Here is a 133,319-nt window from a genome sequence, read left to right as displayed (position 1 = left end):
GCCACAGCGCCTCCTTGGGGAAATATGGACATGGCAGCTTTCCAAGACAGATAAGGTCGGTGGTCATAAAGACTCCTTTGAAAGACTGTTTGCCAGGCCTTGGCTGGAGGGGAAGGAGAGGAATCCGCAGTCGTTAGATAAAAGGGGGTTTTGTGGGGGCCAGGAATCTGCCCCCTGCTTTTTGGGGGAGGCCGAGATCGGGACACCGTAGCCCCCGCATTGCTCAACCCTGGCAACTTTTAAGACTCCAACTCCCAGAATCCCCTAGCGCCCCACTCTTGGTCAACTCGGGCACTTTCAAACCCGCTGACTTGGGGAATTCTGGAGAGCTGCTCCCCCCACCTTCAAAGCTGCCACGGTTGAGAACCAGGGGGATTCTGGGAGTTGAAGTCCAGGGGTCCCAGCCAGGTATCTACGGGGATTCTCAACCACACAGGTCACGGGTATCTCAAAGGTTGCTTCCCCCCACCCCCTCCGGCCGCCCTCTTGCTTTTTGGGAAAGCACCTTAGGGTCCCCCACTGCAGCCTGGGGGATTCTGGGAGTTGAAGTCCACCTGTCTGAAAGTCCCCTGGTTGACAAAAGGCAGCCGGCAGCCTTTCGCTCCCCTGAGCCCTCTGCCTCCTTTAAGCTCCCTGGCTGGGATAGGAAGGCCCTTAAGACTTATATCCCGCTTTATAGGGCTTTTACAGCCCTCTCTCAGCGGTTCACAGAGTCCGCCTTTTGCCCCCCCCCCCCCAACAATCTGGGTCCTCCTCTTACCCACCACTCAGGAGGAGGGAGCTGAGCAACCTTGAACGTCAGGATCGACTCCTGGCAGTTGGCAGAGTCAGCCTGCAGTCCTGCATTCTAACCACTACAGCTTCCTTCCCACCTCCTTCCTTCCTTCTTCCTTCCTTCCTTCCTTCCTTCCTTCCTTCCTTCCTTCCTTCCTCTTACCATCCTTTCCTTCTTCCTTCCTTCCTTCCTTCCTTCCTTCCTTCCTTCCTTCCTTCCATCCTTCCTCTTACCATCCTTTCCTTCCTTCCTCTTACCATCCTTTCCTTCCTTCCTTCCTTCCTTCCTTCCATCCTTCCTCTTTACCATTTTTTCTTCCTTCCTTCCTTCTTCCTTTCCTTCCTTCCTTCCTTCCTTCCTTCCTCTTCTATCCTTTCCTTCCTTCCTTCCTTCCTCTTACCATCCTTCCTTTCTTTTCTTCCTTCCTTCCATCCTTCCTCTTACCATCCTTTCCTTCCTACCTTCCCTTCCTTCCTTCCATCCTTCCTCTTACCATTTTTTTCCTTCCTTCCTTCCTTCCTTCCTTCCTTCCTTCCTTCCTTCCTTCCTTCCTTCCTTCCTTCCTTCCTTCCTTCCTCTACTATCCTTTCCTTCTTTCCTTCCTTCCTCTTACCATCCTTTCCTTTCTTTCTTCCTTCCTTCCTTCCTTCCTCCTTCCTCTTACCATCTTTTCTTTCCTTCCTTCCTTCCTTCCATCCTTCCTCTTACCATCTTTTCTTCTTCCTCTTACTATCCTTCCTTCCTTCCTTCCTTCCTTCCATCCTTCCTCTTACCATCCTTTCCTTCCTTCTTCCTATCCTTTCCTTCCTTCCTTCCTTCCTTCCATCCTCTTACCATCCTTTCCTTCTTTCCTTCCTTCCTCTTACCATCCTTTTCTTTCCTTCCTTCCTTCCTATCCTTCCTTCCTTCCTTCCTTCCTTCCATCCTCTTACCATCTTTTCCTTCCTTCCTTCCTTCCTTCCTTCCTTCCTTCCTTCCTCTTACCATCCTTTCCTTCTTTCCTTCCTTCCTCTTACCATCCTTTCTTCCTTCCTCTTACCATCTTTTCCTTCCTTCCTTCCTTCCTTCCTTCCTTCCTTCCTTCCTTCCTCTTCCCTTCTCAAGGAAGAGCCCTTAGACTTATATCCCGCTTCGCAGGGCTTTTACTGCCCTCTCTATGCGCTTTGCAGAGTCGGCATACAGAGTCAGGGATGCTGGCTGGACAGTCGTTAACCGAGGACCAGGGAATCTCAAAGGATGCCTTCTTGTTCCCAGGCTCACTCTCAGCCTTTGAGGTATTTACAGACCGTCCCCCACTTACAACCGTTCGCTTAGCAACTCTTCTAAGCTACGGCGCTTGGAAAAAAAGTGACCGATGACCGTTTTTCACACCTACATGGGCGTGGCCAGCCTATTTGCCGGTTCTCCGAACTACTCAAAATTCCCGCTGCCGGTTCTCCGGGACTGGCTGGGTGCCAATGAGTCCTCCCTCGATTTAGGTGCCTCAGCCTTCCTGGATGGACGTGAAGATCCGTGCCAAGGATCCCGCGAAGAGCAGGAAGGTCGTGATGGCCGAGAGCTGCCCCGTGTGGCCGTTACGGTAGTTGGTGGCTGCTTGTAGGAGCTGTTGGGGGAGAGGAAGTCTCGTCAGATGCCAGAGCCGGCTGGCCGACGTCAGAGGCCACACCACTATCGCCGTTTCACGGAAAGCCCCTCTCCCCCCTCTGATCTGGGGGGTGGGGGTGGCCCCACTTACCCTGCTTGTGGTGGCAGTGGGCATGTTGGACACCTGAAGCGTAGTCACGACCGCCGGCGGCGTAACCGGAGAGAGCAGGAAGGACAGGAGGGCGAAGTAGGTGAAGAGGAAGGCCAGGCCTGCGCAGAGAGGGTGGAGACTTGATGCTTAGAGCCCCCCCACACTCATTCCCTGCCCCCCCCTACCCTCACCCATGCAGGCCTCTTGTTCGGACCCCCGTGGCAGGAGATGGTGGGAGGCCAGAGCGTTTTTCCTAAGCATCCCACTGGGTTTTTTTCCCCCCCCCTGAAGAGGTTTCGCTTCTCGTCCAAGAAGCTGCCTCCGTGCTGCAGAACGGAAGGGCCGAGAACTGGAGAAGCTTCTCTGGATGAGAAGCGAAACCTCTTCAAAGGGGAAAGAAAGAAAGAAAGAAAGAAAGAAAGAAAGAAAGAAAGAAAGAAAGAAAGAAGGAAGGAAGGAAGGAAGGAAGGAAAGGAAGGAAGGAAGGAAGGAAGGAAGGAAGGAAGGAAGGAAGGAAGGAAGGAAGGAAGGAAGGAAGGAAGGAAGGAAGGAAGGAAGGAAAGAAGGAGAAGAAGGAAGGAAGGAAGGAAGGAAGGAAGGGAAAGAAGAAAGAAAGAAAGAAAGAAAGGAAAGAAGGAAGGAAGAAAGAAAGAAAGAAAAAGAAGAAAGAGAAAGAAAGAAGGAAGAAGGAAGGAAAGAGGGAGGGAGGGAGGAAGAAAGAAAGAAAGAAAGAAAAAAGAAAGAAAGAAAGAAAGAAAGAAGGAAGGAAGAAAGAAAGAAAGAAAGAAAGAAAGAAGGAAGGAAGGAAGGAAAGAAGGAAAGAAAGAAGAAAGAAAGAAAGAAGAAAGAACGGAAGAAGGAAGAAGAAGGAAGGAAGGAAGGAAAGAAGGAAGAAGGGAAGAAAGAAGAAAGAAAGAAAGAAAGAAAGAAAGAAAAAAAAGAGGAAAGAAGGAGGGAAGGAAGGAAGGAAGAAAGAAAGAAGGAGGGAGGGAGGGAGGAAGAAGAAAGAAAGGAAGGAAGGAAGGAAGGAAGGAAGAAAGAAAGAAAGGAAAAGGAAGAAAGAAGAAGAAAGAAAGAAAGAAAGAAAGAAGGAAGGAAGGAAGGAAGGAAGGAAGGAAGGAAGAAAGAAAGAAAGAAAGAAAAGAAGAAAGAAAGAAGAAGAAAGAAAGAAAGAAAGAAAGAAAGAAGAAAGAAAGAAAGAAAAGAAAGAAAGAAAGAAGAAGAAGAAGAAAGAAGAAAAAGAAAGCCCAGTTGCTTTTTGACAAGGAAAAAAAATACAAGCATCGTTTCGGACAACCATGAACCCCGAAAAGACGGAGAATCTCCATGAACATAAAATTAAGTCAATATCCTCAACGCCTTTTGCGAATGTTAGAAAACGCAAACAGGATTAGTGCGTCTCCAACTGAGGCCAACTTTCAGAGGGGTGGGGGGTGGGGTGGGGGACTCCAACTCCCAGAATTCCCCAGCCAGCTGGCTGGGGAATTCTGGGAGTTGGAGTCCCCCCCACCCCCACCCCTCTGAAAACTGCCCATGTTTTAAATATTCTAAATATTTGGAGCAGAAAAACCATAAAAATTGTTCGAAACTCTTCCAAAATAGAAAGCCCTTCCGGCTTGGGCCGCCCTGCAGGGCTGTCGTTGGGCCTCTCTGCAAATGCACCAGCTTTCCCCCACCCCCCAGCCCAACCCCACTTCCCTCCCCCCCTACTTACCCCGCTTGGTGTGGCCCCCGAAATGCTGCACCATGAAGCCGATGGACACCGTCTGCATCATGACGAAGAGGGCCTCTCCCCAGGCGCTGCGCAGGAGGGGCAGAAAAGAGGGCAGAGGGGGGGGGGGGTCGGCGCTCTTGCCAAGGGGAGGGGCAGGCTGGCAGCACTGGGCTGGAAGGGAGCCCCCTGCGTGCCCAGACCCACCCACCCACTCAGGGTAGCCTGGAGCTCCTTCCCTTTTCAAGCTTTCATGGCTAAGGGGGGACTAGAACTCACCGTCTCCTGGTGATCGGCCCAAAGAAACCCAGCTGGCTTTCATGCCTAAGACGGGACTAGAACTCCCAGTCTCCTGGTGATTGGCCCCAAATCGCCCAGTCGGCTTGCATGCCTAAGACAGTACTAGAACTCCCAGTCTCCTAGTGATTGGCCTGAAGTCGCCCAGTCGGCTTGCATGCCTAAGACGGGACTAGAACTCCAAGTCTCCTAGTGATTGGCCTAAAATCGCCCAGTCGGCTTGCATGCCTAAGACAGGACTAGAACTCCCTGTGCCCTGGTTTCTAGGCCAGGACCTGAACCAGTAGACCAAACTGTATAGACTAATACTCAAAACGCCACGTTCCCTCCATTCTTGTTGAACTACATGTCCCAGCAGCCCAGCGAGGGGCTGTGGCCCAGGGGTGTTCTAGCCAAACGACATTAAGATTTCTGCTGGTTCCATGCTGGGCAGCCATTGGAGGGGATGGAGTAGCGCAGTGTTTCCCAACCTTGGCCACTTGAAGATGTCCGGACTTCAACTCCCAGAATTCCCCAGCAGTGGTTAGGACAGTGTTCTCAACCTTGTCAACTTGAAGATGTCCGGACTTCAACTCCCAGAATTCCCCAGCAGTGGTTAGGACAGTGTTTCTCAACCTTGTCCACTTGAAGATGTCCGGACTTCAACTCCCAGAATTCCCCAGCAGTGGTTAGGACAGTGTTTCTCAACCTTGTCCACTTGAAGATATCCGGACTTCAACTCCCAGAATTCCCCAGCAGTGGTTAGGACAGTGTTTCTCAACCTTGTCCACTTGAAGATGTCCGGACTTCAACTCCCAGAATTCCCCAGCAGTGGTTAGGACAGTGTTTCCCAACCTTGGCCACTTGAAGATATCCGGACTTCAACTCCCAGAATTCCCCAGCAGTGGTTAGGACAGTGTTTCTCAACCTTGTCAACTTGAAGATGTCCGGACTTCAGCTCCCAGAATTCCCCAGCCAGCATTCGCTGGCTGGGGAATTCTGGGAGTTGAAGTCCGGACATCTTCAAGTGGCCAAGGTTGGGAAACACTGGACTAGAGGACCTCCAGGGTCCCTTCCCAACCTGAGATCCTGTCCTTGCGGCCCCTCTTGGCCACCCAAAGGGCCGAGGAAGAGCAAGTCCCAACTCTACGGGGAGCTCCCACCCTCTCCCCCCCCGCGCCCCCCACCCAAAGCCCCTCTACCTGAAAGGGAAGCTGTGGGCGATGCTGTAGGCCATGGTGCCACTGATGGCCACCAGCTCCAGCAGGATGGCGTGGAAGCTCAGGCCCTCTGCGCTCTTGGCCCCAGGATCTTCAGGATCTGGGGCATCTTCACTGCGGAAAGTGGGGGGGGGGGTTAGAGGGAAGGGTGGGGGGTGAAAGACCTTCGGCCAAAAGGGCACCCGGAGGGTTGCATGAGCCCCCCAAAGCATCCAGCTCCCTAGGCAGGAGGGATTCTTCTGCTCTGCCCCCCACCCCAGGGGACCCAAGGGAAGGGAAGGGCCACCCCCCACGGCTTCCAGGGGGTGGGGGGGGCAGAGGCTTTTTTTTCTGGGAGAAATGGGGCCGCTGATGCCCTCTGGGGCTGGCATGGGTGGGTGATCAGGCAGAAGGACTGGGAATTTGGGGGGGGGGCAGGCAGATTAGGGGGGGGAGAGGGAGGGGCTGGGGGTGGGGGGGCAGAGGGTGGCATGAGCCCAAAGTGGAGAGGGGTCCCTTTTTCCCCCCTTGGCCCTGATAGAGCCACCGAGGCTTCTCTGCCCCCTGCCATGCCAGCCCCTCTCTGTGGGGCGAGGGGCTTATGGGGGGGATTGTGGGGGGGAGAGGCTTATGGGGGATTGTGGGGGAGGGTCTGATGGGGGATTGTGGGGGGCTTATGGGGGGATTGTGGTGGGAGGGGCTTATGGGGGATTGTGGTGGGAGGGGCTTATGGGGGATTGTGTGGGGAGGGGCTTATGGGGGATTGTGGAGGGGGGGCTTATGGGGGGATTGTGGTGGGAGGGGCTTATGGGGGATTGTGGGTGAGGGGCTTATGGGGGATTGTGGGGGAGGGACTTATGGGGGGATTGTGGGGGAGGGGTTTATGGGGGGATTGTGGGGAGGGGCTTATGGGGGATTGTGGTGGGAGGGGCTCATGGGGGATTGTGGGGGAGGGGCTTATGGGGGATTGTGGGGGGCTTATGGGGATTGTGGGGGGAGGGGCTTATGGGGATTGTGGTGGGAGGGGCTTATGGGGGGATTGTGGGGGAGGGGCTTATGGGGGATTGTGGTGGGAGGGGCTTATGGGGGATTGTGGGGGGAGGGGCTTATGGGGGATTGTGGTGGGAGGGGCTTATGGGGGGATTGTGGGGGAGGGGCTTATGGGGGATTGTGGGGGAGGGGCTTATGGGGATTGTGGTGGGAGGGCTTATGGGGATGGTGGGGGAGGGGCTTATGGGGGGGTCTCTTACCCACGAGGGAACCGGCCACCACGCCGAATCCGAGGGCTTTGCTGAGGAAGACCTTCAGGCAGGGCACTGCGGGGGAAGGAAGAAGAGAGGAGGGGTCCCACCAGCGCCCCCACGACCACCCGGGAGGCCCCCAGGGCCAGGGGCAGGGGTCCCTGGGAGGCTCCCACCGCGGCTGCTGCCTGTCAAAGCCCTGCGGTGGGAGGGGGCGACGACCTTCCTCCTCCCCCCCCATGGACCCCCCATTCCGCCCCCCGATCTTCAAGCCATTCAAAGGGCAGCGGGCTCCTTCCGCCCACCTCCCAACATGGCGCCCGTGGGAAAACCTCGCTGCCGCCCTCCTCCAAGATGGCCGCCGACGGACGGCAGGCACTTCCGCCCACGTAACCCTGTTGCCACGGCGACGGCTCCCCGCGCAACCCCCACCCCCACCTCCCCCTACGGTGGGCGGGCCCGGCTCACCGTGCAGGAGGTTGAGGTTGACGACCAGCTCATCGTAGCAGTGCTCGGGGAGAATGTAGGGCACCAGGGCGACCTTCAACGCCGCCATGTCGGGGAGGGAGGAGGCGGGGCTTCATGCGGCCCAGACTTCCGCTCCCAGGACGCCGGACGGGAGCCGGCCCCGTCTGCGCGTGCGCGGCGGAGGCGGTGGCCCGCCAAGCCGCCGTCCTCTAGCGCATGCGCATTTCAGCGACTGGGTTGAGGCGCCTGCGCGAGAGCTCTTTAGTTCCCCCGCTGGTCCGCCGCGCATGCGCGCGGCCTCCCCACGTGCTCGAGGGGGCAAAATGGCCGCCATTCCACAGGAGCCATCTTGTCCCACGGCCGCCTCAGGCCACGGGGACCAGGACCACCGGCTGCTGCCCGCACTTAGCCGTGGCACCGTGGCCCTCTGCCTGCTCCACGCCCTGCGGCTGCAGCGGGGCCGTCGTCTCTGCGAGGCGGACCGCCATCGACGGGCAGCGCGCCACCGACGGGCCCAGGCACGCTCCCGCCAACGCTTCGCCCTGCTGTGGCTCTGCCGCCTGCTGGCCCGAGAGCACGGCCCGAGTCCCCGGGGCGTTGGCGGTCGGCGTAGCGGGAGCGCCCTGCCCCGCCTGCTGCGGGAACGGCGCCTGTGGAGCAAATTCCGCAGCTCGGCCTTCTGGGAGATCGTGCGCGTCAAGGCCTTCAGCGCCTGGGAGTGGGGCGAGAACTTCCGCGTGTCGCCCGGCACCTTTGACTACCTTTGCGCCCACCTGCGCAACGCCATCCAACGCCGGGACACCAACATGCGCCGGGCCATCCCGGCCGACGTCCGCCTGGCCATGACTCTCTGGCGCCTGGGCGCCTGCACCGAATACCGGGCGGTGGAGCAGCTCTTCGGCGTCTCCCGCTCCACCGTCTGCAAGATCCTGCGTGACGTCTGCGAAGCCGTGGTGGGCATCCTCACCCCGCTCTACGTCCGCCCGCCTGACCCGGCCCAGGTGGCGGCCGGCAACGGGTTCCCCCTGCCTCAATTGGCCGGGGTGCTGGGCTCCCTCCACGTGCCCATCCGCGCCCCCAACGAAAACGCCGCCGGCTACTACAACCGCCGCGGATGGCACTCGGTGGTGGTCCAGGCTGCCGTCGACTCCCGCGGCTGCTTCTGGGATATCAACGTTGGGTGCCCCGGACGGGTGACGGACACCCAAGTGCTGTGCGCCTCCGAGCTCTACCAGCGCGCCCAGGAGGGCGAACTGTTTCCCGAGGGCTCCCGACACATCCGTGGGGTGCAGGTGCCCGTGTATCTGCTGGGCGGCTGCTCGTACCCTTTCCTGCCTTGGCTGATGCGACCCTACAGGGCAGCGGCTCTGAGTCCCTCGCAGCAACGCTTCAACGAGTACGCCGACGCTGCCCGGACGGTGCTGGCGGTGGCCTTCGGGCGCCTGCGCGGACGCTGGCGCTGCTTGACCAAGCGCAACGACACCGACGTCTCCTTCTTGCCCACCCTCATCGCGGCCTGCTGCACCCTGCACAACATCTGCGAGGCCCGCGGAGACGCCTTCCAGGCCTGCTGGATGGAGGACCCGGAGGCGCCGCGGGAGGAGCAGCCGGGGGAGGAAGGGGAGGAGGAAGAGGATGGCGAAGCACTGGAGATCCGGGATGCCCTGGCCTCGGCCTTGAGGGGCTGAGGGGGCTCTGGGGGGGCAGAGAGGTGGGGGGGAGGCTAAAGGGGAGGGAGGGGTCGCAGGGAGAGGCAGAAGAGGAAGATGGGGGTCAGCAGCATCCTATTACAAGTAATCCTTGACTTACGGCCACAATTGAGACCAACGTTTCTGTTTGGTAAGCGAGACGTTTGTTAAGTGAATTTTAGCCTCGCTTTACGACCATTCTTGCCACATGGCTTACTTCAGTTGTTAATTGAGTGACAGGCATGTTGCTTCCCCATGAGCCTTGCTTGGCAGAAGGTCACAAAAGGGGAGACTGCAACTGTCGTACGTATGAGTCGCTTCCCAAGTATCAAGAATTTTGATCACGTGTCCGTGGGGATGCCGCAGCGGTCGTAAGCGTGAAAAATGGTCACAAGTTGCTTTTTCCGCTGCCGTTGTAATGGCCACTAAGCGAAGTATTCTCCAAAGACCCCCGAAGGCAGGAAGAGAAGCAACGGACGGAAACTAATCAAGGAGAGGAGCCACCTGGAATTCAGGAGGAATTTCCTGACTGTGGAAACAATTAACCAGGGGAACCGCTTGCCACCAGAAGTCGTTCCTTCCTCCCATCGTTTTTGAAGAAGAGGCTGGGCAGCCATTTCTCCAGACTCTTGGACTCCGGCGGTCACAAGAGCTGGCTGGGGAATTGTGGGAGTTGAAGCCCACAAGTGGCCCCGTTTGCTGAATCTGCTCCTTGAGCGAGGGTTGGACTAGATGACCTCCCCGGTCCCTTCCAACTCTCGATAATGGGCCTGGAATTCTGAGTAGGGCAATGTTGATTGGGGCTGGTTAGGTAGGGAAGAGACTCAACAGCCCCCACCTTTGCCAACGGGCCATCAAAAGGTCTACTCTACGTAACAAAGATCTCCCCCTTTCAGCTCCAGGGCGATGGGAGTAAGGCATGATTGTAGCAGCCATTTCTACCCATCTCACCACAGGGCACCAGGGAAGAGAAAAGGGGGCTTGCTGAGTGTTCCTGAGTTTTTTTTTAATACTCTCTGTTCGGCCCCACCTCTCTGTTTCCTGTTCCTGTGTAAGGAATGAATTCCGATTGGTTGTCAGACTCCCGGGGGCGTGTCTCTGTGTGTGTGTGTGTGTGTGTGTGTCTTAGCTGACTTTGGAGGTTCTGTTTGAGGCCCAAGTTGAGCATTGCTTCTTCCCAGGTGCCCTGCGGGTGAGATGGGCCGAGGGCTAATAATACCTTATCATGCCTTAATCCCATCACTGAAGCGGGGAGGTCTTTGTTATGTAGAGTAGACCATGGACAAAGGGCAATTAAGAGTGAGCCTGTTCTCTGCCTAGGAAACATGTTTTTCTCCGTTTCTGAGCCAGGGAAATATAATATTCTGCCTTTTTTCAACGTTTCCCAGGAGGGGGCTGGGGCGGAGGCTAACGTCCCTTCACAATAAAACGTCAGGAGTTTTGCTCAGGACGTGTCTCATCTTTGCTGCTATCTCTCCTCGCACACGGATGCACGGACGGAGGGAGGGACACGCCCGCCCTGAGTGTGGTTGCCAAAGTGGAAGCACTCCAGGCACATCTGACTCTCCACAGCCAGAGAGCAGAAAACGGGAACTCGACTGAGGCTCTCGCAAGCACCTTCACCACTAAAAGGAAACGGAATAACAGCAGGCCCCGAGTCCCTCCAGTCCTCATTCAGTGACCGTTTCGAACTTCCGACAGCACTGGAGAAAGGGACACCACTTAATAGCTGGCTTGCTTAAGCAGTGGAAATGCTGGATGGCGGTCGTTAATACGGGTTAATCCTCCACTTAACGACCACAACCGAACCCAACCTTTTGGTTGTTAAAAAACAGTTAAATCAATTTCACCCCCGTTTTTGCCGCGTTTCCTGCTGTGGTCGTTAAACGAATCACTGCCAAGGGATGTGGTCGTTAAGGGAATCTGGCTCCCTGCCTTTGACTCTGCTTGTCAGAAGGTGTCCTCCTCTCCCCCCCGGGGACTCCGCGACGGTCATAAATACAAGTCAGTTTCCAAGCCGATCCCCTGAATTTGCAAGCTTCAACAGTGTGGGAAAACGTCCCTTTTCCCCCAATTGTGTCGTAACTTCGGTCACTAAGCGATTCAAGGACCACCTGTATTGCTTCCTGCTGGTGACCTCTGATGACCCTTTTGGACTCCCCTCCCTCTTTCTGGACCTCAACAGGGGGCCGAAGCAGGCTGGCCGTTAACGTCCAGTTGTGAGGCCGAACTGAGCAGGATTTCATTGCAGGCTGAAATCCATCAGGTTGAGCTTGGCTCCCCCCCCAGGCGAAGAGGGACCTAGGAGCCAGGAATGGGTCGCGAAAAGGGGGGGGTCACATGACCACCACCCCCGGGACTCGTCATAAATATGGGTCAGTGGCCACGTGTCTTGAATTTTGATCACGGGGATGTTGCAACGGTCGTAAGTGTGAGAAACGATCCTCAAGTCACTGTTTGTCACTTCGGTCGCTAAATGGAACCGTTGTAAGGAGTATCTCTGGGTGGGTGAAAGCCGAATGAAACTTTTCCTTGCCAGAGGCTCAATTAGTCACCCAGGAAATGATTTGTGGCCTTCAGTTTCTTTTTCAATACCTATTTTTTATTTCCCTTCTGAAGAAGAAGAAGAATTTGGGGTGAAAGCGGCCCCCCTTTCAGTGGGAGGATTGTGGGGGTGGGGTGGGGTCTCTTGAGTGGTGCAGTGGCCTCAAGGTGCAGCTCTTGCCTCACAATCACGAGGCTGAGAATTTGATCCTAGTTAGAGGCCGATATTTCTCTCTTTCTGGGCACACTGACAATATATATCTGTCGAAACAAAACTCCTCAATGGCGACAGGGAGGAGCATCCGGCCAGTAAAACACACTGCTAGCTCCATTCACTTACCCAGACTCCACCCCGCAAGGGATTATGGGGTCCTTAAACAGGTGATTCTGGGGGTCTCTTGCAAAGGTAGGGAGGGATTCCCAGGGGCTCAAAGAGTGGGGGGGGCTGTTGCAGAAGAGACCCCCACCCCAGAGGCATGAAATTAAAGCGCCAAATTAAAAGAAAGCCAGGAAATTAAAAGACACGTCAAGTTCTTTAATTAATTGATTTGCCAGGCACAGAGTGGGAAAACGCAGGTTTTATTCCAAGCAAACTCTCCCTCCCTCCCAACCACCAAGTTCCTTCCTCTTTGCTCTGGAGTAAACTGCACCGGCTTTACATCGAGTTTGAAAGCGTCTAAGTAAAGGCCTGACAGGCAGCCCCCCTCGCGAACATGGTGAACATCATCATCCAATTTATTCGCCTCCCCTTCTCACAGTCTCTCAAAATCTCCATTGCTAAGTGAGACGGCTCAGCGAATTTCGCCTCATGTTTACGATCTTACGAGAAGGGGGACCGCGTCACAATCGGGGGCACGGCCGCTGTCGTAATTATGAGTCCGTCGGCGACCGGGGTCTGAATTTCAACCGCGTGACGCCGATCACGCGACCACGGGGAATGCGGTGACGGGGAAAACCAGTTATAAATCGCTTCCTTTTTAAGTGCTGTTGTCATTTGGTCGCTAAGCGAACGGTTGTAAGTCGAGGACTACCTGTATGGCTCTCTGTGCTTATTTAACATCCCGCCTCTCCCTCCCCCCCCCACCATAAGCAACACCGTTTTATTAAAAAAAGGCTAAAATCCCCTAAAAGTGCAGTCCTCAAATGGTAGCGGAATTAGCGGCCGGCATTTTCTCTCTCTCCCGTCATTTCTGTCCGCCAGTGGCTTTTGTTAAAGGATTCGAATCCAGGTCTCCGTCGGCTGGTCCAGCTGCAGCTGACGGAAGGTGGAGGGGGGGTGTCACCAGGGGCTCTCAGAGGGACTCGTATCCTGTCCGGGCACGACAGCGTCCCACCACGAATGCCACCAGGACGATGACGACGAGGAGACCGAGAACCACGCCCAGCACGATGGGCAGGACGACGGAGCGTTTCTGCTCGGGACACACCTCGGCTGGAAGGGCAGAAGGAGAAACTGAGGCCGAGGGAGAAAAAAAGGGTCCTTTGCCCCAACCCCACGGGATTTCGGGTAAGGGGGAGGGGGCTGGATGGTCCCCCAGTTGAGGAAGCCTCAGGTGACACAGAGGAAAAAGGGGAAGGGGGTAAGAATGGATGGGGGGCTTCTTGAATCTTCAGACAGGCGCTTGTGAGCCCCGAAAATCGGGGAAAGGACGGGGGGGGGCGGGGAGAAGGCCCGAATCTGTTAGCCGAGAGCAGTGGGTTGGACTAGAAGACCTCCAAGGCCCCCTTCCCATCCTATGATGCTACGTTCTACGTCGGGGGTCTCCACACTCCCAGAATCCCCCCCGTTTCCCACGCTTGTTTCTCCACTTTGCTGAATTGAAGGTATATTACATCGAACGGACTTCCCTCCGTCTACTAAGAAGGTCCCGAAAAATAATAATAATGGATCGTTATTCTTATGTCCTCCGTGCTGAATTCTGATCCACCTCTGCCGGCTGGGGAATTCTGGGAGTTGAAGTCCACCTGTCTTCAAAGTTTGGAGACACCCCCGCCCCCCAATTTTATGAGCTGGGAGGATCCTTGTCCGCCCGACAGAGAGACGAGGGCTTACCTTCCCCGAACTTCCCGTCTCGCAGCTGGAAGGCCTGGATGCGCTCGCTCAGGGCCGTCAGGTGGAAGCTCTCACTCAGGGCCAGGCTGCGGTTGCGGCACTGGTAGGATTTGCCCAAGGGGGCCGCGAACTCCCGGAGGGAGGCGTTGTTGGCGCTGAAGGTCCTCTCTGCGGAGACAAAGCCGTGGGGAAGTGGCCTCAGGTTGGACACCTGGCCAGTGGGCACGCTAAACATCCCCCTTAGATCCCACCCCAAGGGTCAGGGGGCTGGACAAAAGTAAAGAAATCCAGCTCTTCCCTGCCCCTCTAGAAGCTGGCCCAGGCAGTCCTCGACTTACGACCACCACGGGAGCCCAAAAGACAGCGGGGAAGTGAGTTTTGCCCCATTTTAGCGGGTCACGGTTCTTAAGTGAAGCTGTTAAGCGAGCCACACGGTTTTTAAGCGAACTTCGTGTCCCCCGTTGAACCGTGATGGTCCGAAGGTCGCAAAAGGGGGACCACGTCACACACACACACACACACACCAGGGGGACACCACAACCGTCATAAACACGATTCGGTTGCAAGAGCGTCCGAACTTTGATCGCGGGATGGTGGGAAAACTCGTAAGCGTGAAAAAACGGTCGTTCAGTCCCTTTTTTTCAGTGACGTCACTTCGAACAGTCACTAAACGAAGTGTCGTAAGTCAAGGGTGTGTGTGAGTGAGTTCAGACGGAGGCTGAGGTGGGGGCTTCGCGTGGCCCTAATTTGGGGTGCATCCCCAAAGTTCACCAAAGCAACCTACTCCCCACACACACAAAATCCTCCCCCATCTCTCTGAGCTGTGGGGCATCACAGACTCCGCGTCAATGCTGCCATGGGGCACCGAGGATGCCACCCGCCACCCCCAGGCCCACCCACCCCTCTGCTCACCTGTCGCCTGGGGGAACTGGTAGGTGAGATTGGCCTGCACCTGTCTCAGGTAGGCGGCCTTTTCCGTCTCGTTCTGCAGAAAGAGGGACAAAATATTTGTTCTCTCCCCCCCAAAAAAAACGCGGGGTCTCCAACCTTGGCAACTTTAAGCCTTGGCGGACTTCAACTCCCAGAATTCCCCAGAGGTTGATTCATCACGGAGGACACAATGAATAACTATCCAATTCTGGGGATTGGGGGAACCTTCTTAGTAGACGGAGGGAAGACCGTTCGATGTAACAGACCTTCAATTCAGCAAAGTGGAAAAATAACCCGGAGAAAACCCCCCCCGACGTAGAACATAGCATCATAGGATGGGAAGGGGGATCTCGGAGCACAGCTGGTTGGGGGAATTCTGGGAGTTGAAGTCCGCCAAGGCTTAAAGATGCCAAGGTTGGAGACCCCCGCCCTAGAAAGTGGGGGATGGCAGAGACCAGAGCTACCGTCTGCCCCCTCCCCCAAATCCATCTAGTCTTCCCGCTCCTAAGAATTGGAGCGACCTCTCTCCAACTCAGCAGCTTTCAGATGGTTGTTGAAGGCTTCCCGGCTGGGGAATCTGGGACTTGTAGTCCCCACATCTGAACGCTGCCAAGCTTGAGTCCCTTTCAGGGAAAAGGGCGGCATACAAATAAAGTCAATTCAATTCAATTCAATTGAGGGGAAAAAAAACATGAGTTATTCCGGCATGTGATGCCTCTGAGCAGCTGAGTGGACGTAGAGGCACTCCCAGTCAGGACCAGTGAGTCACCCCAGTCTGACCAGAAGGCGGGAACTGCCCAGTGAGTCATGGGGGAGAGGGGGGGCTGGCGGCCATTCTGGGAATATGCAATTATTATATCTTCAAATAAACCCGTCAGAAGGATAGAAAATGTGAAATTAATACACAAATAAACTCTGTTCACTTCACCCTCTTCTCGCATAGTTATTATTTATTAAGTTAAACTGAACATTAATAAACTTCGCCCCCCAATGGTGGGCGGTCCTCGGCTTATGGCCAAATTGGTCGTTAACCGGTGCAGTCATTAACCAAGGCACCTTGTGATTGCGATTTGAGACTTTCCCGTCCGGGCTTCCCCACTGACGGTGATGTAACCATCCTAAATGCCAGCCCAAACCACGAACACGCGGCTGCAGGGACACCACGACGGCGGTCGTGAAATGCGAGGACCGCGTGGAAGTCCAAAACAAATTTTCAACAAGGTTGTAACGTTGCACGGTTGCTAACCCGAACGGCCGTAAGTCGAGGACTTCCAGTAATCCTGAAGATGGGACTTTATCCTGCCGTTGGTCTGGAATGGTGTTATAGGGTGGGGTGGGGTGGGGGGTCTCCAGACCGGCTGGCTGGGGAATTCTGGGAGTTAAAATCCACAACAAGCCACACTTTGGTATAGGATTTCCTGCTTGAGCAGGGGGTTGGACTAGATGACCTCTTGAGGACCCTTCCCTTCCAACTCTGGGATTCAGTAATTCTCCTGCTTGAGCAGGGGGTTGGACTAGAAGACCTCTAGTGTCCCTTCCCAGCCCTATAATTCTGCATTCGGTAAGGCCCCTTCACCTCGGTGGGTGGACACAACCTTCGCGTGTGTGTGTGTTGTGTGGGTGCGTGTGTGTAAATGAATGCCACTCCCCCCCCACCCCATCCTTCCCACTTCCCCCCCACCCACCCCTCCTGCACCTTTTCGAAAGTGAAGAGAATGAAGCCCTCTGGGAAATGTAGTTTCAAGGTGGCCGCCTTTTCGGAACACGTCCCGGAGAAGTTGGTATCCTTGGGCTGCACCGCAAACGCTCCCCAGACCTGGAGAACGAAGGAAGGAAGGAGAGAAGGAAGAAGGAGAGAAGGAAGAAGGAGAGAAGGAAGGAAGGAGAGAAGGAAGAAGGAGAGAAGGAAGAAGGAGAGAAGGAAGGAAGGAGAGAAGGAAGAAGGAGAGAAGGAAGAAGGAGAGGAAGAAGGAGAGAAGGAAGGAAGGAAGGAGAGAAAGTAGAAGGAGAGAAGGAAGGAAGGAGAGAAGGAAGGAAGGAGAGAAGGGAGAAGGAAGGAAGGAGAGAAGGAAGGAAGGAGAGAAGGAAGGAAGGAGAGAAGGAAGGAAGGAGAGAAGGAAGACGGAGAGAAGGAAGGAAGGAGAGAAGGAAGAAGGAGAGAAAAGAGGGGAGAAGGAAGGAAGGAAGGAGGGAAAGAAGAAGGAGAGAAGGAAGGAAGGAGAGAAGGAAGGGAGAGAAGGAAGGAGAGAAGGAAGGAAGGAGAGAAGGAAAGAAGAAGGAGAGAAGGAAGGAGAGAAAGGAGAGAAGGAAGAAGGAGAGAAGGAAGGAAGGAGAGAAGGAAGGAAGAAGGAGAGAAGGAAGGAAGAAGGAGAGAAGGAAGAAGGAGAGAAGGAAGGAAGGAGAGAAGGAAAGAAGAAGGAGAGAAGGAAGGAGAGAAAGGAGAGAAGGAAGAAGGAGAGAAGGAAGGAAGGAGAGAAGGAAGGAAGAAGGAGAGAAGGAAGGAGAGAAAGGAGAGAAGGAAGAAGGAGAGAAGGAAGGAAGGAGAGAAGGAAGGAAGAAGGAGAGAAGGAAGGAAGAAGGAGAGAAGGAAGAAGGAGAGATGGCATACTCCGTCTTAGGAGACCCTCCGTTTCCCTCAAATGAAATGGGGCTGCTCCACTTCCCCCCTCCCCCTCCCACAGTGCCCCCTCCGTGCCCGCCTGCCCTCCCTCGCCCTTCCTCAGCCAAACAGGCAAAGAGGGGGGCAGGAATTGGGTTTCGGCCAGTAGAGAAAAGAAGGATTTTTTCGGGGGGGGGGGGGCGGACGGACATGAAAGCATTATTCCAGCATTTGAGGGGCTGCCAAAAAGAGGGGGGGGGCTCCCACCTCTTCTGCAAAGCCTTCAGAGGACAAGAAGCAATGGATGGAAACTAAGCATGGAGAGAAGCAACGTGGAATTCAGGAGTAAATTTCCCAAGGGGACAATTGACCAGCGGGACTCCTTGCCACCAGAGGTCCTCCATCAGTGGAGGTTCGTTAGAAGAGACTGGACAGTCACTTGTGTGGAAAGGGTTAGGGTCTCCTGCTTGAGCAGGGGGCTGGACTAGAAGACCTCCAAGGTCCCTTCCAGCTCTATCCTGATTGATTGATTGATTGACGTAGTCTAGGGTCTCCTGCTTGAGCAGGGGGCTGGACTAGAGGACCTCCAAGGTCCCTTCCAGCTCTACCCTGATTGATTGATTGATTGATTGACGGGGTCTAGGGTCTCCTGCTTGAGCAGGGGGCTGGACTAGAAGACCTCCAAGGTCCCTTCCCGCTCTATCCTGATTGATTGATTGATTGATTGACGGGGTCTAGGGTCTCCTGCTTGAGCAGGGGGCTGGACTAGAGGACCTCCAAGGTCCCTTCCAGCTCTATCCTGATTGCTTAACTCTGCCAGGACAGACGTGAGCCCCCCAGCAGATACAAAGGGCCAAACACCCACACCCACACACTCTGCCAATGCAGCTGCATGGCCGGGCCAACCTAGCCGAGGACGGTCGTAAAGCGAGGCTCGCAATGCAGTTGCAACACCCAGCGAGGGAGAGGAAGTCGGCGGAAGGCGGTTCTGGAAATCGCCTTGCTCAGGGAAAAAAAATGGTGGATTTCGGTGCCAGCCCCCGGGATCTGGTCTCCCAGCCCCCCCCAGCCTTCCCCCGACCACCCCACCCCCCGAGTCCGACCCACAGGAAGCCCCCGTGCTCACCTGCCGCTTGGCTCGGTCTGCGTACCGGATCTGCATCTGGAGCCCCATCTCTGCCCGCAGGCAGATGTTGGCGCCCTGCTTGACGGTGTAATTCCCGATGGGCACAGCCGGCGGCTGGGTGGGCGGTGGGCCGGCGGTGGTGGTGGCATGGTGGTGGGCCGATGGTGGTGGTAGGGTGGGGAGGTGGGTGGTGGCAGGGTGGGGAGGGCTGGTATGATTCTGGTGGGCAGAGGTGGTGTGGGGGGCAGAGGTGGTGTGGTGGGCAGAGGTGTGGTGGGCAGTGGTGTGGGTGGTGGGCAGAGGTGTGGTGCTGTGGCGGTGGGTCGTGTGGTTGGCCGGGGGCGTGGTCGTCGTGTGCCGTGTGGTCGTGGTGTGCCGGTGGTGGTGGTGGGTCGTGGTGTGCTTTTGGGGAGGGGTGGTGGGGGCTTTGGTGAACGAGGGCACCAGCGGGGCTGACTTGGTGGCGTGGGGCCAATTCTCAGCGCCCGATTGCGGGGGCTCCTTCTGCCCCGAGGGCTCACCTGCGAGAGAGCAGACCAAGGGACCCGTCAGTCAGTGGGGCGACAGGACAGGGGGGCATCCGTGTGCAGAGCGGCTTAAACCCCCCCCCCTCCACCCATCCAAGCTCACCCTCAAGCCCCCTCCCCAATTCCCTCTGCATTGTGCCTCCTACGGCAGGTCCCTTCAGCTATTTGGGGGTATGGGGAGACCCCGTCCCTCCACCCAGAGTGTCCCCTGCAGGGTCCCAGCTCAGCCTCCCTCCGCCTGCAGCCCCTTCCCCTCTTCCAGCCACCAACCTGCCACCAGCAGGCACCACCAGCCGGCCAGCACAGGACGGGCCCCACCGAGAGTTTGGCCGGCCTCATCGCTCCCTCCGACGGTCTTCCTCGCAGGGCTGACGCTCACGAGACTCTCCCCACCGCTTCCCTGCCCGCCTGGAGGGTTCGGAGAAGGGGAAGGAAGTGAGGCTGGCTGCTTTGACAAAGCCTGAGTCAGTTTTGGGGGGGGGGGAATTGCCTGGGGGGGGGTGTTGCTTCCCCTGTTCCCTCTTGCAAGGAAGCAGAAGTCACAGCTCGGGTTGTGGCGTCTCATGCGCGGCTGTGACACCTGGCACACAAGGCAGCATCCACTCCTGGCCACAGTTTCCTATCTCCCCCCCCTGCTTCCTCCCCCTCCCGTGGGCTCAAAGTGAGTGGTGGGCTACCCTCAGCTCACTTTTAACAGTGTGGGAGACTTGGAAGGGGCCTTAGAGGTCTTCTAGTCCAGCCCCCATTACTCAACACCACGGCAGGCAAGCGGTGGCTCGTCTCTGCCCACCGTGTCTCCCCAAAAGCCCCTTCCCCACTGTCTCCCTGCCCGCGGGGGTGCGGGGAGGGTGCCAGCGCAGGGGAGGAGGGTCAAAGGGCAGAGGCTGCCACTCCTGGGTGCCAGGACGCCCGGAGGGGGAGGAGACAGGGGCCGGAGTCCAGGGAGGGGGGGGGCATTGAGGGCCGTGGAGCGAGGTCATCGGAGTCCCGTGGGGGGGTTTCGGAGTCCCACATCAGCATTTTTCCCGTTCCTCTTTTGGAGGAGGCCTGACTCGCATGTGACCGAGAGAATTGTGGCTTTGCAAAAAAAATAGCAGGTGGAGGGCCAGGCCTTGTACACACACACACACACACACACACACACACACACACACACACACACACACACACAAAGAGTCACACACACAACGCACACCACGCACGAAATTTCTCCATGAAGGCAAAATGCATGCACAGCTTACGTTCTTGAGCAGAGCCCAGTGTGTGTTGGGGGGGGGGAGAGGAAGGAGGGTGGCTTGAGATGCCCAAATGCCCCTGGGAGCCCCCACCCCATCCGCAGAGGGGGGGGAATTGGAATCCCCCCCCCTCGCCCAGCAGGTACCCCCGCCCCCCCGTGCAGTAACCAAGTTAGTTTCTTATGCCCGCTTCTGCGTTGGCAGGAGTCCCGAATGTCGTCCCCCCCATCCGAGTTTGCTAGTTTCCTTTGCCCAAACTAGGGGGGGGGGTGAAACCTCACTGGCATCTTCCGGGTAGTCCTCGACTTACAACCGCCTGCTTAGTGACCGAAGTTGCAACGGGACCGGAAAATACCATTTTCCCCACCCTTCCAGCCGTTGCGGTGGTGGTGGGATCTACACTCAAGACGCCCGATGACGGATTCACATTTACGACGGCTGGGGAAATCCCCTTACAGATTTCACTCAGCAACCACGCGACTGATTTAACCACCGCCGGGATTCGCTTAACGACGGAAAGGCGTAGAGAGTCTTGCCGAGCCACCAAAAAGGTTGCAGTTGTAAAATTGAGGACTGATCTGTCCGGAGGAAGACGAAGGGGGTCTTTTCTGCCCCCTTGGCCCACCTCTCTCCCACCCCCACCCCAATTACGCACCTCAGGTGGTCTGGGCTTCTCAGGTGGGGCAAATGAACGGAGGGTCCGATCACAGGTGACGCAGTTTTCGCTTTCAGAAAGGGAAGGTGAATGTTGGGGAAGGACGGGCATGCTACCCTCCCCTTTGGGGGGGGTGTATGGTGGGGGTGGGGGCTCTCAGCCTGGGGAATGACCCTTGGAACCGATCCTCCCCCTGCCACCAAGGCTGCGTCCTTGCAACAGCCGGTCGTATCTCCTGGACTTCGGCCCCTCCGGAGGCTTAAACACAATTTAACTGGGCACAGATAAAAGGAGGTGCCAACCGTTGTGGGTTCTACTCCAGGGAACTCCAACCTTGGGAATTCGGGGAGGCTTAAAGTTGGAGACCCCCTTTTCTAGACAGGCCGGTTCTAGACCCGTGTTCCTCCACTCCGGCCACGTGGACTCCAACTCCCAGAATCCCCCCCCACCCCTGCAGGGAATTCTGGGAGTCGAAAATCCGCCTGGGTTAAAAGTCGCCACGTTTGATGCTTCCCTTGTCAAATCTTCAAAGAGGACTGGACTTCAACTCCCAGAATCCCCCCCCCCACCAGAGGGCCGGGCCAAGGACACACCTGTCCCAACAGGTGACTTTTGATTTCTTTTTTCCCCCTTTGGAGACATTTTGCTTCTCACGCGAGAAGCTTCCTCAGTTCTGATTGGAAGCAATAGCAGTAGACTTATATACCGCTTCATAGGGCTTCCAGCCCTCTCTAAGCGGTTTACAGAGTCAGCATATCGCCCCCAACAACAATCCGGGTCCTCATTTTACCCGCCTTGGAAGGACGGAAGGCTGAGTCAACTCTGAGCCGGTGAGATTTGAACCGCTGAACTGCTGATCTAGCAGTAGCCTGCAGTGCTGCATTTAACCACTGCGCCATCGATGCTCCTTGGGGTCTTCCCATAAACTCCTTCCCTTCTCCCCTCCATCCACGTCGGAGCCGAAGAAGCTTCCTGGATGAGAAGCAAAACGTCTTCAGAGGAAAAAAAGTCCAGGAAAAAAATAATAATTCACCTCTTTGTACTATTATTGGAATTATCTAAGCTGGCGAAAAGTTGTAAATACGATTAATCATATTTTGTTTGCATTGAAAGGCGTGGCATTTAGAATAGGGTGACTGGCTTAGAAATGCAACACTGAAATATTTCTCTTAAAAATATTTTACTTTATTTCTTTAAAAAAAAAAACACAAATATTTCATCATTCGTCAATCATTAAGACATTGAAGTACAATTTTTTGTGTGTGCCCCCCCTCCTCCCCCCAACCCCCCCTCCTCCTTCTCCCCCCCCCCCGACTTCCCAGAACCCGTACACGGTATGGATTTTTAACTAACCCAGTCTAAAATCTATTGAGAAAAAAGAAATAAAGAAATTAATGACATCTCTACATTGACCTTAGCTTCTTCTTGCTGAGCTAACTTTAAACAGTTTAAATCATTTCTGATCTTAAGCATAGGCTAACTGGAATTTCTTGGTCCCGTATTTATTTTGTATATAGTCAATCCATTTTTTTCCAGTCTCGTTTATATCTCTCATTTGAGTGATCTTTAAGATATGCCGATATTTTAGCCATCTCGGCTAGGTTTGTAACTTTCAATGTCCATTCTTGGATTGTAGGCAAGTCTTCCTTCTTCAGTATTGTGCCACCAACAGTCTTGCTGCCGTTATTAGGTGCAGAACCAAGTTAGTCTCTACCACTGTAAAGTCAGTACATATACCTAGTAAAAATAACTGAGGAATAAACTTTATCCTTCTTTTAAAAATATTTTGCATGAAATATTGAAGGACTAAATGGCGAGAGATTATAACTTCATAAAAAAACTGTGTATTATTCTAAGGATTAAATAAGCTTGTTAAATATGATTAATACTGATTTATTTGTATTAAAATGTATGACACTCACTCAGGTGCCACACTGTCCATGCATTATGTTTGTAAAAAATAAAAAATAACTTATTTTTTTTTAAAAAGGGCACATCCTGAGCAAAACTCCCACGGGGGTCTTCTCCCCTTGAAGCCCCTTCCCTCCCAGAAGGATAAACCTCCAAGGACCCCTTTACAAGGGGAGAAGGGTCCCCCGCCCCCAATTCACATTGCCTTATTTGGAATCCTTTTTTTAGGATCTGGAGAAGCTGGGCCAGCCCTAAAAACAACCGAATAACGGAGTTGGAAGGGACCTTGGAGGTCTTCTAGTCCAACCCCTGCTTAAGCAGGAGACCATTTCAGACAAATCTTTCTCCAGTCCCGTCTTAAAAACCTCCGTTGATGGAGAAGGGAGGGAGGGAGGAAAACAGGATAATGGAAGGGACCTTGGAGGTCTTCTAGTCCATCCCCTGCTTAAGCAGGAGACCATTTCAGGCAAATCTTTCTCCAGTCTCGTCTTAAAAACCTCCGTTGATGGAGAAGGGAGGAAGGGAGGAAAACAGGATAACGGAAGGGACCTTGGAGGTCTTCTAGTCCATCCCCCGCTGAAGCAGGAGACCCTACCCTAGGCCATTCCAGATCTTCTTGAACACCTCCAACGATGGAGCATCCGAAACATCTGGAGGCAAGCCGTTCCACTGGATTATAGAATCCACAGAGTTGGAAGGGACCTTGGAGGTCTTCTAGTCCAACCCCTGCTCAAACAGGAGACTCCTAGACTGGTTTGTGTGTCTTTTTTTTTAAGTCTTGCATTGCTGGCTGGGGAATTCTGGGACTTGGAAGTCCATACATGCCTTCATCCGACCGGAAGGAGGAGTTGCCGATTTTGGGGAGTTGAACCCCAAGGGATGACTCAGTTGTTTTCCCTGCAGACAAAAGCCCCCACCTCACTTCCTCCTGGCCTTGCTCAACGTCGGGGTGGGGCCGCAAGGAAGCCGCACCTACTGGGCTGCTCACACTCTTGGCAACCACACTCGACAAAATGGCCACAACAATGCCTGCATTTCCTTCTTTAGAAAGTACCTTAAATAAACTCTTTGCATTATATTGTGTGTTTTATTAATCCTATCGATGTCCCAAAGGGGCTTTTTTTAAAGGAGGCAACTGGACTTTCTGTTTTTTTTTCCCTTTTGAAGGCGTTTTGCTTCTCATCCAAGGAGCTTCTTCGGTTCTGACCAGGATTGGGGGGGGGGGGGAACGGAAGGATTGATGCTCCTTGCAGACAGCTGGTCATTTGCATCCTTTTTTGGGGGGGGGTCCTTGAGGCCACTTGGAGGTTTCTCTGTGTCCTCATTTGCACTTGAGTGGTGCAAACAGTTCCTGGAGTCTGCAATTTTTTCCCTCTGGAAATCCATTCCTATTCTCAACACCCCCCACAAGGGTGTTTATCCCAAATTGTGTAGCTTAAAGTCTGTTAGAGATTCTCCGTCATTCCGGCTCACGGTGGTCCCAAAGGGGCTTTTTTCAACATTCAACTGGATTCTTGGGTTTTTTCTCTTTGGAGGGAGAGAAACTGCAGGCTACAGGAACCATTTGCACCCCTCAGGTGACCCCTGAGGACACAAATAAAACCTCCAAGGGCTTCAGGTAACGATAAAAGGCAAAAAATCCACGTGTGCTCGTCGTTCCCGACTCTAGGGGGCGCTGCTCATCTCCGTTTCAAAGCCGAAGAGCCAGCGCTGTCCGAAGACGTCCCCCCGTGGCTGGAATGACTCAACGGCCACCGAACGCTGTTACCTCCCCATCAAAGGGGGTCCCCTATTCTTCTACTTGCATTTTTAAAATATTCTTTCGAACGGCTCGGTTGGCAGCTGGGACAAGCAACGGGGGCTCCCTCCGTTATGCGGCACCAGGGATTCGAACGGCCAGCTTTTCTGATCGACAAGCTCAGCATCTTAGCCACTGAGCCACCACATCCCCAAGTGGTTCAACGACCCTCTTAAAATAGTTATCCCTGCCCTTAAAGGATGCAAATGACCAGCTGTCTGCAAGGAATATCAATCCTTCCATATCCCACCTCATCTTGTCAAGAGTTGAAGAAGCTTCTTGGATGAGAAGCGAAATGTCTTCAAAAAGGAAAAATAAACCAGGAAATTCAGTTGTTGCCTCCTGACAAAAGCACCTTTGGGACTTGAATCTCTAGACTTTTAATCCTATTTTACTCTTCCGTTTTCCTTCCGCTGGTTTTAAACTCCCCTTTCTAATCTTTTTGTCGCGATTCTGAGCTGCTTAAGAGCACCGAATATAAAATGCCGTTAAGAATATATAACGAAATGTAGGAAGAACGGTGGCAGGTTTGAGGCTTGGTTAGTGTTAAAAGAATTTAAGGGGGGGGACACGATAGCATCTTCCAATATTTTGAGGGGCTGCCCCAAAGAAGAGGGGGTCAAATTATTCTCCAAAGCACCCGAAGGGAGGAGAAGACGCAACGGATGGAAACTAATCGAGGAGAGAAGCAACTTGGCTAAAAAATTTGGTTATACAAGATTTAGATCAGTGTTTCTCAAACTTGGCAACTTGGAAGATGTCCGGACTTCAACTCCCAGAATTCCCCAGCAGTGGTTAGGACAGTGTTTCTCAACCTTGTCAACTTGAAGATGTCCGGACTTCAACTCCCAGAATTCCCCAGCAGTGGTTAGGACAGTGTTTCTCAAGCTTGGCAACTTGAAGATGTCCGGACTTCAACTCCCAGAATTCCCCAGCAGTGGTTAGGACAGTGTTTCTCAAGCTTGGCAACTTGAAGATGTCCGGACTTCAACTCCCAGAATTCCCCAGCAGTGGTTAGGACAGTGTTTCTCAAGCTTGTCAACTTGAAGATGTCCGGACTTCAACTCCCAGAATTCCCCAGCAGTGGTTAGGACAGTGTTTCTCAAGCTTGTCAACTTGAAGATGTCCGGACTTCAACTCCCAGAATTCCCCAGCCAGCATTTGCTGGCTGGGGAATTCTGGGAGTTGAAGTCCGGACATCTTCAAGTTGACAAGCTTGAGAAAGATTTAGATAAATGGCAGAAAATGGGAAATTAATGAGGTCCACTGCATAGAAAATTTTCATAAAATGCTTTTATAGAGGGCATTTTTCCACCCTCCAGACTGGCAGAGATGTTTTAAGCCTGCTAAGTGTTGGCAATGCCATCCGATACCCGGTTCGTGTTATATATGGTGCACGCGTCCCAAAGGAACAAATAAAAAAAATATTGGGGACAAAAATATACGTGGGTTGGCAAAAAACGAGAGCAAGGTTATTGATTTAAAGCCAAAAATACTTTTTTTGTTGGGTGTTGTTTTACTGGGCAAGTAGAAGAGGAATGAATACACAATGGAATTTAATAAATAACATTTGATTATTATTTTTACATGTATTGGCTGCGGAATTGGAAGGGGAAAAATGAAGAGACCCCCCCAACAGGTGAGAAATTTAAGACAAATATTAAGAATGTGCAGAAATGGATAATAAAGGGGAGAAAGTGGTTGCTTTTTTGACTTGGGGATTATTTTATCCGTGGCTGGTTGAGAAAAACAGACGTGGAAATGTTAAGAAAAAGGGACCAATGAAGAAGGGAGGTTTGTTAAAAGGGATAAGCAAGTAGCAAGGATTAGGATTGTTATAAAATGAATTATCAATGAATAATGAACATTGTTGTAAACACCATTTGTACCCAGAGGAGAGTTTAACCAAACATGGATTTTGTGTGTTATAAAATAAAAACGCAGAATCAACCTGGAATCGAGGAGAAACTTCCTAGTGGTGAGGACAACTGATCGCTGCCGCCGTTAAGTGAATCACAGCCGTTAAAACAGAATCCAGCTTCCCCCCGCATTGAATTTGTGAGAAGCTGCATTGGGAAAGGTTACACGCCAGTTGCCAACTGCCCGAATATTGGCCACAGGGGTGCTGCAATGGTCGTTAAACGTGAAAACTGGGCACTGCTTAACTTCCAAGAGTTATAATAATAATAACCAGTATAGAACGGCAATTGGGGACTTTTTTAAGAGCCCGGGAACCAGTAAAAACCAGTTAAGGGCCTCTTCCTCTCCTCTCGCCCGTCTTACAAAACTTCACGCTGAGCCGAGCCTTTGATTTTTACTCAAGATCACGTTTATTTTGGTCACTGTAAGTCTCCTTTTGAATAAATAATAGCTATACAAAAGAAAGGGTAAAGGGTGGCGACACAGATTTTTTCTTATTTCTTATTATTATTCTTTTTTTTTTCTCTTTTTCTTTTTGCTGTATGAAAAAAGTTTATTTTTTTCCCCTGGCTTTTATTTTAAAAAATGTGATGGGGGGGAGGGGGGAAGGTTCTCATTCCTAAAGAGAGAGAAAGAAGAGAGAGAAGAGAAGAAGAGAGGGAGGGGGGGAAAATATATATATATACCACACGTCTTGGCAATTTTTGTATTTTTGAATTTTGAGAGACCGGGAGAAAGAAAAAACCCCCCGTCGAGGTAGGTTTTCGATTCTCAAAAAGCTTTTTTTGTCGTTTTTCTCCGTTTTTTTTTTAGCACCATGATTCTCGGTCGAAAAGGTTTCGTGAATTTGGAAAAGGGAAAAAAAAAGAAAAAAACCCGTACAAAATCAAGTTTTTTTTCCTTTTTTCTTTTTAATTTCCTGGGAAAGAGGAAGGGGTTCGGGGGGAAGAAAAAGCAGCGGTGAGCCAGACGTGTCGAGAGGCTCCTGGGAAAGTCTTCGTCGGTCGGACCCCCCTCCCCTCCTACACACACCCCCCCAAAAAAAATATCTGAAGAAAAGGACCCCTCTTCTTTTGCAACGACGGGAGGGGGGAGAAGATGGGCGGCTACAAAACGAGGACACGGAGGGAGGGAGAGGGAGGTAAGAGGGGAGGGTTGGACAAGACACAGCCGAGCGCCCGGAGTAAACACTTAAAAGATTTTTCATTCTGCCTCCAAACCCGCCCCCCCCCCCCACAAAAAAGTGACATTTATTCAAAAGGCCAAAATAATGAAAACAAAACAGAAAAAAAAAAAATAATAGAAAACGAGAAGAACGAGGAGAAGAAGAAGAACGAAAGGCGAAGGAACGGGAGAATACTGTGCCTCTAACTTTTTCGGGAGGGGAGGGGGGGCGAAGGAGCGGGGCGCGGGGGGTACGGTGGCACAGTGCCCCCCCCTCTTCTCCCCACTCAGGGCCGCTCAGATGAGGTCGGCCACGTTGAGAGGCATCTCCTCGATGGAGGTGTTGTAGAAAGTCTCGATGTCGCGCAGCGTGCGCTTGTCCTCCTCCGTCACCATGTTGATGGCCACGCCTTTCCTGCCAAAGCGGCCGCCTCGGCCGATCCTGGGGGGGGGGGGGGGGGAAAGGATGAGTTCAGAGCAAGCAGGAAGGACGGGAGACGCCCCCCCCCTCTATCACACTCCCCCCTTGATGCTCCCCCCTTCTACTGACCGGTGGATGTAGTTCTCGCGGTTGGTGGGGAGGTCGTAGTTGATGACCAGGGAGACTTGCTGGACGTCGATGCCTCGGGCCTGCAGGGGGGGGGGGGGGGGGAAGAGGCAGCCACTTTCAACAGGAGCCCCGGCCCTTCCCAGCCCCCCCCCAGCCCCCCATTAGCACTCTGTTGACTTGAAATTGCCATGATGGGGAAACCCCCAGTGTGTGTGTGGGGGGGGGCTTTCTTAGGGGCTCCTGCTTGAGCAAAGGTGGGGGGGGGAGGTTGAAGCAGAAAGGTCAGCTAGAGAGATGCTCCTCAACTTAACGCTTCACTGAGTGACCGATCAAACAGCCCTGAAAACTATGACGCGGGGGGGGGGGATTTTGCAAGTATCCCCGGAATGAAATTCAGATTAGTGACCCCCATTTTGTGACCTTCTGACTGGCAGTTAGCAATAGCAGTTAGACTTATATACTGCTTTCAGCCCTCTCTAAGTGGTTTAGAGTCAGCATATCGCCCCCAACAATCCGATAGACAGACAGACAGAGATATAGAGATAGATAGATAGATGACAGATAGATAGATAGATGATAGATAGATAGCAATAGCAATAGCAGTTAGACTTATATACTGCTTCATAGGGCTTCCAGCCCTCTCTAAGCGGTTTACAGAGTCAGCATATCGCCCCCAACAATCCGATAGATAGATAGATAGATAGATAGATAGATAGATAGATAGATAGATGATAGATAGATAGCAATAGCAATAGTTAGACTTATATACCGCTTCATAGGGCTTTCAGCCCACTCTAAGCGGTTTACAGAGTCAGCATATCGCCCCCAACAATCAGATAGATAGATAGATAGATAGATAGATAGATGATAGATAGATAATAGATAGATAGATAGATAGATAGATAGCAATAGCCGTTAGACTTATATACCGCTTCATAGGGCTTCCAGCCCTCTCTAAGCGGTTTACAGAGTCAGCATATCGCCCCCAACAACAATCCGGGTCCTCATTTTACCCACCTCGGAAGGACGGAAGGCTGAGTCAACCTTTGAGCCGGTGAGATTTGAACCGCCGAACTGCAGAACTAGCAGTCAGCTGAAGTAGCCTGCAGTGCTGCATTTAACCACTGCGCCACCTGTGGACGCCCGATTCCCTCAACTACTGTGCGACTAGCTTGACTGCAGGGATTCGCTTAACAACTATGGCAAGGAAGGTTGTAAAGTGGTCATCGACGTCTCACTTAACAGTAATTTTGCCCTCCGTCGTGGCCATCAAGTCCAGGAGTTCCCGTCATTAAGCTTTGGCCCTTTTCCAACTGGGGGGGGGGGGTGTCTCGCCCCAAAGAGCTGTTGTGCCCCCTGCAGCACATTCTGGGACCTGCACTGCAGAGCAGTCCTCGGGTTGCGACAAAATGCCCTGTTCCTCCTTTATCCAGAGAAACCCCCCCCCACACCCCTTTTCCATTTCTCTGAAGTGAAGCCTAAGCAGGGGGTTGGACTAGAAGACCTCCAAGGTCCCTTCTGACTCTTGCTATTGTATTCTATTCCCGTCTCTCCTTTCTGAAACGAGGGTCTGCCCCTTGGCAATGCCCAACTCCTGCTATTCTGAAGCCCAAGTCTCTGCCCCCCCCCCCAATCCCCCCACCCCAAGAACCACCAGGTGGGCGACAGATCCCACTGTGAGCTGCTGCAAAGTGACTGGGAACCTCGGAGGGGGGGTGCCAGCCGTGGAGTCAAGCAGCCCCTTTCGACCGTTCCTCTGCCCAGGAGCTACAATCCGCCGTTGGCACCGCACTGGCCAGGCAGAGAGGGAATCTCCCTGGGGGAGGAGGGGGGGGGGAGAAACCCTTCCCGGCACTTACCAGCAGGTCGGTGGTGATGAGGACTCGGCTGGATCCGGAGCGGAACTCTCGCATGATGACGTCACGCTCCTTCTGGTCCATGTCCCCGTGCTGGGCAGAGAGACCACAGTCTCGGGTGACTCCCTCCCCAACATGCTCTGTCCACTATGCTGCCCCCTCCCCTAATCCATGCAGGAGAAAAAACTCCTGGGTCTCCCTAAAGCCCCCCCCCTCACTGGCCCCAAAGGCACCCACCATGGCTGAAACGGTGAAGTCCCGGGCGTGCATCTTCTCCGTCAGCCAGTCCACCTTCCTCCGGGTGTTGATGAAGATGACCGCCTGGGTGATGGTCAAGGTCTCGTAGAGGTCGCAGAGGGTGTCCAGCTTCCATTCCTTGACGGAGGGAGTGAGAATTAAGGCAGCCATAAAACGAGGGTATTTGGGCAGCTCAGGGCTCAACCTGATGGCTCCCTTGAGAGGCTGGGGGGGGGGGGGGCTTTCTGGCCGGCGTCTCACGACCCAACTAGGGGACACCATCAGGGCAGTGGAAAAAGAAACCCTCTGCAAGGAAACGACGGTCGAGGGAGCATCAAGGACCCCCAACAGACATTCCTTGCAAACACTGTAGGACCGAGTCAAGGCTGGGGGTATTTTTAGGGGAGGGGGGCCTTGGAACAAATCCAGCTGCGTTCTGAAATACCCACCACGTGAAGCCCCCCCACCACTTAACCAAGCCCTCCTAGGCTCTCCCCCCCCCCATTTGGCCCAGCCAGAAAACCGTCCTGCACACTCACCTCCCTCTCCACGTTAATGTAGAATTGCCGAATCCCCTCCAAAGTCAACTCTTCCTTCTTCACTAGGATCCGGATGGGGTCCCTCATGAACTTCTTCGTCACCTCCAGGACATCCATCGGCATGGTGGCAGACAAGAGGACCACCTTAAAGGGGGGGGGGGGAGGTCAGCTTCTTCCCTGCTTTACCCAAAGCCCCCTTCCCACCCACCCCATGTGCTTTCTTCCCCCCCCCATTTTTTTTAAAAATTAATACAAATTATACATAATTCCCTTATTATACTTCCCAAGTCTGGACACCCCTGCTATAATATGCATAATTTGTATTAAAATTATACACATCATGTATAAACTTGGGAACTTTATTATGTCCAAATTATACATCTTATGTCCAAACTTGGGAACTTTTAAGACTTTTGGATTGTGAGCCGCCCTGAGTCCCCTTCGGGGAAAAGGGCAGCATATAGCAATAGCAATAGCAGTAGACTTATATACCGCTTCATAGGCCTTTCAGGCCTCTCTAAGCGGTTTACAGAGTCAGCATATCTCCCCCACAGTCTGGGTCCTCATTTCACCCACCTCGGAAGGATGGAAGGCTGAGTCAACCCTGAGCTGGCGAGATTTGAACCGCTGACCTGCTGATCTAGCAGTAGCCTGCAGTGCTGCATTTAACCACTGCGCCACCTCGGCTCTTATAAATGCAATAAATTCAATTCAAATTCAATTGTGGACTTCATCTCCCAGAATTCCCCAGCCAGCCATACTTGAAGTCCCCAAGTCTTAAAAGTTCCCAGGTTTGAAGATAAGCCCTGTTGTCTTCCCTTTCACCTGCTCTCATTTACACCGTCCATTTCGCATCATAGTCTTGTTTTCACTTTCAAGGCAAGTTATTCTCCTCCATTATTTTTCATTTTTTCTTACTACATAAACAGTGTCTCTTCCGTTGCCTCTTCAAAGCTACACCAAAACCTCCACTTCTTATTTTCTCCATTGGTATATTTGGTACAAACTGTGTATATCCTCTAATGCCATTTAAACCTCAGAGAGCATTTCAGTTTTTGTCTACATTTAACAATATACCACCATTTTATTCCTTAATTAGTTACATAACCACAACACTCTTACTACTATTCTCTTTACTTTTCCCCCCTTTCTTCTTCCTCCGGCCATTTTTCTCTTGGGCTCTCAAAAATCCCATTTTTAATTCTTTTTCTCCCCTAACTTCTTTTTCTTTTCCCTGTTTTTGTGATTGTTGCATCTTCTCTTCAGATATTTCTCCTTGTGCTTTCTGAAAACGCCCCCCAAGATTCACCCCACAGCACAGAGAGGCCTCCAACAAATCTTTTAAAGCTTTATGGATTTCAACTCCCAAAGTCCAGAAGTCTTCAAACGCTGCCGAGACTGGGGTCTCCTGGGAGTTGGGGGTCCATAAAGTCTCCAAGGTTGGAGACCTCCTGCTCTACAGTCTCCTGCTTGAGCAGGGGGTGGACTAGAAGACCTCCACAGTCCCTTCCAACTGCTGTTGTTCTCCTTAGGGCTGGGCCTGGCTTTCCCAGGAGGGGCCTGTCCCAGAAGGTGGCTGACTCTAGAGTAGCCCTCCTCCCCACAATGAGACAGGTGGCAAGTCAATTGGAGCCCTTATATAGCTCTTCCTAGGTCTTTCAATCCGTCTCTAAGGAATTCACAGTCAGCCTCCCCCCCCCCCCCAAACAATCTGGGTCCTCATTTTACCCACCTCGGAAGGACGGAAGGCTGAGTCAACCTTGAGCCAGTCAGGATCAAACTCCTGGCAGTGGGCAGTCAGCCGAGGTGGCGCAGTGGTTCAATGCAGCACTGCAGGCTACTTCAGCTGACTGCAGTTCTGCAGTTCGGCTGTTCAAATCTCACCAGCTCAAGGTTGACTCAGCCTTCCGTCCTTCCAAGGGGGGTAAAATGAGGACCCGGATTGTTGTTGGGGGCGATATGCTGACTCTGTAAACCGCTTAGAGGGGGCTGAAAGCCCTATGAAGCGGCATATAAGTCTAACTGCTATTGCTATCTATCTATCTATCTATCTATCTATCTATCTATCTATCTATCTATCATCTATCTATCTATCTATCATCTATCGGATTGTTGGGGGCGATATGCTGACTCTGTAAACCGCTTAGAGGGGGCTGAAAGCCCTATGAAGCGGTATATAAGTCTAACTGCTATTGCTATCTATCTATCTATCTATCTATCTATCTATCTATCTATCTATCTATCTATCTATCTATCTATCTATCTATCGGATTGTTGGGGGCGATATGCTGACTCTGTAAACCGCTTAGAGAGGGCTGAGAGCCTTATGAAGCGGTATATAAGTCTAACTGCTATTGCTATGCTGTATCCTAGGCACTGCTTCCTTCTCCTTTCCATTCCTCCCTCCCCAAGGAAGAGCACTTAAGACTCACATACCGCTTCACAGCCCTCTCAAAGCAAATTAAGGGTCAGCCTCGTGCCCCCCTCCACAAAAAAACCCTGGGGTCTTCATTTTACCGACCTCGTAAGGGGCGGAAGGCGGAGTGGGAATCCAACTGCCAAACTGCAGTCAGCCAAAGGAGCCTGCACTGTGCCACCCTCCTAGGAATGAAATGGTGGCTGGATTGGCACAGGGTGCCCCCTCTCCTCTCACCTGCGTATTGCCACTCAGCTTCTGGAAGATATCATAAATCTGGTCCTTGAAGCCTCGGCTCAACATCTCATCGGCTTCGTCCAGCACAAACATCTTGATGAACTTGGGGGCTGTAGAAGGGAGGAGAGGAGGTCAGGCAGGCCGATGGGAGGAAGGCCCGGCCAAGGAGGAGGAGGAGGAAGAGGAGGACGGAAGCTGCTGATCTCAGGGACGTTATCAAAGTATGATCACTTTCCCCCTGGCCCCAGGGATTCCTCCCCCCCCGGGCCCAGCAGAACGCCGGCCGAGGGGACAATCGGGGGGGCCACGAGGGGGTCAGATGACACGCATGGGGAAATCATCATGGAACAGCAGCGGGGAAGGGGGGGGCAGCCGAGACCCTCCCTCCTTTAGGAACCTCTAAGTAAGAACCATCCTTAAACAGCCCGTTTAAAGGAAGTCAAGTGAATTTACAGGCAGTCCCCGACTTAAGTTCACTTAGTGACCGTTTGAAGTTACGACAGCCCTGGGGAGAAAAAAAGGTGGCTTATGGTTCAGCCCAGGGGTCTCCAAGCGTGGGAACGTTAAGACTCGTGGACTTCAACTCCCAGAATTCCCCAGCCAGCCATGCATGGCTGGCTGGGGAATTCTGGGAGTTGAAGCCCACGAGTCTTAACGTTCCCACGCTTGGAGACCCCCCCGGTTTTAAGCCCTTGCCGCACCCCCGTGGTCTCGCGTGACCGAAATTCAGACGCTTGGCAACTGACCCGTTATTTATGACGGCCGCAGAGTTCCTGGGGGTGAGTTGGGGGGCTCTCACGTGATCCTCGTTTGCGGGGAAGTCCGTGGGGAAGCTGGATTCACTTAGCTACTAACTTATCAACTGCAGTGATTCACTTAACAACCAAGGCAAGAAAGGTGATGAAATGGGGGGGAAAGTCACTTAACAAATGCCTCAGTTATAGCCCCAAAAATATTCTTTGGGGGGGCTCAGCCCCATGGTGGTCGCAACTCGAGGACTACCTGCACAAGCAGTGGCACAGCCAGAACTGAAAATCAACACACACACACACACCCCAAATCCCCAAGGCTAATTTCTCCCTCACTGCCCCATCTCCCCCCCCCGTTGTCCCAATAAATTCAAACAAAGACATTTTTTCAGACGGGATTCGAATTCCGTGTCCCAGGCTCCCCCCCCCCCCGTGTGCCCTGCAGAGCGTACTCACACAAGTATCTTCTGTTGAGCATGTCAAACACCCGCCCGGGGGTCCCCACAATGATATGGGGGGCTTCCATCTGCAGCTTCTGGACTTCGGCTCGGACGTTCGTCCCTCCTATGCAAGCGTGGCAGGAAGCCCCCATGTAGTCTCCCAGAGCCATGACCACCTTCTGGATCTGTCAGGAGGAGGAGGAGGAGAACAGCCCGGTTAAGAGATGAGGCCGGGCTGGGCGAAGGGCCCCCCCTGTCCCCTCGTCAGGCTTCTCCCCTGTTTCCCCAGCATGAACCAGCCGTCAGCCACGGGGAGAGACGCTGGGCTGGGATGAATGAGGAAAGCGGTTGCTTTTCCCCTGCTAGATGTGAGAAGCCGCCACAGTCAGAGGCTCTTCTCTGCCCAGTTAGCAGGGGGGGGGGCACGGGTGGAGGGGCTACTACCCACTGGTGGGCAGCTGAGGCCGAGGAGCGCTGCCAAGTCCTCCCCCCTCGGTCTCACAGTGGGGGTCACGTTTGGGCACTCAAGGAGTAAAAGAAGAGAGGAAAAGAGACGGGCAGAGAGGGAAAAAGAGGGAGAGGAAGGAAGAGAAACAGAGGGAAAGATGAACAGAAAGGGGAGGGAGGGAAAGAAACATAAAGAGGAAGAAAAGAAAGGGAGAGAAAAACAAGAGGAGAAAACAGAGAAAGGAAAAGGAAGAGAAAAATGGGGGAAAAGAAATGGAAGGGGAGAAAGATAAACAGAGGGAAGAAGAGAAATGAAGGGAGAGGAAAACGTACAAAGGGAGGGAAAGGAAGATAAAGAGGAAGAAAAAAAGAAACGGAGAGAAAAACAAACAGGGAGAAAGAGGGAAAGACAGGCATGGGAGAGGAAGAGAAAACAGGGAAGAGAGAAAGGGATGGGGAGAGAAAGACATAGAAAAAGGGGGGAAGAAATGGAAAGACAAGACAGGGAGGGGATGGAGGGGAAGAAAAAGCAAAGGAAGGAGGGAAGGAGAGGGAGGGAGGGAGAGCCCCACCTGCTGAGCCAGCTCCCTAGTGGGGGCCAGCACCAAGGCCTGGGTAGCTTTCAGATCCAGCTCAATCTGCTGCAGGATGGAGATGGCAAAGGTGGCAGTCTTCCCAGTGCCAGACTGGGCCTGAGCGATCACATCGTATCCTGAGAAGGTAAAAGACGAAGAAGAAGAGTTCATATCAAGAGTTAAAACGCAGCTTTCCTCGCTCCCCCCCCCCCAAAATGGTCCGCTTGGTTGTGTCTCCCCAGCATGAACCAGTGAGCAGCCACTGGGAAGGACGCTGCCCTGGGATGAATGAGGCTTGCTCCTGTCCCCCTGGTAGATGTAAGATGGCGGCCACGGGGAGAGGCGCCTCTTTGCCCATTAGCAGGGGGGGGGGGGAAGGCCCAGAAATGGAGCCCCCCCATGTGACTTCCACAGCTGCTTTAACAACTGGCAAACACTGAAGATCCCAGAGGAGGAAAGGATGGGGGCTCCCTACAAGACTCCCCCTAACCCCCCCTTGAAACATTCCCAGAAACTCCTGAATTGTTACCCATTTTCTTTCCCGATCAAGTATTGACAGAAGTCTCTGGTGCAGAGTTTCTCAACCTTGGCCACTTGAAGATGTCCGGACTTCAACTCCCAGAATTCCCCAGCCAGCATTCGCTGGCTGGGGAATTCTGGGAGTTGAAGTCCGGACATCTTCAAGTGGCCAAGGTTGAGAAACACTGTCCTAACCACTGCTGGGGAATTCTGGGAGTTGAAGTCCGGACATCTTCAAGTTGCCAAGGTTGAGAAACACTGCCCTGGTGTTTGTTTCCACGCAGACGTTTGATTACCCAAACCAGGGCTAGAAGGGAGTGCGGTTTGCTTGGGGGCTCTGCAAATTCTACACTCGGTAGCACCTAGTTGGGTCACGGAAGGTCTGCCAGGAAATCAACCGAGCTCGGACAGCGCCAGGGAGCCCTCGTGCCAACCCTGAGCTACAAATCTTCTCCTTTATTGATCATTAACTTTGCATTCTTTCTGGACCAGGACCTATCGTCCCAAGGGCGGTGCTAATTTCTGGTGGTCCCCTGTAGGCTCACCCTTGATACAAGGGAGAATGGCTCGCTGTTGGATAGCAGAGGGTTTCTCAAAACCGTAAGCGTAGATTCCTCGCAGGAGGGACTCCGACAGGTTCATATCGTCAAAGCTGTCGACAATCTCATTCCAGTTGCTCTGCGGGGAAAAGAAGGGGGACACAGGATCAGCCTCAGCACCCCAGAAACCCACCCCCCTCTTTCCCTCTCAAAGGGGAACTTGTAGACGACCCCCCAGACCAATTCCTAAGCAGAAAACCGGGTGTAAAGCTTCACTGGGACTATAGGATCAGGCCTAGGCCAGCTTTCCTGCCACCTGCACCTGAGGTGAAACGATGGGGCCCCTCCCCTATTACATCAATTCCCAAGTGGGGGGCAGGTGTCTTCTTTGGAGGGGGGGGGAGAGCAGCAGTCCTTCACAGAAACTAGAACCCCAGGTGTTGGCCAGGTTTTCTGCTGCCTCCAAGTAGGGTGAAACCATATATCACATTCCCCTATTATACCAATTCCTAAGAGTGTGTGTGTGTGTTGGGGGGGAGGCATCCTTCTTTGGAGGGGTGGGCCCCAATCCTTCAGAGGAACTGCAATCTCTGGGCCTGGCTTCCAGCCTTCCCCAAGTTGGATGAAACTATGGACCAACCCCACATTAGCCCAATTCTAAGCAGGGGGACAAGATACGCGTGTCAATCCTCCATAGGATCTAGACACTCACCCCCCCAGGAGTATCCTCTGCAACTGGGGAGGAAACCATGGAGCCAAGGTGGCACAGTGGTTAAATGCAGCACTGCAGGCTACTTCAGCTGACTGTAGTTCTGCAGTTCGGCTGTTCAAATCCCACTAGGCTCAGGGTTGACTCGGCCTTCCATCCTTCCGAGGTGGGTAAAATGAGGACCCGGATTGTTGTTGGGGGCGATATGCTGACTCTGTAAACCGCTTAGAGAGGGCTGAAAGCCCTATGAAGCGGTATATACGTCTAACTGCTACTGCTATCTATCTATCTATCTATCTATCTATCTATCTAATCTCTGTCATCTATCTATCTATCTATAGATCTCTATATCTCTGTCTGTCTGTCTATCTATCTATCTATTGGATTGTTGGGGGCGATATGCTGACTCTGTAAACTGCTTAGAGAGGGCTGAAAGCCCTATGAAGCGGTATATAAGTCTAACTGCTATTGCTATCTATCTATCATCTATCTATCTCTCTGTCATCTATCTATCTATCTATCTCTATATCTCTGTCTGTCTGTCTATCTATCTATCTATTGGATTGTTGGGGGCAATATGCTGACTCTGTAAACTGCTTAGAGGGCTGAAAGCCCTATGAAGCGGTATATAAGTCGAACTGCTATTGCTATTGCTATGGAACCCCCCCCTCCCCACCTGTACCTAATCCTAAATAGGGGCGCCTCCTGGGAGGGGGGGGAAGTGAATCCTCCAAAGGGACTAGAATGCCAGGCCAAATGATCCTGTCCCTCCCTCCCACCAGGGGGAAGGGTCTCCATACCTAAAGCCCACCCCCCCCTTATCCTCACCTCGATGACGCCGTCGGGATCCATGCCGTCGGGGCCATTGTCTCGGGAACTGCAAGAGCGGAGAGGGGGAAAGGGGAGAGAGAGGAGAGGTCAAGAGGGGAAGGGGAGAGAGAAGCTGCGCGCGCCGCTCCGCCGGCCAGGCGCCTCCCCCGCCCACGTGCGCTTCCGCCTTTCCCTTTTAAGGCCGCCGGCCCCGCCCCCCGCCGCGCTGACGTCACGCGCCCCGAGTTCCCCGGATGCGCCGCGCTGAGGACAATGGGCGGCCGGGAGCGCGGACGCCGCCCGCCGCGGGGAAGCGCGCGCCGCCCGCCTCGCCCGGGGGGCCCCCCCGACGACCCCCCCACCCCTTTTTTTTTCATTACGGGGGTGGGAGAAGCGAAGGCCCAAGTGGGGGAGGGGGAATAAAAAGGAGCCGGAGCGGAGGGAGAAAAAGGGAAGGGAGAAGCGGGGAGGCCGCCGAAGGGCCCGGCCGATAAAGGTGGAGAGGGAAGAAAAAAAAACGTCCGCAGGAAAGGATTGGCACCGCGCCCGCGAATGGCGCAGTCCGGGCCCCCATTTTTTTTTTAAGAAAAGAAAAAGACGCCCCCCGCGAGAAAAATGGTTTCGCCCACAGGCCGCGCGCAGCATGGGCCGCGCGGGAGAGACGATCGCTCCGCGGGGGGGGGGGGTGAGGCGGCCCTGCGGGAGCGGTCACGTGCGGAGCCGCCGAGAAAAGCGGTGGAGGAGGAGGGTGGTGGTGAAGGCCCGGCCGCGGGGATGACGGCGAGGGAAGGCCGGGGAAGGAGGCGGGCGGCGCGGCCTAAGAGGCGGCCTCGGGGCTCACTCACCGGCTCTCTTGACTCGCAGACATTCTGTGGAAAAGGTCCTGGCCCCGCCCGCCTCGCGGCTCCTTATAACCGCCGCCGGGGCTCCACCCACTGGCCCGCCCGTCATTGGCCCTCGCGTTTCGGCCCGCCCTGCCTCTCCGCTCCTCTCATTGGCCCCAAGGCCAGTTCCCTCCCTGACCGGCTTCTCTCCCATTGGCCCGCCGTCACGCCTGACGCCAGCGGCCGCTGATTGGGGGAGAGCGGCGGGGTGACGTCACCGGGAGGCGGGACGCCAGGCCCGCATTGGCCGGCACCCGCGTCCGTTCGGCCGCTTGCGCAAGCCCCGGCCGACCAATGACGGTCGTCGGAGGGGCAGGAGGCGGGCCTTCGGGGCCCGGGCAGGGGCGCACGTGGCGGGGCCGGTGGCGGCTTCCGGGCCGTGCTTTGTGCACGGGGAGGGGGAGTCACGGGAGGACGAGGTGGTGGGGAGGGAGAAAGGAGTTGCCCTCCGCAAAAGACGCCCGGGAAGGGCGCGCCCTGTTTTCCCTACACGCGAGTTGCATTCCCACGACCCGGAGGCCTGCGAGGGCCTTTCCCGCGTGTTTTGCAACCCAATATCTGCATTCCCAACCCCGTAAGGCCCGGATCGCGACGTTGCAAGCAGCGGGCGGGCAAGGCCTCCGTCCCTTCTCCGGCGCGCCCAGGGCGAGGCCCGCAAGGCCCGTAGAAAAAAGAAAGGGGGGGGGAGATTGCGGTGGGGCTGCCCGCTCTGCTCGGATTGACCCAGCAGCAAGCGAGACCCCGAGGTCTCTGCTCCCCGAAGGGCCACGGAAACCTCAACCACCCTCCCCCCCGGGCCTCTGAGCATGGACAGAGGACGCTCCCCCTCCCCACAAATCTCCAATTCATTTAAGACCCTTCCCCCGCCCTGACTTCCAACTTCTGGGCTGGCCCAGCGCCTGCCAGGACCACCCATCTGCGCCCCCCCCACCCCAAACCACCGTGGAAGCCCTGGAGCCCCCCCCCCCTCCTGGTGCAGTCGACCATGTTTCCCGGAAAATTAAGCCCTAATGGGTCTTTTGGGGACACTGTGTATGTATATGTGTGTGTGTATGTATGTATGTATGTGTATATATATGTGTGTGTGTGTGTGTATGTATGTGTATATATATGTTTGTGTGTATGTATGTGTGTGTGTATATATATATATGTATGTGTATATATATATATTTGTGTGTATATATATATATTTGTGTGTATATATATATGTGTGTGTGTGTAATACAGCACAGGTTCGAATCCCAGTAAGGGTATGGCTAGCTGATGAGAGCTAAATAGCTTGAAATACATCTATACTAGTCTCCCTTTATTTATTTATCAGCAAAAATACAACATATATCTATCTATCTATCTATCTATCTATCTATCTATCTATCTATCTATCTATCTATCTCTATATCTATCTATCTATCTATCTATCTATCTATCTATCTATCTATCTATATATATATATATATATATATATATATATATATATAATATTTGTGCTGATAAATAAATAAAGGGAGACTAATATAGATCTATTTCAAGCTGTTTAGCTCTCATCAGCTAGGTTCTAATCCCAGTAAGGGTATGGCTAGCTGATGAGAGCTAAATAGCTTGAAATAGATCTACACTAGTCTCCCTTTATTTATTTATCAGCACAAATAAAAAAACACAAAATATAACAAAAAGGCAACAGTAAAAATCTTGGGTTTCTGTCGTGATGGACTCTTGTGTCGAGCCGATTGACAGATGATGGAAGCAGTTAGCTTCCTCCCATAATTGGGGCTTACCAGGGGTTGTGACACTAAATACACACACACACACACACACACACACACACACACACACACAACGAAAAAGATGGATAGAAATAGATATAGATAGAAATAGATAGCTAGAGATAGAAATATATAGAAAAAGAAATAGCTAGAGATAGAAAGAAAAAGAAAAATATAGAAAAGTTGAGATATAGATAGAAACAGATATAGAAAGGAAAAGCTATAGATAGCTAGAGATAGATAAGTAAAGAAATAGAGAGAGATAGAAAAAGATGAGATAGAAAGATAAATAGAAAAAGATATGCTCCAATAGATAGATAGAAACACACACATATGCGGGTCTTGGCTTATTCGGGTTTTGCCGAAGTCCCACTCGCTATCTTCAGGCTGGTCCCTTCGGCTTCGTGCTTGTGCGAGCAAAGCGTGATCAGAGCTGCCGCCCTCCTATAAATATTGGGGTGGGTGGGGGTGGAGTTGCTGCAAGCTGGCTGTGTTGTAACGTACAGCAACAAAGCCAGCACTCCACCCCCCCCAACATTTATAGAAAGACGGCAGCTCCGATCACGCTTTGCTCGCACAAGCACGAAGCCGAAGGCACCAGCCTGAAACGTCAGCAAGATACTTGTCAATCTTACACGGGAAAAGACCCAAATACCTGCATACCTGTATCCGTGAAAACCTACGGAAACAAACACACACACACGCATATACATACGTATGTCTCTCTCTGTGTGTGTATATATACACATATACGTATTAATAGTTGAAAGGGACCTTGTAATTCATCCCAGGGCAGTAACTATATTCAATTCTACTGAATCAAACTTAGCAACTTTAAGACTGGTGGACTTCAACTCCCAGAATTCTCCAGCCAGCAGAGCTGGCTGGAGAATTCTGGGAGTTGAAGTCCACCAGTCTTAAAGTTGCCAAGTTTGGGAACCACTGATCTAAGTCCAACATATACACACAAACACACATATATACACAGATGTCTTATTTTGGGGGAAACCCAGCAGCCCTCTAGCTGAGCCCGTTGTGGGTGTGGAGGGACCAACACTAAAGGGGTGGGGAGGGGGGTGAACAGTGACCGGAGGGTTCTGGGGTTCAGCTCAGGTGCCAAGCTGGGTCTTGGGAGGAGGAGGAGGAGGAAGAGGAGGGGACCCCTCCTGCACCCACAAGGCCCCGTCCGCAGACCTTGGGGAGATCTTGGTCCTCCTCACTGACCCCTGGACGCTGTGCAGACCGGCTCCCTTCCCCTTTGGGCCCAGGGGGTCAGCCCGGACATCCCGAAGTGAAGCCCTCGGCTGCGGGAACTCCAGGAGGAAGCCAGCTCTCCTAGGCCGGGCCTTGCCTTCAACCGCGGCTCAATCTCCAGGCGGCCTAACTCGGTGGGTTCCAACGTGCTTGAGGGAGTCCTCGAATTACGACCTCAACCGAGCCCAACATTTCTGCGTCTGAGCTTTGCCCCATTCTATCCACCTGCCTTGCCGCGGTGGTTCATAACCCAGTCGTTAAGCGAATCCGGCTCCCCCCCCCGGTGACTCGGCATGCCAGAAGGTCGCAAAAGGGAATCCCAGGGACACTGGAACCTGGCGACCGTCGTTAAGACGAGTCAGTGGCCAAGTGCCTGAATTAGGAGCCCGTAACCCTGCGCCTTCAAAGAGTGAAAAAATGGCCCTAAGCCTCCTTTTGCAATGCTGTTTTAACTCCGAGCGGTCGCTAAGTAAGTCAAGGACTACAAGTCCCATCCTTTAAGTAGCATGCTTACTTACAGGAGATTGCCCACAAAAGCTCCACTTGCAACCGTTCCGTTTAGTGACTGTTCAAAGTTACAATGGCACTGGGGAGCAATTTTTCCTTTGTTACAACGTTCGAAGCATCCCGAGGGTCAAAATTCGCATTCTTGGCAAGTGCCTCGTATTTACAACGGTCGCAGTGTCCCGTGTGTGTGTGTGTTATCACGTGATCCCCTTTTGCGACCGGAGCGAAGTTAACAGGGAAGCCAGATCCGCTTAACAACCGGTTGACAAGTGCGGTGATCCACTTAACAGGGGCAAGAAAACATTGCAAAACGGGGCAAGGCCTCATTTAAGAAATGTCTCGCTTACCAACAAAAGGGCTCAATTGTGGTTGTTAAGTTGAGGACTTCCTGTATCTAAAGGGGCTGCCCCAAAGAACCGGGGTGGGTGGGGGGAGCCGTTCCGTTTATTTTCCAAAGGCGGGATAAGAAAACGATGGAAACTAAAACAAGGAGAGAAGCAACTTAGAATTAAGGATAAGTTTCCTAACCGGGAGGACAATTCACCAGTGGAACTTCTTGCCACTAGAGGTTGTGGGTGCTCCGTTTAAACACGTGACTGGGGAGGGGGGGAGAGGGCGTTGTCCGAAATGGTCATAGCATCTCCTGCCTGAGCAGGGGGTTAGACTAGAAGACCTCCAAGGTCCCCACCCCGCCCGCCATCACCAGTCCACTTCGCTTGAATGCTTCTTCAAAGAACAATTTTTATTACCCACAATGGCAACCATTGTATAAAAAAAAAACAACACGCTTGTTTTTCAGTTAATCTCGGCCCCCCCGAGTGTAAGAAACCTCACCCCCCCCCGGCCCACCCAGTGCAGCCCCCTTTCCCTCTTTTCCAATGCCTTTCCCCTTTTTCTGGGTGGGGGGGGGAAAGGAAATACATTATGAACTAACACGATGAAGCCACGGGGGGGGGGGGACAGAGCACAGGAGGGGATGGTGCGTCTGTGTCGAGGGCTCTCCCCTGCGCCCCCTTCCTTTCCGGTCCCCGAGTTCAGGATTCCCCATGCTTTTCTCGGATTGGCAGGGAGCGGGGGGGGGGCACCTCGACCCCCCTGATGCCGGCAGACCTCTCCCCCCCCCTCAATTCCGAAACAACCGCGAGAAAAGCTATCCGTCCCAAGTTGAAACAGGAACCGAAAAAAAACCAAATAGAATGACCAAAAGAAAAAAAAGGAAGAGAAAAAAAAAGGGGGGGGGAGAGGAAAGGAGGATCAGGACATAACTTGGGTTAAAAAAACAACAACGTCCGTCCGTCCCCCCCCGCCCCACATAAGTCCGGTGGATCAAACCTCAAAACAGTCCCCTTGTCTCTTGGCTGCAATCCCGGGGAGGTTGGGACCCCCCCCCCGGGCCGGACGAGGGCCTGCAGCTGCTCCGGTCCAAGGGTTGTGCGGCGTTCCTCGTGGGGAGGTGTGGGGGGGGTGGGGGGCTTGGGAGCGAGGGGAGGGGGTAGGGTGGGGGTAGGGGGTGCAGCTGGGGCCGTCACGCGAGGAGTTTGCAGTGGCACAGCTCCTTGTACATCTGTCGGCGGAGTTTCGGCATGTCCTGCTGTGTGAAGGTGAAGGGCAGGCCCAGGGCCAGGAATTTGGAATACTGGGGAAGGAAGGAGAAAAAAAGAAGAAGAAATTAAGAAAAGTTAAAAAAAAAAAAAAGATTGATTTGAGGATCGGCTTTGTGGTTGGAGCCGATCGAGAGAAAATAAATGAGAATATTTGTCGCTCGGGGTCGAAATGAGGGCTCCTCGGTGCTCTCTCCGAGCTGGCTGGAGTATTATTATTGTTTTGGCCGGCGTTTCATGACCCAACTAGGGAACGTCATCCCCGCTAGAAAGGAGTGGGGCTATGGGAAGAAAGAGGAGGACGACTGTGGGCTCCTTGGTGCTCTCTGAGCTGCGTTGTATTCTTGAAGTCGTTTCATGACCCAACTAGGGAACGTCTTCAAGGCTAGAGTAGAGGGGGGCTTATGGCAGGGGTCGGCAACTTTAAACATTCAAAGAGCCATAACCGGAAGCCCCCCCTTCAATTCTGGAGCCGACCAGAAGTCCAGTTCCCCCACCATAGAGTCTCCTCCTAGCATGGCCTCCTTTTTCCTCCACCTGCCCTAAACGAAAGCCCCATCCATTGTGGAGCCCACGGGCGACAGGGAACCGCAGCAGAGGGATGAAAGAGCCACATGCGGCTCCGGAGCCGCAGGTTGCCCACTCCTGGTTTATGGAAAGGGGGGGGAGGAAGAGGAGAACTGTGGGGTCCTTAGTGCTCTCTGAGCTTGGTGAATTTTCTTCCAGACGTTTCATGACTCAACTAGGGAACATCATCAGAGCTAAAAATGCCCCCCACACCCCTCCTCACACTGATGACGTTCCCTAGTTTACAATACAATAATACAATAGCAGAGTTGGAAGGGACCTTGGAGGTCTTCTAGTCCAACCCCCTGCCTAGGCAGGAGACCCTATACCGTTTCAGACAAATGGCTATCCAACGTCTTCTTAAAGACTTCCAGTGTTGGGGCATTCACAACCTCTGGAGGCAACTTCTGTTCCACTGATTAATTGTTCTCACTGTCAGGAAATTCCTCTTTAGTTCTAGGTTGCTTCTCTCCTTGATTAGTTTCCACCCATTGCTTCTTGTTCTACCCTCAGGTGCTTTGGAGAATAGCTTGACTCCCTCTTCTTTGGGGCAACCCCTGAGATATTGGAAGGCTGCTATCATGTCTCCCCTGGTCCTTCTTTTCATTAAACTAGACATGCCCAGTTCCTGCAACCGTTCTTCATAGGTTTGAGCCTCCAGTCCCTTAATCCTCTTTCTTGTTCTTCTCTGCACTCTTTCTGGAGTCTCCGCATCTTTTCTACATCATGGCCACCAAAACTGGATGCAAATATTCCAAGTGTGGCCTTCCCAAGGCCTTGTAAAGTGGTATCAACCCTTCACGTGATCTTGATTCTCTCCCTCTGTTGATGCAGCCTAGAACTGTGTTGGCTTTTTTGGCAGCTGCTGCCCACGGCTGGCTCCTATTTAAATGGTTGTCCACTAGGACTCCAAGATCCCTCTCACAGTTACTACTGTTGAGCAAGGTGCCACCTATACTGTACCTGTGCATTTCATTTTTCTTGCCTAAATGTAGAACCTGACTCTTTTCAGCACTGAATTTCATTTTATTAGATAATGCTCAATGTTCAAGTTTGTCCAGATCCTTCTGTATCTTAACCTTGTCTTCTGGAGTGTTGGCTATTCCTGCCAGCTTGGTCTCATCTGCAAATTTGATGAGTGCCCCATTTATCCCCTCATCCAAATCATTGATGAAGATGTTGAATAACCTGTGTTATGCCCGACTGCCCCTATTTTCTTGCCACTTGTATGATTCGTGCGCATGGTATGGCACTGACTATTAAATGCTCGGTTTTAGCTTGACAGCAGGAGTGATAATCTTACCCACACAAACATCTGTGTTACACGCACTGATAACCCTCTGAGTTTTAGATTGCTGGGGGCAGAAATGTTCTGTATCAATTAATTCTCCGATCCCCGCTGTTCAGTTTAAATGTTTATCCAGAAAAATCTGTGAATTTAATGCCAATTAACTCAGTCCCTTTCTTGGATGGGTGCAAACCGTCTCTTCTGTACAGTTTTTCATTGGACCAGCTGCAGGGATCATGACTAATAAAACCAAATCCTTCCCTTTTACACCACTCCTTTTAGCCACACATTAAACTCTGCTACAGGCTGGCCCTTCCCTTTTTGGTCCTTATATACTGGTAAAATCTCTGAAATGATAAGCCTACAACCTACACTACTATGTTCATACCCCAAGCTTTGGAAATCATTTTGCACAGAAAGTGCATCGTTTTGGGACAGATTATTTGTGCCAGGATGTATAACAGCATCGACGTCACAGTCCTTGCTTGCATTCTTAGTTAGTTCGGCAGTTCGGCGGTTCAAATCTCACCGGCTCAGGGTTGACTCAGCCTTCCATCCTTCCGAGGTGGGTAAAATGTGGACCCAGATTGTTGTTGGGGGCAATATGCTGACTCTGTAAACCGCTTAGAGAGGGCTGAAAGCCCTATGAAGCGGTATATAAGTCTTAACTGCTATTGCTATTGCTATTCTTGGCTATCTTAAAGAATACGCCTCTTGCCTCTGCTGGCAGTAGCACCTGGCAAGACACCTGGCCAATGAAACGTCTGCAAGGAAACCACCAAGGGCCCCACACTCCTTTCCTTCCTCTTCCTCCTCCTCCTCTTCTCTCCCCTCCCCCTCTTCCTCCTCCTCCTCCTCCTCCTCCAGAACACCAGAAGCAGCCTTTCCAGGAGCAATTTTTTATTCAAAGGGCCTACGAGCTGCCTTTCCAGAACTGCTTCTGCCTTTGAACAGGTGGGAAAGGTGCCCACCAGACTCGGGATGCCCCCCCCCACCTCCCCACCTGCACTGCCCGAGCGCCAGGACCCCCCCCCCTTTGGAGCCAATTCTCTCACCTGCAGGACGAAGGCTCCACAATCACTGTCGTTGTTCTGTCGGGCGATGTTCTGGGGGGGAGAAAAGGCAACGGGTCAGATCAGGAGGGGAAAGAGAGCAGGGGGTCCCCCCTTCAGCCCCCAAGGTGCCCACCCCTCTTCCCCCACTCGCCTGACCAGACCCATCCCACATTTAGAGAAGGCTGCCCGGGGATCGGCCCTCCCTTCCTCACCCGGGCTCCCACCTGCGTCCTCTCTGCTTTCCTGCCCGACCTCCCTAAGCCCCTCCGGGGTCCCAATTCTCGCCTCCGTCCACACTTCCGCCCAGCCACTGAAGATGCACCTGGCATCTTCTATCGTTTTATAGCTCAAAGGATCAAGGCAGATTTTTTGGGGGGGGGGAGGGAGGGGGCAGACCCCCCCAAAAAAGGGCTGAATTTTACACATCCACCCAAACTGAAATGAGAACCAGTTTGAGCTAGTGGCTAAGGCGCTAGCCTAAAAGCAGAGGTGAGCGGGAGTTTTAGTCTCGCCTTAGGCACGAAAGCCACGGAGGTGGATTTGGCCCAATCACCAGGAGAGACAAGTGAGTTCTAGCCCCATTTTAGGCACGAAAGCCAGGTAGGTGGCTTTGGGCCAATCACCAGCAGACGGGGAGTTCTAGTCTTGCCTTGGGCACAAAAGCCAGTTGGGCGACTCTGGGCCAATCAAGAGGAGACTGGGAGTTCTAGGCAGGCATAAAAACCGGGAGACGGTGAGTTCTAGCCTCATTTTAGGCATAAAAAAGTGACTTTTGGGCCAATCGCCAGGAGAGACAGTGAGTTCTAGTCCCACCTTAGGCAGGAAAGCCAGCTGGGTAACTTTGTGCCAATCACCAGGAGACGGTGGGTTCTAGTCCCGCCCTAGGCACGAAAGCCGGCTAGGTTGGGCCTGTCCCCAGGAGACTGGGAGTTCTAGTCCTTGGATGCCTGGCATGCCATCCACACTGCACGAGGTCAGAGACCTACCGCGTGGAGGTGCCCACTCTGGGTTCTGCCCCCCCTCAAAAAGGCAGAAGGAGGGGGGTGCGGGTGAGACCCAGCAGGCTGCAGCGGAAGAGCCTCCTGGCTGCCGGAGGGGGGATCCCCCCCCCCCGGGTTAAATTTGGGAGGCCCCAAAGCTGAGGGAGAGGAATCCGAAGGAGATGGGACACTGGAGACAATCCCCCGCCCCAAAATGCTTGGGAAGAGACACCCACCATCTGGAAAACCCCTCTCCAGCCTTCTCGGAAATCGGGACGGTTCTTCTTATCCGCTTCAGCTTGCAGGTACCTGCAGATGTGCTGGATGGGGGGGTGGGTGGGGGGAGAGGAGGGGGGAAGATGCGTCAAACAGAAAGCAGCAGCCCCATTGCCCCCCCCCAACAACTTAATTGTTTGTAATATTATATATATATTTTACTTTATTCAAATTAAAATCCCCCTCCCTTCCCAAAAACCCAATCCATAAAACCACCGAGATATTTAAAAAGGTGCCTTAAAAACAAAACACAAAAAATAACCCAGAAGATTATAGCTTAGTCCTCGACTTACGACCCCAAATGGAGCCCAAAATCTTTAGCGAGATATTTTGTCCTGTTTCATGATTTTTTCGTGCCATGGTGGTTAAGCGACTCTCCGTCGCCGATATATTGAGTGGACACGGTCGCTAAGCGAATCTGGCTTGACTCTGCTGGTCAGGAGGTCGTAAAAAGGGGAATCCCATGAACCCGGGGCGGGGCGACCGTCACGAACCCGAATCGTCCCGAGTTTTGACCACGTTTGACTACAAGGATGTGGCAACGTTCATGAGTTTGAAAGGCGATCTCCAGCCACCTTTTATCAGCGCCGTTGCAAACTTTCAACGGTCACTAAATGAAGCGTTGTAAGTCGAGGACCGCCCGCTCAGACCTATTATCCCCTCCTAGTTGAAAACTGATTAATATATTACTTAGAGGGTTTGCAGACACCTGCATTTTTTTTTAAAAAAGCAGTCAACGTATTTACAAATTAACGGCCTCTTTCTCGTACCGTTTTATCGATGGCAAAGAGGAAAAATTAAGAATATAAAAGGCCAAATCAAGATTTCCAAATTCTTAGCAAACTGGGATCGTGATCCACTCGTGGAAAAGTTTTCCTCAGCTTCCTGTCGATCCCAAATCGAGAATCCCCTGGCTTATTTATCCATCGCTGGCTAACTAAATGTAATAAATTCAGTCTCCACCGTAGGGGGAAGTGCGTGGAAAGAGCTGGGGGGGGGCAGAGCCACCCCACCTCCAGCCTCCTCCCCCCCAAAAGCCCCCCACCTCTGAAAACAAGACAACCTTCGTGCCTTCCTCTTTCCAGCTCCCCCCACCTCTCCTGCCAATCTCAGGGGAGCAGTCCCCCAAAGCAGAGAAAGTGGAGAGAGGGGTGCTCGGTGTGTGTGTGTGTGTTTCCCCTTGGATCCACAGCCTCCCCGGGGCTTTGCAAGCTCCAAATCCTTTCTCCAAAAGTGCCTTTTTTCCAAAAGAAAAACTGGAATTTCTTGGGGTTCCCCACCCCCCCTGAAAACGTTTCGCTTCTCATCCAAGAAGCTTCTTCAGTTCTCACTGAGTGGTGGGGAACGGAAGGAGCCGATTCAGTTCTTCGGTCAGTGAGAACGGAAGAAGCTTTTTGGATGACTGTGGAGCATGGTTAAGAGTGAAGAGAAAAGAAGGACGTTGGGGGGACACACGATAGCAGTCTTCCAGTATTTGAGGGGCTGCCCCAGAGAAGTGGAAGGGGGTCAAGCTATTCTCCAAAGCCTTGAAGGCAGGACAAGAAGCAATGGAATCAAGGAGAGAAGCAACTTAGAACTAAGGAGAAACTTCCTAACAGTGAGGGCAGTTCACCAGTGGAACTCCTTGCCACCAGAAGTTGTGGGTGCTCCATCCCTGGAGGCTTTTGAGAAGAGACTGGACAGCCATTTGTCTTGAATGGTGTAGGGTCTCCTGCTTGAGGGGGGGGGGGAGGCTGGACTAGAAGACCTCCAAGGTCCCTTCCTCCTCTCTTCTCCTTATTCTCTCTTCTCCTCTTCTTCTTCTATTCTTATTTCCTCCCCTCCTTTCCCTGACCCTCTCTTTCTATCCGTGAGAACAAATTAAATCCGCGGAACTGCTTGCCACCGGAAGGTGGGAGCGCTCCATCTTTGGAGATTGTCTGGAGATGTTTTAGGGTTTCCTGCTCGAGCGGGTGGGGGGGGGGGGCTGGACTAGAGGACCTCTGAGCTCCCTTCCGGCTCTACCCTGATTCCAAGAAGCGAAACATTTCCAAAGAGGGGCCGGGGGGGGGGGGGAAACCCCACCCCAAGAGAGTCCAATGGCCGTTTTGGAATAACAGTGGAGGACTTTCCTGCCCACCTGCTGAGCCCCGCCTCACCTTGGGACACCGCCGGTTGAGGGTCCGCTGGGAATCCAGGTAAGTGATCTTCTTCTGCTTCACCTCCACGCAGATCAGCGACCAATGAACCTCCAGATGGATCGGGATCAACAGGATCTCTTTGTTAAAGATGTCCACCTTGGGGGGGGGGGACAGGACAGGGGGGGATAATGATTTAAAATGGAGGAAGAAACTATAAGAGACAACGATAAGTTGGGCCCGAAACTCTGTTTATTGTCTTGAATTGGAACCCTGGGAAAAATTATGGGAGGAAAATGCCCAATTAACAATGCCAGCAGCCTACAAAAAAAAAACCTTGTACAAGATGTTTTATTGTTGGCATTTACACACACACACACACACACACACACACACACACACACACACACACCGGTGTGACTGGCCAAAAAGTCCTCCAGCCTGAATGTTGGAGATGCAGCTATAAACAAGGGACTTTCTATCACTTGTGGCGGCCGTGCCCCAAAATAAAGAAATGGCTAGAAGAAATTACAGGGCAAACCGGATGTATCCCTATTGGGCATGTGAATGAGCCCAGGTGGGCGCAGTGGTTAAATGCAGTACTGCAGGCCACTTCAGCTGACTGCTAGTTCTGCAGTTCGGCTGTTCGAATCCCACCAGGCTCAAGGTTGACTCAGCCTTCCATCCTTCCGAGGTGGGTAAAAATGAGGACCCGGATTGTTGTTGGGGGCAATATGCTGACTCTGTAAACCGCTTAGAGAGGGCTGAAAGCCCTATGAAGCGGAATATAAGTCTAACTGCTATTGCTATTGCTATTGCTATCTATCTATCTATCTATCTATCTATCTATCTATCTATCTATCTATCTATCTATCTATCTATCTATCTATCGGATTGTTGGGGGCGATATGCTGACTCTGTAAACCGCTTAGAGAGGGCTGAAAGCCCTATGAAGCAGTATATAAGTCTAACTGCTATTGCTATTATCTATCTATCTATCTATCTATCTATCTATCTATCTATCTATCTATCTATCTATCTATCTATCGGATTGTTGGGGGCGATATGCTGACTCTGTAAACCGCTTAGAGAGGGCTGAAAGCCCTATGAAGCAGTATATAAGTCTAACTGCTATTGCTATTATCTATCTATCTATCTATCTATCTATCTATCTATCTATCTATCTATCTATCTATCTATCTATCATCTATCGGATTGTTGGGGGCGATATGCTGACTCTGTAAACCGCTTAGAGAGGGCTGAAAGCCCTATGAAGCAGTATATAAGTCTAACTGCTATTGCTATTATCTATCTATCTATCTATCTATCTATCTATCTATCTATCTATCTATCATCTACCTACCTACCTACCTACCTACCTACCTACCTACCTACCTACCTACCTACCTATCTATTTATCTATCTATCTATCTATCTATCTATCTATCTATCTATCTATCTATCTATCTATCTATCTATCTATCTATCTATCTATCATCTATCGGATTGTTGGGGGCGATATGCTGACTCTGTAAACCGCTTAGAGAGGGCTGAAAGCCCTATGAAGCAGTATATAAGTCTAACTGCTATTGCTATTATCTATCTATCTATCTATCTATCTATCTATCTATCTATCTATCTATCTATCTATCTATCTATCATCTATCTACCTACCTACCTACCTACCTACCTACCTACCTACCTACCTATCTATCTATCTATCTATCATCTATCGGATTGTTGGGGGCGATATGCTGACTCTGTAAACCGCTTAGAGAGGGCTGAAAGCCCTATGAAGCGGCATATAAGTCTAATTCGCAATCGCAACATGGGTAGAAAAACTCCCAATACATAACACTGCGTATATTAAGCGCGGCTAGAATCGTTTTGGCTCAAAATTGGAAAGGAGGACAACACCCGGATCTAACGGTAGCAAGAAAGGTACTTGAATGTGCAGAGATGGAATTGATTGATTGATTTGATTTATTACATTTGTATGCCGCCCTTTTCCCCGAAGGGGACTCAGGGAGGCTCACAATTCAATCAGGGAAGGGGGTACAGACAAGGGAATAAAAAAGACAAGACATAACAATACAAAATTTAAAAAACACACAACAACCATACCATTCGAGAAGGGGGGCAAAAACTCTTTAGCCCCAGGAATGAAAGGATAGAGAAGACTACTAAATGAGGAATATTAAAGATTTATATCAAAGAGAGAAATGCACGTATTTGTAAATATCGTTATAATTTTAAACGAGTGTAGAGTACATAGTAATCTAAATAATTAGTAACGATTTAATATGAGCGACACCGATATGGAAACGCCGGGACGAATGGAACTGGGTGTGGTCTTTTAAGGTTCAAATTTGTTTAATAAAAATTTTAAAAATTAAAAAATAAAGTTCCCCTGGGGGGATGGACGGGCGGGACACAGGAGGAGGCCAGCGGGGTCTCCCAGCAGGGCGTGGCCTTCCCCTTTCTCCCTACCTGGATGGTGTGTTATTTTAAAAACTGTTATTTTTATTTTTAATTTTTAAGTTTTTTATCTTGTCTCTGTAAGACGCCCAGCCGCCCTACGGGATTCGGCGGCATACAAATTTATTAAATTTTGAATTTACCTGGCTGTACAGGTGGGGAAGGGGTGCTTGGGCTTCAGCCTCTGGGGCTTTGGCGATGGGGAACCCCCCCCCCCGGGGCACCTTGGGGTGGGCCCGAGGTTCCTGGGTGGCCACGTCCCACAGTCCCATAAATCTCCCCAATGGCACAGCCTGGTACAGGTAGTCCTAGATCTACAACGGTGCCTTTAGTGACCGTTCTGAGTTACAACGGCACTGGAAAATGGACTTACGATCACGTTTCACATTTGTGGCAGCGTCTTGACTCGCATTTATGACAGTGGAGGTGTTCCAACAAAGTCAAGGGGGGGCGAACAGATTCACTCAATGACCGAGCCACTAATTTAACTGCTGCAGTGACTCGCTTAACAACGGTGGCAAGGAAAACTTGCAAAAGTCCCTTCACTGCCATCTCACTTAGCGACAGCTGTGGCCGTTACGTTGAGGACTACCTGTTATCCCTTTCCTGTCCACCTGGCTAAGGGGGCTGCGAAGGAAGGATAGCGGGGCGGGTTGGGGGGGAGAAATGGGGCTGTCCCTGAAGAGTGTTTGGAGACTACAGTTGGTCCAGAATGCAGCCGCGCGAACGATATCAGGTGTACCTAGATACACCCATGTTACACCCATCCTCCGCGAGCTGCACTGGCTTCCTTTCGGTTTCCAGACGCGCTTCAAGGTGCTGGTTATCACCTTTAAAGCCCTACATGGCCTGGGACCTGGATATCTGCGAGACCGCCTCCTGCTACATACCTCCCAACGGCCGATAAGATCTCACAGGTTGGGCCTCCTCCGGGTGCCATCAGCTGGACAATGCTGGCTGGCGACCCCTTGGGTGAGGGCCTTCTCTGTAGCTGCTCCAGCCCTGTGGAACGATCTACCCGCAGAGATCCGGACCCTCCCCACTCTCTCGGCCTTCCGAAAAGCCACTAAAACCTGGCTGTTCCGGCAGGCCTGGGGCTGTTGACCCATGAATGAGGTCCAGCCCCATCTAGGTTTAAGTGTATGGTGTGTTGCTTTTAAATCTGTTTTCGTTTTCCCTATATTTTATTTTTTTATTTTACTCTTGTATTTGTAAGCTGCCCGGAGTCCCGTGGGATTGGGCGGCATATAAATTTATTAAATTACAAATTACAAACCCCACTTACATTTTTGGTCCAACGCTTCACGCCTTCGTACCCCTTGGTTCGTAGCTTATCGTAGAAAAAACTGTTGAAAAAATGAACCTGAGGGAGGGGGGAAAAAAAAGAGAAATTGAGAAGATGGGGGTGCGAAAAAAGGCAGAGACCATCACCAATTGGCCCAATTCACCAGGCCCACATATGACCTAAGACAGGGGCCCCCAACCTCGGCAACTTTAAGACTGGTGGACTTCAACTCCCAGAATCCCTCAGCCGGCTTTGCTTTAAGACTGCTGGGCTTCAACTCCCAGAATTCCTGGGCTGAAGAATCCTGGGAGCTGAAGTCCACAATAAGTCATAAAGGGGGCACAGCTCCCCCCCCACCTCAAGGAGGGCACGCAAACCTGAAGCCCCCTTTTACCTGGGACGTATTTATGTATTTATCTATTTAGCGCATGGCATATCGAACATGGGTTGCCCCCTCCCCTCTTTGGAAGAGCTTTATAGCTCCCGCTGCCTTAAGAAAGTTCAAAACATCCTTAAAGATCCATCTCATCCTGGGCACCCCCCCCCTTTTTTGGTGAGGGGGGGAACTATTACCTTCTGGCAGAGGGTACAGGATAATAATAAAAAAAAAAACAAGGAGAAATAGGCTGAAAAACAACTTCTATCCCAGGGCAGTAACTATATTCAATTCTACCGTATCAAACTTAGCAACTTTAAGACTTGTGGACTTCAACTCCCAGAATTCTCCTCTTCCTCTTCCCTTCCTCATTTCCTTCTCCTCCTCTTCCTCCTCCCCTCCTCCTTCTGCTGGCTGGAGAATTCTGGGAGTTGAAGTCCACAAGTCTTAAAGTTGCCAAGTTTGGGAACCACTGGACTAGATGAACTACAAGGTCTTTCAACTATTAATATGTATGTGTGTATACACACACACACACACACACACACACACACACACACACACACAGAGACAGCAGAGCTGGCTGGAGAATTCTGGGAGTTGAAGTCCACAAGTCTTACAGTTGCTAAGTTTGGGAACCTCCGGATAGTGCGATATTAATGCAATATCGGGTTTTCAATTTCAATTATATAGCAAGTGAAGGATGTGTGTTTGTGTTTTTACTTTTAGAGCTATAATGTACACTGAGGATGGCATTTAATTTTCATTATATGATGTGCAATGACAATAAACTAAACTAAACCTAAAACTGAAACCGAAACTAAACTCACCCTAACCATAACCCAAACTAAAATTAAAGTAAACTGAACCCTAACCCTAACCTGTTGTAATATAGTTCCTTGTGTAGGTGTGTGTCACCCATTGTCCAGTTCCTAACGGGGCATGCAGAGCCACGCTGAACCACACAGGAGAAACTCCTAAAACCCCATAACATCCTGATAGTTCATAACATAACATCCTGAGATGTGCCCTACCAATGACGCCCAGGATTTGACCATATATAGACAGAACTTCCCTGAGCAGTAGATTAGAAATTGTACTTTTACAGGCTGTTTTTAACCACGTGCTGATTGCTCCTCCTGCCTTTGTCCTGTCTCAATAAAAGGGGCTCTCAGACCCCCAATCTGGGTCGCTCCATCCCGAGAAAGATCGTGTCCTGTCTTTTCTCCACATTGGCCTCATGGACGAACCACGGGAACGTTACACTAACCCAAATTAAACTAAACTAAACTAAACAGGCCCTAGCAATATATATTAACATTTCTACCAGCGGTGGGTTTCCATTTTTTTTTTTACTACCGGTTTACTCATGCGCGTGCACGCAGAAAAATTGTTAAACATACAAATATACAACTTTAAAAAAAACCGATATAAGTGGATTTATGATAGGGAAATGAAGTGTGGAATAGGAAGCTGGTTTTCGTGTAAATGTTGAGCTGGCGCGGCTGGAATGCCGCCCCGAAAATCCATCGGAGAAATAAAAGAAGCAACGGCGGAAGGAGGAAAGAAGAGAAGGGAAAAGAAGAAAGGGGGAAAGGAGAGGAAGCGAGGGGAGGGGATAGAAAGAGGAGGAGAGAAGAAGGGGAAGAGAGAGGAAGGGTGGGGGAGAGGGAGGGGAAGAAGAAAAGAGGAAGGAAAGGAGAAGGTAGAGAAGTGGGGGGGGGAGGAGGGAAGAAAAGAGGAAGGAGTAAAGTTGTGGCAAAATAAGTTGGGAGAGGCGAGGTGGCAAGAAATTGATCCCAATTGTGTCTTTTGTGTTTTTAAGCAGATTGTGATAGATGCTAGAAGTCAACAGGTAAATGTTAATAGTATCTGCAAGAATGTATATTTGTGAATGTATATGGAAAGATAAAAAAAATAAAACCTTTTTTAAAAAAAGGGAGGGCCGCTGCCACTACGGGCTGAACTGGGAGCAACCCAACCTCTGATTTTGACCTACCATATTTTTCGGAGTATAAGACGCACCTTCCCCCTCCCCAAAAAGAGGGTGAAAATCTGGTTGTGTCTTATACACCGAATACAGCGTTTTTGGCCTCCCGTAAACCCCTTTGCAAAAATGGACATGGGAGGCTTGTAGAGTGCTCCTGGGGGCTGGGGAGGGCAAAAATGAGGGGAAAATGGGCTGCTTTTGCCCCCCCCCCAGCAGCACTCTACAAGCCTCCCAAAGCCTTTGCATGCCCCTTTTTTGGTGCAAAAAACGGGCTGTTTTTTCCTCATTTTTGCCCCTCCCCAGCCCCTAGGAACACTCTACAAAGCCCCCCCCCAAAGCTCTGCATGCCACCACCCCCTTTTTTGTAAAAAAATGAGGCGTGCAGAGTGTTTGGGAAGCCTGCAGAGTGGAATTTTTTTTTTAAAAAAAAATTACTTCTTCAAAATCATGGTGCGTCTTATACTCTGGTGCATCTTATAGTCCGAAAAATACAGCAGTTTAGGAAAACGTAATAAAAAAATCTAAATTTGTATAGAGTTTATACATTTGGCATTTGGCATCAGTTGTTGGGATTCCCACCCGCCCCAAGTCAACGGACAAAAACATCTCATTCTTCAAAAGTCCCCAAGGCTTTCAACCGATGCCTCTGTCCGCGGGCTCAGCGTGGGGCGTTCTGCGTGCTTTGGAGCTCGCATTTCCATTTTGCAAAGTCGTATCTTTATATTGCAAGAGGAAAAAGGAAAAAAAAGTGGGAAAATGGGGCTCACCTTTTCCGGCACGGTGTCCATTACGAGGTCCCCGTACATGTTCATCACCTGCTCGAAAGGGGGGGAAGGACGGGGGAGTGGGATTAAAACAAGGGCCCAGCAGAGGCGCCTCTGGAGGGGGGAGGGAGCCTTAGGTGGGGACGACCAAACCGTTCCACACCGGGGTTTTCTCCCTCACAACCAGTATAACCACAGCCCAGGGTGAAATGGCGCTCCGGATCCAAAGGCAGAGTTGAACTGTGAGGACCTCGGTGCTCTCTGGGTCTGGTTTCAAAAAAAGCCCCCTTGGGACAACCAGGACCTGGAGGACGGAGAATCCCTACAGACTGGGAGGCTGGGAACTTTTCTTGCAGATATTCTGTGACCCAACTAGGGGACGTCAGCAGTGCTAAAAGGAAGAGGGGGCTGTGGGAAGGAGGAGGAGGAGGAGGGAGGAAGAGGGTAAACAGGGAAGAAGGGAAGGAGAAGGGGAGGAGGAAGAGGAGAAAGAGGAAAAGGGAGAAGGGAAGGAGAGAAGGGGAGGAGGAAAAGGAGGCAAAGGGAAGGAGGAAGAGGAAGAGAGAAGGGAAAGAAGAGGAGAAGGAAAGGAGGAGGGAAGGAGGGGAAGAGGAAGAGGAAGAGAGAAAGGAAGGAGGAAGGGAGGAGGAAGAGGAGGAGGGAGGAAGAGGGGAAAGAGGAAGAGGGAGAAGGGAAGGAGAGAAGGGGAGGAGGGAGAGAAGGTAAGGAGGCGGGGAGGAGGAAGAGGAGAAGGGAAGAAGGAAGAGAAGGGAAGGAGGAGAAGGAAAGGAGGGAAGGAGGGGGAGGGGAGGAGAAAGAGGAGAAAGGAAGGAGGAGGGGAGGAGGAAGAGAAGGGAATGAGGAGGAAGGGAAGAGGAAGTGGAGGAGAGAAGGAATGGAGGAGGGAAGGAGCAGGAAGGGAGGGGGAAAAGGAAGAGAGAAGGGAAGGAGAAGGAAAGGAGGAGGAGAAGGAAAGGGGGGAAGGAGGGGGAGGGGAGGAGGAAGAGGAGGAGGGAAAGAAGGGAGGAGGAAAAGAAGGGAGGAGGAAAGATGGGGAGGTGTCAACCCAGAAGCTGACCTGACCGAAGGGATTTGAATAGAGCCCCACTGCAGCTGAGGGATGGGGAGAAGGGGGGAATTCAGATAGAGTGGGATCTGCAGCCAAAACAATGCCTTTTCTCGGGGGAACCAAGGACATTCTGGCACCTGGCCGATGGAAGGCGGAGCAATGAGGCCACCCAGTCCGCCCCGTGAAGGGGCCGCCTGACTGATGCTCCTGGGAACAGAGGAGAAACTTTTTTCTCCCCATTGGGGGGGAAACGGCGGGAGGCTTTTTTCACCAGATGTGAGCCAATAGGACAATTCCGATCAAGAGGATTCTCGGAGGAATCTACCTGCCTCGGAGTCTTGCTTGCGATGGACTTATTACTGGGAAGAGGAGGAGGAGGAGAGCGACTGTGGGGTCCTAGAGAGTCCCAATGGCTTCAGCCAAATCTTTAAAATTGAGCCCAGGTAGCCAGGCGGGTCAGTTGAGGGAACGCACCGCAGAGGCCCAGGGAGCCTGGCACATCCGGGGCGGCCTCCCTTTGGGGCAACCGCCAGCTTTGTGCCGTCCAAGGCCTCTACGAGCCCCCCCCCTCCCCCCGGGGTGCCCCTCCTCTCTCCTCGGCCAAAGCCCTACCTGGTCGTTGAGCCAGTTGGAGCCGAAGAGGGTCTGCAAGTCGTCCATGGTCACCACGTGGCGCTTGTAGGTCACCCGGAAGGTCCGGATCACGGCGTTGCCCGGCATGCGCTGGTAGGACTGGATCAGCTGGTTGATCAGGCTCTTCCTGCAGGGGCCGGAAGGAGGACAGGCCGTGGGGGGGGACCACCCTCGATGGTCAGGAAGACCTCCACGGTCCCCTTCCGACACCCTGCAAGGGCTCGAAGCCCCCCCCACCCCCCCGGCTCGCCACGGGCTGCTCAATTCCCAGAATCCCCCTATCTAGCTGGGAATTATGGGAGTTGGGTCCTTCTATTCGCTTGGCTCTTTCCAGAGACCAGCAAGGCTGGGAGATTAGGCCTGGGGGGGCAGAGGGGGGGGGGACCCAACCATTCCTCTTGCAGAGGAGGTCAGATTTGGAGGGGGGGGAGGTCTGGCCAGGGTTCTGTGGGGGCAGCCTTCCTGGAGCCGTGATCTTTCAGTGGAGGGGGGGGGGAAGGCAAGCTGAGCTATTTTCCCATTAGCGGCTGGAGGGGGGGGGAAGGCGGGGAGGGTGGGTAGCAATTTGGGGGGGGGGGGAAAATCGTACCTCTGGAGGGTGGAGAATTCCTGCTGAAAGATGTCCTCCAGCTTCCCCACCACCTCGTCCACGCTGATGGGGATGAGGCTGCCGTAAGTCTGCAGGAACTCGTCCAAGATATCTGGCAGGAAGGAGGGAAGAAAGTGGAGGACGCAACCAAATTCAGCCCACCCACCCATTTTTTTATTTTGTATATATATATTTTATTATGCTTTCATTCTATACAATCACATGTTTACTGTGCATAACCGGGGCATATAACATTGAGTAATAAACACGGCCCTCACTTATATAGAAAGTGTCCCCTACAATACAAGCCGAATATACCACCTTGGCCCGCCATACACCCTCTTTCAACCCCCTCCAACTTTCATTCTTCCTTCTCACACACCCCTCTACGCCTACTTCCCCTCCCCTTCTTTCTACCCCTAACCCTATCACTCCCTCTAATCCATTCCCTCCCTCCCTTCTCCTCCTCCTCTCTCTCACCCTCTCCACCCTCCTTCTTCTTTCACTCGACTCTTTCCTTCGGTATATTTCTATTACCTTCCAGTATATTCGGTTTGTTCTATTTTCGCACTAACATTGAAAAGCCACAGTATACAAATGCAATCATGGAATTTAACCATTTTTTTTTATTTTGGAAGGGTGGATCTCAACGAGGGACGAGAGGGAAGGGGTGGGTGGGAGAAGGGCTGCCTCTAAGGCTGCTGGGGGGAAAAAAAGCCCTTTCATCCATATTTAATGTTGATTTCTAACCTGTTCCTTTTTTTAAAAAAAATATTGTAAACTTTGCACAAACTTTTAAGTCCTTGACTTAAAAAACAGTTCATTTCGTGACCGTTTACAAAGTTACAACATCATTGGGGGGGGAAAAGTGAATGAGGGCGGTTTTTCACACTTAACGACCACCGCAGCATCCCCGTGGTCAAATTTTTTGGCTTGGCAACGGACTCTCGTATTTATGATGGCTGCAGAATCCCTGTGTGTGTGTGTGTGTGTGTGATGTGATCCCCTCCAGATGAACAAAGTCAATGGGGGTGGGGAGCCAAATTCACTTAACAACTGCAGGGCTTCGCTTCATAACTGTGGCAGTCGTCAAATCGAAGCGAAGCTCACGTTAATAAATGTCTCCTTTTAGCGACAGGAATTTTGGCTTCGATCGTGGTCGTTAAGTCCGTTGAGAGCCGGTTGCTGTGAGGGGCACCCCCTCTCCACAAACAACGCACGTCAGGGTGGATTAAAAAAAAATCTGATTTTTTAACATTTATATCGGATTTTTTTTTCATTTTTAAATCAAATTTATTTTTAATAAAATGCCTTTGGAGTCAAAAAAATCCCTCTCCTAAAGCTAAGTTTTTCATTTAAGATATATTAACAATTTAGTTCATTCAGCATGAAATGGAGTTTAGTTACGTAGCATGAAGCGGCTGCATATATTCTGCAAGTTTTTACATTCTGGGCCAACTCGTTCCAGCAATCCAAGCTTTGCAAGCTGAGATAAAACGCACCCTGCGCTGAAGCATTCACGGGAACCGCCAGATAAATCACAATATTTGCATTTTGGGTCAACTCTTTCAAGGAATCCAAATGGTAAATCGTAAAACACAGTTCTGGAATATTCCTTTTATCCCCTTGTACAAACTCCAGGATGGTTTGAAGAGAAACGCATCCCTGCCACCAGGCGCCAAGCGTGGAGAGGAAGGGCAGGCAGGAAACAGGGAAGTGAAACCTTCTAAGGCAGCTTATAAATTTAATGTTAAAGAGCACCTGTCATCCCAGATCCACCCTGGCATGTGCCCACATGCTGCCCGTCATGTACCACAACATCTTGTGTCACTGCTGCATCACCAGACGTCCCATTAAAGCGATTGGGACAGTTGGTGAGTCAGTTGCTCTTTCAAAATTGTGAATTAAATCGAGTTGATTTAAATCAAGCCTTTTTAAGGTCAAGGTTCCCTTTGCACATCTGTACTAGTCATTCCCGACTCTAGGGGGCATTAGTGCTCATCTCCGTGTCAAAGCCGAGGAGCCAGCGCTGTCCAAAGACGTCTCCGTGGTCATGTGGCCGGCATGACTCAACGCCGAAGGCGCACGGAACGCTGTTCCCTTAACACCAAGGGTGGTTCTCCTATTTCCCTACTTGCATTTTTAACCTGCTTTCGAACTGCTAGGTTGGCAGAAGCTGGGACAAGTCACGGGAGCTCACTCCCGTTACGCGGAGCTGGGGATTCGAACCGCCGAACTTTCTGACCGACAAGCTCAGCGTCTTACGCCTCTGAGCCACCGCGTCACGTTGACACGGCCTTTTTACTCGTGATTGAAATCTCGATTTCAATTGTGGCTGAAATTGACTTTAAATCAAATCCACCCTCACACACACACACACATGTTGTAACTTAATTCTTTGTGTAGGTGTGGGTGACCCATGGCCCAGTGCATAACGGGGCATGCGCGGCCACACTGAACCACATAGGAAGAAACAAACTCCTAAGGAACATAACATCCTGATAGTACTCCATAACATCCTAATATCCTGATAGTGAATAACATAACATCCTGATAGTGCATAACATAACATCCTGATAGTTCACTCTAGATGTGCCTTACCCAACGACCCCAGAATTTGACCATATATAGACAGAACTTCCCTGAGCAGTAGATTAGCAATTGTAGTTTGACAGGCTGTCTTAAATCACATGCTGATTGCTCCTCCTGCCTTTGTCCTATCTCAATAAAAGGGGCTCCCAGACCCCCAATCTGGGTCGCCTCATCCCGAGAAAGATCGTGTCCGTGTCTTTTCTCCACATTGGCCTCATGGACGAACCACGGGAACATCACATTTGGTAGCAGAGGATGGTTACTTCGCACGCACACACACACACACACACTGCTCTTACTGTGCACACACGTGATGTGTTCCTCCCGCAGCAGCCCGGGTTGAGCCGCGTTGTCGGCCGGCTTCTCTTCAGCCTGTTCGGCAGCCACGTCCGCCGGCTGGCTCCCGCCTTCCGCCCGCCCGGCCGAAGGATCCGGCAGCCGTCCGTTGTCTCGGCTCCCTTGGAAAAGCTCCTCGGCCACGTGGCCCCCGATGCTACAGACGTTGCTGATGAGGATGGTGGCGTCCGGCAAGCCGGGCAGGGAGCAGAGTTCGCCGTCCGGAGGGAGGGAGGCGAAGCCGTTGGGAAGGGCGTCCAGGGCGTCTGCGGGACAAGGGGGGAGGGGAGAAGTTTGGGGAGGGGGCTTCAACGAATCTGACCACTGCGGTCGTGGGAAGCGAGGAAACTGCTCGAGGGGGTGGACTTCAACTCCCAGAATTCCCTGGCGCTGAGGCGTTCCTTTCGAGGCGTGTGCCTGTTGCGGCCTGCCTGCTCTCTTCTAATCCCTTCCTCTGCAATCTCCCACCCACCCTTTTTTATTATTTGACTGTGAATTCTGCTCCTTAACATCCAGCAAAGTCTTTCGAGGGAGGATTTATGGTCACACACCTTATCTGGCGTGGAGAGCAGCCAGGAGGACGAGATCTGCAGAACTTGGCAAAGAGTCTCGGAGAGTCACGAACCAATTAAGGGAACTCATGGTGTCCTGCAAACTCCACTCTCCTGTCGCTCCTCTTTTATCTCCTCTGGGAGGGGCCATTCACCATCCACCTGTGGCCTTACTCCCAAGTCAACCTCTGTTCTTTAGCTATTCCCTTCACCTGGCAACTGCGCTTGTGCACTCTGTGAACAGGCTCCAGCTGTTCTTCTGCCTCACTGATATCCGACTCTGAAGCCAGCTGATAACTGTCAGACGGCCCTGGCCCCCTCTCTGCCCCCGACACAGAGCCCTCATCAGAGCCTTCCCCAGACTCCAGGACTGGCCCAGATTCCTCCCCAACCTCCTCACTGTCCCGTGGCTTCTGGGGGCCACAACACACAGCTCTATCTGGTCCCCCCACATGTCTTCTCTTAGACTTAAGAGATCCTTCAGTCTCTGGTCAGCTTATGGCTTGACCACTGCAATACGTTCCGCGTAGGACTACCCCAAAAATGAATTCTGGGTTCCTCTTGGATTAAACAATATTGGGGACCCCGGGAAAAGAGCCGGATCTGAAGGGAGAACTTCATTGAGGGCCTCCAGCTCAGACGGGGGGGGGGTTGGACTAGAAGACCTCTAGGATTCCTTTCCAACTCTGTTATTCTGCACTCTGGATGGTCTGGATGGTGAGGGTCCCTGAAGCCTATTTCTGGGTAATGGGGCTTTGCTTTGGCCGTCTGACGGGTGCCGTCTTCGTGTTTGTGGTTTCGGTCGCTGTGTTATCTTATTGTGTTGCGTGCTTTTAAGACTCGATCGAAGGTGGAAGCAAGGAAGAGGGTGGCAAAGGATGAGATGGTTAAGGAGGGTCTCGCGACTCGACGAACGGGAATTTGGGCAAACCGTGGGAGAGAGAGAGCGGAGGGCAGGTGGAACTTTCAACTGGGTGACTCTGATTTAATTTTGGATGCCGTTTGGAACCCGGTCAATAAGCTGAGGTTAAAATCAGTTGACGGACGAGGGGGACCGTTTCCCAGGATTCGCTCACATCCCTGGCTGTTTTTGTACCTGCTCATCCGACAATTTGAGTAGCTGCAAAATTAAATGCACGTCCTACGGGTAGCCCAAAGCACGCTCTCTGCTAGAACAGGGGTCTCCAACCTTGGCCACTGGGAAGACTCGCGGACTTTTAACTCCCCACAACTCTGGGAGTTGGAAGTCCACAAGTCTTCAAAGTTACCACGGTTGGAGACCCCCGTGCTAGAGAGAAGTTTCCCGGCTGCAGCACGAGTCCGAAAGCTCGGAAAAAACAAAACAGCGTCAGTGATTTTAAGAGGTGCGGACTTCAACTCCCAGAATTCCCCAGCCAGCAAGAATCCAGAAGGGGTTCACCAGAATTGAGCACAGAAAGGACAAGGACACATGGGGGATGGAGTACCTTCGGTCTCCTGTTTCGATTGGGTCACTTTCTTAATAGACGGCGGGAATTCGGTTGAAGTCATAGACCTTGAGTCCAGCAAAATAACCCGGGACAATCTAAATTGACGAACAGGTGAAATATAGGCTAGGCGGCACGACGATTAAATGGGACTCTTGACAGGCTGGCTGGCGAATTCTGGGAGTTGACGACCGCCCCTCTTAGTTTGGGAAACACGGCTCCAATCAGTAATGTCTAGGGGCCAGGGAACCATTCATAGAGGTCGCAATTTGAAGGAGGACCCTGCGTAAGGGCAGTGCTGCTGAGTGGGGGGGTCTTTCTGCTTAGGATGGCAACCCCAAGACTGGGGGAGGGGAGGGAAAGTCCAGCAATTCAACCCAGCTGTTAGTCCGTTATTCCTGGGACGGGCCCCCCTCCCCAAATAATTCAGCGCCATAAAGAAACCGAAGGGTTCCAGAACAACGGAGCTGGAAGGGATCTTAGAGGTCTTCTAGTCCAACCCCTTGCTCAGGCAGGAAGTCCTATACCATTCCGGACAAATGCCGGTCCAGTCGCTTCTTAAAAAAAAACCCGTGTTGGGGAAGCCGAGGTGGCGCAGTGGTTAGGGTGCAGTACTGCAGGCCACTTCAGCTGACTCTTATCTGCAGTTCAGCGGTTCAAATCTCACCGGCTCAGGGTTGACTCAGCCTTCCATCCTTCCGAGGTGGGTAAAATGAGGACCCGGATTGTTGTTGGGGGCAATATGCTGACTCTGTAAACCGCTTAGAGAGGGCTGAAAGCCCTATGAAGCGGTATATAAGTCTAACTACTACTAACTACTACTAAACCTCACAACTTATGGAAGTCAAGCCGTTACACTGATTTAAGGGTTCTAGGTCAGATGTGGGTTCCAGAGCAGAAGTTCCACCCTCCCTCCACGTCTTGGGTTTTACCTGCGTCTCCATCCAGGCCGTGCTGCGGTTCGCCCATCTTCCTCGTCCTGGGGGACACCTGGGCACCCCGGGGAAAGTATTTGAGTAGGGCGGCTGCTCCTTCCTCCCCGGGTTCAATGGCTCCGGGGTCCTTGTTGAAGCTCACCCGCTGGAGCTCCATGTACTGAGGGTAAGGGGAGGCCTCTTCCATCAGGGCCCCCAGCAAGGTGAGGCGGGAGTGCGGAGGCGTGGATGGAGACGGGGGGAAGGCTCCCCCCAATTCGTAGTCCAGGCGGGGCTCGGAAGAGGGCGGCTTGCAGCCGGCCAGGTGGGGCTGGCCCTTCGCCGCGCTTTGGCAGTCCTCCGCCCCAGCTCCCAAAGGACACCTCTTCTTAAAGACGGGGAGATGGTCGTCATCGGGCTGGGAGCCGGGGGAGAGGGACATGGATGACCGGCCCCGCTTCGCCCCTCCTCGCCGGCGTCCCTTGGCGGCCATCTTGCCCAACAGCTTCCAGAGGAAAGCCAGGGAGCTCTTAGAATACAGAAACATCCGGAAGGCGCGCCGGGCCCGTTGTCGCTTACGGCGGAAACAATGTCTGGAGGTCCCCGGCAACTGCGGCGGGCGCCTTCGGGCCTGGGCGCCGGTGCTGACTTCGAAAGGCCAGGTGTGCCCGCCGCTCCTGGCCAGCTTCTCCCGGGGGGCTTTGTGCCGGGAGCGCTCCGAGGACCCACCCGCCACCCCCCAGCTGGCTACGCGGGAGATATCCCACTGGCCTCCGGGCTGCTGCTCCTCGTCGCTGCTGGAGGACAGGGGGTTGAAGCTGGGGAGCGGTTTCTTGGCGCAGGCCAGGCGCCGGCTCCCTTCGAAGCAGCCGCCTCGCTGGCGCTCCGGGTCGCGCCATTCTCGGGACGCTCGGCAAAACTTGTCTGGGTGGCCCATGGGGTCGTGGAGGCTGGAGGAGGCCCCCCAGTACTTCTTCTGCTGGATGCTCTCCTTCATCGCTCCGATGGGCTGAAGGGGTGGCGGGAGAGAGAGAGAGAGAGAGGCAGCTCTAATCAGGGGGACGTGGCACATGGGCTTCCAAGCAGAAGGGTACGAAACTGACCTCTAACCCATTTAACTCCCCGGGGGACTCAAAAACGAAGATTAGAGGAGCCCAGAAGGGCCACAGTTAGGGGACTCCAGCTCATTCCCTGCTTAGGGCAACCACGTTTACGATTTGATATTTTACTCCATCTTTACTAGAAGTAACTTGAGGTGGCAAGTATGCATAAGACCCCCTTCTCTTTTATTCCCACCCACCCACCCACCCACAACCACCATCCTGTGGGGCTGAGGGAGAGAGATAGACTGGCCCAAAGACACCCACTGGGTTTTTTAAGGTGGGACTAGAACTCACAGTCTCCTGGTGATTGGCCCAAAGCCACCCACCCAACTTTCATGCCCAAGATGAGACTAGAACAGTGTTTCTCAACCTTGGCGACTTTTAAGTCCTGTGGACTTCAACTCCCAGAATCCCCCAGCCAGCTGTGCTGGCTGGGGGATTCTGGGAGTTGAAGTCCACAGGACTTAAAGTCGCCAAGGTTGAGAAACACTGGACTAGAACTCAGCCTCTCCTGGTTTCTAAGTCAGCACTTTAAACATGAGGCCAAATTGGCTCCCTGACCCTGACTGCAGGATGGAGGTGACCACTTTAAACAGAGAGCAACCCCCGGGATGACGTGACCCATGTTCCTCTTCCACGACAGCTTCCAAAGAGCCCACACTTTCCCTGCCTGCAGCAACTCCTTGGATCAAAACAGACAGGCCCAGTTCTGCTCTCTTCCTTATTCGAGGATCCTTTGGATGCCTAGCACTGCCTGAGCGGGGGGCTGGACTAGAAGACCTCCAAGGTCCCTTTCCAGCTCTCCTCTGATTGATTGATTTGACTGTTGCTCCTTTAAACGACACACAGTTGTTCAGAGAAGATGCTTTATAAACCGGCATTTAGTTGTGGGGGCTGTGACCTTTGCCTGCCCATACAGGCAGTCCTTGACTTAGTTCATTTAGTGACCGTTCAAAGTTACGACGACACTGAGAACAGTGACCGATGACTGTTTTTCCCGCTTAACGACCGTTGCAGCACCCCCCCCCCCGGGGTCACGTGATCGAAATACAGACGCTTGTCTACGGACTCAGATTTCTGACGGTTGCGGTGTCCAACAAGACAACGGGGAAGCCAGATTCAGTTAACAACCGTGTGACTCGCTTAATAGAATTCTTTATTGGCCAAGCGTGATTGGACACACAAGGAGTTTGTCTCTAGTGCTGAAGCTGTGAGTGCACATACCACAATAGTGATAGAACAACAACTGCAACGGTTATTAATAAATGCAGCAAGAAAGGTCGTAAAAGGGAGCAAAACTCACTTAGCAACTCTCCCCCTCAGCGGCAGAAACCGGCTCAATTGTGGTCGTAAGTCGAGGACTGCCTGTGGAAGGGCAGTGTTAAGGTGCACCACAGGGGGAAGAAAAGGTTATAACACTCTTGAGTGGGTCAGAATTGAGGCTTCCCACCAGGGCTGATACCTGGACTATAACTCCCAGAATTTACACCCGGTCATCCCTTTTGATATCTGGACTACAACTCCCAGGGTTCCCCAGCCGGCCATGCTTTTAAGACGACTGGACTTCAACTCCCAGAGTGCTCCAGCCTTGAGGGCCCTCCTTAAAAGCCTCTTCCTAGGCCCAGGCACTCGGAACATGCTCAGGAACCCAGCAACCCCGTTCACAGAGGATCCGGCTGAGGATTGAACTCCCAGGAGGCCAGCAGGGGCTTCTGGGAAATGGGGCATCCCCCCCCCCCCAAACACAGCTGCAGGTTGGGAAAATTGGGCATTGGAGTCCAGGTATCAAAAAGTGATGGGCGGGTGGGGAATCCTGGGAGTCGTAGTCCACCCCTCTTAAAGCATGCTGGGTGGGGGAACCTGGGAGTTGTAGTCCACCCCTCTTAAAGCATGCTGGGTGGGGCATCCTGGGAGTCGTAGTCCCAGGTATCAAAAAGTGATGGGTGGGTGGGGAATCCTGGGAGTCGTAGTCCACCCCTCTTAAAGCATGCTGGGTGGGGGAACCTGGGAGTTGTAGTCCACCCCTCTTAAAGCATGCTGGGTGGGGCATCCTGGGAGTCGTAGTCCCAGGTATCAAAAAGTGATGGGCGGGTGGGGAATCCTGGGAGTCGTAGTCCACCCCTCTTAAAGCATGCTGGGTGGGGGAACCTGGGAGTTGTAGTCCACCCCTCTTAAAGCATGCTGGGTGGGCGATCCTGGGAGTTGTAGTCCCAGGTATCAAAAAGTGATGGGTGGGTGGGGGATCCTGGGAGTCGTAGTCCACCCCTCTTAAAGCATGCTGGGTGGGTGATCCTGGGAGTTGTAGTCCCAGGTATCAAAACGGATGGGCGGGTGGGGGATCCTGGGACTTGTAGTCCACCCCTCTTAAAGCATGCTGGGTGGGGGAACCTGGGAGTCGTAGTCCCAGGTATCAAAAAGTGATGGGCGGGGGGGGGGAATTCGCAGTCCAGGGTATCAAAAGGGGATTGTGGGAGTTGTAGTCCACGCCTCCTAAAGTGGCCAAGGCTGGGCCCTTCCTCCCTCTTCTAAAACTTCCTCAATCCCCCCAGCCCCCATTTCCACCAAGGAGGGCGAGGCTCAGCCACACACAACACCCCCCCCACCCACCCACCCCCTGATTTGGGGGCAGGGGGGGACCAGGGGGGGCGCAGGAGAAGGGGGGGAACCCCTCCCCCCTCCCACCCAGGGGGAGGCCTGGGGCCCAGAGAAGGCGGCGCAGGGGCCCCTCCCACCCACAGGGCCACTGGGGGGGGTCCAGGTGGGGGCTTCCCCCTCCCCACAGCCATGGTGGCGGCCGAGGCTGCTGGGGAGACCCTCGCGAGGCCGGAGGGGCGGGGCAGGGCGCGGGAGGGGGCGGGGCCCCGAGGGGCGGGGGGGGGCGCATGGCGCGCGGGGCACGACGGGAGGGGCTCCTGTGGTGGGGGGAGCGGAAGGCAGGGGAGGCCGGGGTGGAGGGGAGGGGTCCGGGCCCTTCGCGGGCGCGGCTCACCGTCTTACGCAGCGGGCCCAGGCGCGCGCGGCCCCCGCGGGGAAGAGAGGCCGGGCCGCGAGGGAGGCTCCGCGCTCGCTCTTCCTCCTCCCGCCGCCGCCGCCGCCTCCTTCCCCTCACAAACTGCCGCGGCTGCCGGCGCCGCCCAATGGCGTCATCAAACGGCGTCGGGAGGAAAGGGCGGGGCCGGCCGTCGACGGAGAGGGAGGGAGGGAGGGAGAGAGAGAGAGAGAGAGAGAGCGCACGCGCCGCCGCCGCCTTTCCCGCCCCGCCCTCTCCGGCCTAGCGTCATCCTCCCTCCCTCCCTCCCACCCCTCTTCGCGCCAGGCAGGACGGGATTGGGCGCCGCCTTTGGGGGAATGCCGGGAGTTGTAGTCCTGAGTGGGAATAGGGAGTTCTCTGCCTAGCCAGGCTGTCAGAAGTATTTTTTTCTTTCTTTCTTTCTTTCCTTCCTTCCTTTCTCTCTTTTTCTCTTTGCTTCCTTCCTTCTTTCTCTTTTCTTCTTTCTTTATTTTCTGTTTCTTTCCTTCTTTCTCTCTCTCTTTCTTTTCTTCCTTCTTTTTCTTTCTCAGTCTTTCCTTCCTTTTTTTCTTCTTTCTCTCTTTCTCCTTCCTTCCTTCTTTCTCTTTCTTTCCTTCTTTCTCTCCCTCTCCCTCTTTCTCTCTCTCTTTCCTTCCTTCCTTCTTTCTTCTTTCTCTCTTTATAGTCTCTTTCTTTCCTTCTTTCTCTTTCTGTCTTTCCTTCCTTCTTTCTCTCTCTTTCCTTCCTTCTCTTTCTTTCCTTCCTTCTTTCTCTTTCTTTCTCCGCGTTCCTTCCCTCTTTCTCTCTCTTTCTTTCCTCCCTTATCTCTTTCTTTCCTTCCTTCTTTACCTCTTTCTTTCTTCTCTCTCTCTTTCCTTCCTTCTTTGTCTCTGTTTCCTTCTTTTTCTCTTTCTCTCCTTCCTTCTTTCTCTCTCTTTCTCTCTCTCTCCCTCTCCCTCTTTCCTTCTTTCTCTCTTTTCTTCTTTCTCTTTCTTTTCCCTTTCTTTCCTTCTTTCTCCCTCTCTTTCTTTCCATGTCTTTCCTTCCTTCTTTCTTTCACTCTCTTTCTTTCCTTCCTTCTCTCTCTCTCTCTCTCTTTCCTTTCTTCTTTCTCTCTCTCTTTCTCTCTCACTCTCCCTCTTTGTCTCTCTCTGTTTTCCCAAGGGATGCCCCACATCGGTGCCCTCGAGGGATGGTGCCCAGCTGGCACCCTGCCTGGCATGGGCATGGCCCCCTCCACCTGCCGAGCACCCCCAGCACCCTCCCCAGGCCAGGCCTGGCTGAAGGGGTGGGGTCCACATCTCTCCTCAGCAGCACAGGGGACCCCCTTGCCTGGCACTGGGCATTCCCCCCCCCTTAGTGCCCAGGAAACACACAACCCCCCCCTCAGCCCCCCCCCTCCAAGAGAGACAGAAGGCGAGGCACGCGAGGCCGAATCTCCGTTTTATTTGCATTGCAATTCCAGGCTGACGGACGAGGCCCGGGGGAGGCGTCGGTGTCTTCGGGCCAGAAGCCAAACTGCCAGGGAGAGAAGGGCCACGACCACGGCACCCATTGGCAGCAGCAGCAGAGGCCAGCCGGGCATTTTCCCCCAGCGTTGATTCCCGTCTGAAGGAGAAGCACAGAGAGAGAGAGAGGGAGAGAGAGAGAAGGGTTTTCACTAAGGAGGACGAGGCTCAGCTACACACAACAGCCCCCCCCCCCACACACACTGATTTGGGGGTGTCTGACAACTTTTAAGACTACTGGACTACAACTCCCAGAATGCCCTGGGCAGCAAGTTTAAGACTACTGGACTACAGCTCCCAGAATGCCCCGGGCAGCAAGTTTAAGACTACTGGACTACAACTCCCAGAATGCCCCGGGCAGCAAGTTTAAGACGACTGGACTACAACTCCCAGAATGCCCCAGGCAGCAAGTTTAAGACTACTGGACTACAACTCCCAGAATGCCCCGGACAGCAAGTTTAAGACTACTGGACTACAACTCCCAGAATGCCCCGGAGAGCAAGTTTAAGACTACTGGACTACAACTCCCAGAATGCCCCAGCCAGCAAGTTTAAGGCTACTGGACTACAACTCCCAGAATGCCCTGGGCAGCAAGTTTAAGATGACTGGACTACAACTCCCAGAATGCCCCTGCCAGCAAGGTTAAGACTACTGGACTACAACTCCCAGAATGCCCCAGCCAGCAAGTTTAAGGCTACTGGACTATAACTCCCAGAATGCCCTGGGCAACAAGTTTAAGACTACTGGACTATAACTCCCAGAATGCCCTAGTCAGCAAGTTTAAGACTACTGGACTACAACTCCCAGAATGCCCCAGCCAGCAAGTTTAAGACTACTGGACTACAACTCCCAAAATGCCCTAAGCAAGTTTAAGACTACTGGACTACAACTCCCAGAATGCCCTGGTCAGCAAGTTTAAGACTACTGGACTACAACTCCCAGAATGCCCTGGGCAGCAAGTTTGACTACTGGACTACAACTCCCAGAATGCCCCAGCCAGCAAGTTTAAGACTACTGGACTACAACTCCCAGAATGCCCTAGTCAGCAAGTTTAAGACTACTGGACTACAACTCCCAGAATGCCCTGGTCAGCAACTTTAAGACTGGCGGCTTTAAAAAAGAGATTAGGGAGCCCTTTGTCTAAAAGGAGCCTCCTGCTAGAGCAAGGGGGTGGACTAGAAGACCTCCAAGGTCCTTCCCCCCCCCCGCCCGGCAGGCCAAAGCTTTCTGCCCCTCTGCTTTGGCTCCGCCCTTCTCACCTTTGGCTGCCATGTTTACTGCTGCTTTGGGGAGCTTTGCAGGGGTGAAGGCGGCCGCATCTTCCGGGGGGCCGGGCACCCCCTCCGCCTTGATGGTCAGCGCTGATCTCTCTGTGCCAGAGAATGGGGGCTGTGGCGGGCGAGCGGGTGCCAACGTCGGTGCCAGAGCAAGCGCTCGCTGGGGCAGGGAGGCCGGCTGCTGCTTATGAGGCCCGCGGCCTGCGGTTACTCCCGTCGGATCTCCGAACCCCGAGCCTTCTTCTGCCCCACTGAAGAAGAGGGGGCCTTGCTGGACAAGCGCTGGCAAGGGAGAAGCAGCGTTAGAGCAACCCAAGGAAGTCGTTATCTTCTTTTAATGACCCCCATCATCCCTTGCGGGGTGGAATCAGGGCAACTGAATTGAACTGAGTGGGTTTTTTTACTGGCCGGATGCTTTTCCCTGTTGCCGATGAGGAGTTTTGTTCGGCAGATATATTCTCATTGTGCCCAGAGCGAGAAATATCGGACTCTACCTGGGATCAAACTCACCGCCTCCTGATCGGGAGGCAAGAACTCCGCCTCTAGGCCACCGCCCCACTCTAGACCCACCCAAGGAAGTGGTCCCCTCAGACCGAACGCCCCGTTAGCAGAGCAAGCTGGGAAAACGGAAGGCTTGAAAACGATGTTTTATACGGAGGGCATTTCCGAACGCCCTTCCAGAAGTCAAGCGAGGGCTCAGGGAATGATGGGCTTTGTGATCCAACAATTGGAAGGGGGCCATTGGAACAAAGCAGATGACCGATATGGCGAGGATTCTTTACCCAACCTTCGCCCCTTGGCAACTTGTGGACTTCAACTCCCAGAATTCCTCAGCCAGCATAGCAGCATAGTCCAATCATCATAATGCATGGTTGACTGAGGAATTCTGGGAGTTGAAGTCCAGATGTCTTAAAGCATAAGTGACTGAGGAATTCTGGGAGTTGTAGTTCAGATATCTTAAAGCATAAGTGACTGAGGAATTCTGGGAGTTGTAGTTCAGCTATCTTAAAGCATAAGTGACTGAGGAATTCTGGGAGTTGTAGTTCAGCTATCTTAAAGCATAAGTGACTGAGGAATTCTGGGACTTGAAGTCCAATCATCTTAAAGCATGGCTGGCTAGGGAATTCTGGGAGTTGAAGTCCAGATATCTTAAAGCCTAACTGACTGAGGAATTCTGGGGGTTGTAGTCCAATCATCTTAAAGCATAACTGACTGGGGAATTCTGGGAGTTGAAGTCCAGATATCTTAAAGCCTAACTGACTGAGGAATTCTGGGGGTTGTAGTCCAATCATCTTAAAGCATAACTGACTGGGGAATTCTGGGGGTTGTAGTCCAATCATCTTAAAGCATAACTGACTGAGGAATTCTGGGAGTTGAAGTCCAGATACCTTAAAACATGGTTGGCTGGGGAATTCTGGGACTTGAAGTCCAGATATCTTAAAGCATAACTGACTGAAGAATTCTGGGGGTTGTAGTCCAATCATCTTAAAGCATAACTGACTGGGGAATTCTGGGAGTTGAAGTCCAGAAGTCACAAAGTGGCCAAAGTTGGAGACCCCTGCCTTATCCGGCACTTACCTTCCAGGGGGAGCCCCAAATGATCCTTCCGACCCACCGAGGCGCTGGGAGACCCCTCCTGCTCTCTGAAGGGCGGGTGGGTTACCTTTGGCACGGCTGGTATCAATTCTGCCGGGAGTAGAAAGTTCAACGCCTGTTAGACAACTCATAACACAGGTAGTCCCCATTTTACAACAGTCCGTTTAGTGACGATTCCAACCTACAACGGCACTGAAACCAGCGAGTGATGTCTGTTTTTCACACTTACGACCGGGGCACTGCAAATCATCATAAATATGAGCATGTCGCCAAGTGTCTGAATTTAATCCTGTGGCCTCGGGACATTTCGATGGTCGTAAGTGTGAAAAACTTTCATAAGTCACTTTTTTTTCCCAGTGACGCGGTTAACTTCAGGTATTCCCTAAGCCAGTGTTTCTCAACCTTGGCCACTTGAAGATGTCCGGACTTCAACCCCCAGAATTCCCCAGCAGTGGTTAGGACAGTGTTTCTCAACCTTGGCCACTTGAAGATGTCTGGACTTCAACTCCCAGAATTCCCCAGCAGTGGTTAGGACAGTGTTTCTCAACCTTGGCCACTTGAAGATGTCCGGACTTCAACCCCCAGAGTTCCCCAGCAGTGGTTAGGACAGTGTTTCCCAACCTTGGCCACTTGAAGATGTCCGGACTTCAACTCCCAGAGTTCCCCAGCAGTGGTTAGGACAGTGTTTCTCAACCTTGGCCACTTGAAGATGTCCGGACTTCAACTCCCAGAATTCCCCAGCAGTGGTTAGGACAGTGTTTCTCAACCTTGGCCACTTGAAGATGTCCGGACTTCAACTCCCAGAGTTCCCCAGCAGTGGTTAGGACAGTGTTTCTCAACCTTGGCCACTTGAAGATGTCCGGACTTCAACTCCCAGAATTCCCCAGCAGTGGTTAGGACAGTGTTTCTCAACCTTGGCCACTTGAAGATGTCCGGACTTCAACCAGCATTCGCTGGCTGGGGAACTCTGGGAGTTGAAGTCCGGACATCTTCAAGTGGCCAAGGTTGAGAAACACTGCCCTAAGCACCCAGTTGTGAGTCCAGGACACCACACAATTCTGCATTTCTTCTGCACTTCCCTTTCTCACAAAGCTCCTTGTGCACAACTTCTATTTTTAGAGGAAGCCCCCCGCCCCCCCCAAGCCTCTTGGAAACTTCAAAACCTCAGCAAAATTGTACATTTGTTCAGCGTTGTGAACTTGTTGGGCGGGGGGACAACAGTTGTTTTATTTTGTTTTCCGCTTCTCCTGAATTGGGACAAAAGTTTTGGCAACCGTTTGTCCAAGGCGGGGTGACATTTGCGCGATCCCTTTGCCCTCGACAACCCCCCCCCCGGGAATTAAAATGCTGCCTCGTCGTTTTATTGAGTCTCTGCTTCCTTCCTCCAGATGTTTGCGGGGGTTCCTCCCCAGCTGTTCAAGCTGACTTGAAATCTTTTTCAGGAACTTTAAATCTAAAAGGTTTGAAATCTTTAAATCTAAAAAGACTTAAATCTTTTGCAGGATCTTTGAATCTAAAAGACTTGAAAACTGTAAATCTAAAAGACTTGAAATCTTTAAATCTAAAAGACTTTTAAATCTTTTGCAGGATCTTTGAATCTAAAAGACTTGAAAACTGTAAATCTAAAAGACTTGAAATCTTTAAATCTAAAAGACTTTTAAATCTTTTGCAGGATCTTTAAATCTAAAAGACTTTTAAATCTTTTGCAGGATCTTTAAAAGACTTTTCAATCTTTTGCAGGATCTTTAAATCTAAAAGACTTTTAAATCTTTTGAAGGATCTTTGAATCTAAAAGACTTGAAAATTGTAAATCTAAAAGACTTGAAATCTTTAAATCTAAAAGACTTTTCAATCTTTTGCAGGATCTTTGAATCTAAAAGACTTGAAAACTGTAAATCTAAAAGACTTGAAATCTTTAAATCTAAAAGACTTTTAAATCTTTTGCAGGATCTTTAAATCTAAAAGACTTTTAAATCTTTTGTAGAATCTTTAAATGTAAAAGACTTGAAAACTGTAAATCTAAAAGACTTGAAATCTTTAAATCTAAAAGACTTTTAAATCTTTTGCAGGATCTTTAAATCTAAAAGACTTTAAAATCTTTTGTAGAATCTTTAAATGTAAAAGACTTGAAAACTGTAAATCTAAAAGACTTGAAATCTTTAAATCTAAAAGACTTAAATCTTTTGCAGGATCTTTGCATCCAAGAGACTTGAAATCTTTAAATCTAAAAGACTTAAATCTTTTGCAGGATCTTTGCATCCAAGAGACTTGAAATCTTTAAATCTAAAAGGTTTGAAATCTTTAAATCTAAAAGACTTAAATCTTTTGCAGGATCTTTGAATCTAAAAGACTTGAAAACTGTAAATCTAAAAGACTTGAAAACTTTAAACCTTTACCTTTAAAGATTTAAAACTTTTTAAACTTATTTTAAAAACTTGAAATAAGGATCTCAAACCAGGCGGATCCTGTCCATCATTAAAACCATCTTTCCAATCAGCTACCATCGTTTCCAGTGTCTTTCTTCCCTCACTTGGAACTGAACTCAGAAGGACATTTCTTCCGATAGCTCTGGCAAATTCTGGGCAAAAAATAAATAAAAATAAGCTACTGATTTCGGGGGGGGGGGGGGCGGGAGGGGGGGGAAGACCAATCCATTTATTATTGGAATCTGCAAAGTTTCATCACGATGAATGCTCCCGTGTTTTGTTTTTTTTAACTTTAGTAGAGGGTGGGAATGCAGGGGATAATAAACTACTGCTGGGTGCTATAAAAGCATTCAAGAGAATAAAGGATGATGAGGATGATATTACGATCAGCAATTATGATGGGCACGCCTGTTGGGGAGGGGGGCGAAATCATAAATCTCAGTGACCGAGGAACGCTGCAAAATTTGTGGCCCGATTTTGTCAAGGGCCCCAAATGCCGTTGTGCAAATCCAGGGGCAGGGCGGGAGAGGCCGGCCATCGGAATTTTAAATCCAGGTCGTAAGTAGCTGCAGGGACCATTCAAAGTTACGACGGCATTTTGCAACTCTCTCTTTTTCTTAAGACGGTTTTCTTACGGTGGTCGTGGCATTCCCGCGATCAGCTTAACAACGGATTTGTACTTATGCCGTCTCCCGCGTGATCCTCTTTTACGACCTTCAGACCAGCTAAACCCGACGGGGAAGCCCGATTCACTTAGCCACCGTGTCTCTGACCGACCCCCCGCGGCGATTCACTTAACGACGGTGGCCAGGAAAAGCCGTCCGGCGGGGCAAAGCTCCGTGTCTCCTTTCACAAAGCTAAATTTCGGGGCCGAGGGCTACCTGTGCATATCCAAGCTCTTTGGCCGCTAAGCGAGTATTCGCAAGTCGAGGACTCCCCCCCCCCCCACGCGGGCAGGAGAAAGTGTTTTCCGTGAACCAGAGTGTGGGTGGGAAGTGAAAGAGTTCCAGAGAAAGTGATTGATGAGGATTTCTGAGTATGGAAAAGGGAAGTGAAAATAATGCGTGGGAGTTTCTCCCCGGACAGCAGGCGTCTCTAAAGTCACATGGGGGGCGTCCCTGGATCCCCAAACGTTTCGTAACGAGAGAAGAGTCCGGTACCTTCCTTGGCCATCTCCTCTTCTGCAGCTTCTCCAGGAAACTGACCGGTGCTTCCCTGCTGAGGGTCCAAGACGAAAAGGGGTCCCAGGGCCAAAGCAACCTCGGGGGTGTCCGTTGTCTCCACTGTGGGGACGTTAAGAAGGTGAGTTTTAGCTGAACCATTCTTGGTTTGATAAGAGGAAATTTGGTATAAACTTTAAATGGTGAAAAAAGGGGGGAAAAGTAAGTTAAACTTAGTCAAACTATTGTTAAATAAAATGACTGACAATGATAATAATGTATTATTATAATTATAAAATGTATAATTCGTATTGAATGGAAAGACCCAGGTTGAGATATGAAAATGAATAATAAAATACGAGTTAAATTTAGTTAAAATTAGAGCATTAGGTTAAAAATGTGGTGATAATGGATAAAGTTAGATAAATAATTGATAATAATAACAACGTATACATATGTATTGGTTTGATAAGAGGAAATTTGGTATAAACTTTAAATGGTGAAAAAAAGGGAGAAAAGTAAGTTGAACTTAGTCAAACTATTGTTAAATTAACGACTGACAATGATAATAATGTATTATTATAATTATAAAATGTATAATTCGTATTGAATGGAAAGACCCAGGTTGAGATATGAAAATGAATAATAAAATACGAGTTAAATTTAGTTAAAAAGAGCGTTGGGTTAAAAATGTAGTGATAATGGATAAAGTTAGATAAATAATTGATAATGATAACAACGTATACATATGTATTGGTTTGATAAGAGGAAATTTGGTATAAACTTTAAATGGTGAAAAAAGGGGGGAAAAGTAAGTTAAACTTAGTCAAACTATTGTTAAATAAAATGACTGATAATGATAATAATGTATTATTATAATTATAAAATGTATAATTCGTATTGAATGGAAAGACCCAGGTTGAGATATGAAAATGAATAATAAAATACGAGTTAAAATTAGTTAAAATTAGAGCATTAGGTTAAAAATGTAGTGATAATGGATAAAGTTAGATAAATAATTGATAATGATAACAACGTATACATATGTATTGGTTTGATAAGAGGAAATTTGGTATAAACTTTAAACGGTGAAAAAAGGGGGGAAAGTAAGTTGAACTTAGTCAAACTATTGTTAAATCAATGACTGATAATGATAATAATGTAATAATTTGTATTGACTGGGAAGACACTTTTGGGGAGGGGGCAGCCCCTCAAATACTGGAAGACTGCTATCGTGTCCCCCTTAGTCCTCCTTTTCATTAAACTAGACACCCCCAATTTCCTGCAACCCTTCTTCCTTGAACCATCCTGATTCTGGCTTAGCATGCCTCAGTTGGGACACTAGGAAGCCCAGCCCGTTCTGGCTTCTTTAGGGGAGGGGGCTCCATTAGGGGAGGGGGCTTTGTACCAGGATGCAACGGGGTGGGGGGGGGAGAACCAGCCAATATTGGCTTTTTCTGAGCTTAGAAAAGGGCCGCAGAACCACAAATGGTCACCAGGGGGCAGCAGCAGACAAGGGCGGTGTCCCAATTTGTTGCCCTCTGTTCACAGTGTTTTCAACAGCGGCCTGGGGGATTCTGGGAGTTGAAGTCCCGCCCATCTTAAAGGGGGCAAATTAACCGAGTTGGGAGGGATCTTGGAGGTCATCTAGTCCAACCCCCTGTCCCCCCCCAAAACAGGGTTCTAAAGATCGCCTGGATTTGTGTAGCCCAAATGCAGACCCCCCCCCCGTAAATCTCGTTTCCCGACGTTGACCCCCCCCCGACTCCGTTTACCAGTCAAGCTCCTTTCCCAGGCCATCTCTCCATAGTCAGGGCCTTGGGGGTCCTGCCCCTCCTCTGCCCCACCGCAGCTCCGGGTCTCGCAACAGCTGCAGATGGCAGCCGGTCCTTCCACTGGGACCCACCTGCCAGGGGAAAAAAACATCTGGGTGTAGAAGGCTGGCTAGAACCGCTGGCTATTTGGGAGAGCAGGAAGTTATAAACCTTGCAAAACCCCGATGGCTAAATTTCCTAGGGGTCTCCTGCTCTCCCCCCCCCCAACCCACTCCTTTTTTCCACGCTGCAGCTCTCAAAACGCACTTATAAACGTGCTAGAAACATCTGGCCTTTGAACTGGGCTGATGCAGGTAGTTCATTTCGTGGCCATTCAAAACTGCAGAGACTTATGACCGTTTTTCATACTTATAACTGCATGCCCATCGAAATTCGGCACTCGGCAATTGGCCCCTTGGCAAAATTTCGACACTCGGCAATTCGACTCGTATTTATGACCGTCGTCACATCCCTGGGGTCACGAAATCCCCCTTTCTTAAGTTAGTGCTTCTAACTTAACGATTCGCTGAACAACCGCAGCAGAAAGGTCGTAAAACGAGGCGGAATTCACTCAAGAAGGGGGTGAATCTAGAAGCGTTGGGCTCCGTTGGTCGTAAAGTTGAAGATGGTGGGTATTGGGAAGGGGGGGTGAACTCACGAACGGCTGGCAGCGTCGAAGGAACAAGCTTTGTTCAAAACATCTGGCGCCACATCTCCCGGAGTGACTTTCAGGCGACAGGTGATGTAAATCTAGGAAAAGAAAGTGGAATTTTTAATCCCCAATTCCCAGTGGAAGGAATTCTTCCTCTTTTTTTGGCCATAAAAGGTATATCTATCTCAACCTACGTGACTCAACTCCCAGAATCCCCCCTTGCCAGCTAAACTTCCTTGTTGAGGGCCAATGATGCCTCCATCCTTGGGCTCAATTTGGATGAAACCCGTGCGCCATCTGGGCACAGCGATGAGGTTGTGATAGGCCTGGCATCCATCCTGGATTCTCGGCTCTGTACGCGAAACCGGGTTTCTTTAGTGGAGTTTTGCTAGTTCGGCTCCAGAGCCAAAAATGGCTAAACCAGGATAAGGAAAGTGTGTGCGTGTTTGTGTGAATGTAGCTACTCGGGTGGATCCAGGATTCATTCTTCACATCGTCCTATAATTTAGTTCCCACGGTGTTTCTCAGACTCAACGTTCAGACGGGGGAAATGCTACCAGTTCTGACCAGTTCATTAGAACTGGTAGTTAAAAAAAACATGCTAGAAAAAGTGGGGAATAAAAGGTTTTGTGACAATCAGCTGTGGCACACAGAACCTCCCCCCCACACTTTGTAAAACATATTTTCACTACTGGTTCTGGTGATTAAGTAGTTAAAAAATGCTTTAAAAAGGGGGGGGGTAAGATTCCACAACAATCACTTTTTAAAGCATTTTTAACTACCTTTTAAAAGCATATTTTAAACCAGTTCTGGTGAATAGATAGTAAAAAGTTGCTTTAAAAAGTGAAATAAAAAGTTTCTGACAATCAGCCAACACAACTGATTGTCATGGAACCGTTTTTCCACTTTTTAAAGCATTTTTTAACTACTATTTTAAAGCATTTTTTAACTGCCAATTCCGGCGAATAAAATGCTTTAAAAAGTTGGGGGAAGAAGGTTCGGACAATTGCACGGATCCATCTGATCATCAGAACCACTTTTTAAAGCATTTTTTCCTATTTGCTCGAACCAGCAGAAAAAAAAATGAGGAAAAAGGTTGGCCATGCCCACTCGGTCACATGACCCTCCTCCACCAAGCCACCCCCACAGAACCGGTGCCAAGCATTTTTCAGATTTCACCACCAGGTTAAGCCGCGTGGACTACAACTCCCAGAAGCCCCCAGCCAGCAAAATGTTGCCGCTCCTGGAGGGAAGGGGCTTGAAGGAGCAGAATCCATCCCAGCCAAGGAGACACCCCCTCCCCGTCACACCCCAACCCATCCTCCACAGCAGAACCAACCGGTTTCTGGGCCTCTCTGGTGAATCTGAAGGCGTCCACGGTGAAACGCAGAGTCTCCTGGCGCAGCCGTGGGGCGAGAAAGGCGGATGAGACCCCTTCTTGCTGCCCGTCAAGTAGGCATCTGCGGGGGAGGGGCTATCAGCTGACGGTAAGACCCCCCCCCCCAGTTTCCCCAAATCATGGCTCTCCCAGGCAGTCCTCGACTTACAACCTTTCGTTCAAACTTTGAAAAAAAAATCAACTTATGTCTGTTTTTCACACGTGTGGCTGCGGGATCAAAATCCGGCCACTTTGCAACCGACTCGTATTTATGACGGTCCAGGGGTCACGTGATCCCCTTTTGCGACCTTCTGGCCAGCAACGTCCATGGGGGAAGCTGGATTGGCTCAACAAATGCAGGGATTCATTTAATGACTGTGGCAAGAATGGTTGTAAAAGGAGGCAAAACTCAGTTAACAACCGTCTTACTTAACAGTTTTGAAATGTTGGGCTCCGTTGTGGCCGTAAGTCGAGGACTATGTATTTAGTATCACCCGTGCGTCTCTCCCACCCAGCCCTGCTGCTGGTAGCTTCTAGCCCCACCCTCCACCCCGCAGGGCCCAAGGATCAATCCTTAGGCCATCTGGGATACTCGGTTCTCTCATCATTGATGAAGAACCAATGGATGGATGGATGGATGGATGGATGGATGGATGGATGGATGGATGGATGGATGGATGGATGGATGGATGGTTGGATGGATGGATGGATGGTTGGATGGATGGATGGATGGATGTTTGGATGGATGGATGGATGGATGGATGGATGGATGTTTGGATGGATGGATGGATGGATGGATGGATGGATGGATGGATGGATGGTTGGATGGATGGATGGATGGATGGATGGATGGATGGATGGATGGATGGATGGATGTTTGGATGGATGGATGGATGGTTGGAGGGATGGATGAATGGATGGTTGGACGGACGGACGGACGGTTGGTTGGATGGATGGATGGATGCTTGGATGGATGGATGGATGGATGGATGGATGTTTGGATGGATGGATGGATGGATGGATGGATGATGGATGGATGGATGGATTGTTGGGTGGTGGATGGATGTTGGTTGGTTGGATGGATGGATGGTTGGATGGATGGATGGATGGGTAGATGGATGGATGATTGGTTGGTTGGATGGATGATGGATGGATGGATGGGTAGATGGATGAGTGGGTGGGTGGATGGATGGATGGATGGATGGATGATGGATGGATGGATGGATGGATGGATTGTTGGGTGGGTGGATGGATCAGACAGATAGACAGAAATGATAGAGTGGTTGATTAATTGATTGATTGACAGAAAAGAGAAAGAAAGGAAGACCATAGATTCTTAGGGCTCAGAAGGGACCTTGGAGGTCTTCTAGTCCAACCCCCTGCCCAAAGCAGGACACCTCCCGGGCAAATGGTTCCGGAGAACCCCCCCATGATGGAGCAGCACCCATCGCCTCTGGCGAGCAGCCGTTCCATGTCTCAATCATCCTTTCCCCTGTGCGTCTCTTACCCGCTGGCGCCCATAATCTCATACTGGGGCCCGGAGGCTGGCATGGGGCTCATGCTGGCTCTGCAGCTGTCCACCCAGAGCCTCAGGGGCAGGTGGTTCTCCGCTTGGACATCGGCCTGGAGGCGCAAGGGCTCACCCAGTAGGAAGCGGCCAGAGACTCTTTCGGCCATCCAGTCATCTGTGCCAAGAAAGACGCAAAGCTCCAGTGGGTTGGGCCACCCACTTACTCATCCAGAGGTGGGTTGCCCCCAGTTTGAACCGGTTTCAGAGAACTGGGAGTGGATCACCATACTGCTAGTGAAAACTGGCTGGCCACGCCCCTGAACTGGCTCGCTCGGATGCTTGCCCTGCCTTACCTTTGCCCTCTTCATCCACGCAACTCCCTCCTTCTGCCTACGCACAGGTAGGCTGCATTGGCGCTAGCCTAGCCCCCCCCCCACTGGCCAGCATCTCCCAAAGCCGCTGTCAAGCTTCGCATGCTGGCGAGGGCGTCGGCGGGAGGAGAGGGTGTTGGCAGGCGAGGGCAGCGGGCTCAGCCGCAGCTCGGATGAGCCGAGGAACTGAGGGGAGCCTTCCACGTGTTGCACCCCCCTCCCCAGCCAGCTGCACCTGGTCAGCTGGTGGGGGACCTACCCCACCACCAGTTACCACGACCCAGGATGCCAAAAATTGGGGGAGGGGATGTCAGTTGGCGGAAAAGTCAACCCCAACTGCGAGCATCTTCCAGGAGATCTGAGGTCCACCCTAGATGGTCCTCCTGCTTGGCCAAGGGAGAAGTATGCTAGTAAGTGGGGTTCTCTCCCTCTCGGCGACTTTTAGGGGTCTGGGCTTCAACTCCCAGAGCCCCCCACCCCAACCCCCTCTCCTCAGCCGCCTTACCGCTCATCAGCCTCAAGGAGAACCCCAACTTGGCTTCCCTCACGGCCGTGGACTGGAAGGGGAGCCAGGTCGGGTGGAAGGCTCTCCTGGTCACGTTCTCCTTCCTGTAAGAAGGAAGAGAGAATGGGGAGGGGGGTTCCAGTTTCTCTCCACCCCCTGGATCTCCCGTGTTCCCGCTCCCCCCCCTCCCGGGCTTCCTATGGTCCTCGTAGAAGAATGGGCCCTCCGTCGTAATGACAGGGACGAGGACTGAGCCACGATAAATGGCGTAGTGTGATCTGGGGGTGCCGGCTCGTATGCAGGTGGAACCCCCTCCCCACTTCTGGGCCTATTCCTGCCCCCTTTTCTCCCCTTGGTCAGAGCACAAAGCTGCAGAAACATTTGCCACCTAAGTCTGTGTCTCTTCAACCTTCTTCACTTGACGATGCGTAGACTTCAACTCCCAGAATTCCCCAGCCAGCAAGGGTTTTCTTTCCTTCCTTCCTTCCTTCCTTCCTTCCTTCCTTCCTTCCTTCCTTCCTTCCTTCCTTCTTTTGACTATTTTCCTTCCCTCCCTTCTTCCTTCCTCCCTCCCTTCTGTTCCTTTCCCTTCATTCCTTTTTTCTTCTTTCCTTCCTTCTCTTCCTTCCTTCCTTCCTTTCTTTTGTCTACTTCCTTCCTCCTTCAGTGTCCTTCCTTCTTCCCTCCCTCCTTTCTCTGTCCCTTTCCCTCCCTTCATTCCCCTTTTCCTTATTTCTTTCTTTCCTTCCTTTCTTCTCTTCCTTCCTTTGTTCCTTCCTTCTTACCTACCTTCTTTTGTCTATTTTCCTTCCCTCCCTTCTTTCTCCCTCCCTCCCTTCTCTGTCCTTTTCCCTTCCTTCCTTTTTTTCCTTCTTTCCTTCCTTCCTTCTCTTCCTTCCTCCTTCAGTGTCCTTCTTCCCTCCCTCCCTTCTCTCTCCCTTTCCCTCCCTTCATTCCCCTTTTCCTTCTTTCCTTCCTTCCTTTCTTTTCTTCCTTCCTTCCTTCTCTTCCTTCCTCCTTTCTTTTGTCTATTTTCCTCCCTCCCTGCTTCAGTGTCCTTCCCTCCTCTATTCCTTTCCCTCTCTTCATTCCCTTTTTCCTTATTTCTTTCCTTCCTTCTCTTCCTTCCTTCTTCCCTCCCTCCCTTCTCTGTTCCTTTCCCACCCTTCATTCCCCTTTTCCTTCCTTTCCTTTCTTCCTTCTCTTCCTTCCTTCCTTCTCTTCTTTCCTTCCTCCTTTCTTTTGTCTACTTCCTTCCTCCTTCAGTGTCCTTCCTTCTTCCCTCCCTCCTTTCTCTGTCCCTTTCTCTCCCTTCATTCCCCTTTCCTTATTTCTTTTCTTCCTTCCTTCCTTTCTTCTCTTCCTTCCTTTGTTCCTTCCTTCTTACCTACCTTCTTTTGTCTATTTTCCTTCCCTCCCTTCTTTCTCCCTCCCTCCCTTCTCTGTCCTTTTCCCTTCATTCCTTTTTTCCTTCTTCCCTTCTTCCTTCTCTTCCTTCCTTCCTCCTTCAGTGTCCTTCCTTCTTCCCTCCCTCCCTTCTCTGTCCCTTTCCCTCCCTCCCTTCCCTTTTTCCTTCTTTCCTTCCTTTCTTTTCTTCCTTCCTTCCTCCTTTCTTTTGTCTATTTTCCTCCCTCCCTGCTTCAGTGTCCTTCTTCTTCCCTCCTCTGTTCCTTTCCCTCCCTTCATTCCTTTTTTCCTTATTTCTTTCCTTCCTTCCTTCTTCCCTCCCTTCTCTGTTCCTTTCCCTCCCTTCATTCTCCTTTTCCTTATTTCTTTCCTTCCTTCTCTTCCTTCCTTCTTCCCTCCCTCCCTTCTCTGTTCCTTTCCCTGCCTTCATTCCTTTTTCCTTCCTTTCCTTTCTTCCTTCTCTTCCTTCCTTCCTTCTCTTCCTTCCTTCTCTTCTTTCCTTCCTCCTTTCTTTTGTCTATTTCCTTCCTCCTTCAGTGTCCTTCCTTCTTCCCTCCCTCCCTTCTCTGTTCCTTTCCCTGCCTTCATTCCTTTTTCCTTCCTTTCCTTTCTTCCTTCTCTTCCTTCCTTCCTTCTCTTCCTTCCTTCTCTTCCTTCCTTCCTTCTTTTCTTTTGTCTACTTCCTTCCTCCTTCAGTGTCCTTCCTTCTTCCCTCCCTCCCTTCTCTGTTCCTTTCCCTCCCTTCATTCCCCTTTCCCTTCTTTCTTTCTTTCCTTCCTTCCTTCTCTTCCTTCCTTCCTCCTTTCTTTTGTCTACTTGCCTCCCCCCGTGTTCTCCCTTCTTCCCTCCCTCCCTAATGGAATTGCCCTCTCTGTAACCTTCCCCAACAGCCAGGAGGAAGACCCCATAGGACAAAGCCCCCCGCCCCTTCTTACCTTCCCTCCCTCCCCGGCTTAGCCCCGTCCCATCCTCACCTGGGATAGCGGCATTCCAGCCCGATGGTGGTACCACGACTTCGGGCAATGACCGGGTGGTTGGTCAGCGAAGGCCTGTAGGAGAGCTGGGTCTGGTAGATCAGGAAGTTGGGGGTCATCTGAAAAGAGGGGAGGGGGCTTGCTGTGGGGCAAATGCACGGTGCCCCCCACAAGGAGCCGGCGGCAACTCTCTGGAAAGGGGACCACCAGGAAGGACTAGGATATCGTGGTTTCCGTTATTTTATTAGTTTATCAAAATATAAAACTATCGATTATATTTTATCAAAATATGAAAATAAGGAGACGATAAGGGAGAAGATAAACCAGCGTAGGATAAAAGGGAAAATAAAATTTAAAAAAGCATTTTGAGGGGGGGCAGAATAAGGTAATAACATCAAACCTCAATTATTTTGTTTTGACTGTTATTATATCATTTCTTTTATTTCCCGGTAAAGTTTTTATTTTTTGTTGCAAATTTTCAAACCTCTTTTCAAATATTCTCTCTTGCACAGAACCAATTTTACATCTCCTGATCATTTCCAAAATTCGGCCCCGTTATTCCCTTCGGGGAAAAGGACGGCATATAAATGCAATAAATTCAATTCCTTCCCATATTCCCATCTCAAATTGACATTTTTCTTCGCACGTCAACCAAATCATTTTGCGGTGGGGGAAAAAAAACTATACCAACTTTATCATTTCATTTTCCATTTTCTAATTTCGATACGCAGCATATATCACCGAGTTATCATTTTAATATAACAAGCATTTCACTTCCTCGGTTATCCCCACTGAACGGTATTATTGTAGTTAACTATATATCACCAGCAGTATCAAGGTATTTCATTTTCTGCTAATATCTCTCTTTTTTTACCTTCTTCCTTTTCTCCTCTCGTCTTTTGCTCTCTTTGATGTTCTGTTTTTCTCCAGTTTTTGTCCTTCTATCTTCTACTCTTAAATTCCCCTTTTGTATGTTATTGTATCTTCTGAATTTCCCCTATCATTCTTCTATAACGTAGTTGAGTAACCCTCCTTTAAATTCCTCTTTTTCTTGCCTCCCACTGTTTCTCTCCCTTGTTTTTAAGTTGTTTCTCTTTTTGGGATGGCATTTCTTTTTTTATTTTATTTTATTTTCTTTCCATACTAGCTGTTTTCTATAACAACCAACCTTCTTGGCAAACTCCCAAACTAATTAAGTTTTTTTCTCCCCCAAGTGCAAAGTCCAGAAATGGTTTCCAGGTAAAATTGTCTCTGTGTTTTTTTATTTTTTCCTTTAATCAAATTTTGAGCACTTGCAAGAGGCCTGGACTTCAACTCCCAGAATTCCCCAGCCAGCCTTCCCAGGCTGGCTGGGGAATTCTGGGAGTTGAAGTCCAGGCCTCTTGCAAGTGCTCAAGGCTGTGAAACACAGAAGAGATGCTCTCCAGACCCCCAACTTCCCCTCTCCTTCCTCCCAGAGCCCCCCCCAGTCCCCTCGACGGGCATTACCTGTACCACGCTCCCGCACTCATGGAGACCCGCTTCGAAGACCACCACACCGCCGGCCCCCAGGCTCAAAGGGGGACAGGCCGCAGGTCCCAAGGCCAGCTCCGTGGGGTCAACCAACTTGCCCATCCCAAAGAGGTCCCTGCGGACGGTCACCACCATGTTTTGTGGCCCACAGCGCACCTCCACCTGGGGGTGGGCATAAGTGGGCATCCTGGCAGGGCACCCCTGCAGGAGCAGAGCCAGCAGTGGGAGAAAGAGCCAGGCATCCATAGCCGGCCAGCACACACACGTAGAGCTCAGCTTCAGGCAGGTGAGGCTGTTTGGAGCCAGCCACTCACCTGTGGCTCCCCCACCTGTGTAATTAACCTCGGCCACGCCCACTCAGACAGGTGCGGCAGGGAAGAAGACAGGCAGGAAAGGGGCTGCAGGAGAGGATCAGACAAGAGGGGGGGGGAAGAGGCTACAATGGATCATTATAAGCCCTTCGTTGGTGATGGAACTCTGGTTTAATCAAATCATGATTTGCTGAACCATGATATTCCAAAGCAGGAAGCGGAATGGGGTTGTTCTCCCCCCTACCCTTTGCTGCCCCTTTTTCGCCCCCAGGTTTCCGCCCCAATTCAATACAATCCAATAGCAGAGTTGGAAGGGACCTTGGAGGTCATCTAGTCCATGCAGGAAACCCTACATCACTTCAGACAAATGGCTATCCAGCATCTTCTTAAAGAGTGTTGGGACATTCACAACTTCTGTTCCACTGATTAATTGTTCTCACTGTCAGGAAATTTCTCCTTAGTTCTAATGCAATAATACAACACAATAGCAGAGTTGGAAGGGACCTTGGAGGTCATCTAGTCCAACCCGCTGCCTAGGCAGGAAACCCTACACCGTTCTAGACAAATGGCTATCCAGCCTCTTCTTAAAGACTTCCAGCGTTGGGACATTCACAACTTCTGTTCCACTGATTAATTGTTCCAACTGTCAGGAAATTTCTCCTAAGTTGCTTCTCTCCTTGATTAGTTTCCACCCATTGCTTCTTGTTCTACCTTCAGCTGCCTTGGAGAATAGCTGTTGGTGCCTCAGCCGATGGGATCCAGCCTCTTTAATCCCAGGCTAAGATAAAGACTCTGCCAGAGAGGAATCTCTCTATGTTAGGTTAGATGCCTGAGTTTTACAATGTAGTGAGATCAGATATGACTGAAGTCATTGTAACGTTAAGAGCTTTGGCAAGTTAAGTAGGAAGTCCTAGAACCACAGGAAGTTGTTCACCCGAGAAAGAGTGGGTTTGCAGAGCAGCCTCGGTCTTAAACCAGGTTAGCCTAGTCCAGGGTGGGGGTGTGGCGGGCTGCAAAACTGGCCCCTTTAAGACTTGTGGACTTCAATTCCCAGAATTCATCAGAATTCCATGCTGGCTGAGGAATTCTGGGAGATGAAGTCCACAAGTCATAAAGAGGAAGAACAGCGGGCTGAGGAATTCTGGAAGATGAAGTCCACCAGTCATAAAGAGGAAGAACAGCTGGCTGAGGAATTCTGGGAGTTGAAGTCCACAAGTCTTAAAGAGGAAGCACAGCTGACTGAGGAATTCTGGGAGTTGAAGTCCACCAGTCATAAAGAGGAAGAACAGCGGGCTGAGGAATTCTGGGAGTTGAAGTCCAAAGTCTTAAAGGGGCCTGGTTTGGAGACTCGCTTGGCTTAGTGCATAATTGGGCTTTACTTCCGATTGACTGCAGGACTCCAGCTCCCATTGTCCTCAGCCATGGGCATGGCCCATGGATGTCTAGCAGGTGCAGTCAAAAGAGTCAATGCCACCTTTTCAGCTGGCATCTGGACTTCTTTTGCCCGGTTCCCTGGTGAAGATGGGAGCTAAGGATTGTGGGAGCAGAAGTCCAACCGAATGGCTCCCTCCACTCTTCCCTTCCCCAATTCTCTCCTGGGGCCTCTGCCAATTGTTGGGAATCTTTCAGGTTTATAATTCCTTCCTTCTTTCTTTCCTTTCTCTCTCCTTCCTTCTTCCTTTGCTTTCTTTCTTTCCTTCCTTCCTATCTTCCTTCCTTTTTTCTTTCTTTCTTTGTCTCTCCTCCCTCCCTTCCTTCTTTCTTTCCCTTCTATCTCCTTCATTTTCTTTTGTTTTCCTTCCTTCCTTCCTTCCTTCCTTTCCTTTCTCTCTCCTTCCTTCTCTCCTTCCTTTTTTCTTTCCTTTCTTTTTCCTTCCTTTCTCCTTCCTCCCCTCCTTCATTTTGTTTCTCTCCATTCCTTCCTTCTTTCCTCTCTCTCTTCTTCCTTTGCTTTCTTCCCTTCCTTCCTATCTTCCTTCCTTTTTTCCTTTTCCTCTCCTTCCTTCCTTTTTTCTTTCTTTCTCTCTCCTCCCTCCCTCCCTTCTTTCTTTCCCTTCTCTCTCCTTCCTTTTCTTTTGTTTTTGTTTTTCTTCCTTCCTTCCTTCCTTCCTTCCTTCCTTCCTTCCTTCCTTCCTTCCTTCCTTCCTTTCCTTTCTCTCTCCTTCCTTCTTCCTTTGCTTTCTTTCCTCCCTTCCTATCTTCCTTCCTTATTTCTTTCTCTCTCCTCTCCTTCCTTTTTTCTCTTTCCTTTCTTTTTCCTTCCTTTCTCCTTCCTCCCTCCCTTCATTTTGTTTCTCTCCTTCATTCCTTCCTTCTTTCCTTTCTCTCTCCTTCTTACCTTCTTTTCTTCCTTCTTTCTTTCTTTCTTTCTTTCTATCTTTCCTCTCTCCTTCCTTCTTTATTTCCTTTTTGTCTCCTTCCATCCTCCTTTCTTTTTCCTTTCTTTCTTTCCTTCCTTCCTTTTCCTTTTCCTTTTCCTCTCCTTCCTTCCTTTTTTCTTTCTTTCTCTCTCCTTCCTTCTTTTTTGTTTTCTCTCCTTCCTCCCAATCTTCCTTCCTTTTTTCTTTCTCTCTCCTTCCTTCCCTCCGTCCTTTTTTCTTTCTCCTTCCTTTCTCCTCCCTCCCTTCATTTTGTTTCTCTCCTTCCTTCCTTCTTTCCTTTCTCTCTCACGGAGGAGAGCCTTTTCTGTTGCCGCCCCGACCCTGTGGAACGAGCTCCCCATGGAGATCCGTACCCTCACCACTATCCAGACCTTCCGCGCAGCCCTCAAGATCTGGCTCTCCCAGCAGGCCTGGGGATAGGTTTCCAATTACCCGCCCGAGTGTTTGATCGCTGAATGAAAGTTGTGTTTTATTATTTTTTCTTTGTGCACATATTGTTTTGTTTTGACCTTGCACCCCCCTCCCCTGTGGTTGTAAGCCGCCCTGAGTCCCCTCAGGGAAAAGGGCGGCATATAAATCCCAATAAAACCTTAAAACCTTAAACCTTAAACCTCTCCTTTCTTTCTTTATGTTTTCCTTCCTTCTTTCCTTTCTCTCTCCTTCCTACCTTCCTTTCTTCCTATCGTCTTTCTTTCTTTCTTTCTTTCTTTCTTTCTTTCTTTCTTTCTTTCTTTCTTTCTTTCCTGTCTCCTTCCTTTATTTCCTTTTCATCTCCTTCCATCCTTCCTTCTTTTTCCTTTTCCTTTTCCTTCCCTTTCTCTCCCTCCCTCCTTCCCTTCTATCCCACCTTTATTAACGTCCCCCTTTATAGTGAACTTTCTCAAGCTTTGCAACCTGAAGATGGGCGGACTTCAACTCCCAGAATTCTGGCTGGGGGATTCTGGGAGTTGAAGTCCAACCATCTTCGAGCCGCGAAGGTTGTGAAACCCCCAACCTGCTTCCAATTTACAGTGATATATATATATATATATATTTTGAAATAGCAAATTGTACCCTCTGGAGAGAAATAATATTGACAGAGCAAAGGTCCCCGTGGGGGGAGGGATTGGGGGGGGGAGGGCAGAAGTGGCTCCATTGCTGGTCCATCCCCTTCATGCCAGCCCTTCTTTCCGTAGCAGCACGCGGGGCACGCGGGTGGGGAAGGAATTAGGGGACGGATCTTCATTTATGCCCAAATCTTGCCCGGGAGAAGCCTCCTAACCAAGGTTCGGTGAGCACCTCCTGGTGGCCTCCATCCCACGAAGGAGGAGGAGAGGGGGAGCAGGGCAGCATGGCGACTTCGGTGGTCAAGTGAGTAGCCAGGATGGGGTCAGGGGCCTCCTCCCCCCCCTGAGTCCCAAAGGGAGAGATGCCATGGGGTGACTAACAGAGCTGGAGGGGGCCTTGGAGGCCATCTAGTCCAACCCCCCACTCAAGCAAGAGAGCCTACACCATTCCAGACCAATGGCTGTCCAGTCCCTTCTTAAAAACCTCCATTGACGGAGCCCCCACAATTTCTGGTGGCATGTTGTTCCGCAGGCTAATTGTCCTCACTGTCAGGAAATGTGCTCCTTAATTCCAGCCTGCTTCTCTCCTGGATTAGTTTCCGTCCATTGTTTTCTTCTGCTTTCTGGTGCTTTATAGAATAATTTGACCCCCCCTCTTCTTTGGGGCAGCCCCCCCCCCCGATACAGGGAGACTGCTGTCTTGCCGCGCCCCCCCCCTCCCCCAGTCCTCCTTTTCAGTAGACTGGACATCAGTTAACAGAATAACCGAGTGGGAAGGGATCTTGGAGGTCTTCTAGTCCAGCCCCCTGCTCAAGCCGGAGACCACCCGAATGCTCAGCAAACGGTCGTAAATGTGAAACATGTCATCGGTCATTTTTTTCCAGGGCCCTTCTAACTTTAAACGGTCATTAAATGAACGGTTGTAAGTTGAGGACTAGCTGTAGAGTGAGATGACCCTTGGCAGTTGACAGCTGAAGGGGAGAGGTGGTGTTGGGGGGAACTTCAACTCCCAGAATTCCCCAGCCAGCAAGGGTTTTCCTTCCTTCCTTCCTTCCTTCCTTCCTTCCTTCCTTCCTTCCTTCCTTCCTTCCTTCCTTCCTTCCTTCCTTCTTTCCTTCCTTGTAAAGTTCTATATTGAACTATATTACAACCCTTCCTTCCTTCCTTCCTTCCTTCCTTCCTTCTCTCCCTCCCTGTCTCTTTCCCTTCCTTTTCTCCTTCTATCCTTCCTTTGTTTCTTCTTTCCTCTCTTCTTTTGTCTATTTTCCTTCCTTCCTTCCTTCTTAATCCCATGCCCTTCCTTTTTCCCTCCCTCCCTTCTCTGTCCTTTCCCCTCCCTTCATTCCTTTTTGCTTCTTCCTTTCCCACTCTTCCTTCGTTCCTTCCTCCCTCCCTTCTTTTTTTCTATCTTCCTCTCTTCATCCCTTCTTTGGTCTATTTTCTTCCCTCCCTACTTCTGTCCTCCCTTCTGCCCTCCCTTCCTCCTCTGTCTCTTTCTTTCCTTTTCTTTCCTTCCTTCCCTTCTGTCTCCTTCCTTCCTCATTTCTTTTCTTCCTTTCCTCTCTCCCTCTTTTCTCTGTCCTTTTCCCTCCTTCCCTTCCTTTTTTCCTTCCTTTTCTTCTCTTCCTTCCATCGTTCCTTTATTTCTTCTTTTGTCTATTTTCCTTCCCTCTTTCCTCCCTCCCTCCCTTCCTTTTTTCCTTCCCTTCCTTCTCTTCCTTCCATCGTTGCTTTGTTCCTTCTTTTGTCTATTTTCCTTCCCTCTTTCCTCCCTCCCTCCCTTCTCTGTCCCTTTCCCTCCCTCCATTCCCTTCTGGGAGCTGAAATCCACCTTTCTTCGTCACCAAGATTAAGAAATCCTGTTTCATAGAAACAGAATTTGCCTCCAGAAACGTATCTCCAGATTCTCCACCACCCCCAGTGGAGGGGGGGGCTTCCCCATGGCCTCCCCCCTACCCTCCCATTATATGCCACCCACCCACCTCTGCCCCTTTCCCCCAGCATGGAAGCTCCCGAGTCCCCCGCAGAGCCCGAGAGGTACGAGGACATCCAGGCTGTAGACGTGGAGAAGGAATACGAAACACACTTTGAAAAAGGTACCTGGAAGCGGATTCGAATCCTGCACCGGCTGATGTGGGGGGGGGAGTGAGGGGGGCATGGGTTGGTGGGGTGGAAACCCGGAGATCTTTCCTTCCAATTTTATCCTGGTGATCTGCCAATTGTTGGAAATATTTGAGGTTGGTAATTCCTTCCTTCCTTCCTTCCTTCCTTCCTTCCTTCCTTCCTATCTTCTTTTTTCTTCCTCTCCCTTCCTATCTATTTTCTTTCTTTTCTTTCTCTTTCCTTTCTTCCTTCCATCCTTTTTTCTTTCTCTTTCCTTCCTTCCTTTCTCCTCCCTTCCTTTCCTTTCTCTCCTTCCCTCCCTCCTCCCTTCCTAACTTCTTTCTTTCTTTCTTTCCTTCTCTCCTTCCTTCCTTCCTTCCTCCCTTCTTTCTTTCCTTTCTCTCTCTTTCCTTCCTTCTTTTCCTTTTCCTCTCCTTCCTTCCTTCCTATCTTCTTCTTTTCTTTCTCCTTCCATCCTTCCTTTTTTCTTTCTTTTCTTTCTCTTTCCTTCCTTCCTTTCCCCTCCCTTCCTTTCCTTTCTCTCCTTCCCTCCCTCCCTCCCTCCTTCCTTCCTTCCTTCCTTCCTATCTTCTTTCCTTTTTTCTTTCTCTCTCTCTCCTTCCTTCCTTCCTTCCTTCCTTCCTTCCTTCCTTCTTTCTTTCCTTTCTCTCTCTTTGCTTCCTTTCCTTTCCTTTTCCTTTTCCCTTCCTTCCTTCCTTTCTTTTTTCTTTTTTTCCCTTTCTCTTTCCTTCCTTCCTTTCTCCTCCCTCCTTTCCTTTTTCTCTCCTTCCTTCCTATCTTCTTTCCTTCTTTCTCTCTCCTTCCTTCCTTCCTTCCTTCCTTCCTTCCTTCCTTCCTTCCTTCCTTCCTTCCTTCCTTTTTTCTTTCCTTTCCCTCTCCTTCCTCCCTTGGGGAAGTCACGTCATGGTCCCGAGGATAGGTCAGGGGCAGGGGTGGGATCCAAAAATTTTCACTACCGGTTCAGTGGGCGTGGCTAGGTGGGGGAGGGAAATATGACTGAGTGGGAGTGGCCAACCTGACATCACTCACGCCCACTCAGTCACATGCCCCCCACCTAGCCACGCCCACAGGAAACGGTAGGAAAATTGTTCGTATTTTTCCCTATCTACCCCCACCCTCCCTTCACCAGTCGCCCCTGTTGCCCCACTGGTCCCGTCCAGAAGGCAAGCTGACCGGAGTTTTCGGTGGCCCCCGGCCAGCCGCCACTGCTGGGAAGCGGCTGGCTGGCAAAGAGGCAGGCGTGCGAGGCAATGGGAGGCGCCCGCGCGGAGAAGATGGCGGCAATGGAAGCTGCTTTTTTGCCAGCCGCCGGCCTCTTTGAGAGCTGGTATGCAAAGAGGCGGTTCAAGTGAGCAGCGACCGGATGGGCGGGGTGAGCCACCTGTGACAGGGCCCGGTTCAGGGGCGTGGCCAGCCAGCTATCGCTACCGGTTCACCGAACTGGGCAAAATTTCTGCCACTAGTTTGGGTCAACCGGTGCAAACTGGCTGAATACCACCTATGCTCAGTCCAGAAGGTGCCCACCAGGGGAAGGCTTCTCGTTTCTCCAGGGGAGAGACCCCCCCTCCCACTTTGCAAATATGTTCATTTCCGGTCCTCAAAGGATGGGTGGGGGTGGGGGTCTTCACGACATCCTTCTCTCCGCACAGACTTCCCGTTGTCGAAGTCGTGCCCCCAGCGCGTCTGTCCCACCAGCCGGCTCATTCTGGTGTTGATGCTGTTCTGTGGCGTTCTGATCCTCTCGGTCAGCATCCTGGGCATTCAAGGTGAGTGTGTCACACAAAACGGGGTGCGACGTGGGTTGTGCAAGGCCCTAGGGAGGAGGGAAACGCGAGGCAGACCTGGAGCTGGAGAACGAACATGCAAGATGGGAAGTAAAAGAAGAAGAGAAACGTGGATTGTTCCATGTGAAACCCAAAGCTGCTGGAGTGTAAGTGACGGAAATGTAGGAAGACACTGTTGTGTTGTGTTTTTAACCAGGGTTTCAGGTGTTGTAGGAACTGGCCAAAACTAGAGGGGCCATTGCTTGTCATCTAGTCCAATCCCACCTACAGATAGTCTTCGATTTACGACTGTAATTGAGCCCGTAGTTTCAGTCATAATTGAAAATGGAAAACAAAGAAGAGAAACGTGGATTGATCCATGTGAATCCCCAAAGCTGCTGGGATGGCTATAAATGCAGGCAATCACTGTGTTGTTTGTTTTCACCTGAGTTTTGGGTGTTGTAGGAATAGGCCCAAACTAGAGGGCTGCTCCCCAACATCTAGTCCAACCCCAACCACAGGCCGTCCTCGATTTACAACCGTAATTGAGCCCGCAGTTTCAGTCATAATTGAAAATGGGAAATGAAGAAGAGAAACGTGGATTGGTCCATGTGCGAAGCCCATACCTGCAGACACCTCTTACGGGATGGCAATAAATTCAGGCCATTTTGGGGTTTTTTTTTACCTGGGTTTTGGGTGTTGTAGGAATAGAGAGAATAACAGAGGGTCACTCCTTTGACAGGAGGAGAGGGTGAACTTCTACACCTGGGGGGGAAGGTTACGGGTTGCCCCCTCCCTCGGCTCTGCTTCCTCCCTCTCTCCCTCTATTCCAGGCGTCCAGTTCATCCAAAGCCTCCAGGGGACCCAGAAGGGCGTGCAGAATATTACCCAGGCGATCCAACAGGGGGCCACCAAATTCAAGGTCAAAAGTAAGGAGGGGCCAGAGGGGGGCGGGAAGCAGTATGCAAACACCCCCCCCTCTTCCCCTATCCAAATTCCATCCCTGGGGCTACACCCTTTCCCAATTGGGACAGACATCCTGTCGGAGAATGGGGGAGCAAACTTTCTCTTGGGAGGGGTCATCGGAAGGGGTGCGATTCCTGCCAAGGGAGGGGGTCCTCCTTCTCCCAACGCCCTCGGCTAAAGGATTCCTGTGGTGTGCGTCATGGGAATGGGCCCCGCTCTAACCGGGTGTCAAGTTTCCCCAAAAAATGCCCTAATGGATTCATGAGCCTGGAGCCAAATTTCAAAAGAAAACCAGTCGTGTATTAGGAGCGTTTTGGCATTTCCTGGTTTGTGCAGTCAGATCCGAGCCTCATTTGAATTACGGGTGAACTTTACCCTGTTCCTCTCCTCCTCCCCCCCCAAACAGTCTGTGTCATAAATCACATTTCCCAATGAGGTGCACCCCTCCCAAGCCTGCTGCGGTAATCTGAGATCGGACTCAAGCCAAAAATATGCGTGGAATGCGCTCCGCCCCCCACTTTTCCTCATGATGGCAACTTTAGGAGTTGACACCGGGCCCCCCTTCTTGTCGTCTTTAGGGAACAACACCGGGTGGAGGCTGGCTCAGCTGCGGAAAACGTTGACCGAGGAGAATGATAAGCTGTCGAAAGGTCAGGATTTTTCACCCTGGAAGAGGCCTTCTTCCAGCTGGGGCGCAGTTGGGGTGGGGGACGGGGTGGGGTGGGGGACGGGGTCCCTACAGAGGAATAAGGGATGCTCTCATTGGTGCCTTTCTCCGATCTGAAAACCCCTGGCATCCTTGCTGCCGTCAACATCAGGAGGTCCCTGGGAGGGAGGAGTTTAGCAGTTTCGATAAAAAGGCAGCTGCTTTCATGAGCCAGCTCACCTCGGCAGCTGTAGCCACTCAGCCAACCTGTCTGCCCCACCCTTTCTTTCCCTCCCTCCCTCCCCCCCCGCCCCACTTCAATCCCCTCCAATCAGCCCAGACTCTCCAGGCACCGGTGGAAGGAGCTGTTGCTGTCTCCGCGTCTCATTAAAGCAGCCGCTTCCGAATAAAAACGCTTTAGTGGAGGGTTTTGGGGGGGAACCATCGCTTTTCAAACTTAAGACGCTACTGGGTGGACTTCGACTCCCAGAATTCCCCCAGAATCCTCCCCAGAATTCCCCAGCCGGTATGCCCCCCCCCCCCCCCGCGATGAAGGCAGCTGCTGATGCTTATGAAAGCAGCCGCCTTGGGATTAGATGACTTGGTGGGAGGTTTTCCCTTGGGATCGTGGTGTGTGTGTGTGTGTGTGTGTGTGTGTGTGTGTGTGTGTGTGTGTACACAGCTTCTTTCTATTCTTGCTCTTCTTCTTCTTCTTCCAGTGATAAAAGTGTCCCAGACGCAGATGGAGACCCTGGAGCAGAATGCCAGGGCTTTGCAGTGTGAAATTGTCGAAATGAAGAGTAACGGTAAAAAAGAGAGAGTCAACGTTTATTTATTTTATTATTTTTTCTTCTCTCTTCTCTTCCCCTTCTCTTCTTCTTTTCTCCTCTCTTCTCTTTTCCCTTCATTTCTTCTCTCCCCTCCTCTCTTCTCTTCTTCATTTCTTCTCTTCCCCCTTCCCTCTTTTCTTCTTCTCTTCTTCTCTTTTCCCTTCCCTTCATTTCTCCTCTCCTCTCCTCTTCATCTCTTCTCTCCCCTATTCTCTTCTCCTTCTCTTCTTCTGTTCTTCTGTTCTCTCTTCTCTTTTCCCTTCCCTTCATTTCTCCTCTCCTCTCCATCTCTTCTCTCCTCTTCTCCCCTTCCCTCTCTTCTACTTCTCTTCTTCTGTTCTTCTCTTTTCCCTTCCCTTCATTTCTTCTCTCCTCCTTCTCTTCTTCTGTTCTTCTCTTCTTTCTTCTCTTTTCCCTTCCCTTCATTTCTTCTCTTCTCTCTTCTCTTCTCCCCTTCCCTCTCTTCTCCTTCTCTTCTCATTTCTCTTTTCCCTTTCCTTCATTTCTTCTCTCCTCTCCTCTCCATCTCTTCTCTCCCCTATTCTCTTCTCCCCTTCCCTCTCTTCTCCTTCTCTTCTTCTCTTCTCATTTCTCTTTTCCCTTTCCTTCATTTCTCCTCTCCATCTCTTCTCTCCTCTTCTTTTCTCTCCTTCCCTCTCTTCTCCTTCTCTTCTCTTCTCCTCTTCTCATTTCTCTTTTCCCTTTCCTTCATTTCTCCTCTCCTCTTCATCTCTTCTCTCCCCTATTCTCTTCTCCCCTTCCCTCTCTTCTCCTCCTCTCCTTCTGTTCTTTTCTCCTCTCTTGTCTTTTCCCTTCCCTTCATTTCTTCTCTTTTTCTCACCTCTTCTCTAATTTCCTCCTCCCTTTCCCTCCTCCCTCCTGTATTCTCTATGATTCCCCATATTTTACTTTAGACTGCACGAACCAGGAAGAAGGCTGAGGAAATATCTACAGAGCCCTTATCTCTGGACATAAACTTGCGCCACACCTAATTCAAGCCTCCCTTTCTTAGGAGTAAAGATATTTCTCCACGTAGTAAGACTGTGTTGCTATTATCCTTCTTAGCTTCTCATCTTTCTTACCAGAACTTAGAATAACTTTATTGTCACTTTGCATGGACACTAATCTAACCTTCCCTTCCCTTCTCCCCTCCTGTTCTCTTCCCCTCTCTTTTCTTTTCTTTTCTCATCTCTTCTTCATCTCTTTTCTTATTTTCTCCTCCCCTCCTCAATTCTCTCTTCATTTCTTCTTTTCTCATCTCTTCTTCATCTCTTTCCTTATTTTCTCCTCCTCTCCTCAGTTCTCTCTTCATTTCTTCTTTTCTCATCTCTTCTTCATCTCTTTCCTTATTTTCTCCTCCTCTCCTCAATTCTCTCCTCATTTCTTCTTTTCTCATCTCTTCTTCATCTCTTTTCTTATTTTCTCCTCCCCTCCTCAATTCTCTCCTCATTTCTTCTTTTCTCATCTATTCTTCTCTTCATCTCTTTCCTTATTTTCTCCTCCTCTCCTCAATTCTCTCTTCATTTCTTCTTTTCTCATCTCTTCTTCATCTCTTTCCTTATTTTCTCCTCCCCTCCTCAATTCTCTCCTCATTTCTTCTTTTCTCATCTCTTCTTCATCTCTTTTCTTATTTTCTCCTCCCCTCCTCAGTTCTCTCTTCATTTCTTCTTTTCTCATCTATTCTTCTCTTCATCTCTTTCCTTATTTTCTCCTCCTCTCCTCAATTCTCTCTTCATTTCTTCTTTTCTCATCTCTTCTTCATCTCTTTCCTTATTTTCTCCTCCCCTCCTCAATTCTCTCTTCATTTCTTCTTTTCTCATCTCTTCTTCATTTCTTTCCTTATTTTCTCCTCCCCTCCTCAATTCTCTCTTCATCTCTTCTTTTCTCATCTCTTCTTCTCTTCATCTCTTTCCTTATTTTCTCCTCCCCTCCTTAATTCTCTCTTCATTTCTTCTTTCCTCATTTCTTTTCTTCATCTCTTTTCTTATTTCCTCCTCCCCTCCTCAATTCTCTCTTCATTTCTTCTTTCCTCATCTCTTCTTCATCTCTTCTCTTATTTCCTCCTCCCCTTCACAATTCTCTCTTCATTTCTTCTTTCCTCATCTATTCTTCTCTTCATCTCTTTCCTTATTTTCTCCTCCCCTTCACAATTCTCTCTTCATTTCTTCTTTTCTCATCTCTTCATCTCTTCTCTTATTTCCTCCTCCCCTCCTCAATTCTCTCTTCATTTCTTCTTTTCTCATCTCTTCTTCATCTCTTTCCTAATTCTCTCCTCCCCTCCTCAATTCTCTCTTCATCTCATCTATTCTTCACCTCTTCTCCTATTTCTCCTCCCCTCCCCTCCTCTCTCCCCTCATTTTTTTCTTTTCCCACCTCTTCTTCTCTTCATCTCTAGACTGGCCAAACCCAGTTCCTGCAATCCTCTTTGTTGCTCTTCTCTGCCCTCTTTCCAAAACCTCAACCTCTTTTTTTTTTTAGCTCTGACGCCCTGATTTTTTTCTCACCCCCCCCCTTGCCTCCCCCTCCCCAGGGAGCAAAAGTGGCTGCTGCCCCCGTGGCTGGCTGACCTTCCGCTACAGCTGCTACTGGACCACCCAGACCAGGGACACCTGGCCAGCGGCCAAGAAAGACTGCGAGGATAAGAAATCCCACCTGATCATCCTCAACTCAGCCGACGAGAAAGTAAGTGGGCCGGGAGATTCCCCGGGGTCTCCACCAGGGGGCAGGAGGGAGGGCAGCCCTTCCTCCCACTTACCACGGTTCGTTTAATGGCCGTTCAAGGCAACGCCAAGGCCAAACAGAGAGACCCTTTCTCACCCTTACGACCAATCCAGTCACGCGATCCCTATTCGGACGCCCAGCTGTTGGCTCCAACTTATGACGATCGCAGCGCCCTTTTGCGACCTTCTGACCAGCATAGGGAAGCCAAAGGTTCACTTAACGACCACAGAAGAACGGCAGCAATTCACTTAAGGACCGTGGCGGGGAAAGGTCGTCAAATGGGGGCGAAATTGACGAACCGTCTCGCTTAACAACGGACGTTGGTGGGCTCCGTTGTGGCGGTAAGTGGCTTGTGTTTTTTTTCCCCCACGCCAGGCCTTCATGAAGACCCACCGACAGGGGAGTAACACCTGGATTGGCTTGACCGACTCTAGCGGGGACTGGAAGTGGGTGGACGGATCCTCCTACAACTTAGACCCAAAGTGAGTCCATCTCCCGCCTCCAGGGAATTAAAGCAGCCCCCCATTTTTACCAGGGGACTCATTCTATTTGATCATCACTGAATGACCCTTGTGGGGTGAAGTCTGGGCAACTGAATTGAGTGTTTTACTGGCCGGCTGCCTTTCCCTGTTGCCAGGGCGGAGTTTTGTTCAGCAGAGAGAGAAATATCAGCCTCTACCTAGGATCGATCTCGCAGTCTCCTGATTCGGAGGCGAGAGCTCTACCTCTAGGCCACCTCACCACTCTACTCATCCTATTTCATGCCACGGATAAAAATAATAGCCTCTATTTTCATGGGGGGAGAGGGGGGGAAATGCCCCCAGGAAATGTTTGGTCAGAGATATTTTTAATCCCTGTTTAATGGGGTCTGTTATCCCAGGTCAGAGCAGGTAAAGGAGGAGCAGAATGGGGTGACTGGCTGGGGGCAATGGGGGTTGTAGTCCCACACACGGGGGAGAGGGGCGAGGATCAGATTGGAGACTTTGAGGTGCCAATAGATATTCAATGAGATTCATTTTTCTTTTCCTTCCTTCCTTCCTTCCTTCCTTCCTTCCTTCCTTCCTTCCCTCCCTCCCTCCCTCCCTCCTTCCTTCCTTCCTTCCTCTTACTATCCTTTCCTTCCTTCCTTCCTTCCTTCCTTCCTCTTACCATCCTTTCCTTCCTTCCTTCCTTCCTTCCTTCCTTCCCTTCCTTCCTTCCCTCCTCTTACCATCCTTTCCTTCCTTCCTTCCTTCCTTCCTTCCTTCCTTCCTTCCTTCCTTCCTTCCTTCCTTCCTTCTTTCCTCTTATTATCCTTTCCTTCCTTCCTTCCTTCCTTCTTTCCTTCCTTCCTTCCTTCCTTCCTTCCTTCCTTCCTTCCTCTTACCATCCTTTCCTTCCTTCCTTCCTCTTACCCTCCCTTCCTTTCCTCCCCCCTTCCTTCTGTCTCCCTCCCTCCCTCCATTTATTTATTTCATTTTTCTCTTTCTTTTTCCTTCTTTCTTTTCTCTCTCTCTTTCTTTCCTTCTTCCTTCCTTTTATTCTCCTTCGTTTCTTCTCCCTCACGTCTCTTCCCTCCCTCCCTCCCTCCCTCCTTTGTCTTTTCTCTCCTTCCTCCTTCCCTTCTTTTCTCCTCCTTCCTTTTGGCTTTATTCCTTTCCCCCTCTTCCTCCGCCCCCCCACCCCCCCCCTGGTTTCAGGGACTGGAACGAAGGCCAGCCGGACCACTGGTACGGCCACGGCGCTGGGGGCGGAGAGGACTGTGCCCACATGACCCAAGGGGGCCTCTGGAATGACAACATCTGTTCCCGCACCTTCACGTGGGTGTGCGAGATGGAGCTGGGCATCTGAACCAACCCCCACAGCTCTGGCTCACCTCCGCCAAGGGGTTTGCGTGGGTCGGTGGGCCGAGAAGCGGGATGGGTCCCGGGATGCTCGGAGGGGGGGGGCGGCAGGGGAGGGGGCGAGCTTCCCTGCCAGGCGGGCGACCCTCAAAAGTCCTCGTGCAAAGCCTCGGGAAGATCCGTCTCTCTCTCGCACCCGTCTCTCGCACCCGGGACCCAGATCGGGGCTTAAAACAATAAAGCGCCTTTTTAAAGCAGCCGCCTCTCCTGTCTTCCACTTCGGGGGGTGGGGGGTCGGTCCCTTTGCGACGGTTCGGGTTTTCTACCGCCCCTGTGGGTCAGAGGCTCAGCGGTGGCATCACTGGGGGGGTCTCTAGGATTTAGAAGAGCTGGAAAGGGACCCTTGGAGGTCATCTAGCCCAGCCCGCCTGCCCAACCAGGGATTTAGAATAGAATAGAGTTGAAAGGGACCTTGGAGGTCATCTAGTCCACCCCACCCACCCCCCACTCAAGCAGGGATTTAGAATAAAATAGAACCGGAAGGGACCCCTTGGAGGTCATCTAGTCCGGCCCGCCTGCCCAACCAGGGGTTTAGAATAGAATAGAGTTGAAAGGGACCTTGGAGGTCATCTAGTCCACCCCACCCACCCACCCCCCACTCAAGCAGGGATTTAGAATAAAATAGAACCGGAAGGGACCCCTTGGAGGTCATCTAGTCCGGCCCGCCTGCCCAACCAGGGATTTATAATAGAATAGAGTTGAAAGGGACCTTGGAGGTCATCTAGTCCACCCCACCCCACCCCCACTCAAGCAGGGATTTAGAATAAAATAGAACCGGAAGGGACCCCTTGGAGGTCATCTAGTCCGGCCCGCCTGCCCAACCAGGGATTTAGAATAGAATAGAGTTGAAAGGGACCTTGGAGGTCATCTAGTCCACCCCACCGCCCACCCCCCACTCGAGCAGGGATTTAGAATGAAATAGAACCGGAAGGGACCCCTTGGAGGTCATCTAGTCCGGCCCGCCTGCCCAACCAGGGGTTTAGAATAGAATAGAGTTGAAAGGGACCTTGGAGGTCATCTAGTCCACCCCACTCAAGCAGGGATTTAGAATAAAATAGAACCGGAAGGGACCCCTTGGAGGTCATCTAGTCCGGCCCGCCTGCCCAACCAGGGATTTATAATAGAATAGAGTTGAAAGGGAACTTGGAGGTCATCTAGTCCACCCCACTCAAGCAGGGATTTAGAATAAAATAGAACCTGGAAAGGGACCCCTTGGAGGTCATCTAGTCCGGCCCGCCTGCCCAACCAGGGATTTAGAATAGAATAGAGTTGAAAGGGACCTTGGAGGTCATCTAGTCCACCCCACCCACACCCCCACTCAAGCAGGGATTTAGAATAAAATAGAACCGGAAGGGACCCCTTGGAGGTCATCTAGTCCGGCCCGCCTGCCCAACCAGGGGTTTAGAATAGAATAGAGTTGAAAGGGACCTTGGAGGTCATCTAGTCCACCCCCCCACTCAAGCAGGGATTTAGAATAAAATAGAACCGGAAGGTACCCTTGGAGGTTATCTAGATCAGCCCCCTGCTCCAGGGGAGTAGTATATGTATAACTCTATACCATGTCAGACAAATGGCTGTCCAGTCTCTTCTTAAAAATCTTAGTTTATGCCCCAATTATGGGAGGAAGCTAACTGCTTCCATTATCTGCTTAATGGTTAAGACATCTGCCTAAGATGCAATACAGCACAGGTTCGAATCCCAGTAAGGGTATGGCTAGCTGATGAGAGCTAAATAGCTTGAAATAGATCTATACTAGTCTCCCTTTATTTATTTATCAGCACAAATATAACACAAAATGTGTAACCAAGGCAACAGTAAAAATGTTGGGTTTCTGTCGTGATGGACTCTTGTGACGAGCCGATGGACAGATAATGGAAGCAGTTAGCTTCCTCCCATAATTGGGGCACACCAGGGGTTGTGACACTAAATATATACCTTCTTCCCTGGCTTCAGCTGATAAGGAGGAGGACCTGTGGCTTAATGGTTAAGACGTCTGCCTAAGATGTAATACAGCACAGGTTCGAATCCCAGTAAGGGTATGGCTAGCTGATATATATGTGTGTGTGTGTGTGTGTTTGTGTGTGTGTTTGTGTGTGTGTGTGTATTATATATATATATATATAGTCTACCCAACACTAGGAGTATACGCCCAACAATTTTGTCCGCCCACCCGCGTTCCATACCTGTTCTTGAAGCAACTGGGCCAAAGGCGCATTGTACACCGTGTGAGGTGCCTGCGCGACCTCCAATGAGCAGCTGGGGGGTTGCAGGGGCGATGGAGTGCGCATGGATGCGCAGCGCATGTCCGGTGCACGCACAAAGAGACCGTGAGCAGTGTACCGGTAGCAACGGTAAAAGCAACCCACCACCGGTTTGCTTAATGGCCCAGGGTTCACCTCTACAAAAAAGTCGTTCGTGTGATGACCTTCTTTATGTCCATCACGCCTTACAACTCCAACGGCCAGGCTCAGTGTGAGACGTAAGTCAAGGACGGCAGGAGGTGGAGAATTATATTACTCTCTGGAGAGCCAAAATCAGAAGGACCCCTGGAAGCCCCTTTTCCAGCGGGCAGATTTTTAAAAAAGGACTCCTTTCCACTCTATTTACTTTTCTCCTTCGACTTTCCCCCCCAAAATTCCTAGCCGTTTCCATTGTAAAAAGTTGATGATGGTGACCTGGGGGGGTGGGGGAGGCGCATGATTGTGCAGAAACGTCTCACAAGCCACACTCAGGAAAAGCCGAGCTTCCGGGTTCCAGCACGCATACACACCCAACGATCAGTGTACGCTGATTTTTGACACTGCTGTGCACACAATGGACAGCCGATCGTTCGTGCGCGCGTGCACAACAGAAATCCGGCAAGACCACGCGTGCCGGGCGACGTGGCTTCGTACGCCCCCTTGGTCACGCGTGCCACAGGTCCCCCATCACAGCCCTGAGTGGTCCCTGAGAAGGAGCTCCAAAAATGGGGAGCTGCTCCTGAAAACACCGTGGAGTCCTTGGGGTTCTCTGAGCCAGGGGGGTCACCAACCGGTGGTCCACGGGCCCGTGAGAAAACGTTGGTGTTCCGCAGAGAAGTCTGGTTCCACCACAAAACCGCGGTAGACTAAAGCGCGCTCGACGAAAGCGCGTACGTGACGTCATCACAGCGTGACGAAAACAGCACGCTGTGAGCGGTAAACTTAAAATTAACGCGTAAATCTAAACCTAACCCCCCCAAACCTAACCCTAAACCTAACCCTAACCCTAACCCTTAACCTAACCCTAAACCTAACCCTAAACCTAACCCTTAACCTAACGCTAAACCTAACGCTAACCCTTAACCTAACCCTAACCCTAACGCTTAACGTAACCCTAACCCTAACCCTAACCCTAACCCTAACCCTTAACCTAACCCTAACCCTAACCCTAACCCTAACCCTAACCCTTACCTTTATGTGAATCGGCTTGCTTTAAAAGCGCTTTTTAAAGCGCCCTTTTTCTTTCTTGTCGCGCTGATGATGACGTCACGTACGCGCTTTAATCGGGCGCGCTTTAGCGGACCCCAGTTTTGACGTGCCACGAGAAGTCTTTGCATTTCCCTTGAGGAGCCCAACGGAGGCTTTCTGCGCTGCTCGCGCTTCAGCGCTTGGGTTCCCACGGACAGGATGGGGTCCTTCAGGCAGTTAGCATAGCCGCCTGTTAGCGGAGAGAAGTGGACTGGATCAAATCTCAAATACAGCCGAGAATGAACGTTTCTCCGGTTGCCAGCCCGGACGCCAGATCGGCTCCCCGCAAACTCTCATCTCTCGAGGAGCCCTCGCCTGAAGCAGCGTGGGAAACTTTGGCTGGGGTCCTCGAGAGAGGAAAGTTTGCAGGGGGCCAATCTAGGGTCCACAATGGACACCAGGAGACTGGGAGTTCTAGTCCCACCTGAGGCTTGAAAGCCGGCTGGGTGACTTTGGACTAATCACCAGGAGACTGGGAGTTCTAGTTTTGCCTTATCCATGAAAACTGGCTGGGTGACTTTGGGCCAATGACCCGGAGACTGGGAGTTCTAGTCCTGCCTGAGGCATGAAAACTGGCCTTTCTTTGGGCCAATCACCAGAAGACTGGGAGTTCTAGTCCCGCCTGAGGTTTGAAAGCCGGCTGGGCCAATCGCCAGGAGATAGAGAGTTCTAGTTCTACCTTATGCACAAAATGCACCTGAGTGACTTTGGGCCGATCACCGGGAGACTGGGAGTTCTAGTCCCGCCTGAGGCATGAAAGCCGGCTAGGTGATTTTGGGCCAATCACCAGATGGTGAGTTCTAGTCCCACCGTAGGCACAGCTGGGTGACTTTGGGTTAAGCACTGGGAGACTGGGAGTTCCAGTCCCGCCTTAGCCATGAAAACTGGCCGGGTGACTTTGGGGCCAATCACCAGGAGACTGGGAGTTCTAGTCCCGCCTGAGGCTTGAAAGCCGGCTGGGCCAATCACCAGGAGACAGAGAGTTCTAGTTCTACCTTATGTGCAAAATGCACCTGAGTGACTTTGGGCCGATCACTGGGAGACTTGGGAGTTCTAGTCCCGCCTGAGGCACGAAAGCCAGTCCTTCTCTCTCAGCCTCACAGAGTGAATGTATTATGGGGAAAAGGAGTATTAAGATATATTTGCCACCATGAGCTGCTTATAAAAGTGTCGTAAAGACAGGATGTAAACGAATAAGGAAAGGGGGGAAAAACCCACAGAGACGTCCCAGGTGATTGTCCTCCACCCCGTCAGAAACCCCCCCCCCCAATCCCTATGGGGCAGTTTTCTCCCAAGCCAGATCTCCGCTGTAGTTTTAGGAAAGACCAAAAGTTTTTGAGCCTGGCAGAGGGTCAGTATTGACAGTCCGAAGGTCATTGGCGTGGGGCGTCCGGTGACAGCGGCAGCAGAAGAGACGGCTGACCCACAGCTCCGGCTCTGGGAATCCTAAAGGAGAAGGTAAGAAAAAGGCCATTTTTTCATTGGTTTCGCATGCGCCCCCCCCTCCCCCGGAAAACCCCCAAAATGGCCAGAGAGAAGATTCTACCTCTACTCCGATGGCGTCCCGACTCCTTCCTTCGTTTGACAGAATAAGGGCAGAACAACAGAATGGGAAGGGACCTTCTTTGACCCCTGCTCAAGATCTAGAAGCACATGGGTGGAAGGGTCCTCGGAGGTCTTGTAGTCCAACCCCCGGCCCAAGATCACCAACACTAGTATAGGGTCTCCTGCTTCAGCAAGGGCTTGGACTAGAAGTCCTCCAAGGACCCTTCCAGCCCTATGTTTCTATGATCTTGGGCAGGGGGCTTGGACTAGAAGTCCTCCAAGGGCCCTTCCAGCCCTATGTTTCTATGATCTTAGGCAGAGGGTTAGACTAAAAGACCTCCAAGGGCCCTTCCAGCCCTATGTTTCTATGATCTTAGGCAGAGGGTTAGACTAAAAGACCTCCAAGGGCCATTCCAGCCTTATGTTTCTATGATGCTTGGCAGGGGGTTGGACTACAAGTCCTCCAAGGGCCCTTCCTCCCCTATGTTTCTATTATCTTGGGCAGGGGGCTTGAACTAGAAGTCCTCCAAGGGCCCTTCCAGCCCTATGTTTCTATGATCTTAGGCAGAGGGTTAGACTAAAAGACCTCCAAGGGCCCTTCCAGCCTTATGTTTCTATGATGCTTGGCAGGGAATTGGACTACAAATCCTCCAAGGGCCCTTCCTCCCCTATGTTTCTATTATCTTGGGCAGGGGGCTTGAACTAGAAGTCCTCCAAGGGCCCTTCCAGCCCTATGTTTCTATGACCTTAGGCAGAGGGTTGGACTAGAAGTCCTCCAAGGGCCCTTCCAGCCCTATGTTTCTATGATCTTGGGCAGGTAGGGCTTGTGAGGGCAACTTTCATTCCTCTGACTAATTGTTGTTTAATCCCCATTGGAGTAAGTGCATGGGGAGCAGAAGTGGTATTCAGCCGGTTCGTGGTGTCCTTTCCCCGAGGTCGGAGAACCGGTAGCAATGGCTAGTTGGCTATGCCCCCAAACTGGTCCTCCTGTTGCTCCTCACTCACCCCCTGCTGCCCGCTTGCCTACCACTCACACACCCCCACCTGCCTGACACTCACCTGCTTGCTCAACACTCAACCCGCCCATCCAAGCCCTATATATGCCTTTGCTACACGGCCCATCCCCCAGCTACGCACCTCGCCAGTCGCCTCTGTGCCTCGCCTGCTCAGCTTCCAAGTCCAAGGCATGCACATGTGCAAAGATGGTGGCGATGGCAGCTTTCTTCTCGCCGGCCAACCAGCACCGCCGTCACTCCCTCTGGATGGGCTGACAAAGGGAGTGAGTGGTGGCTATGGTCTCGGTCTGGCGCGAGCTGCAGGCCTGGCCTGGGGTGGTGGGGAGCATCTCACCTGGGCGGCTTCTGCAACGGCTATGAGAGGAGTACCCCTTCTCGCTTGGGCTCTGGGCTACGAGCTGGAGTGTCCCCCAAAAAAGTATCAAAAAGTCCCAAAAATTTTCACCACCCACCACTGATGGGGTGGTACCCGGCCATGGCGTACATTGAGCCTTGTGTTATCTCCTCCAACAGGTGTTCTTATGCAGGTCTCTCTCATACTCAAAAGAGTGTTAGGTGATTTGAAGCTGTGGGCCAAGATTTAAGAGATATCTTTGGTTCTGTGTTCCCCTCCAGTCATGGGAGGGTTTGCCCACCAGGACTCCTTACGACAACGCCTTTGTTCCGGCCGTCGGCTGATCCTCATCCTCATGGGACTTCTGGCTGTGGTTATCCTCTCCCTCGTCATGTTTGGCTTCCTGGGTGAGTAGGAAATGTGAGTGGGTGATTGTCTTGTTGGTAGTTAAGCTAACATCAGAGTTATTGTTCCAGAATGCCATTCACTCGTTCACGGCACCCATTGGTTTGAGGGTGATGGGAGAAGATAAGTCCTTACGTGGTGCCCAGCATCCTAAGGAACTGTTGGCAAAATTGAGAAGTGAATTGAACTCTGCGGTCTCGAGGTGATCCACTCGGGAGAACCATGGAGCCTCTATATGTGTTTCACAAAGAGTTTAGCTCTTTGAAGAAGGGATTTTGGGATATAGTATGGAGTGTGATTGTATGGAAAAGAAGTCAGTTACAGCCCCGAGCACTGTGAGATTTCTAGTAATTTCCCTATAAAGTCCATAGAAATTTCTTAACTGCAGGAGACATGGGAAGAAGTCTCTGCGACAGGAAACCACAATTCCTCCAGGGTCTGAGTATATGCACCCTACATCCAAACTTGTAAACTCTGCCATCTACTGGCTGAATACTACTGTAGTTGTTGCATAAAAATACATCCCAACAATGTGTATTCCAACAATAATTAACAGGGACAACATCCGACCTATGTTGATGTGTAAATTGCTAGGGAGAAGCTACTAATTAACATTACAGGAGACCCAGAGATAATGTCTGTTGTTTGTAAGTAAACTTTGTACAATCTTTTCATAAATACCATTGTTGATAATATATTTTAGCAGGAGAGGGGTGTGTCCTTCCAGTCAATTGCCACAAAACACACCGTATAATGCAAAATTACTCAAAACCACGCACAAAAGAATGACTTAAAAGGGACACAATTGAGCGAGGTGCACAACCTGCACAATGACCCCAAGATACAGAAAGGATAGCAACCCCATGGAAATAATGCAATACACAGAGGCACAGACACGGGTTCAAGGAAGTCAGACAGACACCTGCTTCCTCTCCCCAGGGCGCAAATACTCCACAACTTTGGGGAAGATGCAGGACGATGTGAAAACCAGCAATCGCACCCTGGCTGCGGTATTAGTTGAATTTCAACAACAGGGTAAGTCACAAAATCCCAGATTTGGGGATGAAAATGGCCGGCAAATCTCTGTGGGGGGGTAGGGTGCGCTGCTGTGATGTGGCAGGGCCCAAGGTGGGGGAAATTTGGAGAATCACTTTCCTAGGGTCTAGTCTTCCATAGATGTTTAACCCAGGGGTCTCCAACCTTGACTGCTTTAAGACTAGTGGACTTCAACTCCCAGAATTCCCCAGCCTTCCATTTTTAAAATTGAAGTTCACAAGTCTTAAAGTGGTCACATTTGGGGACCCCTGCTCTAATTCAATGTATCTCAACCCGTGACCCGTCAAAACCGCGTTCCACAAAAGCGCGGTCGACGAAAGCGCGTATGTGACGTCATCACAGCGCGACGAAAAAGATCGAAAAATTGAAATAAAAATTAAATTACAGCAAGCCGATTCACATAAAGGTAAGGGTTAGGTTTAGGGTTAGGGTTAGGGTTAGGGTTAGGTTTAGGTTAAGGGTTAGGGTTAGGTTTAGAGTGTTAGCGTTACGTTTAGCGTTAGGTTAAGGGTTAGCATTAGGTTTTTCGTTAGGTTAAGGGTTAGGTTTAGGGTTAGGTTTAGGGTTAGGTTAAGGGTTAGGTTTAGGGTTAGGTTTAGGGTTAGGTTTGGGGGGGTTAGGGTAAGGTTTTCGCTTTATTTTTACATTTTTCGATCTTTTTCGTCGCGCTGTGATGACATCACATACGCGCTTTCGTCGACCGCGCTTTTGTCTACCGCGGTTTTGTGGTGGAACCATCTCAACCTTGTCTGCTGGAAGATGCTTGGACTTCAACTCCCAGGATTCCCCAGTCTGCCATGTTGGCTGGAGAACTCTGGGAGTTGAAGTCCACCCATCTTCCAGCCAATAAGGTTGAGAAATATTGCTCTGATTTTTTCAATGTCTTTCCCAGAGGCCAACTATTCGGAAGATCTCCAAAAAGTCGACAGGTTGGTAAAACAGAACGCAGAAGGCAAGGAAGGTAAATTTGGGGGTAAGGGAGGTGTTTGGAAGTCCACCTTGCCCCTTCCCCCCCATTTGGGGGAGACCCTCCCCCATCTGGAGTCAACACCAACCAGGGACCTTCCCCTTCTCCACTCCCAGCGATGTCCCATTTCCAGGATCAGATCAAGAAACTTCAAGAAACTTTCAAGAAAATAAACTGTGCTTTGGAGGACGTTAAGCACAAGAGGGAAGGTGAGTTGGGTGTTTGGGGGTCAGTGCTGGGTACGGGGGAGGATGGGGTGAGGGCGGTGGGACGTTCCCAGCCCAGTGTCCTCCCGATCTTTCAATTACACAAATAATCCTCGGCTTATCACCACAGTTGAGCTCAAAATCCCCGTGGCTAAGCAAAACATTTGCTAGGTGACATTTGCTCCAGTTTACGACCAGGATTGTTAAGCGAATCACGGCAGTTGTTAAGTAACTAACACGGTCGTTAAGCGAATCCAGCTTCCCCATTGTGTTTGTTCGTCCAAAGGATGATTGCAGAACCTCGGGACACAGTGACCATGGTAAACACGAGCCGCTTGCCCAGCATCCGAATTTTGACCAGAGGGATGTTGCAAGTGGGGGAACATGGTCCTTACGTCCCTTGTGGCAGTGCCGTCGTAGCTTTGAACGGTCACTAAACCGATGTTGTAAGCCGAGGACTGGCTGTATCATGGATTGGCGGCCAGCTGCTGGGATCGGCTACCCGCGGCATCCGTGTCCCCTCTCCCAGGAAATAGGGGTGTTCCCTGTCCCAACTGTAATGGCGTGTCCCTCTTGCCCCCCCCATCTCTTCTCTTCAGCGGCGGGCTGCTGCCCCAGAGGCTGGCACCTGTTTCAGCGGAGCTGCTACTGGCTCTCCCCTACTCTGACCACCTGGGCTGCAGCCAAAGGGGACTGCGAAGAGAAGAACTCCCACTTGGTGGTCCTCACTAACTACCTAGAGAAGGTCAGTGCCTCGATTTCTCGGAGAGGGAGGTGGGGTCTGGTCAAAGGCGCCAGACTGGTGGGAAGCCGAGACCCTCGGTTTCCTGCTCATGCCCGCTCTGGTTTCCCTCCCCCCTCCGCTCTTCTTTGTGTAGCAATTTGTGTTACGACTCATCAAACCTCACAGCCCTTGGATTGGTCTGAAGTACAATGGCGAGATGTGGAAGTGGGTGGATGGGACCACCTACACAAAACGCAGGATGTGAGTTTCCCTGTTGGTTTGTCTCTTCCGGCCCCACTCGAATCGGGCTTCTGCAACCAGGCGCCCTGCGGTCCAGGTGTTTTTGGGCATCATTCGCAACTAGCAGCTCCTGTTTGTGGTGGTACACTTGTATGCTTGTCCTCCTCCTGGGCTAAGGTCCTGTTTTGGTCCACATGTGCTGAAACCCCCCTGACCTAATTGACTCCTGGAAAAAAGAGAGTCGGTGGGCTTCATTTCCAAGCATGAGCCCCTTAGTGCACAGGAGCCACAGTGGAAGCCCTCCAAGTGTCCGAGGCACAGATGTGGGGCTCGAGTGGCAGATCGCGCGATCACGATGGGATCTTGTTGCACATGCAGGAAGCGCATGGTTAGGCCCCATGGATCCTTGGGCCCAGGCTGCCCTGGACAAAATGGTTGTGCCCCATGGGTTCTGAGTATTCATTTATAGCAGGGCTGTAAAACTCCTGGCCCCGGACCAGATGCATCATGGGCTGGCCACGCCCGGTTTCAATCCCTAGAATTCCTTTTAAGATGTCTGGACCTCAACTCCCAGAATTCCTTTAATTAATATGTGTGGACTTCAACTCCCAGAATTCCCTTTAAGATGTCTGCACACAAATACCCAGAATTCCTCAGCCAGCATGCCAGAGGCGGGTTGCTACGGGTTCGCACTAGTTCGAGTGAACCGGTAGTGGAAATTGCGACTGGGTTGCCGAAAAAGTCAGGATGGCTGGCTGGCTGGCCATGCCCCTGAACTAGTTCCCCAACCGTCCAATTGTTGCTAGCATGTTTTTTACCCCTTTTTAAGTGTTCTGTGCATGTGCATGAACAATTTTTTGGAAACTACGCATGCACACAAATCAGCATGTGCAGCGAACTGGCAGTAACGCACCCCTGCAGCATGCCATTAGAGCATTGATGGTGCCCATTCTTCTCCCAATGCTCACGTGGACATTTTCTTGTGGATGTGGGCCCTGTCCTGTTGCACTACACTCTTGGTGGTTCTTTTTTCCATCAGTCCTCTCAAGGTTTGAGTTCTGCGTTCCATCTAGCTACGAATGGTGCAGCAGAGAGGGCGAACGCTGCAATGGAACGGTATTTCCGTTGTTATGTGCAATATCAGCAAACTGGCAGGGCGGATCTACTGCCGTTTGCCGAGGCTAAACATCACGATGCACTACGTGGTAGTACTGGGTATACCCCATCCGCTGCAGCTCAAACAAGCCAATTTGCACAATTTCCCGGGCTAGGAAACTGCTCCAAGTCGGGGTTGGACTAGATGATCTCGGGAGATGCTCGGTTTAGCTGCCCTTTCCCCAGAGACAGAAGGGGTTCTCCCTCCCGCCCCTGGGGTGACCCACCATCTCTTCCTTTGCCCCTTCCAGTGACTGGCGGCCCACCGAGCCGAACCAAAGGAGCGTATTTTGCACGGTGATGCACCCGGATGGTTTGTGGGGTGACGCCTTCTGCAGGGTCGAATTGAAATGGGTGTGTGAAATGCCAGCGCAGGGGTGAACCCCAATGGAGACCCCATCATCACAGAGCCCGGGAAGCACCTCCTGCTCAACGGCTGGAGCAAATAAAACCAATCATAAGACAAAAACCTACGGGCGGAATTTGCTTTTTCTATGGATCCTGGAGGAGTGGCACGGCTGGAAGCTTTGGTTGGTGATCAGAAGGGCCTAAGCTGGTTGGTGGGGTCCAGCCTGGGACCCCCGCATAGCCTTCGCATCCCATGCTGAGCTGCCTTTCTTCCACCTTTGGGGGTTTACAGTGGTGGGATTCACATTTTTTTTTACTACCGGTTCTGTGGGTGTGGCTTGGTGGGCATAACAGGGGAAGGATACTATAAAATCCCCATCCCCTCCCCACTCCAGAGGAAGGTTATTGCAAAATCCCCATTTTCTCCCGATCAGCTGGGACTCGGGAGGCAGAGAATAGATGAGGGCGGGGCCAGCCAGAGCTGGTATTTTACCATGCAGCGAACCAATACCAACCGATACAGGAACCCACCTCTTGGATAGTGCCCAATGTTCAAGTTTGTCCAGATCCTTCTGTATCTTAAGCCTGTCTTCTGGAGTGTTGGCTATTCCTGCCAGCTTGGTGTCATCTGCAAATTTGATGAGTTCCCCATTTATCCCCTCATCCAAATCATCGATGAAGATGTTGAAGAGTCCTGGGCCCAAAACAGAGCCTTGGGGTCCCCCACTGCATCCCTCCCTCCATGAAGATGCAGTTCCATTGAGGACTCCACGTTGAGTGCGGTTGATCAGCCAGTTACGAATCCACCTGGTGGTGATGCTGTCCAACCCACATTCTCCTACTTTGTCTAGTAGTAGGTTCTGGTCTCCCTTATCAAATGCCTTCCTGAAGTCCAAGTAAACTACAGTATATTGACAGCATTCCTTTGCTTCTCATCTATCTATCTATCTATCTATCTATCTATCTATCTATCTCTATCTATCTATCTATCTATCTATCTATCTATCTATCTATCTCTATCATCTATCTATCTATCTATCTATCTATCATCTATCTATCTATCTATCATCTATCTATCTATCATCTATCTATCTATATCTATCAATCATCTATCTATCTATCTATCATCTATCTATCAATCATCTATCTATCTATCTCTATCATCTATCTGTCTATCTATCATCTATCTATATCTATCTATCTATCATCTATCTATCTATATCTATCAATCATCTATCTATCTATCTATCATCTATCTATCAATCATCTATCTATCTATCTATCTATCTCTATCAATCATCTATCTATCTATTTATCTATCTATCTACCTATCTATCATCTATCTATCTATCATCTATCTATCTATCTATCATCTATCTATCTATCTATCTATCTATCTCTATCATCTATCTGTCTATCTATCATCTATCTATATCTATCTATCTATCATCTATCTATCTATATCTATCAATCATCTATCTATCTATCATCTATCTATCAATCATCTATCTATCTATCTATCTCTATCAATCATCTATCTATCTATCTATCTATCTATCTATCTACCTATCTATCATCTATCTATCTATCATCTATCTATCTATCTATCTATCATCTATCTATCTATCTATCTCTATCATCTATCTGTCTATCTATCATCTATCTATATCTATCTATCTATCATCTATCTATCTATATCTATCAATCATCTATCTATCTATCTATCATCTATCAATCATCTATCTATCTATCTATCATCTATCAATCATCTATCTATCTATCTATATCTATCAATCATCTATCTATCTATCATCTATCTATCATCTATCTATCTATCTATCATCTATCTATCTATCTATCTATCTATCTATCTATCATCTATCTATCTATCTATCTATCTATCTATCTATCTATCATCTATCTATCTATCTATCTATCTATCTATCTATCTATGGAACGCGACAGTATTTTTATCAACTCATGTTATCACCCATCCTTCCATTCCTCCTGTGTGTCTGTCTCTCTATCTTGTCTATCTGTCCGCCCATCCATCCATTCATCCATCCATCATCTATCCATCCATCCTACCTGTGACTATTTATTTAGCCATCTGTCTATCATCCATCTATGTCTCGTCTATCATCTCTCTCTCTCTCTTAATCTAATCTAACCTACCATCTATTTATTTATCAATATTTGTGTGCCTGCCTGATCTCTCTCTCTCTCTATCTATCTATCTATCCGTCTATCCATCATTTGTCTATTTATCCATTCATCATCCATTCATCCAGTGTGCATGTGTGTTTGTGTCCATCCGTCCTTTCATCCATCCATCCTGTATCTGTTATCTATGAATCTATCATGTATCTATCTTTCCATTTTATCATTCATCCATCCGTCCACCGCCTCTCTCCCTCCCTCCCTCTCTCTCCCTCTCTCTTTTTTCCTCCTCCCTCCCTCCCTCCCTCCCTCCCTCCCTCCCTCATAAGTCAGAGTAAAATATTATTCAAGTCCTAGACATTGTAAGCTAAAAGAAAACTCAAGGCATCTATTAGAAATGCAGACTTTAATTACTATTTGATTGCTGGTTGATTACATCCCGAGTCAGCCTGGGCAGATTCTTACGGGGTGGAAGAAGCCCCCGTCCTACAGAGGCTGCCCCCCTACGGCCTTGAGTCCCCCTGCCCGGCTCCTGTGCCCAGTGCCAGCTGCTTCAGGGCATCCGCTTCAAACCGGAAGGAGTGCCAGCCCTCGGCGGCCGTCAAATCCACCGCTCCTCGTCGGAAGTAGAAATCGATGGCCGGGCGATTCCAGTCCAGCACCCCCAGCCTCATTTGGGTGCAGCCTTTCTCCAGGGCAATCTGGGGGGCGAAGACGAGGGGCTTAGCTGCGGGGGAGGGGATTCGCTGGGAGGAGAAAGGTGGGAGGGGGACGGAGGAGGTCCGGAGGTCCGGAGTGGGGTGGAAATTGTGTAGATGGGGAAATAAGGTTGTGCCAGGTGTGCTGTTCTATCTAGGGTCGTCTGGATTGATCCTTTAATGCAGGGGTCTCCAAATCGGGCCCCTTTAACATCCCCAGCCAACATGGCAGGCTGGGGGATTCTGGGAGTTGAAGTCCACACATCTTAAAGGGGCAGCATTTGGACACTTTCTACATTAATGAGTCCAGCTTTTGGGGACCGAGCGACGGAAGCTTTGCAAGACCCCCACCCCCATGTTCCCTGGGCAATACCCCCCTCCCCACAGGGACAGTCTTCGTTCCCAACAACCGGAGAGCGACAGTTGTGTTACCTTTGCAATCTCCCTCAACAGCTTCGTTCCGACGCCTTTCCCTGCCCGGAAAAAGCACAAACACACCTCAACAACACAACTTGGCGTGAGATCCTCGAAGGGGGGGGGGTATCAAGGGCAGCGCATGTGGGTTCAGCACCAGTGATGAGGGGTTAAGGGGGGGCGGGGCAGAATTTGGCCCCTCTGAGGCAGTCCTTGGTTTACGACGCCTGCATTAGAAGTTACAACGGACTCCAAAAGGTGATTTAAACCCGGATATGAATTTCTGACAGGCGGGGAGTGAAAGGTGGGGGGAGTCTCATAACCGCACGTCACACACTTATGACCGTCGTTGATATGGTCCTTTGCCATGTCCCACAATTCAGGGACCGCATTTGGCGTTTGTTGATCAGCCAGTTACGAATCCACCTGGTGGTGATGCTGTCCAACCCACATTCTTCTACTTTGTCTAGTAGTAGGTTCTGGTCTCCCTTATCAAATGCCTTCCTGAAGTCCAAGTAAACTACAGTATATTGACAGCATTCCTTTGCTTCTCATCTATCTATCTATCTATCTATCTATCTATCTATCTATCTATCTATCTATCTCTATCTATCTATCTATCTATCTATCTATCTCTATCATCTATCTATCTATCTATCTATCTATCATCTATCTATCTATCTATCATCTATCTATCTATCATCTATCTATCTATATCTATCAATCATCTATCTATCTATCTATCATCTATCTATCAATCATCTATCTATCTATCTATCTCTATCAAATCTATCTATCTATTTATCTATCTATCTATCTATCTATCATCTATCTATCTATCATCTATCTATCTATCTATCATCTATCTATCTATCTATCTATCTATCTCTATCATCTATCTGTCTATCTATCATCTATCTATATCTATCTATCATCTATCTATCTATATCTATCAATCATCTATCTATCTATCTATCTATCATCTATCTATCAATCATCTATCTATCTATCTATCTCTATCAATCATCTATCTATCTATTTATCTATCTATCTACCTATCTATCATCTATCTATCTATCATCTATCTATCTATCTATCATCTATCTATCTATCTATCTCTATCATCTATCTGTCTATCTATCATCTATCTATATCTATCTATCTATCATCTATCTATCTATATCTATCAATCATCTATCTATCTATCTATCATCTATCTATCAATCATCTATCTATCTATCTATCTATCTATCTCTATCAATCATCTATCTATCTATTTATCTATCTATCTACCTATCTATCATCTATCTATCTATCATCTATCTATCTATCTATCATCTATCTATCTATCTATCTATCTCTATCATCTATCTGTCTATCTATCATCTATCTATATCTATCTATCTATCATCTATCTATCTATATCTATCAATCATCTATCTATCTATCTATCATCTATCTATCAATCATCTATCTATCTATCTATCTCTATCAATCATCTATCTATCTATTTATCTATCTATCTATCTATCTATCTACCTATCTATCATCTATCTATCTATCATCTATCTATCTATCTATCATCTATCTATCTATCTATCTATCTCTATCATCTATCTGTCTATCTATCATCTATCTATATCTATCTATCTATCATCTATCTATCTATATCTATCAATCATCTATCTATCTATCTATCATCTATCAATCATCTATCTATCTATCATCTATCAATCATCTATCTATCTATCTATCTATATCTATCAATCATCTATCTATCTATCATCTATCTATCTATCTATCATCTATCTATCTATCTATCTATCTATCATCTATCTATCTATCTATCTATCTATCTATCTATCTATCTATCTATCTATCTATCTATCTATCTATGGAACGCGACAGTATTTTTATCAACTCATGTTATCACCCATCCTTCCATTCCTCCTGTGTGTCTGTCTCTCTATCTTGTCTATCTGTCCGCCCATCCATCCATTCATCCATCCATCATCTATCCATCCATCCTACCTGTGACTATTTATTTAGCCATCTGTCTATCATCCATCTATGTCTCGTCTATCATCTCTCTCTCTCTCTTAATCTAATCTAACCTACCATCTATTTATTTATCAATATTTGTGTGCCTGCCTGATCTCTCTCTCTCTCTATCTATCTATCTATCCGTCTATCCATCATTTGTCTATTTATCCATTCATCATCCATTCATCCAGTGTGCATGTGTGTTTGTGTCCATCCGTCCTTTCATCCATCCACCCTGTATCTGTTTATCTATGAATCTATCATCTATCTATCTTTTCATTTTATCATTCATCCATCCGTCCACCGCCTCTCTCCCTCCCTCTTTCTCCCTCTCTTTTTCCCTCCTCCCTCCCTCCCTCATAAGTCAGAGTAAAATATTATTCAGGTCCTAGACATTGCAAGCTAAAAGAAAACTCAAGGCATCTATTAGAAATGCAGACTTTAATTACTATTTTATTGCTGGTTGATTACATCCCGAGTCAGCCTGGGCAGATTCTCACGGGGTGGAAGAAGCCCCCGTCCTACAGAGGCTGGCCCTCTACGGCCTCGAGTCCCCCTGCCCGGCTCCCGTGCCCAGTGCCAGCTGCTTCAGGGCATCCGCTTCAAACCGGAAGGAGTGCCAGCCCTCGGCGGCCGTCAAATCCACCGCTCCTCGCCGGAAGTAGAAATCGATGGCCGGGCGATTCCAGTCCAACACCCCCAGCCTCATTTGGGTGCAGCCTTTCTCCAGGGCAATCTGGGGGGCGAAGACGAGGGGCTTAGCTGCGGGGGAGGGGATTCGCTGGGAGGAGAGGGGTGGGTGGGGGACGGAGGAGGTCCGGAGTGGGGTAGAAATTGTGTAGATGGGGAAATAAGGTTGTTCCAGTTGTGCTGTTCTATCTAGGGTCGTCTGGATTGATCCTTTAATGCAGGGGTCTCCAAATCGGGCCCCTTTAACATCCCCAGCCAACATGGCAGGCTGGGGGATTCTGGGAGTTGAAGTCCACACATCTTAAAGGGGCAGCATTTGGACACTTTCTACATTAATGAGTCCAGCTTTTGGGGACCGAGCGACGGAAGCTTTGCAAGACCCCCCACCCCCATGTTCCCTGGGCAATACCCCCCTCCCCACAGGGACAGTCTTCGTTCCCAACAACCGGAGAGCGACAGTTGTGTTACCTTTGCAATCTCCCTCAACAGCTTCGTTCCGACGCCTTTCCCTGCCCGGAAAAAGCACAAACACACCTCAACAACACAACTTGGCGTGAGATCCTCGAAGGGGGGGGGGTATCAAGGGCAGCGCATGTGGGTTCAGCACCAGTGATGAGGGGTTAAGGGGGGGCGGGGCAGAATTTGGCCCCTCTGAGGCAGTCCTTGGTTTACGACGCCTGCATTAGAAGTTACAACGGACTCCAAAAGGTGATTTAAACCCGGATATGAATTTCTGACAGGCGGGGAGTGAAAGGTGGGGGGAGTCTCATAACCGCACGTCACACACTTATGACCGTCGTTGATATGGTCCTTTGCCATGTCCCACAATTCAGGGACCGCATTTGGCGTTTGTTTCTGGTTTACGGCCAAATTGTAGCGTAGGGAACAATGGGTTTGCTTTACGACGGCAGGGCGGGCATAACGACTGTGGCGTTTGCTGAACCTCCAGTTTGCACAGGGTCATAACATCGGGTCCATCGCCCATTTCACAGCCGTTACGGCGAGTATCGTCAGCCTCCGTTACGGCCGTAACCCGAGGACTACCTGTGCTTTACCAACAACCGAGAACGAAACGTTAGCTTCGCCTAGTGACGGTTCAACATTACAACGGCACTGGAAAAAAAAGTGACCAGTTTTTCACCCTTACGACCGTCGCGATCAAAATTTGGACGCTTGGCGATGGACTCATATTTACGACGGTTGTAGCATCCCGGGGTTTCGTCCTCATCCATGAACCGATTCGCTTAACAGCCACGAGAGTGACTTCACATCTGCGGCAATTCACCTAACAACTCAGGGCGAGAGAGGTCGTAAAACGGAGGGGACAAACTCATTTTACGACCGTCTCGCTTAGCGACAGACCCATTGGGGGCTCCAGGGGGGGGGTAGTGAGCTGTTATTTTAGCTTTTAAAATGCCTGCAATTTGAAAACAAAGCTGTCATTCTTTAGCCGTTTGCCTGGGCTCCTGCCCTGAGCCTCCTCACCAGAGGTGGGTTCCTACCAGTACGGTGTAGTACGGTTCAGCCAAATAGCTAGTAACTCCGGCAGACACCAGTTCTATCCTCGGCGGCACCATCTCAATTTTCTGTTCTGTTTTCAGGCGCGCAAAATTTTTCTGGCGCTAAATCGGTGGTAATGGAGGCAGGAACCCACCTCTGCTCCTCACCCCCCCCCCCAAAAGCTACGCACCCCGAAATTCTGGCATCACATAGAGGTCCTCCGTGTAGACGTTTCTTCCTTTCCAGGTGCTGTAGGTAAAATAATAGAGGCCGTAACCTATGACGGTGTGGCCTAGTGGGAAGAGAGAGAGAGAGAGAGAGAAATAATCATTTTAATTTGTTTTGAAACGGGAACTTTGGAAGTTCCCACGTCTCCCCAGAAGGGGCAGAATTAGGACCTTCACCCATTTCTGGTTTGTGTCTGGAATACTTTTAAGATATGTGGACTTCAACTCCCAGAATTCCCCCAACCAGCAATTTAAAGTGGATAAAACTTCAACTCCCAGAATTCCCCCAACCAGCAATTTAAGGTGGATGGACTTCAACTCCCAGAATTCCCCCAACCAGCAATTTAAAGTGGATAAAACTTCAACTCCCAGAATTCCCCCAACCAGCAATTTAAAGTGGTTAAAACTTCAACTCCCAGAATTCCCCCAAGCAGCAATTTAAAGTGGTTAAAACTTCAACTCCCAGAATTCCCCCAAGCAGCAATTTAAAGTGGATAAAACTTCAACGCCCAGAATTCTCCCAACCAGCAATTTAAAGTGGATAAAACTTCAACTCCCAGAATTCCCCCAAACCGACTTTAAGATATGTGGACTTCAACTCCCAGAATTTCCCCAACCAGCAATTTAAAGTGGATAAAACTTCAACTCCCAGAATTCCCCCAACCAGCAATTTAAAGTGGTTAAAACTTCAATTCCCAGAATTCCCCCAAGCAGCAATTTAAAGTGGTTAAAACTTCAATTCCCAGAATTCCCCCAACCGACTTTAAGATGGATGGACTTCAACTCCCAGAATTCCCCCAACCAGCAATTTAAAGTGGATAAAACTTCAACTCCCAGAATTCCCCCAAACCGACTTTAAGATATGTGGACTTCAACTCCCAGAATTCCCCCAACCAGCAATTTAAAGTGGATAAAACTTCAACTCCCAGAATTCCCCCAACCAGCAATTTAAAGTGGTTAAAACTTCAATTCCCAGAATTCCCCCAAGCAGCAATTTAAAGTGGTTAAAACTTCAACTCCCAGAATTCCCCCAAGCAGCAATTTAAAGTGGTTAAAACTTCAACTCCCAGAATTCCCCCAAGCAGCAATTTAAAGTGGATAAAACTTCAACTCCCAGAATTCCCCCAACCAGCAATTTAAAGTGGATAAAACTTCAACTCCCAGAATTCCCCCAACCAGCAATTTAAAGTGGATAAAACTTCAATTCCCAGAATTCCCCCAACCAGCAATTTAAAGTGGATAAAACTTCAACGCCCAGAATTCCCCCAACCAGCAATTTAAAGTGGATAAAACTTCGACTCCCAGAATTCCCCCAACCAGCAATTTAAAGTGGATAAAACTTCAATTCCCAGAATTCCCCCAACCAGCAATTTAAAGTGGATAAAACTTCAACTCCCAGAATTCCCCAACCGACTTTAAGGTGGATGGACTTCAACTCCCAGAATTCCCCCAACCAACAATTTAAAGTGGATAAAACTTCAACTCCCAGAATTCCCCAACCGACTTTAAGATGGATGGACTTCAACTCCCAGAATTCCCCCAACCAGCAATTTAAAGTGGATAAAACTTCAACTCCCAGAATTCCCCCAACCAGCAATTTAAAGTGGATAAAACTTCAACTCCCAGAATTCCCCCAACCAGCAGTTTAAGGTGGATGGACTTCTGGGAGTTTAACTCCACTCATCTTAAAATGACTGAGGTTAACAAACCCCCGAACTCCCCACTAGGTTTCTGCCCCCCACCCCCAGATATTAATGAGACCCCTCCTCACCCTCTTTGCTCCGGCATTCGGGGGGCAGCTCAGCTACTACACATTTGTAGAAGGGGTCTTGACCGAAGCCATCTTCGCACAGCCCTGCTCAGGCCATAGGGGAGAAAAGTTAATTTAAAAGGGGAGGGGGGACCCCCCCCCATGAGGACCCCCCCCTTCCTCATACGGTGCAAATCTGAAAGGAAAAATATTTGTGGATCTATTTACTGCTCAATGCCACCCGCAGTTTCTCCTAGTGGTCTCCTTTCAGAATAACAGAGTTGGAAGGGCCCCTGGAGGTCCTCTAGTCCAACCCTCTGCTCAAGCCGGAAACCCTTTCCTTTGTTGCATACAGGCAGTCCTCGACTTATGACCCCAACTTATATTGCTAAGTGGGACATTGGCTAAGTGAGTTTGGCCCCATTTGACGACCGTCCTTGACGAAGTCGTTAAGTGAATCGTCAGAGTTCACAACCCGGTTGTTAAGCGAATCGGGCTTCCCGGTGGACTTTCGCTTGTCGGAAGGTCACAAAGGGTCGAGGACGTGACCCTGGGACAAGGCGAACCGTCATAAATATGAGTCAGTCGTCGCCGACGGTGTGTGAATTTTGATCAGGTGACCATGGGGAAATGCTGAAATGGTCGTAAGTGTGAAAACCAGGCATAAGTCACTTTTTTAGTGACGTAACCTTTGAATGGTCACTAAATGAATCGTTGTAAGTCGAGGACCACCTGTAATTAAGTGAAGGGGGGTGGCCTCTTGTTCTCTGTGGCTGTCAGTCATTTAAGGTCATCCAGACAAGAAACCCCCTCCCCTAATTAAAGACCAAGCCCACCTCACCTTCATCCGTGATTTCAACCTGATCCGACAGTTTCTCGAAGGCTGCCAATTCCTGGGAGGGGGCAAAAGAGAGAAGACCCCCCCTTCAGAAGAACCAAAGGGGGTCTGCAGGCTGGCTTGTCCCATTGGAGTGGGGGGCAAGGCGCCCCCTCCCCTCAGGAGGCAGCAGAGCCAGACCCAGATTTATTCCTTTCATTCGGATCCCCCTTTCTGGGTGAGGGTCTCCTCTATCAGACCCCGGGGGGGGCGGGGGGGGGGGAGAACTCTGGAAGCGGCTTCCATGGCTGGGGGACTGGAGGGGGGGGCAGGTCTGGCTCGGGAGTGCGCCTGGAGTCCCCCCGTGCGCATTGCTGAGCCGTGAGGTCACGCTGTGGAGCTCCAGAGCAAGAGGGGGGGGCAGGGGCCCGAGGGGACCCCAGCCTCAAGCCAGGCAGGTGGGTGGGTAAGCAAGGACCACAGTTTAAAAGCCCCCTCCCCACTTGCAAAGCTCCCCCTCCCTTTGAGAGCCCCTCCCACTCCGCTTGCAAAGCCCCCTCCCTTTGAGAGCCCCTCCCACTCCGTTTGCAAAGCCCCCCCGCTCCTGTTAAGAGCCCCCTCCCCACTTGGAAAACTCCTCTTTAAAAGCCCCCTCCCCACTTGCAAAGCTCCCCCTCTCTTTAACCCCCTTCCCGCTTGCAAAGCTCCCCCTCCCTTTGAGAGCCCCTCCCACTCCGCTTGCAAAGCCCCCCCTCCTGTTAAGAGCCCCCTCCCCACTTGGAAAACTCTCTTTCTCTTTAAAAGCCCCCTCCCCACTTGCAAAGCTCCCCCTCTCTTTAACCCCCCCTCCTCCCCGCTTGCAAAGCTCCCCCTCCCTTTGAGACCCCCTCCCACTCCGCTTGCAAAGCCCCCCTCCTGTTAAGAGCCCCCTCCCCACTTGGAAAACTCTCCTTCTCTTTAAAAGCCCCCTCCCCACTTGAAAAGCTCCTTCTCTTTAACCCCCCCTCCCCACTTGCAAAGCTCCCCCTCTCTTTAACCCCCCCTCCCCGCTTGCAAAGCTCCCCCTCCCTTTGAGACCCCCCCTCCCCACTCCGCTTGCAAACTTTCTCCTTACTTTCACGCCCCCCCCACCTTCCCGCTTGCAAAGCTCCCCCTCCCTTTAAAAGCCCCCTTCCCCGTTTGAAAAGCTCCCCTTCTTTAAGACCCCCTCCCCCCTGCTTGCAAAGCCCCCCTCCCCTCCCGTTGAGCCCCCTTCCCCGCGCCCACCCGGATCATGCGCCCCACGTCCGCGCAATCCTCGGCGCTGCCCGGTCTGATGGCGACGGCGGCGGCGGCGAAGTCCATGGCTGCAGCGGAGACCGGTCAGCTCCTCCCCCCCCCCCACACACACGAGAACTACGTCTCCCAGCATGCCCTGGGCGGGGGCGGGGCGAGAGGAGGAGCGAGCCTAATCCGGATTGGCTTCGGTTTAAAAGGCGCCGTTTGGAAGCCTCTTTCTCTGCCTGGGCAGCTTTAGGTGGATTTCAACTCCCAGAATGCCCCAGTTGGCTAGGGAATTCTGGGAATTGCAGTCCTGTAGCCGGCTGGGGCATTCTGGGAGTTGGAGTCTTGTGGCTGGGTGGGGCATTCTGGGAGTTGGAGTCCCGTGGCTGGGTGGGGCATTCTGGGAGTTGGAGTCCTGTGGCTGGGTGGGAGTTGAGTCCCCCCATCTTAAAGTTCCCAGGGTAAGAAACACAGATTGAGAGTTTTGCTCTCCAGAGCGTACTTCGAACCCAGGACTTTGGACAATTTGCCAGCCAGCCTCTTTTCAGACCAAGGAAGTGGTACCCCTTCAACTCCAACTCCCATCATCCTCAGCAGCCTGATATCTATCTATCTATCTATCTATCTATCTATCTATCTATCTATCTATCTATCTATCTATCTATCTATCTATCTATCTATCTATCTCTATCTCTATCTATCTATCTATCTATCTATCTATATCTATCTATATATCTCTATCTCTATATCTATCTATCTCTATCTATCTATCTATCTATCTATCTATCTATCTATCTATCTATCTATCTATCTATCATCTCTCTCTCTCTCTCTCTCTCTCTCTATCTATCTATCTATCTATCTATCTTTATCGTCTGTCTATCTACCTATCTCATTATCTATCTATCTCATTATCTATCTATCTATCTATCTATCTATCTTTCTATCGTCTATCTATCTATCTATCTATCTATCTATCTATCTATCTATGTATATGTATATGTATGTATGTATATCTATATCTATATATCTATATCTATCTATCTATCTCTATCTATCTATCTATCTATATCTATATCTATATCTATATCTATCTATCTATCTATCTCTATCTATCTATATCTATCTATCTATCTATCTATCTATCTATATCTATCTATCTATCTATCTATCTATCTCTATCTATCATCTCTCTCTCTCTCTATCTATCTATCTATCTATCTATCATCTATCTATATCTATCTGTCTGTCTGTCTATCTATCTATCTATCTATCTATCTATCTATCTATCTATCTATCTATCTATCTATCATTTCTTTAATCACATTGTTTAATTTAGTATTTTGTTAGATCTATTATTATTCTATCTAATGTTTTTATTGTTTTTTTATGCCTTTATTTCTATATATTTAATGAATGACTTTATTCACCTTATGGATGGATGGAGGGTTTTATTTTGTTGTTATAATTATTGTCGATTGCCCTAACGTCTAATGCTTTTATTGTTCTTTATTTCTACCTCATTTTATTTATTCAATGACTCCTCTTTATCTTATTCCTTTATATTTAGCTTGTTACATTTGCTGTTTCCTTATTACATTTCACGCTTTCACCTTATGGCTTTGCTTGAGTTTATTCATTGTTTTTTTCCCCATTTATTAAATTGTCAAATCTAATTCTATTTCACATTTTATACGCCCATAAGAAGCGACTCGGAGCCAGGTACAGCAAATGCAGACACACAAATACACACACTCACACTCACCGCACAAAGAAACAATAAACGTGGGAAGCACATAGATGAAAAAAAAATTAATATCTTGTTCCTTTTTCCCCCCGAAGAGAGAAGCCATTTTTCCTTCCAATACGAGTTTCGCTTTATTCCAGAGAATGAAACGGAGGTTGTAGGTTTGTGCGATGTGCGTAGGTGTGTGATAGTGGCTGCACACAGGGCTGGTATTGCTTGAGGCAAAACTGCGCAAAAGCTTCACATCTCGGCTAGGACCCCCTCCGGGCGCTGATCCTTCCCGGCCACATCTGACACAAAGCACCACATTTTGTGCGTGCGAAAGGTCGCACAACACAAGTGCGCTGGCTTGTGATGCTCTTAAGGCCCTTCTCTCCAACGGGACTCCAACTCCCATCGCTCCCTGGCCTGGCATTGAACGCAGAGTAGCAGGATGGGGAAGGTGGCTGTGATCTTTTGATGGGGAGGGGGGGAGGCGTTGTGGGGTTGTGTGTGTGTGTGTGTGTGTGTGTGCACCAAGGGGAGGGAGGGGTCCGAAGCCCAGAACGAGGGACGCCAGAGTTCAGGCTTTGCAAAGATGCTAAACATTAATGAGGCAGCCACCCGAGAAGGACGCCGTGTGCCCAGCTGCCCGCTAAAAAAATGTGCAGCCCAGTCACGAGTTCGAGATGCGAGCACTCCGACCCAATGAACCCCGAAATCAGCTCTCTTTAGGGGCCCTTTCATTGGGGGAACTTCAAAACGAAGGAGCGTCTCAAAGGAGGCCCGTTAGCCACGTGGCCTCGGTGGAGCCTCCACTTTCAGGAGCAGCCTACCTCTATGTCAGCTGATGGGGAGTGGGAGGAGTGTGTGTGTGTGTGTTTGGGGGGTGTCTTTTCTCACCTGTGTCTCACCTGGAGGGTTCTGGGACTCCAGAGACGGGATGTTTGTAGCCCCGGGAACTGTTTTTAAAAAAGAAAAAATAATTCCTTCCAAAACTCCGAAGAGATGCCCTGGGGGGGTTTGCAGCTTTTATAAATTGAATTTTGAGAACCCAGAGTCGTTGGCTGAGATTGGGGGAGCTGTAGAAATGAAAAAGAAGGAAGAAAGAAGGCAGGAAGGAAGGGAAAAAAAGAGAAAGAAAGAAGGGAGGGAGAAGGAAGAGAAAGGAAAGGAAGGAAGAGAAATAAAGGGACAGGAAGGAGGGAAGGAAGGAAGAGAAAGGAATGGAAGGAAGGGCCAGAGGAAGGAAGGAAGAGAAGATAGGAAAAAATAAAGGAGGGAGAGGGAAGGAAAGAAGGAAGAGAAAGAAAAAGAAAGAAAGGGACAGGAAGGAAGGAAGGGATAGAAGAAGGAAGAAAAGGAAGAAAGGAAAGAAAGGAGGGAGTGGGAGGAGAGGAAAGAAAAGGAAGGAAGAGAAAGGGACAGGAAGGAAGATAGGGGGGGAAAGGAGGGAGAGGGAAGGAAAGAAGGAAGAAAAAGAAAAAGAAAGGGACAGGAAGGAAGGAAGGGACAGAAGAAGGAAGAAAAGGAAGAAAGGAAAGAAAGGAGGGAGTGGGAGGGGAGGAAAGAAAAGGAAGGAAGAGAAAGGGAAGGGACAGAGGAAGGAAGGAACAGAAGAAAGAAAGGGAAAAAAGGGAAGGAAGGAAAGAAAAAGGAAGAGAAGAAAGAAAGGAAGAAAGGAGAGAGGGAAGGAAAGAAAAAGAAGGAAGGGAAGAAAAAAAGGAAAGAAAGAAGGAGGCCGGGGGAGGGAAGGAAAGAAAAGGAAGGGAGAGAAAGGGAAGGGACAGAGGAAGGAAGGAACAAAGAAAGAAAGGGAAAAAAGTAGGGAGGGAAGGAAAGAAAAAGGAAGAGAAGAAAGAAAGGAAAAAGGAGGGAGGGAAGGAAAGAAAAAGGAAGAGAAGAAAGGAAGGAAGAAAGGAGGGAGGGAAGGAAAGAAAAAGAAGGAAGAGAAGGAAAAAAGGAAAGAAAGAAGGAGGCAGGGGGAGGGAAGGAAAGAGAAGGAAGGGAGAGAAAGGGAAGGAAGGGACAGAGGAAGGAAGAGAAGAAAGAAAGGAAAGAAAGAGGAAGGGAGGAAGGAAGCAAGGAAAAGAAGGAAGAGAAAGGAAAGAAAAAGAAAGACGGAGCTAACACAATCTATAACTTCATTTATTTTCATGTTTTAAAGCCTCCCCTTCTTCATTGCTTTCTTTTTAAATTTAAAATTATTTTAACTTTTTAACCAATATTTTTATTTTTTTCTAAATCTAATTTTAATTCTCTCTCTCTCTCTCTCTCTCTCTCTCTTCTCTCTGCCCTTCCCCTTCCCTCCATCCGTGGTTGGGCTCTTGCCAAGTGGGCAAGTGGGTCAAGCTATGGGGGGAGGAGGAGGAGGAGGAGGAGGAGGAGGAACTGGAACTCCCCCTCGTCCCCCCCCTCCTTCTCCCGCCCTTAAAGCAGCCCCAGCTGAGCCCCAGAGGCCGGCCCAGAGACGGGAGAGGAGCAGAGGAGCTGGGAACCATGAGCTTTGTGGTCCGCCCATGCGCTCCCCGGGATCTGAAGGACATCATGCGCCTAATCAAGGTGAGGGTCATGCGCTGAGCCGCAGGGGTTCTGGGAGAACAAATACAAGCTAGTAAATGGATAGGAAGTAGATAGGTAGACGGAATAGCAGAGTTGGGAGGGGCCTTAAGAGGTCATCTAGTCCAACCCTCTGCTCAAGCAGGAGGCCATTCCAGACCAATGGCTGCCCAGTCTCTTCGTAAAAATCTCCAGTGATGAAAGCTACCACAACTTCTGGTGGCAAGCAGTTCCACGGGTTAATTGTCCTCACTGTCAGGAAATCCCTCCTTTCTTCTAGGTTGCTCCTCTCCTTGGTTATCTTCCACGTAGTCCTCGCCTTACGACCAAAACCGGGTCCAGAATCCCCACGGCTAAGCGAGACGGTTGTTCACACACACCACACACACCCGTTTCACACTCCTTATTTTGGCTCCGGTTGTAAAGCGTCCTTAGAGAGATCGCAAACGGCCGTTAAGCGAATCCAGCTTCCTCGTTGACTTTGCTCGTTGGCTGGGGAGGCCGTCCCTCACGGACGCTGCAGCCGTCATCAATACGAGTCGCGTGGCCGCGGGTTCGAATTTCGATTGGGCGGGGGGGGGGGGAACCGTGCGGCCGTTCGTAAGTTTGAGGACTGATCCAGGGGTGGGTTCCTCCCGGTTCGTACCGGTTCGTACGAACCGGATCGTCGGTGAACCCGGAAGTAATTAACATCCGGGAACGCCGGTACCGGTCCTGGCTCCTGATCGTAAGTCAGGGTCTCCGTCCCCCCCCCTTTGAACTTTGAATGGTTGCTAAACAAACGGTCGTAAGTTGAGGACTGCCTGCATTCTCGACCAGTTCACTTATTGCAATTCGGGGGGTCAAATCAGGCCTCAGAAGAGCAAAAAATGCCCCTTCTGTGTTTCTTTCTTGTAGCCACTCAACAAGTACTCTGAGATGCGACAGCCGTCATAAGTCCGGGACATTTCCCTCCCCCCCCTTTCTTCTCTCCACAGGACATTGCTGCCATTTATAACGTCCCTCTGGAGAGCCTCTCTACCAACGTCCAAGGTACGGGATAGGAACGTCCAACGTCCAAGTAACGGGATAGGGAGGACAAGGGGTTTTCTGAGCACGTGCGAAAGGCACTTTTACATGGGGACTTCGACTCCGTGAATTCTGGGAGTCGAAGTCCACAACTCTTAAAGGGGCCACGTTTTGAGACCCCCCACCTTCCTTTGGTCCATGTACTCAACTAACTAGGTTTCCACCACAGGGCAGTTGGGAAAAAAAACCCTTGTGCTGTAAACTAACCATGGTTTGTACTAACCAGGTTGAGAGCCCTGGATGCCAATTTTCACAGCTTCGGTTTTAATCCGTCGCTTCATTGTTCAATTCACAGCTTCCATTTAATCCATCGTTCATCTTTTTAAATTATATATATGTGTGTGTGTGTGTGTGTGTGTGTTTTATTTTTTATTTGTGCTGATAAATAAAAAAATCTAATATATTATTAGATTTATTATATTATTATCTAATATCTAATATAAAAAAACATATATATATATATATATATATATATATATATATATATATATATATATATATATATATATATATATATATATATATATATATATGTGTTTTTTTTTATTTGTGCTGATAAATAAATAAAGGAAGACTAGTATAGATCTATTTCAAGCTATTTAGCTCTCATCAGCTAGCCATATCCTTACTGGGATTCGAACCTGTGCTCTATTGCCTTCCCAGGCAGGGAGTTAACCATTTGAGCTACAGAGAACGACTCCTTTTATCAGCCAGCCAGGGTGGGAGGTATATACTTAAAGTCACAACCCCTGGTATGCCCAAGTGTGGGAGGAAGGTCACACTTCCACTCTCTGTCATTAGGCTCGTCACAAGAGTCCATCCAGACAGAAACCCAATATTTTTACTGTTGCCTTTGTTATATTTGTGTTTTTTTTTATTTGTGCTGATAAATAAATAAAGGAAGACTAGTATAGATCTATTTCAAGCTATTTAGCTCTCATCAGCTAGCCATATCCTTACTGGGATTCGAACCTGTGCTCTATTGCGTTCTCTGTAGCTCAAATGGTTAACTCCCTGCCTGGGAAGGCAATAGAGCACAGGTTCGAATCCCAGTAAGGATATGGCTAGCTGATGAGAGCTAAATAGCTTGAAATAGATCTATACTAGTCTCCCTTTATTTATTTATCAGCACAAATAAAAAAAAACACAAATATAACAAAGGCAACAGTAAAAATATTGGGTTTCTGTCTGGATGGACTCTTGTGACGAGCCTAATGACAGAGAGTGGAAGTGTGACCTTCCTCCCACACTTGGGCATACCAGGGGTTGTGACTTTAAGTATATACCTCCCACCCTGGCTGGCTGATAAAAGGAGTCGTTCTCTGTAGCTCAAATGGTTAACTCCCTGCCTGGGAAGGCAATAGAGCACAGGTTCGAATCCCAGTAAGGATATGGCTAGCTGATGAGAGCTAAATAGCTTGAAATAGATCTATACTAGTCTCCCTTTATTTATTTATCAGCACAAATAAAAAAAAACACAAATATAACAAAGGCAACAGTAAAAATATTGGGTTTCTGTCTGGATGGACTCTTGTGACGAGCCTAATGACAGAGAGTGGAAGTGTGACCTTCCTCCCACACTTGGGCATACCAGGGGTTGTGACTTTAAGTATATACCTCCCACCCTGGCTGGCTGATAAAAGGAGTCGTTCTCTGTAGCTCAAATGGTTAACTCCCTGCCTGGGAAGGCAATAGAGCACAGGTTCGAATCCCAGTAAGGATATGGCTAGCTGATGAGAGCTAAATAGCTTGAAATAGATCTATACTAGTCTCCCTTTATTTATTTATCAGCACAAATAAAAAAAAACACAAATATAACAAAGGCAACAGTAAAAATATTGGGTTTCTGTCTGGATGGACTCTTGTGACGAGCCTAATGACAGAGAGTGGAAGTGTGACCTTCCTCCCACACTTGGGCATACCAGGGGTTGTGACTTTAAGTATATACCTCCCACCCTGGCTGGCTGATAAAAGGAGTCGTTCTCTGTAGCTCAAATGGTTAACTCCCTGCCTGGGAAGGCAATAGAGCACAGGTTCGAATCCCAGTAAGGATATGGCTAGCTGATGAGAGCTAAATAGCTTGAAATAGATCTATACTAGTCTCCCTTTATTTATTTATCAGCACAAATAAAAAAAAACACAAATATAACAAAGGCAACAGTAAAAATATTGGGTTTCTGTCTGGATGGACTCTTGTGACGAGCCTAATGACAGAGAGTGGAAGTGTGACCTTCCTCCCACACTTGGGCATACCAGGGGTTGTGACTTTAAGTATATATATATATATATATATATATGTTTTCTGAGGTTTTCGCGGGTGTTAGTATGTAGGTCTCTAGTTGTTCGGGTTTTCTCCCGCGTAGAATTGGATATGTCTTTGCGACGTTTCGACGAAGTCACATTCGTCATCTTCAGGCTGCTGCTGACTACTTCAGGTTTGGTGTTTCCAGGAGTAGTGTGGGATCTAGGACAAACAGCCTAGATCCCACACTACTCCTGGAAACACCAAACCTGAAGTAGTCAGCAGCAGCCT

The 133,319-nt window shown here is 50.3% G+C and overlaps 8 protein-coding genes and 1 non-coding gene across 11 annotated transcripts; 2 read left to right on the top strand and 7 right to left on the bottom strand.

Moving 5' to 3' along the window:
• Positions 1–2,258: 2,258 nt before the first annotated feature.
• On the bottom strand, positions 2,259–7,572 carry MPDU1 (mannose-P-dolichol utilization defect 1). Its single transcript, XM_087715039.1, is given in 7 exon segments — positions 2,259–2,378; positions 2,511–2,629; positions 4,225–4,310; positions 5,700–5,805; positions 5,808–5,831; positions 6,947–7,012; positions 7,406–7,572. Coding segments are annotated over 7 exon segments (609 nt in total). The 5' UTR covers positions 7,494–7,572.
• Positions 7,573–12,744: 5,172 nt separating this feature from the next.
• CD68 (CD68 molecule) lies at positions 12,745–19,006 on the bottom strand. The gene is made up of 6 exons (XM_087715037.1): positions 18,976–19,006; positions 18,346–18,866; positions 16,317–16,436; positions 14,603–14,675; positions 13,691–13,858; positions 12,745–13,069 (listed from the first exon to the last, which is right to left on the bottom strand). The coding sequence occupies exons 1-6, from the start codon at positions 19,004–19,006 to the stop codon at positions 12,930–12,932; spliced, it is 1,053 nt and encodes a 350-aa protein (XP_087571163.1). The 3' UTR covers positions 12,745–12,929.
• A 7,771-nt stretch (positions 19,007–26,777) lies between these two features.
• Positions 26,778–39,080, bottom strand: EIF4A1 (eukaryotic translation initiation factor 4A1). Its single transcript, XM_087714313.1, has 11 exons — positions 39,024–39,080; positions 38,197–38,245; positions 36,666–36,798; positions 35,599–35,738; positions 34,596–34,764; positions 33,391–33,500; positions 30,738–30,881; positions 30,199–30,336; positions 29,965–30,054; positions 28,106–28,185; positions 26,778–27,997 (listed from the first exon to the last, which is right to left on the bottom strand). Exons 1-11 carry the CDS (start codon positions 39,044–39,046, stop codon positions 27,853–27,855), a joined length of 1,221 nt encoding a protein of 406 aa, XP_087570439.1. The 5' UTR covers positions 39,047–39,080; the 3' UTR covers positions 26,778–27,852.
• LOC148046939 (small nucleolar RNA SNORD10) lies at positions 33,591–33,739 on the bottom strand. Its single transcript, XR_015696554.1, has one exon. It is a non-coding gene; the product is annotated as a small nucleolar RNA SNORD10 (small nucleolar RNA).
• A 4,227-nt stretch (positions 39,081–43,307) lies between the features above and the next one.
• On the bottom strand, positions 43,308–69,738 carry SENP3 (SUMO specific peptidase 3). Its single transcript, XM_087714312.1, has 11 exons — positions 69,606–69,738; positions 65,532–66,522; positions 62,546–62,848; positions 59,655–59,766; positions 59,045–59,192; positions 57,367–57,414; positions 54,234–54,311; positions 50,492–50,629; positions 48,314–48,397; positions 47,098–47,148; positions 43,308–44,222 (listed from the first exon to the last, which is right to left on the bottom strand). The coding sequence occupies exons 2-11, from the start codon at positions 66,508–66,510 to the stop codon at positions 44,112–44,114; spliced, it is 2,052 nt and encodes a 683-aa protein (XP_087570438.1). The 5' UTR covers positions 66,511–66,522; positions 69,606–69,738; the 3' UTR covers positions 43,308–44,111.
• Positions 69,739–71,070: 1,332 nt separating this feature from the next.
• LOC148046937 (zona pellucida sperm-binding protein 3-like) lies at positions 71,071–87,866 on the bottom strand. The gene is made up of 12 exons (XM_087715036.1): positions 87,693–87,866; positions 86,205–86,323; positions 83,824–83,927; positions 82,945–83,122; positions 81,399–81,519; positions 80,066–80,157; positions 79,369–79,499; positions 77,594–77,716; positions 73,990–74,097; positions 72,613–72,693; positions 72,394–72,504; positions 71,071–71,144 (listed from the first exon to the last, which is right to left on the bottom strand). Exons 1-12 carry the CDS (start codon positions 87,849–87,851, stop codon positions 71,071–71,073), a joined length of 1,401 nt encoding a protein of 466 aa, XP_087571162.1. The 5' UTR covers positions 87,852–87,866.
• Positions 87,867–91,601: 3,735 nt separating this feature from the next.
• Positions 91,602–102,346, top strand: LOC106554941 (asialoglycoprotein receptor 1). Its single transcript, XM_087714311.1, has 9 exons — positions 91,602–91,758; positions 93,456–93,550; positions 95,228–95,344; positions 96,175–96,270; positions 96,886–96,957; positions 97,673–97,759; positions 100,314–100,465; positions 100,880–100,986; positions 102,184–102,346. Exons 1-9 carry the CDS (start codon positions 91,739–91,741, stop codon positions 102,332–102,334), a joined length of 897 nt encoding a protein of 298 aa, XP_087570437.1. The 5' UTR covers positions 91,602–91,738; the 3' UTR covers positions 102,335–102,346.
• A 4,889-nt stretch (positions 102,347–107,235) lies between these two features.
• LOC106554942 (asialoglycoprotein receptor 1) lies at positions 107,236–113,996 on the top strand. Of its 2 annotated transcripts, none has more exons than XM_087714310.1 (8): positions 107,236–107,333; positions 109,052–109,177; positions 110,115–110,210; positions 111,124–111,192; positions 111,315–111,407; positions 112,004–112,149; positions 112,283–112,389; positions 113,775–113,996. In XM_087714310.1, exons 2-8 carry the CDS (start codon positions 109,054–109,056, stop codon positions 113,902–113,904), a joined length of 765 nt encoding a protein of 254 aa, XP_087570436.1. In that variant the 5' UTR covers positions 107,236–107,333; positions 109,052–109,053; the 3' UTR covers positions 113,905–113,996. The 2 variants fall into 2 exon arrangements, with proteins under 2 accessions (XP_087570436.1, XP_087570435.1); XM_087714309.1 differs by having other exon boundaries at positions 107,244–107,333; positions 108,950–109,177.
• Positions 113,997–119,610: 5,614 nt separating this feature from the next.
• On the bottom strand, positions 119,611–125,544 carry LOC148046936 (thialysine N-epsilon-acetyltransferase-like). 2 transcript variants are annotated; one of them, XM_087714307.1, is made up of 6 exons: positions 125,437–125,544; positions 124,195–124,246; positions 123,375–123,458; positions 121,567–121,668; positions 120,345–120,385; positions 119,611–119,922 (listed from the first exon to the last, which is right to left on the bottom strand). In XM_087714307.1, exons 1-6 carry the CDS (start codon positions 125,512–125,514, stop codon positions 119,725–119,727), a joined length of 555 nt encoding a protein of 184 aa, XP_087570433.1. In that variant the 5' UTR covers positions 125,515–125,544; the 3' UTR covers positions 119,611–119,724. The 2 variants fall into 2 exon arrangements, with proteins under 2 accessions (XP_087570433.1, XP_087570434.1); XM_087714308.1 differs by lacking the exon at positions 123,375–123,458.
• Positions 125,545–133,319: the final 7,775 nt, after the last annotated feature.

The sequence above is a fragment of the Thamnophis sirtalis genome, unplaced genomic scaffold, assembly GCF_051295495.1.
Source record: "Thamnophis sirtalis isolate CommonGarterSnake01/CBP01778 unplaced genomic scaffold, rThaSir2_p1.2 scaffold_4, whole genome shotgun sequence".
NCBI lineage: Eukaryota > Metazoa > Chordata > Lepidosauria > Squamata > Natricidae > Thamnophis > Thamnophis sirtalis.
The sequence above is the reverse complement of the archived record's forward strand: the minus strand, read 5'-3'. Positions and strand labels throughout refer to the sequence as shown.

What these genes read in the sequence shown, in the direction of transcription:
- CD68 (XM_087715037.1), bottom strand. Translation starts at nt 19,006, where the DNA reads ATGCAGAGGGAATTGGGGAGGGGGCTTGAGG. An exon ending in CAGACCGAGCCAAGCGGCAG is followed by an intron (nt 16,437 to 18,345) that starts GTGAGCACGGGG and finishes TTCGTTCTCCAG; the next exon opens with GTCTGGGGAGCGTTTGCGGT. An exon ending in CCAGTTCCCCCAGGCGACAG is followed by an intron (nt 13,859 to 14,602) that starts GTGAGCAGAGGG and finishes TTGTCTCCGCAG; the next exon opens with AGAGGACCTTCAGCGCCAAC.
- LOC106554941 (XM_087714311.1), top strand. Translation starts at nt 91,739, where the DNA reads ATGGCGACTTCGGTGGTCAA. An exon ending in CAGCATCCTGGGCATTCAAG is followed by an intron (nt 95,345 to 96,174) that starts GTGAGTGTGTCA and finishes CCTCTATTCCAG; the next exon opens with GCGTCCAGTTCATCCAAAGC. An exon ending in CACCAAATTCAAGGTCAAAA is followed by an intron (nt 96,271 to 96,885) that starts GTAAGGAGGGGC and finishes TGTCGTCTTTAG; the next exon opens with GGAACAACACCGGGTGGAGG.
- LOC148046937 (XM_087715036.1), bottom strand. Translation starts at nt 87,851, where the DNA reads ATGGTGGTGACCGTCCGCAGGGACCTCTTTGGGATGGGCAAGTTGGTT. An exon ending in AGTGCGGGAGCGTGGTACAG is followed by an intron (nt 86,324 to 87,692) that starts GTAATGCCCGTC and finishes CCCTCTTTTCAG; the next exon opens with ATGACCCCCAACTTCCTGAT. An exon ending in CCAGAGAGGCCCAGAAACCG is followed by an intron (nt 80,158 to 81,398) that starts GTTGGTTCTGCT and finishes TTCTTTTCCTAG; the next exon opens with ATTTACATCACCTGTCGCCT.
- LOC148046936 (XM_087714307.1), bottom strand. Translation starts at nt 125,514, where the DNA reads ATGGACTTCGCCGCCGCCGCCGTCGCCATCAGACCGGGCAGCGCCGAG. An exon ending in ACGTGGGGCGCATGATCCGG is followed by an intron (nt 124,247 to 125,436) that starts GTGGGCGCGGGG and finishes GCCCCCTCCCAG; the next exon opens with GAATTGGCAGCCTTCGAGAA. An exon ending in CGAATGCCGGAGCAAAGAGG is followed by an intron (nt 121,669 to 123,374) that starts GTGAGGAGGGGT and finishes TCTTCCCACTAG; the next exon opens with GCCACACCGTCATAGGTTAC.
- EIF4A1 (XM_087714313.1), bottom strand. Translation starts at nt 39,046, where the DNA reads ATGTCTGCGAGTCAAGAGAGCCG. An exon ending in CATTCTCCCTTGTATCAAGG is followed by an intron (nt 35,739 to 36,665) that starts GTGAGCCTACAG and finishes TTACCTTCTCAG; the next exon opens with GATACGATGTGATCGCTCAG. An exon ending in GCTCAACAGAAGATACTTGT is followed by an intron (nt 33,501 to 34,595) that starts GTGAGTACGCTC and finishes TCCCTTCTACAG; the next exon opens with CCCCCAAGTTCATCAAGATG.
- LOC106554942 (XM_087714310.1), top strand. Translation starts at nt 109,054, where the DNA reads ATGGGAGGGTTTGCCCACCAGGACTCCTTACGACAACGCCTTTGTTCC. An exon ending in AGTTGAATTTCAACAACAGG is followed by an intron (nt 110,211 to 111,123) that starts GTAAGTCACAAA and finishes TGTCTTTCCCAG; the next exon opens with AGGCCAACTATTCGGAAGAT. An exon ending in TCACTAACTACCTAGAGAAG is followed by an intron (nt 112,150 to 112,282) that starts GTCAGTGCCTCG and finishes TTCTTTGTGTAG; the next exon opens with CAATTTGTGTTACGACTCAT.
- SENP3 (XM_087714312.1), bottom strand. Translation starts at nt 66,510, where the DNA reads ATGAAGGAGAGCATCCAGCAGAAGAAGTACTGGGGGGCCTCCTCCAGC. An exon ending in ACACATCACGTGTGTGCACA is followed by an intron (nt 59,767 to 62,545) that starts GTAAGAGCAGTG and finishes CCTTCCTGCCAG; the next exon opens with ATATCTTGGACGAGTTCCTG. An exon ending in TCAACCGGCGGTGTCCCAAG is followed by an intron (nt 48,398 to 50,491) that starts GTGAGGCGGGGC and finishes CCCCCCATCCAG; the next exon opens with CACATCTGCAGGTACCTGCA.